At 41.8% G+C, this 144,179-nt stretch overlaps 1 long non-coding RNA gene across 1 annotated transcript; it reads right to left on the bottom strand.

Annotated features, from left to right (window-relative positions):
* Positions 1-47,363: 47,363 nt before the first annotated feature.
* On the bottom strand, positions 47,364-138,129 carry LOC143683511 (uncharacterized). The gene is made up of 5 exons (XR_013175503.1): positions 138,058-138,129; positions 120,005-120,096; positions 59,310-59,399; positions 50,415-50,515; positions 47,364-49,201 (listed from the first exon to the last, which is right to left on the bottom strand). It is a non-coding gene; the product is annotated as an uncharacterized LOC143683511 (long non-coding RNA).
* Positions 138,130-144,179: the final 6,050 nt, after the last annotated feature.

The following is a 144,179-nucleotide window of genomic DNA, read 5'->3' as shown; positions in this document are numbered from 1 at the left end:
ATGACAGTAGCTGTTTAGATTAAGCACACATCAGGGGTATGGGTGGTGAGTGTCTTGGTGACAGCAGGGAGTGAGGAAGCCTGGAAATAGAGAAAAAGAAAAAGATCAGGAGAAATAATTAGAAAGACAATGAATTCACAGGGGATAAAAACCAGGAGAAGAAATGAATCTGGGAACCCAGGAAAATATCCTCTCTCTAAAAGAAAGCCTGGCTCAGGTGTCTTTAAGACTTTGTCCTTCATGTTTCCCCTCCAACCCTAAGCAAATAAAAGGGCCATTGAGAATGGGTCATCTAGGCATTCAAGAAATACTCACTGCACATCCCTGGACTGAAGGGCTAGTTGGGACCACATTCTCATGGAACTTAAAGACCAGTGCAGGAGGTAGTTGAACAAACAGTTGAAATTCAGTGGGATTGTTGTATGGTATGGGCATTGTACAAATGCAGTAAGTGTGGCTGTAAAGAGAAAGATGAGGGAGATTAGAGAGGGATGCTTTGCATGGTCACAGCATTTTATTATAAAAACTGGGGAAGAAAGAGGAATCAATACATTGGAGTAGCATGAGGGCTGCCTGTAATATGTCCAGTATTAACAGATACTCAATAAGTATTTGTAGAAATGAATAGATAAGAACTGGCTGCATCAGTGCAAATATGGCTCTTGATATAACCAGCATCAGGCCCGCCAGGGAGCCTGCTGCAAGAATGTTTCAATTGCTTCCTGGTCCCCAAATGAAGAACGAGCCTCGAAGACAAGGCAAATTATCTCTGGAGTGAAAGGTCAGTGCCAGTAGGGGAGGGTATGTGTGTCGTGTGCGTCCATCTTTCCCATACTCCTCTGCCTTTCCATCATGACTAGTTTATCACTTGTGGTTTAGGAACCTTAGGTTGCCAAATTTCATCCTAAACGTACCTCTATATTTTGGCACCTAGAGAAAAGTGTAGGATGGGCTGAGAATCTCAACTGGTAATGAGAAGGTGAGTGAAATAGTGACCAGCCACTGGGTCCCTGTCCTTGAATTGCCCCCAACACGAAGCTGCCCTTTCGTGAACTTGCTTGATTTCTCCATAAATCCCTTTGTGGTGGAAGCCAGAGGGGGGCAGCCTTGTAGCAAAATGCCCAGAGGCTGCATTAACTTCCTTCCCTGACAACTTAGATAGCAACTAATTTACACACCATCTCATATGAGTTTTGGGGAAAAAATATAGCTAACGATAGGAAAGAAAATGCCATCTATTTTGTTAGCTTCAACATGCCTGATTCAGTGGTGAACGGTTGATCTCTAAGCTTGCTGTTTTCAGGCTATAAAAGCTGTTTATTTCACTCTATAAAAGAACATTTGAACTTACATAGCTATTTAAGTTTAAATGTTTTTTTTGGGGGGGTGTGGAGGGGGGAGAAGAAAAATGCAAGGGGAATTAGCAGAGGCAGGCTGAAACCCGATCTACAGTGGCTGCAGGGTTTGCATAGAAACTTCCTTCATTGGGAATCCCAGCTCCCGGCCCCAACCCACACAGCAGCCCCAGTGAACCGGAAGCTTACTAAGCCATGTGCGAGTCCAACATTAGCAGTCATTTCAGCAAAGCTCTTCCAGTCAGTCATTTCTCATGCCCTGGTGTGATCCGCATTCACCGGGCGCCCCTTGGCTCTTAAAAAGCTGCAGCTGCCCAAAGGAGGTGACAGACATTAACAAATCTATGTTGTTTTTCTCCTAAATACTGTTAGTTTGCATGAGTGCTGTGGGTGGAAATGTGCTCTCCCCATGTACCAAGAGCTGCTGGGAAGGGAAACCCGAGGTTCTGACGGACAAGCGGTGTGCCTGCTGTTTCCTCTTGAGCTGTGTGTTCAGACTCCACCCAGCAGCCACCGACTCTGCCTAGAAGAGTTAAAGTTTTCCCCCAGACAAGGTGACCAGGCATCACCTTTTGCCTGACAGAGTTTGGTTTATGCCTGTTGTCCTCTTGGCATCATTTTAATGCACTCCCCTTCACTCTCCAGAATGTCCTGGTTTAGATCATATGTTATATGATCAATGTATTCCTAGAGGTCTGTTCTTGCTTTTGAGGCCGTACTCTGGGGCCAGCACGGGAGTTTAGGCACATAGATAAGTTCCAGAGAGGAGGTCCCTAGGTTTGGATTTCCACAGGAGTAGAGCTGAGTCAAGGACTGGGTGCAAGTAGTTTATTTGGGAAGGACTGTAAGGAAGTGTGAAGGGGAGTAAAAGGATTGACAGCCAAAAAAAGGTGTGCTAGCCAACCACCGTCCTGGACAATGAATGCCACAGAACTATTCCAGGTATGGGGCGAGTACTACTTCTAGGGGCTGTTATTTCTAGCACCTGCTGACTACATGCAGGAGGGCAGAGCAGCCTTCAGCTGTTTTGGAGAAAAGCTCAAAACAAAAAGCTGCAGACAATGCATAGTAATGAGTAACTGAGGGGATAAACCCAAGAAGTATGGCTGGACACTGTTCTTTGTCTATTGCAGGAGGAAAAGGCAGAATAGAAAAAGAAAACAAATTTTATTATTGAGTACCCAAAGTTTTTTTTCAGGCTTCAGCTTAACACATGCCCTCCTTCAGTAAGAACACCATCATAAGGATTTCAAGGAAAATCGTTAAATGTGTGTAAGTAAAATTGTTAAATGTATATCTCTGCTGTAAAACCACAACCTGCACGGGGGAGTTCTCCGTTGGTTTTCTCCATTATGAAAACATAATATGATACTATTTTCTAAATGAATCAATGAATGAATTAATTTTGCTAGGTTCTTTCACATATTTTATCACTCCAAATTTTTCACCCTTTTTATGAGGCAGACATTTTTATCTCCAACTTGTAGACCCATAAACTGGATGGCGGAGACACGAAGAAATTTCCCCTAGTATCACATTGTAGGAAATTCAAGTCCTGGTCTGCCCAAGTTCTAAGGCCATCCTCTTCCATGTCATTTTCCAATGAAGGGAGATACTGGTGCGTGGAGATCCCCTGCCCTTCAGACTTCTCTGCATCTCACGTGTATCAGAGCCCCCGACGTCCCCAGTCCTGGTTCCTGCCACTTCTCACCCTCTGGTGCCTCTGCAACGTTCCATCCTTTCATGGAATGCCAGACTCAAACCTCTAAGTGCTTGAAGTCTTAGCATGGAAAAGTACAGCTTTTTGTTTGTTTAAATCTTCAGGCAAGGGGGGAAAAGCCAAGTTTCTGAGGCTAGTACTGACCTTTCTCCTGGATGATTCTGCTCATCAAAGAGGCAAAGGCACTTACCGGTTTGTGATGTCATTATTTTATTGATCAAAGTCTGGTCAAGACTGGATGGGGAGGGAGATTCCAGGGTTGTACTGGTAAATGTTTAAAAACCAGCTGTCTGGGAAACAGAGACAAATAAATGAAAAGACCCTGATTTGAAGCATTTGCCAATTCCCATGGTCTAAATACTTCCACGATGGCCAATTTCAAGCTATCAATGTGGAGTCACAGAACACAGAAGTTGGAATAGAAGCACAGTGGCGCACTGTTACACGGTTTTCCCGTCATACAGGTACCATAGATGTAGGTAACCTCACAAGCATAGATATTTGTAAAATGTAATAAAATAATTAACATGCAATGAGTTTTTTGTATTTGTTACCTTTGATTCTAATGCAATTTATTTAATTGTAAGTTTACTGATTTAACTTTTAATACGGGCTATGTTCAAAAACTGGCACAAAAATTTCTTTGAAAGTTTAACAGTAGGCTATTGCAAGCGGTGTGGGTTAACTCCAGCATGACATTTTGGAGATGCTCTCACATACACCCTTCTTTCCTTGCTTTGGTAGCTATACCCAGATCTTTGTCTTAAACCTAAAAGAAGGTCTTCAGGTGAAATCGGCTGATGGGATGTGGTTCAAGGTTCTGGCTGGAAAGTTAGCAAGTGAAACCAATTGTCTTCCTGATATTATCTAAGTCTGAAGCGCCTCCTGTGTGTTACTCTGATTGCCACTACCCCATTCCTGGTCAATCATCTGCCTTGGCGACTGTGTGCCTCCAGAGGCTGACATCTGAGGGCTGCACTGTTCAAGCTCCTTTGTCCTCTTGCTTCTGATTGAGCTCAACCCAAAGGAGGCCCTGGTATGAGATCTGAAGGCAGAAAATGGAGACGTTTCTGTGGGGTGCTCCCCCACACGAAGACTCAGGCTCATCCCGTCACATCCACAAGCTCCTGAGAATCATGATCTCTGCCCAGGTACCCACTGGAGGAAGGAAAGGGGGGCAAAGACACTCATCTCTCCTGATAGAAGGCTCCTTTAAGACTCACACTCAGATTCGTTCACCCAGGCTGGGCATGCCACCAAGTCACCTTGGCTGGTTGACTGAATCTGGTTCATACTTTGCTCTGAGAGCCAAGTCTCAGCTTCAATGTCAACCACAATCGGTCCTTTGGGACCTATAATGACCTACAGTGTGGGACCCGCCAAAGCCCTTTTCTAACCCCTGTCCTGTTCACCTGACACCACAGTTCCCTTTGAAGTCTGGGCTCTTGCTTGCTTTTAGGCACGCCATCCTTCCTGGCCAGCTATGCCCAGCTTCATGGCTGAATTCAGTTGTTGAACTTGCTGAAGTTAATAAGATGTCATTAAACTAATGTGAACCGTGTGTACCGCAAAGCAGGTTCCATGTGAAGCAGTTCATACATATGCCCTGCCCCACCACAGTAACAACCCAACGAGGTTGGTGCCATCACTGTCCCACCTCTCCAAACTCATCACCTACCACTTGTGCAGGGCATTTGCCTGTTTGCTATAAGGATTCCTTTTCTGTCCTTCTCCCCACCTCCTCTGCATCACAGGGAACTACATTTTCAGTCTCCCAGGACTGCAAGCTTCTGGCTCAACATGGTCAGTGGAAGGAATTGGCAAGAAAACCTAGGGTAATTTCCCTGTCTCATTGAACCTGGGGCCGTTAGTCTGGCAGCTGTTGGCTTTTGTTGGGGCTCCAGCTCCCACTGCACAGCCTTCGCTTCATCGTCCCTGCTCAATCAGGCAGGGCGGCCACAGCTCCAGCTTCCACAAGGCTCCTCCTGGACTCCTGTTAAACTGCTTCCTTCTTTTAACTCACCAGCCCCAGATGAGGTAGTGGCTTTCTACAGCTGCAAATCTCTGGATTTCCTCATCTTCCACTCTTTGCTCTTTCAGCTCTTCTTACACTTGGAAACTAATTTCTTACATTAAATCTCCTCTATTGAAACACCTGGCACGTAGGTCTGCTTTCCTGACTGCACCATGACAGACATGCTTCTCTACTTACACTTAGGCCTCTACAGCTGATTTAAAATACGTGTAAAATGATCTATACACAAAATGATATACGTATAATTCATCATGTACTATAACTATTCATTTCTTTTATTACAATATGTAGTTATATACTTAGTGATTTGTTTACCTTTTTTTAAAAATTTTGTCTGCCTTTCCTGACAGTCTATAAACTCCATGAAGGCAAGCATCTTATATGTTTTATTCACTACTGTTTTCTAATATTTCAGTAGATAGCTGGTTCACGGGCATTCAATAAAAAATTGTTGAATAAATGAATGAATCCTTGTTTTACATATAAGAACATTCAAACTTAGAGAGACGAAATACCTTATCAGATCACTTGGTTTTGTGCTGCCAACCAGCCTAGGACACTCATGCCACCTGCTTTTGGCTATGGACTTCAGAATCCCAGTCCAGATTTCCAATGGAAGGAGCTACCCAATTTCATCTTTTTCACGAAAATATTTCATTGATATATCTTCACACACATACATTCCATCCAAAGTATGCAATCAATGACTCACCATATCATTATATAGATGTGTATTCATCACCATGATCATTTTTAGAACATTTGTAAAATAATTCATCTTTTTTATTTGGTGCATGGACCAGGAATAAAACCCGGGTCTCCCACATGGCAGGCAAGCATTGTACCACTGAACTATCCATACGCCTCCTATTTTATCTTAGACCTCCTTCTCATATTATCCCTGTTTTTCAGCACTGCTGCATGCTTGCTTTCACCATAAGCTGCTCTTACATCAATCTCTTATATGCTGAGCTTTTTATCCTTCCTCCCATAGCAGCCATGAGCCATACATCCCAACATCTCTCCTAATCTATGGATGGGCCGATTCTCAAACCCTGTCCCTGTGAAAGTGAATATCAAGATCTTCTCACATTGTAGAGTGTCTGCTGGAACTAAGGTTTCAGATGCAGGTAGTCCCCCCCCAATGGCTAATTATCAGCCTTATCCAAGGAGATCAGGGAAAAAACTCACCTAACCACTGGATAGGTGGGACCTGGGGATCTGCATTTTTAAGTGTCCCTCCTATTCTGCAAATCAGCCATGCTGATGGTCACAATAGAAGCAATGCCAGACAGAAGCAATGAGAGGGAAGTCAGTGGATGCAGGTGGAAATTAAAAACAAACCAAAACAAAACTGTTTTAGATGAATGCCAGGAATGGGGCCTTCTGCTTCTCAAATACTGGGATCCTTTGGAGCAGAAGAGAGGGACAGGCTGTGCCTGGAATTGTTGACTGATCGTGCCCAGGGGACCGCTTCCTGCCCCAATCACCATCCTTGCCTCCTCAGCGCTCTGCGTGGCCGAAACCCTGCCCGTATCCAGGCAACTCGAGAGCCTGGCCTGTGCTCCTAGCTCAGGTTGCCAGATAACATACAGGGTACCGAGTTAAGTCTGAATTTCTGAGAAACAATAAATGCATTTACTTTTAGCATAAGTATGTCCTAGGTAGTGATTGGGACATACTTATCCTAAAAAAAATTGTGTCACTTATCTGAAATTCAAATTTAATGGAATGTCCAGTGTTTTTATCTGTTAAATCTGACAACTCTGCTCCTTACAATTTACTAACACTGGGCAGTTTGAACTAAACAAGCGAGGAGATTTTGAGCTTTGGCTTCTGTGAGTCATTCATGGAAACAGCAGTGATGAGGGGTCCCTCTTTGAGAGCCATGGGCCTCTGCAAAGCTTAGCATGGTTGAATCCATTCTGCATACATTTAGGTAGCACCTATGGCTGGCTGCTGCCAGGGGACCAAGTCCACCCCAACAATGATGGTGGTGAATGCACCCTGGGGGAGAAGCTTCACCTCTATCAGAAGACCAGCCTCAATTCAGCTAAACCAGCTCCATTGTAACAAGTGTCCTATTTGTCTTTTCCATTTTGTGCAATTGGAAGGGTGTTTAAAGAAGTGTATAAGGGAGCATCCATCTTACTTTGCATTTCTCATAAATGCATATCAAACATGGAGCCTTTTTATGAGTTGTAGGATCGTTTTCTATTCTTGGGGAAGCCACTGTGTTTGTCATTTATTAACTCATGCAACAAAACTGCTTTGCATGGGCAAGCACCACAAATCGAACCTGGGTTTCTGGCATGGTAGGTGAGAATTCTGCCACTGAGCCACCATCACACCGCCCAACAAAGCTTTTTTCAGAGTGCATTGTGTCACAGGCTGTTCTAGGGGTTGGGCATTTTGAAATTAAGACAAAAATGCCACAGCCTTCCAGAGCTTGTGCTTGGAGAAAAATAAGGAAGAAAAGGGATAGGGTGTGCCACTGGGAAGGGGTTGAAATTTTAATAGGTTGACCAGGGATGACCTCTGTGAATGACATTTAAGTAGCCATTTGAGGGAGAACTACTTTTAGGATTTTAAGAACTCTTTAGCCAGTTTATGTATTGCCATTTCTTTTTACCTAAAAGGGAGTACTTCATACAAAATCTATCATTTATCAAGTTACCACATTTTAAAAATGACCTTGGAATGTGAGGCACTTAATGTAAATACCCGTGCTTCAGTCTCCAGTGGACCAACTGGAAAATGCACAGTACATTACAGTCGTTTCTAATTAAAATTGGGCTGTGCAATGCAGCATTTAAAGTGAGGGATCTGGAGGTGACTGCCTGGCCTCCAATCCTGTTTCTACCACTTAATAATTACATTGCCTCCAACAATAAGTCTTAACTGTCTGTGCCTCAGTTTCTTGATACTAAGTAGGAACAACGATATTAGATCCCTCAGTGCTATTGTGGGGATTTAATGAGACAATGTACAAAGGTCTTATTGGTGTGCTGATAAGCAGGTTCTTGAGAAAACAGAAAAGCTGTGATGTGTAGCATTTGCCACTTTCCATAGTGCAAATATTCCCAACATTGTCAATTTCAAGCTGCCAATAATTTATCATTAAAAGTGGAAGATGCACCCAGCTGGCTCTGATGAGCTGGTATCAGCCGGCTCTGGCACACCACATCATGATCTGTAATGCCAAGTATGTTGTAGAAATGTAATATTTACATTTATTGATGACTTTGGAGCAAAGTTTCTCACCTTTGGCACTTATGGACACTTGGGCTATGTAATTTTTTATTGTGGGGAACTTGTCTTGTGCATTTGAGGATGTTGAACAGCAGCACTGACATTTGGCTACTAGTTCCTGGGTACCAGGAACAACCCCTGTCCCTAGTTGCGATACCCAAAAATGTCTCCAGACATTTCCAAATGCTCCTTGGGAGACAAAATGCCCCTTATTGAGAACCGTTGCTTTAGAGAAATACAAATATGATCTAGAAATGCACGTTTCTATAGTAATACATTTAGAATCACCTGTTCAAAAGAAGGCAAAAAGAATTAGATGACCAAGTGGTTGCAAATATATTGAAGAGAGTATTGGGGTTTAGACAACTGATGGCTGAGCATTGGGCTCACTTTAGATTGAGAGCTGGGCTAAGATGTCACAGACGAGAAGCAGCACGGTGAAAAGGCAAGAATACTTGGATTTGGATAGTTGTGTGATATTCACAACTTCAGCAGCCTGTTGCTATCAAACAGGCTTAGACTCTGCACTGAATTAGCTGTGTGACTCTGGGCAAGTCATTTAACCACTCTGAGCCTCAGTGCCCTCATTAATAGAAAAATGATGAAAACTGTCTTAAATGTTGTGAAAATAATAGTTAAATCTTGTAAATGTTTATTAAGAAAGAAAGAAAAGGATCGTTGTTAGTGCTCAGGATTTGGGAGTTGGTAGGGCTTAGTAGGGGCTGACAGGGAGGGGAGGTTATGAGGTTGGGGTGGGCTGGGTAAGCAAGATGATAAAGTGCCTGTCCCATCACACATGGTTGTAGGTCACTGCTTGGAAATGTGAGAACAAAATGGGATCCCGAGCTAATGACTTTCAGGTGTGCTGGCCTGGCTGCTTGGCCATGGGGGAATCACACCCAGGCCAAGGCTCCGCTCCAGGGCTGCCAAGGCAAACATCCAGGCTCAGGGTAAGGCAACCAGAGCTAGGGACCTGGGCCTCCCACCAGACTGCACAGCGTCCTGGCTGCTGCGCACACACCTGCCCAGTGTAGACACAACAGGCTCACTCTCCATTCCCTCCCTCGCTGCTGCCCAACTGCCCCTGGTCCCAGAAGCCTCTGTAACCCACCTACCCAGCCCAGCAGTGCCACCATGATTTGCCACATTTTTGCTCCCAACCTGGGCCCCCATGAAAGTACTGTTGGTTTGAGCTGTGCCTGACTTAGTGCGTGTTGGGCATGTGGATAGGGAATCTCTCTCTTCTCCCTCTTCCTGACCCTTTGCCTGGCTCTAGTCTTTATATCCTGGATGCTGCTCGAGCTCTCAGCAATATCCCATGGTGCCTGCTCCTTCCCTCCATTCCTGCAGCTATTGAGGCAGACCCTACTCAGGTTGCATCCCATCTGAGCTCTATTCTGACCACCCAAGGCACTCTGATGGGCGGCAGGGCAAGCTGGATGCCATAAATGAAACAGGTGTTACTCTCCCTGGAAGGAAGCCATAAAACTGCACCATTCAGGTAGGGAGAACCAGCTCAGCTCAGAATTTGTTGATACCATGCAAATTTCACCTCCTTGGCTCTTGACCCTAGGCTCACATAAGAAGCTGCGCTGACTCCACCGGACAGACTGCTGTGGAAATATTTTTGTTCTGAGCCTTATGGATTCTGACATGGGTCAGGAGCTAAGACAGCGCTGCTTATTTATTGGCTGTGCAAACATCAAATTGACCTTTTTGCATCTCAATTTCCTTATCCATCAAACTGTAAAGAAGCACATGGTTTTAGGAAGAGTAATGAGATGACTTATTTTTTTCATTCAACAAGTGCACTGACTATGTTTCAAGGTCAGTGCCAGGTCCTGGGAATACAGCTATGAATATGGTGCTGTTCTTGATTGCCAAGGACAATTGTCTAGGGGGGATGGCCGACGAGAAATTGTATCAAGATGACACGTGAGATAGAACAATTGACTGATCAATAGACAGATGTACAAACACCTATGTGTTTGCTTATGTGTGTATAATTCATATTAGAAATTATTTTATTTAAAAATCAGAGAAAGGTCTTCCTGACATGTTTTTCATGATGCTCCTTTAAGACCTTTGCACTTGCTCTTCTTTCTGCCTTTTCCCCCACATATCTGCAAATCTTGCTCCCTAACTTTCTTCAGACCTCTGCTCAAATATTCCATCATCCTGTTAATAACACCCACTCTGTCATGTGCTGTTCCCTTTATCCTATATTTTCTTCCTAGTCTTATCGCCACCTAAAATATTACACTTTTCTTTTTCCCTACTTTTCCTGTTCTAAGATGTAAGTTCTATGAGTGTAGGGATGTTTTATATTCACTGCTGTAACTCAGGAACCTAGAACTATATCTGGAATGTCATTAAGTGTTTCAATAAGTACTTGCTGATTGTATAAATGAATGAATAAATGAACGAAATAAAATTGGAATGAGTAGGGAGTGAAAGACATAATTCTTTCTGGGAGTCTGAGAGAAGGTCTTAAGGAGGAGTGAGTTATCACTGGAGAAATGTAGAGAAGGGTCAGGAAAGAAACCAAGAAAATCTAGGCTTGTCCCAGAAATTTCTAGTTGTTCTGAGGACCCAGACAGCTGCAGGTAGGAGTCCAAGGTCCTGGCAAGAAATGTGGATGGAGGACTGGGGACAAATCATATTCAATCCCTCTCAGGGAGATTAGACTTGGCATATAACCCAGAACCTAATTTTTAAAAATAAATATCCCAGGGGCAGGCACATTAAGGTTGTTTACTGCTTTCCCAGTATCCACACACACTGGCCTATGGTGGGGGGGGGGACAGGGTGCATAGGAATCTCCTTCCAAGGAAACAGACTAGTCTACTGGCCCCAGCTGAGCCACAGCAACTCAGATAAGGGCATTTAGGGCAGGTGAGACCTGGAGTAACTGATGTTTGAATAGACTGTGCAGTTCAGTAGCAGTGTACAGTTCGAGAAAATGTTTGCTCCATTCCAGAATTCAGCCAAAGCCAGCTTGCCCCAATCTGGCCATCCCACTCCATTTTCGAGTTTTCCATCCTAAACATGCTGTTCTCCGAAGTGTTGATGAATTAGGACTTAATTACCGCAGCTCCAGTTCCATTCTGCTCTGGTTACAGTAAATAAACCAGGTCTGTTTAGATGATTATTTTTACCATAGGGTGAGCTCTTGCACAGACTTTTTGCTGAAATAGTATCGCTGCTTTGAACAGGGCCTGAGTTTCCTAGGAGAGCCTGATGGCAACCACCCCCTGCTCAGTAGAGGAACTTGGAGAGAAGAGGAAGCTGGCAGCACGCTGGACTCAGATGGGGGAGGCTGCAAAATAACTCTGTGGAGTCAGCAGTAGTGAGTCTTTCTCCAGTTCCTCATATATCTCCAGGCTTTGAGAGAACATATTCCAGGAGGAAGTGAAGAGAGTCATGGCGACCTCTATTGTTTTTGAAGTGCATTCAAAAATTTTTATGATGTTTTCAGAAGTGAATGAAGACAGTTGCTGGGGAGTGGAGGCCCAGTGTGAGGTAGGGGCATGCATGTGTGTGTGTGCATGCACGTGTGTGGTAAATGGAGTGGTTGTAAACCCTGAAGAATGGTCTCTTGGGTCACCTTTCTCATGAATAGCATTACGTCTCACATGATTTTAGGGCCTCATCCCCTCTCACCCAGAGCAACATCTCCCGAATTCATCTCTGTGCTGTGAAGCTCACCCAGGTCCAATGCATCCTTCATTTCAACACCAACAGAACCTTTCTAATGCATGCATTGGATAATGCTATGCCCTTGTTCAAAACCCCTCCAATATAAGGCAATTCCCTTCAGAATAACATCCAAACTCCTTCACCTAGCATTCAGAAGTCCTTCCTAAGCAGCTCTGTCTACCTCACCTCCTTCTATCCCCAGCATCCTAGGTTTTAGCTAGAGGCAAATAGTGGGGCCTGCAGTGTCATTTATCTTTGCTGTTGCACATAGTGAACTGTGAAAGAACTGTCCTGTTGAGAACAAAAATATTTGTCTCAATTTTTCAGTAAATACTTTGTCTACTGAAAAAATAAAGGTGTATGAAGTAGGTATGCAGATATACACATCTATTTATATTCTTTCTTTGATTTCCCACATTTTCAAGAATTTAACTTCTCCAGTGGGACGTATGTGTACTAAGTCAAGGTTAGAGTGAGAGCCACTGAAAGGGTGGATAAACCAAATCTTTTTCGCATTTCAGGGCCAAGCATGTACAAAGCCAGTAGACTTTGCCTTCCTTGGAAAGAGAAGACTCAGCCTTTTTGAAAAAATTCTCAAACGGTGAAGCAAGGGACCCAGGCTGATTACATATAATTAAGACCTTGTGTGTCCCAGTTCAGGGGAGTGGGAGGTCTCTCGAGTCCACATGGGTCTGCCTCTACAGCTAGCAGGACCCTAACCACATGCAGCCTCCAGGGGCCTACTTCTTCTGGAGAAACCTCTGAAGGTGGCCTACCTAGTCTTGATGATGGCTGGTGACCAGTGTGCTCGAGTCCCAGCAAAATGCCAGTTCAAGTGGCCTGGGTCCCTGTACTGACTGCAAAGGAAAATGGTGCCATTTCAGAGAACCAGAGGGACAACAATAGGCTGTAATTGCCTGTTGATTTCAGAATGTTTTTCTTGTCCCCAGAAGCAAAATCAGCCTTTCATCTGGAACAAGTGCTTTGGAAAATGTCTGGCCTGCCTCCCAGTTGGCCTGGATCTTGGCAGCCTGAGGTCCACACAAGCCGTTAGATTCACTAGAATATTGAAATAACTGAGACACCATAATGATTCCAAAGGATCACTAAAGCAAGAGATGCCTCTAAACCTCAGCCCAAGATGGCTAAGAATTGTTCTCTCCTTATTTCAAACCAAGAGCTGGTCATCTCTCAGAGTCCAGCTGAGCATGGGAAGGTTAACTACAGTGGGATGAGGTTCCTGGTAGGGCACTAGAGCTCTGTCTATTCACTGGGCTGGGCCAGAAACTCGGAAACTAAGGAACGAGAAGATCCAGCTATGGATGCATGGATGAAATCAGGGTTGAATTAGGTCTCCCTAACTTCAAGTCAGCATGCTCATATAACTGCACCCTGCTCCCTCCCTTGACCCTATTTGGCTGGTGTCATATCAAAAGGAATCAACCCATCATCCCCTAAATCTGACACGCTGTACCTAGTCATGCCTCTAAAGGTTGTGTCTCTCTACCTCAGGTTGATTTTAATATATCATGAGGGTCTGGAAGTCCGTTAGTCACTTTATTTATTTATTTTAATGGTCTAAATTCAGCTCCGCTAAACAAATCAATTCAGCGCCAAGGCTGAAATTTACAATATGCCCACCAATACTGTGGCTCAACAGGATGCATTAAGAGGCTAGTTAAACACCAAATGCTGTATAAATCTCAGCCTTATAGGTGTGCTGAAAACGTAAATAGATTTCAAAGAGCTTCGATCAATACTAGGATATATGGGTAGGCTCAAACAGTGCAAATAATTTACAATTTAAATTAGGTCTTCTGTTCCCTCCCTGCTTCCTCTATATCCAGGGCTAAGCAACTTCTGTTAATGGCATCCAATTTCCAGTATTTGCTTTTGAATTTCTACGATGATATTAAAGCTGGGACTGGGGCAGAAGCAGAAACTGTGTGTTGGTTGGAGTGCAAAAATGGAAATGAGAAAGAGTCAAAGAAGGGGCCATAGGGAGTGAGATAAAGGCAGGTAGCAGAGGGTATTTGTGAAGGTCCACCCAGATAGCAGAGAAGAAAAGGTAGGTGGCAAGTTGGTACTGAGGAAGAATTGAAGGAAGTAGAAGGTTCTAGGTCTCTCTCTCTCTCATACACACACACACACACACACACACACACACATTTCTTGGCAATGCCTTAATGGGGATGGACTGGACTTGTTCTGGAAACCCATAGATTTTGTCCTAGGGCACAAACTGAGGGTCTCACCATGGAAACCTAGATCAGGTCATAAGTTGGCCCCATCTCCCAAAGCTTACTGCAATGGGAAGGTTCTTACCTCAGCTTCCTCAGCTCCTCCAGGGACTGACAAGGCAGAAACAGGGATTTAAGCCTAGGTCCATTTTGATGAGTTTCTCTAAGTAAGGTTGTTGTTCTGAGAACTCTCCATCACCCAGATATCTGCTATAAGTCATTTCAGCCAGCCTCCTAAATAGTACCCTAGACTTTCTCCCTCCACCTCCAAGACCCTGGCGATAGAGGCCTGATTGTCTCTAAAATGGACTAATGCCTTAGTCTCCTAAATGTTCCTTCTGCCATTATTTTTGACCCATTTCCAATCCAAAATGGAACATGTGCCTCCTACCACCCCCATATCTCTGATTCCCTAAGGGCATCATTATAAAGTACAACCAAGTCCTAACCCTTGGGCCACTTCTCACATCTGTCCTCACTCCATCCCTAGGCATTCTGCAACTCAGCCTGAATCCCCAGCTTCCCCGGAGGATGTTGTCCCCTCATAGGCTTCTGTACATTAACACATGCTCTCTCCTCTGTCATCTTTCATGACCCATCACTGAGTGCAAAAGTCATTTTCTCCATGCCTCTTTCCATTACTATTCTGGGAAATGAGATGGTTTACTCTTCTGGGTGGCCCAGACAATGTTTCCTACTACTATTTCAGATTTCCCCAATTTTTTGCAATTGTCTGTGTTAGTGGCATTCTCTTACACTGATGTCTCACCTTCTCCTTGGAGGCAGGGCTGTTACATGCTGCTGTCTACTGGGTATTTGGCATTGGTGATTGCAGGGTGTCCAGGAAAATTGGACAGGCTGAGGGAATAACATGGTGAGTCACAACTGCAGTAGAGAAAATCTCAAGACACATTATAGTATTAACAGTAAATTTGTTCTTAATCCTTCTTATGTGTAGAATGTGCTGCAGACATTAACTCTTAGTCTTCACACATATCCCAGCTGGGAAGGATGAATGGTCCTATTTTTCAGATCCTGAACTGAGGCTTACAGGAATTGACTGAATTGGCTAAGGTCTTAAGAGTAACATATGGTGTGAAAATCAGAATTTAAAGCCCACTTCCTCCAGCTCTCAGCCTCTCCAGCCATAATGGGGAAGGTTGTCTAAGGGACCTGTACTTGACTAGCTTTGAGGTTGGGCTTGCAATGAGTTGAGGGATTATGTAGAAGTGATTGTAGTAGGGTCTTCAATGTGTCTACCTCCAAGAGAGTTTACAGGCTCACTTTCTCTAGGATGTCAATGGTTCAAAACACTCAATATAAAACCAAAATGAGGAGGGCTTATGTGACTTAGCCCAGACCTTTGTTGATAATTTCCAACCACACTTAGCAAACTCATCATCCATATTGGGTCCTTTTTCCCATGGGTAGAGCTTTCAGATACAAAAGGAGTCTTACATAACTGGAAACCATGATTGATCCTTAATTTGCCCTGGTCTTGATCTGGGGGCAATTATCTGTAGGTGAGAATAGTGGGCAGGAGCAAAGGGAGCAGAAGCAATGATGTCACCAATGACCATTTGGCCACACATCAGCGGATATTCATCAGTTGGCTCTTACAGTAGAGCATATTCCATAGCCCACCCAGGAGCCCCATTCTCTCTGCTCCTTTTCACTTTCATGGATCCGTTCAATGAACACTCATTAGCATTTAATATATATTTTAAATTTTTATTGATAAAGCCAATCAACATACAATATGAACATTCTTTTTTTATCCTGTAGTTGTATATTCATCATCGTGATCATTTCTGAGAATATTTGCATCAATTCAGAAAAAGAAATAAAAAGAAAACAGAAAAAAAATTCATACATACCATACCCCTTACCCCTCCCTTTCATGGACCACTAGCATTTCAATCTACTAAATTTATTTTAACATTTGTTCCCCCCATTATTTATTTATTTTTAATCCACATGTTTTACTCATCTGTCCATAAGGTAGATAAAAGAAGCATCAGACACAAGGTTACCACAATCACACAGTACATTGTGAAAGCTATATCATTATTCAATCATCCTCAAGAAACATGGCTACTGGAACACAACTCTACATTTTCAGGCAGTTCCCCCCAGCTTCTCCATTACACTTGGATAACAAGGCGATATCTACTTAATGTGTAAGAATAACCTCCAGGATAACCTCTCGACTCTGTTTGAAATCTCTCAGCCATTGACACTTATTTTGTCTCATTTCCCTCTTCCCCCTTTCAGTCAAGAAGGTTTTCTCAATCCCTTAGGGCTGAGGAGCATCTGATATTTGACAGACAGTGGCTATGGTGACAAACAACAAGGAGAAGGCTCTTAAGACCATGGGACATACATTAGAGTGAGAGTGGGAAAAAAGTAAATAATAATAAAATAATTTTACATTGCAATAAATATTATGAAAGAAGTTGATAGGACTTAGTGAGAGAAAATCATGGAGGTGGGTTGACTTTAGATAATGTGGTGAGGGAAGGCTACCAGGAGAAGGTATCATTTAATTACATACATGTAGCAAAAGAAGCAGCCATGCCTTTGAGGATGGTAGGAAAGAGTGCTCCAGATGTAGAAAATTGGAAGACAAGATTAGTGGCCATAGAGTTGAAGAGTGTGGGTCTATCTTAGGGGTCAGAAGATCAGGACAGCACTAATGCTGTCTCTGAAATTTAAGTTTGTTACCTTGGTATGGGTACACTGAGGAATCTGAGAAAAAATCTATTTCTTTGTCTTCTTCAGGGCTTACTACATGAACTTAGCTTCTTCCTTTGGTAAGTTTCTATGCCATCGTTGGTATTCATGGACGCTGAGAACCACGTTGGCATTCACGGACGCTGAGAACCACGTTGGCATTCACGGACGCTGAGAACCACGTTGGCATTCACGGACGCTGAGAACCACGTTGGCATTCACGGACGCTGAGAACCACGTTGGCATTCATGGACGCTGAGAACCACGTTGGTATTCACGGACGCTGAGAACCACCACTGCATGATCTCCTTGGCTCAGTCACCAAAGAAACAAGACAATAGGACCTCTCAAGCCATCCACGGTAATCCAGACTTCTGGTTCAGGCCTGTAATGATAGGAGACCAGAGCAGCTTCCCCACCCCAGGGCCACCCCTCTGCTTTTTACGTTTTAGTGAGAGAAGAAAGTTTTTTTACATGAAAATGTGGGTCTGTTCTGTTTCATATAGTCCTATGTAATTAAAAAGCAGCCAAGGAAGTCTCTAAGAAGGAGATGACCTAATGACATATTTAATATTAGTCGGTGAGAAGGAGAAAGGTGCACATTCCAGATAGAAGCAAGAAGCTAGGTAGCCTTAGAAAGGTAGATGAACTGGTCTGTCCACGGTGGAGACATTCCAGGTTGAGCAGAAGGTCTGAACAGGAGAGGAGCTGAGGTGAAGGGCCATAAAGTTAGAATGAAACCAAAACATGGATCCTTGAAAGCCAAATCTGAGTTGCTTTCATCCTGCACCTCCACTCCCACTCCACCTGACTTTACTTCTTTGGTGCTAACTGGACTCATTTCCCATTTATTTAAATTTAACTCACACTACTGTGTGCTGGGCCTACACTGAGAGATTTTACAGAGATTATCTCAATTCTCTCAACAACCTTGGGCAGTATAATGATCCCATTGAGTCGTAAGGAAACCGAGACTCAAGGGTTAACTGGGAGGTGGTAGAAGAAGAATGTGGAGTCAGGGCACCTGTCCTCAAAGCTACAATGCCACTTCCTCCTCCATCTCACAGCACCTGTGTTTAGGTTGTAGTCAGCCATGCTTCATTGCCTCTTTGAATCCTAACACAAGTAGGTACCACTATTATCCTATATTACATATGAACAAACTGAGGCACAGAGATGTTAAACATCTCCCCAACGTCGTGGCAAGTGGGCTACGCAGACACCCAGGCACTCACCAGGCTCCAGGGGCTCCAGCCCTCACTGTTGGGGATGGAAGCAGGGAGACCCTGTGCCTAGACTTAAAATCTGCCATCACTGCTTTTTAGCATCTACACGTCTAGGCGAGAGGTAGGGAGAGAAGAGGGGAGAAAGAAGAGAAGGGACAAGCAGAGCAAGGCAGGAAGACAAGACAGGGAGAAAGGCTGGTAAGAAGAAGTAAGGGCCCATTTGTAGGACTCCTTTGGAGCACTGAGGCTAAAACCTAGCTTGTGGGATCATAAGGGAGGGCAGGCTTTGTTGGGCCGATATCTCCCTTCTCTTCCGCCACTGAGGGTGAGTTACATTTACTGGCTGGGCAGGGGACAGCTTCAGAGCACAGACTCCAAAGTCTGGCCTGCCCAGCTTTCCAGCAGGAGGCCCCAATGGGGGGTCCCCTAAATAAGAACTGTTCCCCAAACTGAGATAAAATCACATAGAAAAGCAGACATTCTGTTTCTAATCCTCTATCCCTGATTACACTAGGGCCAATGTATCAGCCTAATTCTAGTGTGTCTATGACACCCGGCCCTTTGTTAATATCCCTTTTAAGCAAGAAGAGAGTGGAATCTCTGGTAGGCTAGGGAGTCTACTAAAATTTAACGAGGTTGTTTAGTTTTCAGTGCAGTCATTTTCGCAGTTAACTGCTGTTTAGGGCAGGAGGCATTGGTATCTCTCAAGTAATGATGTAAAGTTTCTGTTGAAGTTCTTGTACTTGGAGTTTTTAAAAGTGAAGGGAAATGACAGTTCAGACCTTCTCAGATACAGCGACTATTCTGAGGAGATTCGGGGCCGACCTGAGTTAGGGGAACAGGGCCCAGGAGAAGAGTCCTTGGCAGCCTGTGCTGAGGGTTCTGAGAAGGTTCTGGAAGCGGGACAGCCAGTCCATGGGCTACCAGGTGGAGACCTCACCCCAGCAGGGCCCCACAGCAGTGGCCTTTCTCCTGAGCAAACATCCATCTCTCTCCTCTTTGTCCTTAATGACCACAGCTGGGGGGCGGGGGCAGCTTTAACTCCCAAGGAGGCTGTTTGTATCCAGCTTGTGAAGAGAGACCTAAATTGGCATTCCACATCATAATAAAAAAATTCCCAGCAATTATTAAAAGATTCTTATCTCTTGCTCCCTACGTGGATAATGAGGTCCCTCTCTGCTGGACTGAGACAGGCTGTCTCTGCTCTCACTTAATGAAACGGGACCAAGTTTGCAAATGAGCCTGCCCCGGCTCTCCCCTTAACCTCTGCTTGTCGAGTTGTACATCAAACCTTCTGGCTTCTGTCTTTCCTTATTAACAGCCCGTAATCTTGGCAGGACCCTTGCCTTGGCACTTCCTCTTTGCATGCACAGATCTGGTTTTTCCTGGACATACGGCTGGGCATTTGCCTTTGTCTTTCTGGGATTGAAGTTTTAGGGGATTTGGGTGCTCCCAGTTGCATCTAACAAGAAAGCCATAGAATGTTAAAAGAGAGTGAAAGAATGTGTGTGTGTGTGTGTTTTAGTTTCTCCCTGGGAGATGCTGGTGCTGGCAGCTGGATTTAGTGACAGCTCTGATGGAAACCCTCTACCTGCAGCTATGGGGTCCAGGGCTCGTTTCTGTGCCCAGACCCAGACCCAGTCTCTTCCCGAGGGCAGGATCAGACCAGTTGAATCATCGTAATAAAAGACCCTGCATTGTGCTTTTCTCAAATCATTCCTCTTGGACTCCCAGGGATTTTCCTTTAGTTTGACCCAAATTCAATAAAAACCTCTTAAATGGGGATAACTCTCAAGTGGGGTGCTTGACTGCTATTCATTAAAGCCTCATCCCCCCAAGAAGGGAGGAGATGGGAGCAGGTAGTGAAGCGGGCAGTTTCACCCAGCCTCTTGTGTACAGGCTATGCAACTGTGTACCTTTTCATAACCCAGGCGCTAATGGACTCTTGGCTCACAGAGGAGTAGATTGTCTCTGCCTGGTGAAGTGCGGCCGGCACTGTGGCTCTGAGATGACTGTTTCCTGGATAGAGCCCACCATTACAGGACAGCGTCTCCCAGATGCTTTCAGCTTGCTGTACCCTCAAACTGAGCAGCTGTAAAAGACCGCTGTCTTATTGCACCTCACCCATTCCTCAGGTCAGGAGCTGAAGCAGGACTCAGAGGAGCTCTTCTGCCCCTTGAGGTATTCAGCCCATGACCGGGTTGATGGGTGGAGCCGCTGATGCATCCGGCACCTCTGAGAGGACCCCAGGAGGCTGGGCTCATGGGGTTCATCTCCTTTGCCCTGTGTTCTGAACCCTTGCCTGTGGTCTCCCCAGCAGGGTATGGGACTTCTTTCTGGGTTGCTCAGGGCTTTGAGAAGGAGTGTTTCCAGGCACAGGACTTGGAAGCTGCTGGTCTCCTCTTCCAGGGCTTGGGTCTGGGCCCTGGCACTGTTTCACTTCTGCCTTGCCCCGTCCATCACAGCTGTCGCAGCCTGTCCCAATGCCAGGGGAAGGGCCTACCAGAGGAGTAGAAAGCCGGGTTCCCAGTCTACCTTCCTTTTCCTGGTGCCAGCTGAAGAAGGCGCTGGCAACATGCAGACACGCTTGGGGAAAGAGCCTGGGAGTGGCCTTTGGTAGGCACAATGGAAGAGCTGCCAGGGCCCCAGAAGGGGGGCAGCCTGCCAGTCTGTGTATGCAGTCAAGCTCAGGAAGCAGCAATCACAGGCATCTGATTTCAGGTGTCCATAGACATTAGGGGAGACTAAATTTCCCAGGAGATGGAGAGCCTGAGGTCAGGACTTCATGTTTGCTGGCTACCAAAGGAACTCAGGGCAGAGACCATGAATTGATGCCATTTTTTCTTGCCAATTAACCCTCTAGATGGCTGCTTTCAGCTTGGAAAACAGAGTAACCCAGAGTTAAGGATGATAACCCCACCCAACAAAGTCAACCAGGACCTGCTGCCTTCCTTTGGGGCACTATGGAGCTTCTAGGGAGTCACAGAAAGCTGTCATCACCAGCATTCACCTGACACCAGCACCTGCCTCAGGAATCAGGATTGTGGCCTTGTCTACCTTGTCTTCCCATTAGCAGTCTCTTCTGCATATTTTAATGTTACTGTACCCCCAGCACTTACTATCTGGGTCTTGTAGAAACCCAGAAGCAGTATTTCCTTCCTTCCTACCGAGGCAGGACTATTAGGTCATCTCTTTGTGCCTGAGTCCCTGTACCCATTATTGTCATCTCTTCTTCCTTGAGTGATAAACTTGAACTATGATGTTCATTGATTCTCTAGCCACTCTTTCCTAGGTCAGTAACTGGAACCTCCACTGTACTGGCTTATCCTCGAAGGCCAATGAGATGGGAGACTATTTTCAGTAGTTCCTAAACCTAGCTATGCACAGAAATAACTTAGGAAGCTTTTTAGAAAAAAAATACAGCTTCTTGTGATCCCCTTAAGAGATCCTGATTCAGGAGGCCTGGTTTGAGACTCAGGAATCTGTATGTCCTCAATTTCCATCTGGTGATTTTGATGTGAATCAGGTTTGGGAACTCCTGGCCTGTGCCCTCATAGATACATTTTATTAACTCCCAGCTATGCGGTGTCCTCATTTCAAAGGGACAGGGCCAATTAGCCCTCTCAGTTGGTAAGACCAGCTTGGTTATTGAGGAGGCAAAGTCCCAGGGTGTGCTTTCTATAGCTAGGGCCTGACCCATGACCTTAGCCAGCTGCCTTGCAAATACCTTTGGTCACCAGGGCAACCCAGCCAGGGGGCTTAATGGCTCAGAGCAGATGCATCTTCACTCTTGGTGAAGAGGGGGAGGAAATGACAACTCTAAGCTAAGAGCAGACCTTACATGATCTGGCACTTCTTAGCATCATCATCATCATCTTTCATTCTTAATACACATGATGGAGCTAGATGTCTTTTTAGCACTGCAAATGAGGTTTGAAACTTTCTTCCAGGCCAACAGCTTTTCCCCCTACATGCACCTCTTTTCTCCAAGGAGATCTTTGTTCAAATCAACCTGAAAGAATTCATCCATGTAACAGACTGGTTAAGACAACAGTTCTGCATTTAAAGACCTAGAATGGAATATTGGCTCTACTATTTACAAGTAGTATGTATAAAGCAAGTTAATTAACCTCTCTGTGCCTCAATCTTCTCATTAAAAAAAATGTGAATAAAAATAGTACCTATTGGGTGGGTCACAGTGGCTCAGCAGGTAAAGTTCTTGTCTGCCATGCTGGAGACCTGGGTTCAGTTCCCATGAAAAAAAGGTACTTATCATTTTCTTAGACTTAAATATGAAACATCACTTGTTAAGTAGTTAGGAACAGGTTTGTTATGTAGGACACACTTAAGAAATGTTCATTATTATTAATACTATTATTATGCTTTAATGATAAATCCCTTTCTCACATATGACTTCCCTCCTGAAACTGCAACTTCAGTAAAAGTCACTGGCATATCCCTAATTGGCCAAAACATATAGGGCATATGTACAACCTACTTTCTCTCCCTTATCTCTCCTCTCCAGCTTGCAGCCACCATCAAAATGTTTCTCAGATCCAACCCATTCCTCTTACCATCCATAAAATGACTGTCCAGCTTTGTCTTTATCACCTCTGCCTGCATTACTGAACCTACCCCTAGTTTGCTTCCTTGCCAGCAATCTCTTCTCTCGTGATTGTTCCCCAACTTGGTTCAGAGAGATTCTTCCAAAATGTGAGTCTTAACAATTCATTCTGCTTAAAAAACTTACTCATTTCCATTGCTATGACACTAAGTTCAAACCCTACTCATGGAGTGCAAAGCCCTTCACATCTTGTCTCTACCTGCCACCTCCACCAGTCCCTTGTCCCATTTCTCTCTGCAGTGGGTACCAATCAGAAGTCCATGACGATATGAACTGCACATAATGTACATATGTGGTTCCCAATGCTACATGTTTTCCTTTTGCTGAAGATATCCATCACCTTCTTTTCTTCATGGAAAGCCTCAATCATCCTTAAAGACCCAATCCCAATGTCAGGTGGCCCCTTTGGGTGCCCATATGTGGCATTGGTCTCCTCTTTATTACTGTGTCTTTTATTCTCCATACCTCTATTTAATGACTTACCTCAGAGATGTATTGTAAGTACTTGAGGTCCAGGCCAATGTGACTGACAGCTCATTCTCTGAGGTCACACAGTCCTGGGTCTACCTCAAGATGTAACCTAGCTGTGCCTCAATTTCCTCCTCTATGAAATGGGGTTGATGAGAGTACTTCTTCCCAGAGTTACTGTGAGAATTAAATGAAATTTTGCAAAAAACAAACAAATTATTGTATTGAACTTTATTACTAGGTCTAGCCTTGAACTCTGCTTCCAGATTAGATAGTATTAATGTTTAAATGTCACTTTAATGGGTTAAAATCATTACTCCCTTTACACTACATTTCTTTGTTTTTGAGTTACATTAAGCATTTTTCATAGTTTTATTGACTTTTTTCCCTATCAGCTGCCTTTTCTCAGATAATTCGTTTTTGAAGTGAGGATTTCAGCAAAGAGCTTATTCCAACTGGTTTGGGGGTTATTACAAGGTTTGAAGGAAACCTGCATTGTTAGCTTCCTGCAGATTGTCTAGAATGTTTTATTTTGATTTGTGAGGAGTGTTGATCATAATCAAAAAAATTAATCACCAATCAGCCTGAGTAATTAAGCCATAATCATATTTGCATATACATGATAATTTATGCAATCTTTAGAGAAGGGAATTTAGATGGAAGTTATTGATTATGGAAGATGTGCCTAGAGTGTCAGTCACTGGAGTGCTGACTTCTGCAGTATGGCGGCATCCCCAATGGTTAGCTAAAAGAGTGGTCTCCATGCTACAGTTGACTTTTTTCTATCCCACTAGCTGTATAATTCATTCTGTTAAACCATTTAACCAATAGAGTATTTTAATTTCAAGGACCGCTGTGAGAAAAATAGGGATGGTTCAAGGCAGACCCAGTTCCACTGCTCAAAACAGTGCTCAAAGACCCATACCTGCATAGAATGGATCTGAAAGATCAACATTGCAAGCTGGTTTAGGGCAGGGTCAGCAAACTTCTTCTGTAAAGGGCCAAATAGCAAATATTTTCAGCTCTGTGAGCCATATGGTCTCTGTCACAACTACTTGACTCTGCCTTCGTATCTCGAAAGCAACCGTGAACTGCATGAGCCTGAATGCACATGGCTGTGCTCCAATAAGACTATTTACAAAAGCAGGCAGGGAACTAAGATTTGAATCATGGGCCATAGTTTGCTGATCCCTGATTTAAGGTCTGGTGGAGCCAAATGACAATCTCAGTTGCAGTTAATATATGGACAAGAAGTTAAGAGTTATACCTGTGATAAAAAGTTGACTTCTAGTTCTTCTCTCTCTCTCTCCTCTTACTCTTCCTCCTTCTTTTTCTTCTTTTCCCCTTCCTCTTTTTCCTCCATCCTCTTCTTTTCTTCTTCGTCTTAATAACTGGATGATGCTAAGATGGTCTCATATCTGTATATATAAAAATGGTCATAGTAAAATATCAGATGACTGCAAAGAGCAAATTAAACAATTCTAGAAAATACTTTGAGAGATACACATGTGTATATGCGCGCGTGTATATGTGAAATCTCAAGACTCAAGATGGGGAAGTGTCAAAGACAAGAAATAATGATAATTCTGAAATAAAATATTTGGCTTTCAAACTTTGGAACATCCTTTAATGCATGTTCTCACTCATTGTAATATTGCAACATATTTTAAATCTTGTACAAACTGTGAGTAGGCAGTGAAATAAGTCTCTTTTCCTCTCCTTGCATTCTTCTGCTTCTGCCTTGAAAGTTGCTTCAGAGCTCCATTTTTTTCATCTGGAGCAATCATATTATCTAGACCCATTGCTATTACTGGCTGGGATAAAATCCATCTATTCTTAGATTACACAGGATGGTAGAAGTACTGACTAATCAAAATCTTCATATGCAGCCCACTAGATTGTAGTGCCCAGATAGGTACACTAATCTGAATCAAACTTTATTTTGCAACATCATGTTGGGCACTGTCCATTGGCTAGCTCGTCTCTCTACTCAGCTGCTAGTTCTAGTTGAATAATGCTGCCCCAGCCTCTAATTCTGGCTTCTTCCCTATTCACCAGCCTTGCTGCTTAGGTCCCAAAATGATAACTTCGTCCCTCTTGAAGTATGAGCTGAGTCTGTAGGAAGGTGAATGTGGTACTCTTTAAAAAATTAGGTCTAATATTATTTTAAGTCTAGTAAATATTATTATTATACTTGTAATTACACTACTATCAATACTATTGACAACAAGAGCTCTGTATTGAACAGTAAATTATGCACTGGTCATATGCTAGGTTTTCTTATATGCATTATTTCATTTTGTCCTCCCAACTACCCTTATCAAAGATGTACAATTATTATCCCCATTGCATAGATAGGGAAACTGAGGCTAGAGTTTAGAAGGTTAAACTATCATTTTCAAGGTCACACAGATGGGAAGAGGTGAAGCAAGGATTTGAACCAGACCATCCTCATGGCAAATCTGTGACCTGAATAACTGTGGAACTGTGGAGAAGCTCTGTGGGGAGACAGCCTGTTAATCTTCTGTGGAGCATTTTCCCATCAGCTCTGGTAAATCAGAGTTATGGAAAGTGGGATGTTGACAATGCAGCAGTGAAGTGGGAGAGAAATGTGCAAATGAACAGGTGCTTATTTGTGGGTGTTGCTGACTCAGAGTTTGGGCTCTGGGGGTGAGTCATCTGTTTGTCCTCCAATGTTCTGTGCTCTAAAGCATTGCATCATGTTCTCTGATTTGGGTCTCGTTCACTGTAGTTATTGGCCAGTTTTCCTGTACTACAACCTTGGTGGTGAATCCAACCATCCTTTCCTCACCAGGGTCCCATAGAAGCTCCTGGGAAACATGCCCCAAACCAGTTTTGGGGCTTGCACCCATCGTGCTGAGAGCCAGAAGATCAGGCCAGAACTAAGTTCAAAGGTTAATTGGAATCAGAAGTTTGGAACCTGTTAAATTGTTTGATTAATTATGTGCAACTCCTCCTTCAATCACCCTGTTTCCACCTGAGCAACTGCCAATGAAAAACGGGCCTCTTCTGCACACAGATGTCCACCTTTAACCTGGGAAGTCAGCAGAGCCTACCCATCAGTGTGGTCATCAGAGAAAATATATACTCTCAGTACTCCAGGACACAGTGCTTCTGAGAGAAGAGTGCTTATAACATAACCTCAAGTCCTCCCCAAATCTAAAAGAATTTAAGCTGTTGTGGGAAGCTGGAGAAGGTACCTGGAGACAGAAAATCTGTTTTGCTTCAGGAGTGGCAAGGAGCAAAGGTTTGAAAGGCAGTCAGGCTTGGGCTTCCCTCCTGACTCCACGCTCTGCAGCCATGTGCCCCTGAGACTATTTTGTACTTTCTGTTGCCTCATATGCCTGGTCTGAAGAATGGGGATGATAGACAGAGCTTCTGGTTGTTGTGAAAATGAAATGAAATGTTGCATCTAAAGCACTTGGCACAGTACTTCGGAATGTAGTAATTTTTTAGTCGATCTTAGTTCCTTGTAGATGCTTTTGCTGTTGACAATCCAGAGCTTTTTCTCCTTCTCCTTTCTCATCTCTGCTGCGACAAACTGGCAGACAGGGACTGCAGGACCTAGCAGATTCTTTAGGCTCTGACGCCTGAGATCATTTCCCAGATGCTGCCAGACCTCAGCATGAATTGTTGGCTTGAATTTCATTCTTTACAGAAGGACGCGTCCCCGTGTGAGACAGATCTCGGCTTGCAATAGTCGCCATGGGGCCCTTGTCTGCTCATTTACTAGGTGGGCCCCAGTGGCCTGAGGGAGCTAATATGTTTCGCAGTGTATTTTGTAGATTGCATCTGGCCAGATGTTCCTCTGTGTGGGTTCCCCAAGCAATGTGGGAGGGAAGGAACACCCTGGTGTAAATGGAATCTCAGCCAAGAGGCCTGGTGTTCCACCGCCTTGGTCTAGACCAACCTCCTTCTTTGTTGCTCTCGAGTGCAAGATTGTATTCCAGATGGAGAGCTCACAGGCAGTGTTCCTGAGGCCACTCTTGAAAAGTTTTCCTCCTCACATTAAGCACATGTCAAGGACTGCTTTTCTTGATGACACAGGCTGCAGTATCTGAGACATCTTTCAGGAAAGGAGCCCAGTTACAGATCTATTAAAACCATTGTGAGAGGTTCTCCCCTAGTGACCGGGTTATGGCCAGCGTGACCATATGTCCCTGTTTGTCAGAGACAGTCCCACCCAACGTCCCATCTGGCCCTGTCCAGCATCCCATCCAGCATCCCTCCTTCCATTCAGTTTGAATCTCAAAGTGCATGGACAGCATTCAGAGTCCAGGCGTCTGCCCCCTGGGGTCCCATGTAGCTAGGTGGGAGGCATCATCATCTCCAAATTAGGGGTGAAAGGCAAATGTAGAAAGCTGTCATTAAGGAGTGAGCCACTTAACCAAGCAACGTCCATGAAGCCCCAAGGCAATAGGGAGAATAGCTTCTGGCCAGACTTAGACAAAGACAGATGAGAGTGTCTGCGCTCTCTTCTTTGACTGAGGAATTTGGATTCTAAAGTTCTTCAGTCAAAGAAGAACTTAATAGGTGCTGATGATGTGTTGGGCGTGGTGGGATATGGCAGTGAGGTAGACCTCCCTGGCTCTATCCTTCAGGAACAGAGCTTCACCAAGGACAGGGGAGTTGGGTGTCATAGGTTCCCAGGCCCCGCTAGCCTAGACGGGGTCATCTCAGACAGATGAAGGGACAGTGGCATAATAGGAATGCAAAAATAACAAGACTATCAGAAAGAAGGGGATTCCGTTTATTGCTAGTCACCGTGCTAAGCTCTTCACGAACACTGTCATATATTTCACCGTCACATCAGCCCAGGGATCCAGGACCTGTTATTACCAATGAGAAACCAGTGTTTAAAGAGAAGAAGAAGAAGGTCACACTGTCAGGGAGAGGTAAAGCCAGTTCTGGAATCCAGACGTGCCAAAACCTGGCACTTACCCATCATGTCAGTTGCCTTCTGGGAGTTCTTATTCTCCCGATTTCCTCCCTTTCTAGGGCGTGTTGCTCCCAAAGTCAGCTGTGCTGAGGCTTTACCCCATGCTGCTGCAGCACCCATGAAACCCTTTCAGAATGGCTGTAGCTGTGTTTCCCCTTGAAAGCTGTATCATTCTAGGCCATGTTTGCTTCCCTTCTGCTCTAAAAAAAAGTTTTAGACATGGGAATGACCACCTCTGCAAAGGAGTTGAAATACTTTTATCATAATGTCACATGCGCATGGATGTGCGATTGCTATTAGTGGTGTGAGCAGTGGAAATAGTAATGATGGGGGGCATGGTAGCTGTAAAAGTGTAAAAGAATGGCTAGAACAGTAATTATAATGAAACATCACTGCCTAGTGTTTACTGAACATTTACTATGCACCAGTCCCTTCAATGAGTTTTGTTGAAATAATAACTTTTCCAATTCTCAAAGCCTGAATTTGGGTGAGGAGAATGAGGCATTGAGAGATAAAATTTAAATGTGCAAGAGCAAATGCATCTCATTGTATTTTGCATGCTAGGTGTCATGTGCCTCCTCCTAGTCCCAGCCCTGTCCTGAGAAGACTCTGGAGATGGAACACTCACAAGGTAAGTTGGAACCTAAGGGGCTTTGGTAATTTCTCTGGGATCACGCAGCCAACAATCAATGTCACTGATTTAGAATTCTAACTCAGGCCTGTCTGAGCCAAAATCTGTGCTTTATTTGCTACTAAGTTATATTTCTTCAGTTTCTCATGAGCCCTTTTATAAGTACTAGAGTGCTTGCTTGGAATCTCGGTCTTGGATAGAGGAGAGTCTCAAGAAATGTTAAAGGAAGGAAATGAGAAGGAGTGAGAAAGAAAGGAAAGAAAGACATGAATGCTAAGGCTGATTGAGAAGCCAACTTGAAAAGTCACGGGTTGGCTCTCACCCCACATTCACCCCTCCATGTGTATTAGGTGGAACAATTTTGGTTCAACAAATACCCAATTCACACCAGCTCAGATATCATAGCAGTAGGTACAAACCAAGCTACAGGGAAGGCACAGAGATAGCTGACTTCAATAATAATTGAAAATATGGAATTGATGTCTCTCCTTCTGATCATCATTGTCATCACACACACACACACACACACACCAAACCTCATGAGGTTTCTGCTCAAACAGAAACTCAAGCTGCATCAGCGGAGATTCACACACTGGGATTCTCATGGTAGATATGCTGAAGAGGCCTCATTGCCTTTGTAGAAAGAATACAACAAGGGCACACATTTACATGCTGTGGAGTTGATATGTATGGTGAATTAAGGTCTGGTGACTCAACAGAAAAGTCATGAAAAGTCTGACATGAAAGGATGAGTAGGATTTTGACAAGTGAAAGTATAAAATCAAGACATTGGGAAAGAGAAACAGCCAGAACAAATGCCTTCTTTCATGCTGCACCCACATGTTTTAGTTTGCTAAATGCTGCCAGAATGCAATCTACCAGAAATGGAATGGCTTTATAAAGGAAATTTATTACATTATGAGTTGACAATTCTAAGGCTGTGAAAATGAGTGAAGGTTACCTTCACTCAATAAAGGCTGATGCTGTCCAGAACACCTCTGTCAGCTGGGAAGGCACGTGGCTGGAATCTGCTGATCCTTGTTCCTGGTTCTCTTGCTTCCAGCTTCTGATGCTAGTGGTTTCCTCTCTAAGCGTCTGTGGGCATTCATCTAGCTCCTCTGGAACACAGCTCTGGGTTCTGGCTTGCTTGACATCTCATGGGAAGGCGCATGGCAATGTCTGTAGGCTCTGCCCATGTATAGGCATCTGCTCTCTTTGTCGGCACTGCAAGCATCTCCAAACATCTGTGTCTCTGTCAGCTCTGAAGCACTGCTCTCCAAGCATCTGCATCCCCTCTGAAGTTTCTCCAAAATGTTTCCTCTTGTAAAAGAGTCTAGTGAGCTAATCAAGAGCCACCTTCAATGGGTGGAGTCACATCTCCATCTAATCAAAAGGTCACACCCACAATTGGATGTGCCATATCTCTGTGGAGAGGATCTAATTAACAGCTTCCACCCTAGAGTATTGCATAAGGATTACAAGAAATGGCTGCCCCCACAAAATTGGTTCAGGATTAAAACATGGCTTTTCTGGGGTGCATAATAGTTTCACACTGACACATCACTATCTGGAAAACTCTCCCCACTTCTTTCTCTCTTTGATCCCTGTTCGGCTTCCAAGTGTCAGGTCAGGGTCCATGTCCACCAAGAAGCAGTGCTTAACTGCCATGCATTTACTACCCAGGCATGTCAAAGTGATTTTCCAGAATACCGAAAATACCCCTTGTTCACCTTTACTGTTATAATACCATATTATTTTGAAATTGCCTTTTTTGCATAATTATATCTATGATGAGACCTTAAAGCAAGGGCCTTGTTATATTTTTTCCAATAGCCACCCAGATTCTACTTCAGGGAAGGACTTACTGTCTCATCAGTCAGCTTCCTTAGGGTTTGCCTCAGCTGCTGAGCTCTGCCTTACCCAAGGACATAACTAATTGAAGTGGGGGTACAAAGACCCAGCTCTACTGGCCCAATGTGGGACCACTCTGATGGACAATGCATACTCCAGGGCTTCCCATACACTTGGTCAAGTCTTTGTCAGGCATCCATCATAGCTTGACTTCTCCTTCTGCCTGATCTTACTTCTCACCTCTCCCTTCCAAAAGTATTTAGCCCTAATAAAGCACTGTTTGCTAAACTCTGTCTCAATATCTGTTTCTGGAGGACCCAACTGTGATACCCCAGTATCTAGAACAAAGTTTATCACATAAAAGGAGAGCAAAGTCTTTTTGCAGAAAGAAACAAATTGAGGGTCATTGAAGTTGCATGTTTTATTCATTCAATAGAAGATACACATCTGTCATATACCAGGGACTGTTCCAGGTGGATTTGGTTTCTGGTATCTTTGCGAGAAGTTAGTCAGGAGAGAGGGGCTAATATGAGATAGTAAAATGTTTAAAAAAAAGGAATTGAAGTAGATCGATGTTACACTAAACATAACACACTCTAAAGAGGTTCACAGCATTTATTTTTCTCTCGGGAGTCATGGAAGGGAAAGAATAGAAAGAGAAGTGATATTGCCTGAGACATGTGTGACTGAGACTGATAATGGTTGCAAGGCCTGAGCTCTGCTTGACTGCATACTGTACATTCCAGTCTTTTTGCTCCAAGTGGGCTCACATGATTAGTTGTGGCCAATGAAATATGAGCAGACGTGATCCACATCACTTACAGTCCTGGGCCCCCTAGAGAGCCTCCATGTTCTCCCTCCCCATTGGGCAGCAGAATGGAGAGGGACCCGGAGCAGATCTGAGCAGAGCCATAGGATGGAATGAGCCTGGACCCCTGAATGTCTCCCTCCACCCAACCCACACTGTACTATGATGCAAGCAAGAAGTAACTCTGAGGGCACCAAACCACCGAAATTTTGGAGGTGTCTGTTAGAGCAGGTAGCCCACTCTACTTACATACCTGGTATGAAGTTTAAGGGAAGATTTTCTCCTTAAAATGCATAATCCTTGACTGTATTTAGAAGCTAAGGGGATGGTGCTATGGAAGATAATTTGAAAAATCCAATGAGCGAGTGGATAACCATTAGAGCAAGTCCCCTGTAGCACAGAAGGAAGCAAACCAGAACAGAATCCTCTGTTCTCCTGCATTTTATTATCAACAAAGAGAAGACTATTGGTCCCTTTGTTTTTGTGACTTTCATACTAAGTATTCACTAGAGAGAAGTGATGATAAAAGAACAAGGGCACCAAACATATGGAAGTAACAAAAGTTCAAGAATCTTTTCAAGTTATTGCACACATGGTGTGGTGCAGGGAAGAAATACAGTAAGGCAAACATAAGTTTAAACCCTGGCTTTGCTATGCCCTGGCTGTACAATGAAAATGATTTAACTATTCTGAGATTATTCATTCGATTTAACTGAAACATGGGTAAACTGGTAAATACCTGACATAGCTTCTTTTGGGAGAAGACAGAATGAGATAATTCATGAAAATTGTGCAAGAAATGTTTGTAATGTACTGAAAATCATAACACAGCTAATCTTTATTGAGCATTTACTCTGTGTCAGGCACCACTCTAAGCAAATTATATGCATTAACTCGTTTATTTCTCATAAAAAATCAGTGAGATAAGTTCATTTATTTTCCCCATTTTATAGATATGGAAATCCCTTCCAAAAGCTTTAGCTGCCAGGACTTTTCTTTGGGTTGGGTAGAGAGATTATGGATATAATCTTCTTGAAGCTTTTCATATTTTCTAAGGCACATGCAGTTTACTTTTATAATTAGAAGATGGAATAAATGTTATTAAAAAAACAGTGAAAATATTAGTTTATTTTTTCTTTTGTGAGAACCAGAAGCATGTATCTTGAATGTGATATTTGCTGAACTCTACCCGGTTAAGCTTTCTAAGGTTCTGGGATACCCATTCTCCAAGACATCTTTCTGGCACATCGACTTATAGGGAGAACCATGAAAGCTGGAAGGATGGCTGCCCTTAGCCCTCTGGGCCTCCAGCTTTGGTGGTACCCAGACCAGATGCCTCCTCCCTCAGAGCATCTGCCTATAGAATGCGCAGTAGTGGTTTTTTACTGGAGAGCTGAATGTTCCAGGAACAGGCCGTTTAACCTCGCCCAACTTCATTTTCCACTACGGCCAAATTTTTGTTAGTTTAGCTTTCCAAAAAGCTGACTTTGAGACTAGGATTTGAGTGCAAGTAGTTTACTTGGGACATGATCCCAGGAAGCACAGTGAGGTACGAAGGGCAATAAAGGGTGCCTTAACACTTGGGTTAGCGTGGTGGGAAACTGAGGCTCTCTGAGAGCCTGTGCAAAACACACCTCAGAACTGCCCCATTGTTTGGCAAGGAAGTTGGAGTATTTATTGTCTAATTTCTACCCCAGATTGTTTAGCAGCCACTCTTGATGGTGTTAACACTCGGCATTTCTGGGTGACTGGTGTAGTGAACCAAGGTTCTCTTGTGGCCGGAGAATACCCTGTGACAAAGAAACACAGTTCCCTGGGTGTCTGTGGGTACCGTTGGCATGTGACCTCTCGAGTAAGTTGAGGGGACAGGTGAGGCACCAACAGCATCTGCTGCAGATGCTAAGAAGATAAATAAGGTGATCCATTGAAGGACTGAGCACATGAAACATGCTCAGGAAATACTAGCTGCCATCATTAAGAGCATAGCATTAGCATTCTCTTGACTAGGGTGTATTAGCATCTAGTCTTGGGAGTCCCAGTCTCAGAGTATTTTAATTAACCAGAGTACCTTCAGGTTTCTTTTTGGTTGTTGCCCTTCCCCTGTCCAGCCGTTACGGCTGCTTGGATTAACCTTCAATTCCTCACCCTCTGGGTAGGAGTAGTGAAATGGGAACCATCGTCACAGAATGAGCTTTCCACTTCTAAAATTCTGTGCTTTGCTTTAGGAATGCCCCCCCACCCCAAAACTAACATCAGCCTACATTGTTGCTTTATTTCCTTAAGCTATGCCACTTATGGCTCTGGGGTCAGGAAATAGACATCTTGTTTTTATGAAGGTCCCCAAGGGATGAACTAGAGTCAAACCACGTGACTTACCCTGGAAGACTTTAAGCCATTTTAGCTGTTCAATGGAGAACACATCCCAGGATGCAGGCAGGTTTCCAAGACAACCGGGGGTTTGATGGTTCATTGAAGGATGGCCAAAACAGCTGCATACTGGTACTTTGGAAGTTTCAAACTCTTCTGCAAGAGCTTTTGGTTCAGGAAATCCAAAACATATTTGCAACAAACATTTTTCTCCTCAATTTTTAATCACATATATATTGCAAGGGAAATGTATCCCATCTGCTTTTTTTATTCATTTGTACTTATATCATCCAAATAAAATTTTGAAATTTATTTGATGTTTCCACATTTTTTTATTCTTTTACTAGAATGCTTGATCATATTTGGTAAAAGGCGAGTCCCTCTGTTCTTCATGCCGCCAGCACTGTGGAACATTCCAGAGGCCTCAGCATCAACACCATGAATCGGTCGTCCCACGGATTCCTTTCAGGGTGGGTTCCAGCTCTCTCGATGGCAGATACAAAGGGACAACAAAGGACTCATCTAATTCTATTAATCACAGAAATTTGGCCAAGGGAAGAGCGTGGTAAGGAGAGGTGAAAGGACCTCAGATATGGAGCCCAACCTCTCTGTTACTTCACAGCTAAGGAAACTGAGCCCCAGAGGGAACAAACTCTGCCTAATGACACATGGTTAATTAAAGGCAGATTTGGGGTCATAAACTCAGCTCTCCTGAGCCTAGGAGCAGCATAACAATGTCCTTTCGACTTCCCATGCTGTAAAGCATCAAAGCACAAATGCAAAACCAAAATCATAAGTGTTCAAGAGTCACCTAGGGGACGGGGTTGCAGAGATTTAAAAAAAAATAGGCCCCCTCTTTCAAAGAGCAGCTCTGGGTTAGATAGGTTGGGTTCAAATTGTAGTTTAACTACTTCCTTGACAACAATGACCTTGGGAAAGTTACTTAACTTCTCTGAGCCTCTGTTTTCTAATCTGAAAAATGGGTTAAAATCAGTACTCATGGACCGGATTGTTTGGAAGATTAAATTAAATCCTAGGTGTAAAAGTGCCTATTGCGGTATAAATGTCAAAAAAAAATCATACCACCCTGATTTTTCTTTTAAGAAACATATGAATTAATACTCTACGGAAGAGCATTGTATTAAGCACCAGTTTTGGGAAAGCAGGTATCAGGGAGCTAACTGGTAGAGGCAAAGCTGTAATGTACAGCAGCTCATGATTCTTCACGAAAAGATGTACAAAGAGGCCCCCGGTTGGCCTCATGGAGGAAGGAATATGTAAGCAGTGGAGGGTGGGTGGAGATGATGAAGTGAGGAAGTTCCTGAACAAAGAGGCAGAAAAGTGCTGAGGACGGTCAGAAAACAGCAAGAATCCAACATCGCACCTTCAGCTGTGGGCAGGAAGGAGAAGAAATGTCAGCTAGAGATTTTGGGTCCAGCTTATTTTCTTTTTCTTCTCCAAGGGCAGGAAGCCTCCTGGGTTCCTTTGTGCATTTTGAAGCCCAGCGCAGGGCCTGGCACTAAGGACTCAATAAATGTGCACTGAGCTGAAACTACATCTAAGTGGATGTGAAAAGCCACGATAAGGTCTGGATGTTATTTGGCAGACAATGGGAAGCCGTTGAAGCTTGTTCATCAGGGGAGTGACATATGGGGAATTGCACTTTCCAGAGATTGGCTTGGCCGTCTATGGGGGATGGAGTGGAGGATGGAAGAACAGAGAAAGATGCTGGAGTCGAGCAGCAAACTAGAATCCATGCACTATCTCAAGCAAGAAGGAACTGAACTCACAAATGGACAGAGACAAGGGAGATGCTGATGAAGAAGCAGCTGCAGAAGTAGAAAATTAACAAAACTTTCTGTGAAAATAAGTTTTTTTTTAAATTCAAAAGGGGAAAATTACCAGGGATTCATGAATGACTTTAAGCTGTGCATCGGGTAAGAGATAGATCTTGGAGGCCCTGGAACTAGGAGGAGGACAAGGTCATATACAGACAAAAGGAAGAGAAGAAGTTGCATCACATTGAATTGGGGAGGAAGATCAGGGGGGTTTCGGCTTTGAGTCAAGTTTGAGTGCTGGCAGAACACTCAGGCACATAACCTGACGGCATTTGGGAATGTACCCAGGAGATAATTTAGGAGAAAGGATGCAAATTTGGGGTCCACCTGCATGGAGTTGAGATCCAGAGGGCTGTAATGGCATGAGAGCGTGGATTTAGAGAGCAGAGGGAAAAGAGAGGGGGGAGCTTAGAAATGAGCAGCAGGAGCACCACGATCCCCAGGTCCAGCCTCATATATTCTGTTCTTTGTGCACTTATGAAGGAAGATGACCACCTGCAGTCACACTTCTGTCCATCCCTGGGTCAACCTTCTCGGGCTGATCTAGCTCCTCCACCCCCCTTCCCACACGTGGGTAGATTCTGGACATGGTCCCACTGCTTTGTCTGGTACGAGTCCAGACACCCACTTACCCACTCACTGGAATTTTTTTTCTGTGCCAGTAGTTATCGGAAGAAAGTACACTCGGGACTCAGACTGTTTGCGTTTGAATCTCAACACTGAGAAAGTAGAAGAGTATTTTGACTTCTCTCTTTTTGTTTTTCTGCAAATTTGGAGTAAAAAGAGTATCTGGGGGCAGGCCACAGTGGCTCAGCAGGCAGAATTCTCACCTGCAAGGATGGAGACTTGAGTTCGATTCCCAGTGCCCAGTCCATGCAAAAAAGAAAGAGCATTTGGGTGATAGTGTTTGATTATGAAGTGTAATGCAAAGGATTTATAACAGTTTTGACATATGGTAGGATTTCAATACATTTTAGTCATTATAATTATTCCTTGTATCACATCAGTCATTTTTACCCAGTCCTCATGCTGGGTTCATGCCTCGGTTTTCCTACAGGGTTTAGAAGCCTACCCTGAAGTGCTGTTTCATTTGCAGAAACTAGTGGGCTCAGCCAACTTGTGCCAGCCCAGCCATCTCTTGCCTCTATCTTGTTCATCTGCCCCTTCTTTCTAGACAGCGCTGACTTTTCTCATCACCATCTGGGCACTTCAACAGCCCCATCTCTCCAGCAATTAATTCATTAATTTATCAAATCACCCATTCAACTAATATTTATTGAGCATCCACTTTGTACTGGGAACTCTCCAGAGTCACCAGATAACACTACCTGGAAACTGGGATAGCCACTGCCTTTCTGGACACTGACACTGGACTTGCCAGTGCACCCCCACCATAGCAGGCAGAATTAGAGCCTTGCCCTCCATGAATTTTCTAGCCTGCTTTGAAGCTGAGCCATTAAACTCCTCCAGCAAAGCAACTGTGCCTTCTTTTAACTCCCCAGATTCATGAGCAAAATGGTGGGAACAGGGTAAAAAAATCAGTAAATTTGTGCTGATGACTTGGGAAGAGACACAGAAAGGTCAGCATGGCTTTTACCCCTCGGTGACACAGCCAAGAAGACATCCATCCTCCCATATCCGTCCAAATCTGTCCTGATACCTCATAAAACCTTCTCCCAGATAGTCATTAACGAGGTGGCAACATGGATATCAGGCGCCCAGGGGGAGCCAGTTTGTTTGATGTTCTGGAGAAAGGAAACACAGACGCACTCTTGGTGAAAGCATGGGGGACAGCTCTGAGCGTCTGCTTGGCAGTCTCCGTGAGCTCAAGCATGAAGTCAGGGAAATACGACTGCAGTGGAGAAGCAGAGTGGTGGAAGTTGGGCTGGGGAGATCTGGGACCCAAGGACAAGAGCAAAAGAGTAAAAACAGATTCAAGATTTAAATGTGCAACCAACGTGATGTGGTTAGTGAAACGCACATGAGTAGACTGTTTCCTACTCTTTACTTGGGTTGGTGCTTTTGTGTGCATTCAGACTTCTGATTGACAGTAAAGAACAGAAAAGGTCTGGGCATTTTTCCTGGATTGAACCTCCCCTCCATGTATAATTGTACATTGAATTTCTCCTCAAAAAACTTAGACCGCATCTTTTTTCCTCCCTGCTGCTTGCACAGCACTTAACACCATGTCTAATGCATGGTGAATGAGGAGAAAGTTTGTTGAATAAATGGTCTAAGGATGGGGCCATTTGACAGGCAGAAGGTACCTACATACTTTATATTTTCCCTTTCTGTCCATGACACCCCATTGAGGCAAAGTGTAAAAAGAGCCCCATAAAACTTCATCTAAGGAAGCGCTCATAGACTTGCAGTTGTTGAAAGGAGTGGTGTTTACCAATTCTGGAAAAGGGGACTTCTCTTGCCGAAGAAGGCTAAAGCACCACAGCCACCCCACTTTCCAACATCACAGGGATTTAGGGAAGTCGGACCTCTTTTCTCAGCCCAGAAGCTCAGTGCTGGGAAGCAGCAGAGCATGCTTGGATTGGGGGAGGCTTCTTTACCCCACCCAGTGGGGACCATTTAAAACAGTGCAACCACGGTGCCTCCAGAGCAGCATTCTAAAGTATGGCACCAAATAATTAGACCCGTGTTCATGTCTAATTTCAGCAGCAGCTGGCTTTGCGGTCTTAGATACGTGACCCGCACTGGACTTTGGTTTTCTCTTCTATAAAATGGGGCCAAATGTCTTTTGCCCTGCGATTGTTTTAAGGCTGGCGAGGACACGGGTCTGGCATGAAGGAGTTGCTTTCCTCCCTCTCCTCTTAGCCACCAAGGAGAGGTCATGAAAGGTGCTCCTGCCACCAGCTCTGCCGAGCCTGCCTCTCCCTGATCTAAGAATCCTTTCCCATGGCCGTTGGGGTGCTGCAGCTTTCAGGATGAAGGAAAAGGCATCCTCACGGTACGCGGAGGGTGTGCTCATTCATAAAACAAACATTTATGGAGCTTCGGCAGGAGTCTGGGCAGCAGCAGCGTGAGAGGCTCTGCAGTTGGTTCATTAGAAGCTGGGCCCCCTGGAGCCAGAAGGGAGGGGGCAGGGAGGGGGTACTGGGTAGCAAAGTCAACATCGCCCCAGATGTCCGCCCCGGGCTGGAGGCCATTAGCTCCAGTTTACCTGCTCACTTCATTTTTCAAAATTAGTCACAAAGTCTCAAGTGGAAACACAATGCACAGCATTTCTCAGCGGGGGCGCAAAGGAAACAAAGCCTATCTTTTCCCTCCACTTGCTTAGAGTTTCTGAGTGTCCCCCAGAGCCCTGGAGACTGGGCAAGCACGTTTCAGATTGCTCCCACATGGAGGTCTGCCTGACCCCACCTTTCTCTCCTCTCCAGCCGCATCCCAGCTAAGGCCAGTCTGCTGTCCCGTTCCTGTCACTAGCCTCGCCTGGGCACCCCGACACGGAGCCCAGTAGGGCACTGACATTCTCATTTTCCTGCCCCTTTCCTGGGGGACAATATTACAGTTTAAATTCCTGGGTTCACTTTGAGGGTTGCTTGGAGACAGTGTGAGCTTTCAACCACCTGATTTAATCTCTCCTCTCACTCCCACCTCCGCTGCTGCTTAGACACCGCAGAGGGCAAAGGGGAGAGGTGACGAGGTTAAACACTTGTCTGCAAGAGACATCTTTTCATCAAGCTGTGTTGAGAGAGGGGCCAGACAGGAGTGTCTGGGGTGTGAGTGAGACGGTGATCGGTTGTGTGTCTGCCTCTTGGCTACTTGTCCAGCTCAGTGTGGGATTAAATAGGAAAGACAGTGGGGGAGGGGGGCACGGGGGGGGGGAGAGCAGAGGGAATTCACTGATGAAAGGAAAAATGAACAAAAATATAAACACTAAAATACAAGTCTGGCCCATGGAGTTGTCTGGCGCATAGTGCATCTGTGCCCTGGGAGGGTGCTTTCTAACCTGCAAATCAACAGAAATTTATGGAACAACTCTACTATGGGCTAAAAACTACCCAAACCAAAAATACTCACAAGAGAAGAACCAGCTACTCTAAATGCAAGTCAATTGCAATGCAGGTGAAGAGAGAACCTCCAGGTATGATTTAATAGTTTCTAGTTTAGATCTTTGGGGAGTCAAGGAAACAGGAGAGATGCCAGAAGATTGGAAATGGAGCACATGGAATGTTTTTATTTGCATATAATTTACTTATTAAGTTTATTGTTTCCTGTCTACGCCAGCTGGAATATGAACACCACAAAGATAGGGATTTTTGTTTTCCTCTTCTCCATCGCTGCATCCCAGCACATGGAACAGCATCTGACTCATAGTAAGCTTTGAATAAATATTTGTTGACTGTGTAAAGGAAAGGGAAATTGAGGTGAGGCTGCTGGTCACCCCTGTGATGGTGCTTCCCTGCAGTCTGTGGACCAGGGAACTCTGAGGGTCTCTGGGCTTGACTTGAGCCTCCGCTAAGAGTTCTGAGCCATTCTCTTTAATGTATGTAGATTTGTGTGTGTGTAAAATGTGTGTTTTTAAATCTCATTAAAGAAGTTAATGAAAGATATAAATATCCCCCAAATCACCATCCTTCCAACTAGAAGAACTGTTTCCTCCTACATTGTCATTGACTCTGAAGTTCCATGCAAATCCTGTTGGGTAGGATAGTTGGCTGATATCTGGTTTTAATCTCTGGAAACTGGGAATGCTACCACATAAGGAAAAGGGGTCTTTGCAGATGGGACTGAGCTCATGATCTTGACATGGGGAGATTATCTTGTATTGTCTGGATAGACCCCAAATCCAATTATATATTCTTATAAGAAAAAAGCATAGGAGCTTTGAGAGATAGTGAAGGTGAGAAGCAAATGTGAAGATGGAGATCAGAGAGATGTGGCCACAAGCCAAGGAATGCCAGCAGCCAACACAGACTGAAAGAGGAAAGGAACAGAACCTTCCCGAGAGCCTCCTGCTGCCATCTTGAATTTGGCCCAGTGAAACTGATGTTAAACTTCTGGCCTCTGGAACTGTAGAAGAACAAACTTCTGTTTCAGAAGGCTGCCAAGTTTGTGGTAACTTGTCACAACAGTCATAGAAAACTGATACAGATAGCAAAGCTAAAGCCCCTTATCCCTGGTCAGTCCAGAAAAGAAGCTAGAAAGGAGGATAAAGTGGAATAGCTGGAGTACAGCCAGCTTTTATAACCAATAAACAATGAAATCTTGGTGATGTAATTCAACAGACATTTATGACTTGTTCTTATAAAATACAGTTGCAATGGTGAGGATGGGGCCTCTGTTCCTTTGATCTAACTGTTGGAAGCTCACCTATTCTTTAACACGTTATCTCTGGAAGTTGCCTTGGGCATTAACATCCGGGTATCAGATGGAGACATGGTGGAGAGTGGAAAATTGCAAATGGGGGATTTTACAACTCAAGCCTAGAAATGACATACATCACTTCTAACCATTTCTACTTGGTATAATTTAGTACATAATTTTACCTCCATGCGAGGGAGGGATAGAAAGTCTAGTTCCTAACTTGGTAATCACATTCCAATAACAACTGTATATTATGGAGAGGGAGCATGGGTGTCCGGTGGACAGCTAGCCAAACCCTTAACCAAAAGGAGAAAACTAGTTGCAAAGACAAAAGAATAGAATAAAAACTAGATAATTGCTAAAAAAAATAACTCATAATATGGAACCATTTCATTTTATTTTAAAATCCATGCAAAAATATTCTGAAGTAAACCCGAAATTCACCTGAATTTAAAAAGCAAAATAAAAGACATAAAGCAAATTTGCCTATATTATACATTTTTAGGAAGGCCTTTGCTCTTTTAGGGGTATTTGTCTACTCCCCTTCTGACTTGCACTTCTGGAAAAATAAACACAGACTCTGGAATCAGGAAGAACAAGGTTCAAATTCAAGCTTCTCTACTTATTTGTGTGACCTTAAACTATTACTTCACATTTCTTTGCTTCTTTATGTTTGGAAAAGAGGGGTTTCTGCAAATCATCAAATCTTCAGATCACAAAAGCCTGAAATAAAGAGAGGAAAACTTCTTAATGTATATAATACTGCAGTATTGAGCCAAAGTCACAGGTGAAGTTTGATCAAATGTAGCAGAGTGACAAACAAAAATCAGAGTGCAAAGCCTTCACCTTCAGGTGCCCTGGATAGGGGCCCTCCCTTCCCATGTGAATGTTTTGTGAGGGAGCCACTTGTGGTCTGTTGAGCCACCACCTTGAATCTCTACCAGGGTGTTCTAGTTTGCTAGCTGCCGGAATGCAATATACCAGAAACAGAATGGCTTTTAAAAAGGGGAAATTTAATAAGTTGATTGTTTCCAGTTCTAAGACTGAGAAAATGTCCCAATTAAAATAAGTCTATAGAAATGTCCAATCAAAGGCATCCAGGGAAAGATACCTTGGTTCAAGAAGGCCGATGAAGTTCACGTTTTTCTCTCAGCTGGAAGGGCACATGACAAACATGGTGACATCTGCTGGCTTTCCTGTGGCTCTACAAAAAGAACTCTCTCCAAAATGTTTCCTCTTTTAAAGGATTCCAGTAAGCAACTCCACCTTCTATGGGTGGAGACACACCTCCATGGAAATCATTTAATCAAAAGTTACCACCCACAATTGGGTGAGTTGCATCTTCATTGGAACAATCAGAATGCTCTTACCCAGCAATATTGAATGAGGATTAAAGGACATGGCTTTTCTGGGGTCCATCATAGATTCAAACCAGCACATGGGGGAAGAGTTTCTGGTGCAACAAGCAGACAGATCATGACTTCTGTGTGTAAGAATTCACTTGAGTCTATATTCTAGAAAAAGCTTCTAGATAATGTTTATTTCCTATCTTTCCTGCTATCTCAACAGGTTTTAGGTAATTAATCATGTAACTGTACATTCAAATTTTACCTCCTATTTAACTCATCTGTGGGAAAGATCATAAGAAATTGTTGTCTAAGGAAATGAAAAAAAAAAACAACTTGCTCTTCTTGGGAAGGTTGACTTGGAATTGAAGGACTCAGAGCAGTTCGCTTTCTCTCTGTTACTGAGATTGCTTTTCCTTTCCTTAGTACCATCCAGGAGGCACAGTGTCCCACGGGGCAGACTAGATAGAGAGCAGAACCAGGAATCAGCCTAAAGGTCCATAAGGGAGAGTCAGTATACACACACACACACACACACACACACACACACGCACACACATTCTTGATGATGCTAGGAATTGAAGATACAATGACAATCTGGAAATATCAATAGAGTAAAATTATGTTAAATGTTACTAATGAAACAAATGATGTAACAGAAAGCACAAGGAACATATGGAATGGTACACACAAGGAATAGGCATATTTGTAAAAGGACCAAATGTAACTTCTAGAAAATAACAGAGAATAAATTGGAAAAAATAACTTGATGTACGTATCAAACACTGGAATAAACACAGCTGACAAAGGAATTTGTGAACTGGAAAACAGATCTGAATGCAGTGATGAGAGATAATAAGATGATCAATGCCTAATATCAAGTCTGACTTGAAAAGGTGATCATACACTGGTGAAAAAAAACATGCAAAAAAGCTAAGCCTGAGAGTTGCAGTGAGTCATATATGAGTCACAGCTTGGGACAAGATTTTCAGAAGTCAGACTGGAAATGTGAGCCAGAGCTGGAGATTTGTTTATATGGCAGTGTTCCCTAAACCCAATCCTGTCTACCCCTGATCTGCTGCATCATGTGGTCTCTCACAGAATTATTTTGGTATTGTTGTCACTGAAAGGGACTGAAACTGAAATTTCATTGAATTTTTAAAAACATCTTTAATTTTGATAGTAATAATGAAATTATATTTTATATACCTCCCTGAAAGGTGTTTGGTAATGTTGGGCTTAGGATTAAATATCTGATTAAGTGGCAGCCTAGTGAAGACCAGGGCTGCAATTACAATGGAAACACCGTAAACCTTTCTCTCTCTAACTCCTGTGCAGCTGGCAGGCCCTCACAGGGCATCCAGGTGGGTGGGGAATCAGGACCAGATAAGTTTATCTCCAGCTGCAGGTTCCAAAAGAGAAGGCCAGCTACAGCTTTGCTCATCCACTGCTGGGCATTTCCTTGCACATGAAAAGACCTACATGTGAGAGGAAATTTCCTGGTCATGAGGACTGCAATCAGATACCTCCTTACGTGAGATCTCAGAAGCTCCTCATTCCCATCTCACACTGTGGGAACTGCTATTTCCAGTCCTCATTCTGCCCTATTTGCCTTTCCACTCAGAAGGCAGAGGAATCACAGCCAAAACTGGAGCTGACATATGATAATAAAACTGAGGAACTCCCAAGCAGGATTTTGAGCCTGATGACCTCGAGCTGAGTTGGTCAAGATGAAGATATATTTTTAGTGTCAATACTCCTGGTAACATGAGCTTGGGATTCATGCCAATAAAGCTTCTGAGGTATGTTTCCTCACCCAGTGTTTTGTCCATGAGTTTCTCCATTCTTAGAGCCTTTTCCTCTATTCGGGGAAAATTTTGTTTTATAATCTCTAAAGCCATCAGCAATTTCATGACCTTTCCAGAGCTATGGTTCAAAGACCCTCAAACATTTCTCAGAGCTTGAGTTGAGACCCTTAGGAAACCGCTTCTGGTCTAGATTTGATAAATGTTTGTGGAATTTGGTTCTAGACTATTATCGAACCAGAAATATGAAAGGACTGCTTGCTTATGCATAAAACATTCTAAAATGTATTCCAGGTGACTTAAATAGGACATATAAAACAAACATTAGAAATATATGTACTGAAAATCAGAATCTTTGGAGAATAAAGCAAATATGCTAAATTTAAGAAAACTATAGTTGCTCTGATTGAATAATGTATTTGAGCTTTCTGGTGGCCAGGGTTAAAGAGAAAAAAATCTATCAGAAAGGAGAAAATAAAATGGTTCCTAGGGAGAAATAATGGGTTCAGTTTGATTTTATGTATTTTGCTACAACTACATACTCAGAGAAATACGTTACAAGTCTTCCAATGGGGATATTTGTTGAACAGGCACAGTGGCTAGTGCCCTCTTCAGAAATGTCAAAAACAAGACAAAAGTGATTTATAACTGGTTGATAAAACAATGTTGATGAAGATTAAGTGTTAGATCTTAAAGCAAAATTTGGTGAAAGAGTTCTTTTTAGGAATGGGACTTGCATGGACTAAGTATTTAAACTCTTATTGATAGCACCTGATGAACTAAAGAATAGAGTTAGATTATTTAGAGTTATGAATGAATAGGCTGCATATTGGTTCATATTTCCTCAATGTTTCCTCTTTCAGATGGCCTTTCAAAAGAAATACTGAATAGACAATATGAGCCCAAGCTCTGCAAAAGATCTTGTTCAACTCTTATTTTTCCTCCTCCTCTTTTTTCACTTTTCCTCTTCACAACACATCTAAGATTTATCAATTTTTTTAATTCCCCCATTACTCAGCCTTATGCTTTTCATCTATTCCTTTTCTCAATCTTCACAAATATCTTGTGAAATAGGCAATGTTATTTCCCATTTCTTGGATGCAAAAATTGAGAAACAGAGAACTTATGTAATCTATAAAAAGTCACAGAACTAATACATGTCACAGTGGAATTTTCAAGTTGATCAGTTATTTATCTCCACAATAACACTGAATCAAAACAATAACCATTTAATATTAATTAAACTCAGAGTAGCTGGCTCTTTTTCTGGTCTTGGTTGGGCTCATTCATGCCATCTCTGCAGTTGATTGTGGGCTGGTGGGTGGTACCACTGATGTTGGCTGGTCTCTTAACATTTTTGGCAGGTCGGTCAGTTGTCAGATGGTTTAAGATGACCTTGATTTTATTCATGTATTTCTCATCATTCCAGTAGGTTAGCCTGGGTATATTCTCATGGAAAGAAAGACACATAAGAGCAAGTAAAGCCACTTAGGAAAGAGCATAGGGAGAAACATGCATGCAACTTTCAAGCCTCTACATGCATCATGTTCGCTAAGATATCATCAGCCAATGAAGTCACACGGCTGAGCCCAGAGTTGGCTCGAGAAGGGACTGCAAAGGTAAGGAAAGGGATGTGGATACAGTCAATGCAATTGATCTACTTCACCAAGAAACCAAAGTTCCTGCTTTTAACAACTACATCAATTGTCCACTGAAATTAGCAATCCCTGATTCTGGTATTGCTACAGAGACTACAGACCAGTGGCCTTCAAATCAAGTTGTTTGAGCTACTCTCTGTCTTCAGGTGGGGACATAGAAAGTCTAAAAGTTTTGTTTCCTCCTAAACGGGAAGTGGAATGGTTTAGGAATGATTTATTAGTTTGTTCTTTAGGGTGTTGAATGAGTAATGCTAGCTGTAGTAATAAACAATCCCCATGTTTCAGTGGGTTCAATCTAATGGAATTTATTTCCTGCTCACAAAGTCAAGTGTATTCAAATGTAGTCTTCCATCAAGTTCCAGGGCCTCAGAGTTCTACACTAGAGTTCTACACTCGTGCCAGGAGACAAGGGAGGAGGGAACAGCATGGAGAATTGCATGGTATCTGATCTGAACATGGCATACATCATTTTCATCCACATTTGATTGGTGAGAACTCATTCATAGAGCTATAACTTCTGGAAGACAGAGAAAGTACATATGGTAAACTCATAGCCATCTGTATCAGTTTAATTTAGTTTTTCCAATTTGAATCTATTAATCTTCTTTTTGACAGTGACCTCTTGATTTTGCTTTGAATGTACTCACCTCTCCTTTACATTTGTCCTACATATTTTAAGTGAAGAAGATTATATCCCTAGCTCTGGGGTAGATGACTTCTCTAGAGAAAATATATTTAAGCCAAGATCTTAAGAGTTAGCCAGGTGAAAATCTGGAATACAAGAATCCCAACCATTGAAAAGAGCATATAGTAAAATTTTTCTTGCAGAAGTGAGTGCGATCTTTGTGAGGAGATGAGAAAAAAAATCATTTATATCATGTTACTAGAGTGGGAGAAGAATGTAAGAATGGACACGCACATAGGAACTTAGTCCTGAGGCATAGGCATGCAATGTTAAAAACATTGAACTTAAAATAAGCCCTACGTTCTAACAAAAGGAAAGCTACTGAACGGTTCTGAGAAGGCAGTAGCATAATGGCATATGTTTGTAATATTTCACTTTGGCTAAACTGTGAAGAATGTTTTTGGATGGTAGGACATGGCGAGAGCACTTGGGAGCTTTGCTATGATTGCAAAGGCCAGCTAGGTGGGTATTACAATAACCCAGGAAGAAAGGAGAGAATTCTGGAATACAGACCAGAGACTAGTGAGGGATTCAGTAGAAATTTCAGAGGACTTTGGCTCTGGACCTCAGAAGAAAGGCCAGCTCTGAACAGAAAAGGAGACAGTTTTTACAGGGCCTAAAGCTAATGGAATTTGGGGGACTGTTTTTCAGAAAGTGAAAACAGAATTATAAACACAAAATAAGGTGCAAAAGAGAATATTTCTTTAGAATGAGAAAATAAATCACAACAAATTACTGGAATAATGACAATTAAGTTTCCTTTCTTTGAGATCTCTTTAGGCAACTTACTAGGATGTGTAAATGGAAATGCTTCATGATTGTCGACTGTAACCTGTCTTCCCCTCCAACCCGGAATATTGTATAATTTCTAGAAACTTTTCACCTCTCACAGAGGCCCAGGAAGAGAGGGTCAGGGATGATTATAACAAACTCTCTTAGCTTTATAGTAAATCTATCCCTGGGCTTCCATTTATCAGTTTTAGAATCATTGAAATTGGATGGTGGCTATACAAAAGAGGGAATAATAAAAATATCACCTGAGAATAAAATAGAATACACGCAAATGGGTATCAAAGAAAGAAAGAAAAACTAGGTCCTAAGGAAGCAAACGGAAACAAAATCTCAAAGAACTCCAATTTTGAGTGCCACGAAAACAGGAGAAAAGAGATGATAAAGGAGAATGAAATAAAATCAGCCAGAGAGAGAAGAAAATCAAGAATGTATTGGGTTACAGAAGCCAAGATTGTTTCAAATGGACAGTCATCATCTGCAATGACCCTATTTCTAAATAAGGTCACATTTTGTGGGACTCAGGTTAGGACGGCAACACATCTTTTCGGAGGAGCCGATTCAACCCTTAATATGAACATATACTACTCTTTGAGTGAAAATAAATCACTATTATACTGCTGGAAAAATACATTCAAAATGACATATCCCCCTTTGAGCTTGGGTCTCTATATTTTTGTTTGCTCTGGTGATGGGCAACAACCTCAGAGCATTCTTGAGCATTGATGGATTATCTGCTCAAAGATGGCATTGTTCTGAATTATCTAACGGTGGTTACAATCCAACCATAATTTCTATTATGTTTTGAGATATAAGTTTAGGAAAGAAAATTTTGTAGTAGCTATAGATGTAAGAGCAACTGGCCCAATTGCTTGAGCCATCTTCTCACTTCAAGATAAAATTGGCTGGCATCATCAGTCACACCGATGCTAAACAAGGTTTTCATTTTCGAGTATTGGTGTTCTTTACAAATGAGGAAAAAACCCTGATTATAGACCCAGGGATAATTTGTTAGGCTTCAAATGTGCTATTTTTAGTAATATAATAATAAGAAACCAGGGTTTAAGAGGGATTTGTATTTTCAGTATCGATCCATTTCTTTTGTTTCATGTAAACTATGGAAAACTTCCCAATTTCAAGTCTCAAACTCTGGGTGATGGAACCGGTAAAACTCTTCTACCTTCATGCTCATGGCTGGGCAAAAGCAGAAAGGATCATTTTTTTATAAAATGTCTTCATTCTTCTGCTACTGTTATAAGTCTATGTCCACTTCATAAAGAGTTCTAGGAGTGGCATTCTTGTAATCCTCAGAACAGTGCTCAGAAAGGTAATTGAGGAAGCTACGTACAACAGATAAGAGCCTTAGCTGACCTTACAATTGAAGGCTAATGGAGTGTGTTGCCTGTTGGATGCATGCTGAAACCCTTCTTGTGTAATCTACCGAGCCTAAGGCAACCTAAACCCAGGGATCAGCTGAAAAAACTAAATGTCCTTGCTGAAAAATTTAAGAGAACTGGAGAGAAAGCTGCGCTTGGTGTGAATACAAGTGGGTGTGTGGCTTATAGACAAGTGCTAGTGTAATTCACAAACAACAAATATTCCTACCTCCGGGCTTCTCCTTTGGTTTTCTACGGAAGAAACACAAATCCATGAACCCACCTTATTAGAACACAAGCTCCTTGGATTGTCACTGTTGTCTAAGAGCCTGGCACTTAGTAGGAGCTCAGCAGGGGGCAGTGTGACACAGGGGTTAGGAGACTGGACACTTGTCTCTGGGCCTCCTCTTCCTCATCTGTAACATGGGGAAGATCAAGCTTTTCACAGATTAAACTAGATAATAGATGGCTAGCCTTGGCACAAAGTCAATACTCATTAAATGGTAACATTTGCTACTTCTATTGTATATTTTTAATTATTGTAAAATATCTCCCTTTAGCTATAATTCTCATCCACACTCCAGACCTGCATATCTTGGTCTCAGAGGTCAGGAAGCTCTCCAACACGGAATGTCCAAAACTGAACTCACGATCATCGTGACCTCCCAACCTGATATTTGCCCAGCGCTCCCTGCAGTCGCCACTGAGCGACACCTGGGTGGTTCTGCAATTGCTAAAGTGTCATCCTTAATACGTCACTCTCCCATGTCCCTGTCCATGAAGTTAACCTGAGCTCTTCCGATTTTACTGCCAAAATATCTCTTGGAACTTTTCATTCTTCATCAACCCCATCTTTTCTGGGAAGACTGCAATGAGATCCTAACTCATGTTTTTCCTCACAGCCTCTCTTGTCTCCCTCCAATCTGTACTCTTCCTTGGCAGTAAAAGCATTCTTTCAGGAATGTAAATCTGGCCTTCTTACACCTTGCTTGAAGCCCTTCACTGCTTCCCAGGGCACTTGGAATAAAGACCAAAATATCCCACCATCCCTCTGAACCCAGCTCATCAGCCCCTCTTCCCACTCCTCTCTTTGCTGAGCTCCAGCCAATCCTGTCTTGTTTCAGTTCCTTAAAGGACATCAGGTTCTCTGGTCACAGGACTTAGCAGCAGCTGTGCCACCCCTGCCTGTCATGCCTGCCTTGCTCTGGCTCACCCTGCCCACCCTGAATAAGTCCATCTCCTTCTTTATATGCTGTCATAGCACTCGCACCTCTCCTCTAGGAGCTTTCATCAGAGGTACAGTGCAACATACACTTTTTAGCTATTTAACACAAATCTGTTTCTTCCTTAAGGTTTCATCTCCACCAGGGCCAAGGGGTGACAGGAGGGGACAGAGTCTGTTTTTGTTCATCTTTTGATCCCTGTTGTCCAGCGCAGTGACGAATGCTCAAGTCAAGAGGGAGCCCACAGCTGCTTCTCACACCCCAGGATTAAATCCACGTTTTAAATTCCTGACCTCTCTCCTTTTCTCTGACCGTTCTGAAAGCCCCGGAGATCAAGGATTTCATTGTGTATGAATGACAATATTAAAGTGAAGAATAATTGTAGAAAACTATTCTCTTACTTTACCTTGGGGTCTTTTTTTTTTCAGCAAAATCCTTTAGCACATGCTCTCTCCAGACCAATTTTCCCTTCTCCAGCACTCCTAATGCCCTCCAGGTCACAGGCCCCTGGAGTGGAAAATCAGAGGGAGGGAGCATCAACCAGGAGAGAGGCCACATTAGTCAGCAGTTTAGTCTCTTTCTTTCTGGAGCCAGAGCAGGGCACCCACCCTGGAGCCACCTTTAGGCCAATTAGCAGGTGCTGTGTCCCAACAGGGCGAAGAACCAGGTAGAAACACCCAACCAGAAAATAACTCAGAGAAGAGGTATAGGCTGAGTCTGTGTCTCAGGACTAGGAAACAATGGAGAAAAACTAATAATCTAAAGAGTCTTGATTCAAGGGGCTGTTTAAGAGCATTATCTGCCATGGGTGGATGTCATTTCTGGGGTAGCTCGTGCTCCTTGGGCATAATATGGACTTTCTTTTAATGCTGATGAAAAGCAATGCTTCTCAAACTTAATATACCCACATATCATCTGGGAATCTTGTTCAAATGCATTTTCTGATATTATGGTTCTGAGGCAGGGCTGGGGACTCTGCTTTCCTAACAAGTTCCCAGGTGATGTCGATGCTGCTGGTCTGGGGACCGAAGTTTGAACAGCAAGGGTGGAGAGCAGTCCTAGCAAACTTGGGGCAGACCCTGAAGTGACTGACATGGGCTGGATGGATTCCAGTGTCGATGTAAACCACAGCCCACGCTGGCAATTGTGCTGCCAGCTCTCCTAACTGCTCTACCATGGAGGCACCATGTCTACTCCCAGACTCTGTGAGTGCAGGTCATCCTTTTCACAATGGGGAATCTCAGCAGCCTCCAGTGTACCTAGGTGAGGAAAGCATTCCTTGAGAGTTTCTAGTGTCCAGGACCTCTGCAGGCATCTAAAGCTGAGATGATGCCCAGCCTCCTTTGATACCTGTTGGCAGGTTGAAGCAAAGGTGACAAAGAGAGATGGGCTAAAAAAGGGAGGAGCCTATTAAAGTGAGGTATCAAGAATTAACAGTTACCTACATAAGCTGCTTCCCACATGTGCTATTTCATTCAACTATCATGGCAGCTCTATGAGGAAGGGACTTTTATGTTTATCACCATTTTACAGATGTGAAAACTGAGGAATGAAGAGATTAAGAAACTTGCCCAAGGCTGTGAAACTTGTAAGCGAGAGAGCTCAGGCTCTGCCCTGCACAGACCCACTTCAAACCTGTTCTTAACACACCTACACCTTAGAATACCTTGAGGAACATTCAGAAAATATCCACATCTGAACACTCAAGAATTCTTGTTTCATTGCTATTTTTTAAAAATGGCCCCAATGTATTTAATATGGAGCCGGGGCTGAGCAGCATTCCCTAGATTCTGATTCTTTAACTACTAGGATTTATTCTGTCCAGAAAGTAACTCAGGCACTTGATTCTAGGGACTAAGATTGCCTGACAGTATTTTGAAGAGGCTGCATTTTAGGGCACATAGTACTGAGATTAACCTCTGTTTCTTGACAACTTGATCTCTTATTTCTTGATCTCTCAACAGCAGGTCAATTTCTGGATTCTATTTGCTACAATTCTATGTGACAATAACATGAGCTACATCCACCCAGAGGCACGATCCTAAGCACTTTACTTGCACTGCCTCTCGTCATCCTTCCAAGAACGCCACAAATGGGTTGCAGCAACGATCTCCACTGTGCAGAGGACAAAACTTGATTCCAAGAGGTGAAATGCCCTGCCCTGTTAGGGAGGAGGAGAGGGGGGAGAGGGGGTTAGGAATCAAACTCAAGAATGAGGACCTGAGATACACCCCTTTGCTGAATGGTCTGTCATTTTAGGGCCATCCTTGTTTCTCACCAGCCCCGGGGCAATGCAGGTCTTCACTCTCTTACAAGGGATGCAGGCAGGAAAGGGCTGCAAGAGATTAATTTCATGAGAGATTGGAGAGTTGGCCTGTATGACTGCCTGAAGTCCCCTTCAGGCATGAGTTTCTGTAATCCTGTGATCTAACTTAAGTCCTCAAACACTCAATCAGCAAGCGGCTTGATCATTTACAGTTACACAGTGAGAGGTTTCCAGGAATGATTTCCCTGTAGCATTTTAATAAGTACTCTATAAATAATAATTTATTGAAGTTGCCTACTGTGTTAGAAAAAGAATATATTAAAGAAGCCTAGCTAATTGAAGCTGGCAGTTAAGTTCCCTGAATCGAAACCAATAGGTTTATCTACATGATTCTAAAGATTTGGGATGAAAACTGCTCATTATGTTCCAATATCCTGATACCCAAAGATACAGACGTTTCACAATATATTGACGTGGGCTTCCAGGAAACCTGTGTACAACCCTGGCTTGAAAAGGTTCTGATACAATGAAAAATAAATAGCATCAGAAAGAGCCTTTACTCCTCTTTGGCTGGAGCTGAAGGAACTTGAAAGATGCGGAAAGATGCCAAAAAGATTGCAGGCTGGAACTTGGTTGATGAAACGTCTTGAGTTGTCAGTGACTGTCCAGGTATACATGAGGGCTCTGGTTTAAATGATGAACAGAGCATCTTCCCCCTTCCCTAATAAACCATATAGTCACTGTGTTCATGCTAATTATAGCATGGTGAGAGAGACCGCACGCTGTGAGTACAAAGGAGGTGCTGAGGAAGACTCAGTTTCAGGTCTGAGGGGAATACGGACCAGGAGGCCAAATGGGGGTTCAAGGAGCAGCAACATCTCACCACTCCTCAAGCATCCCTTACCCTTTCATGACGCAGTGGTTTCACACAGCTTGTTCTTCAGATCAATCTTTGCGTGTATGTATGTGTACGTGGGGTATCAGACCCCCTGGTCATCCTCTTTCCCTTATTTTTTTCCATGTTGCATTATTGTAGTCTAGTTACAAAGAAGGTAGAGTCAGAGATGTGATACTCAAAATCCTTTGAAGCTCTTGTTTAGCTGGTGAAAAAATGGGGGTGACTAATAAACATCTTTGAGCCCTGGGATCAGCTCATCACAAGTGATATTTTCAATACTCATGCAAGTCCTAATAATAGGTACTATCACTAGTCCCAGTCTACAATGGTCAGAATGATATCTGAAGAGGGTAAGAAGCAGCCCAGGTTCACACCTCAAGCAAGTGAGGCATCCAGGAGGTTTGACCACGCTGTTCCTGACCAATGTTGGATTCTGAGCAGACTGTCGGCCACAGTTTATTAGCAAATATTTTCTGAGTCAAATGGGGCAGGGGAAGGGGTGGGAGACAGCCCATTCTGTCATGAAGATAATAGTCTCCAGGAAAAAATGGGTCACAAATCAAACCAGTACGCGTATGAGACAAAAGGTAGAATTGGCTTGAGAGGTACAAATGTCAATGGTGAGACTTTATGACCATTTAAAGAAATCATCAAAGACTTCCTGGAAGAGGAGGATCAGGAATTGGTTTTGAGCATGAGAAAATCTTCAAAGGATAAAAGGCAAAAGAGTACTGTCCCTGGCAGAGAGAACTGCCAGAAGAAAGACATTGGGCAGAGGAATAAATGGTGATTCTGGCTTTTCTGCTAATCTGTCTGGGATGGACAGTCAACGTTCAAATGCCTTAGCATGGCTTATATGAACTCTCTACCATGTCTTCTACTCCCTACTTTCCAATGCACAAGTCTCTCCATTCTGCTTTACTTTCCAGCCATAGTTTTTTACAGTACCTTAACTTAGCCATGCTATTTCAATTCAGTGATATCATTTATGGCATTCTTTCATACTGGAACACCCTTTTTCTTGATACTTTCATTCTAGTTCACTGCTGTTTAGCTCAAATTTTGCTTCCTCAAGGAAGCCTTCTCATATCCTAGGCCAGTGATCAGCACATAATTGGAGTTCAATAAAACAAAATAATACTGGTTGGAAGAGCTGGATACATTGGAGAAATGCAGCTGTGAGGTAGCAGAACAAGTTCAAAGACGGTTTCTACAATGGCCCTGTTATGAGCTGAGGCAGTGGCTGTGAGGGTAACATGGGGGTATAAAGGAGAAGGATTGAGGAGGTACAATCATGGCATGTAGACCAGAATCTCCTTCCAAACGATCTAGAAAGAGGACCAATTTTCAGACTCTAAAAGTTGGAAGGGCCCAGAGTCCAACTAATCCAACAGATCCCCTTGCTGTGCTTCTCAACCTTTCCTTGAAAGCATTTAGCCACTTCTTCATAGGTGAGCTTCTCCTGTTATTCATGCTGGGAATTGCTTTCATTCATTCAGTCATTCACCCCTCAAATGAACATGTGCATTACATGATGCACAGCTAACTACACAGGAGCCAGGGATGAGCAAGATGCCTTTCCTATGTTAGTAAAGCAGAATGGCTGGCAGAGGAGACAAATACTTGAAATTGACAATAAAACCCACTCTGTTAAGCACAGTCTCTTCTTCTTCTTGGCCCCACTTTGGCCTCTGACTGCACATGGTTGACCAGCAGCTTCTTTCTATGTGAAGGCATCTATCATGTCTCTCCAAAGACTTGCCAACATGTTCTTTAGGTATGATGCAATAATTTCATATTACTGCATTTGCTGTAATTTTGCATATTACTGCATTTCTGATAATTTTGTGATGATCTATTAAATGTCAGTTTGTTCTTTTCCAACATAGTTAATTAGTAGATGCCGCTTTAGAAGTACGTGTTTTAGACTGGTTATTAAGGGCGGGTGTAATAAACAAATGCACTGGTAAATTCAGTAAGAACATATAGAACCATTCATATTTGTGAATTACAAGTTAAAAGGCAGAGACTTGGAAAGTGAACTGTCTCCATTTTGGAGAAAGTGTGACGTAACAATCCTTCATTCCTTCTTTCTTAAGAAACGAAGAAAAACGAATGGTTTGTTCAGTTCTTCCTAAAAAAAAAAAGTCAACTTTAAAGCAACATTTTATTAGAACCATAAGCTTTGTTTGAGAAATTTTTAAATTCTGAGCTTATTTTCCTTTGGTGTTGCTGCAGAGAGTCAACAGGAACTGAGATAATTTTTTCTTGTATTTGTGCCCACTTATTAAACACACATGTGAGCTAGATTCCTGGTATAGGTGCAAAGACTAATGTGGGGGACAGGGGACAGTACTATTCGATCCATTGACCTGTTTCCCTGCCCTCAGGACACTTTCAAACAGCTGTGAGAAACAGGAGGAGGGGGACGGTGGTAATTAAGCAGCTCACCTCCAGATGTTCATTTCAAACACACCCTGAACAACTTTTGCATGGTTTATTTCATTTTCTGAGACCATTTTTCACAGGCCTGTTTTCTCAGCTGGGAAACTTCTGGTGTAGTGTTTTCAAAAAAATATTGCATTTGGCATCACAAGAAAATAAAAAGGCTTTTGAGACATTCAAAGGACAATCTGTTTGCCTTGGTCTGCAGAAGCAGGACTGCAGGAATGTAGGGATTCTGTACCACCCAAAGTATAGGTAGAGGAAAGTTCCATCTTGCATTCTGTTTACATGGGAACTTGAGAGTTCCTTTAGCCTAATGATTTTAATGCTCTGCCATCTTTCAGATTGGCTTGAAGTGTCAGAGACAAGAAACCTGGCTGGAGACAAAAAAAAAAAAAAAAAAAAAAGCCAGTGGAAGAATCCACAATAACCCAAACCAAACCAGAAGCTCTCACATGGCACTTCAAACAAAGTACTCCATTTTCATGAAGCCATACTGTTCTAGTTCCACCCACCTTCTCAAGTAAAAATGGGAAAGATTGGAAGAAAAACAGTTCTGAGATATCCGTGATTCTCCTGGGCAGGAACCCAGAGGACAACGTCCTCATAGCTGGCCCCATTTGCCTTAAGATCCAGGTCTTGTCAATAGATATGGCAAGAGTCATGGGACTTGGGAGTCTATAACAGCCTCTACCCCACGTCATTCCACCATCATCCCATAGTGGGGCTGGTCATCTGGCCAATGGTAAGAAATGAAACCACTCCACCTTCCTATTTTCATGGAGTCAGATCAGACCCAACAGGATGAGTACAAATGGAAACACTAAAATCTGTCTTTTAAAGACAGGAAATCAAGCCACAAGGTAAAGGAAATCAGAAGAAACGATGCAGCAAAGTTTTGATGTGGGTGAAATAGAAAATTCAAGGTTTTGAGAATCCAGACTGAGCCTTGACTAAGTTTCTTATACTTCTTCAGGTTCAGTTTCCCCCTTTTTTAGAACTGGGCACCTAAGTCCTCACCCAAGAGTATCATAACGGGGATTGTGTACAGTGATGTGTGAAAAATGCCTCCTGGAGGACTAGCATATAATATGGGGACCTCCCTGTGTTTCTGAAGTTGTTTCTTTGAGGTTCTACATGTGTCTCCAAGACTTAACGAAGACAATCAGCAGACAGTTGACTATTGAAGTCCTGATGTCAGGAGAGAAATCTGGCTTGGGGATACAGACTCAATAGTCATAAGTACTGAGTGAATGAGAGTGCTCAGAAAAACTGTAGAGAAAAGAAGATAAAGAGGTCCTAGGACAGAGTATGTAGGGCACCAGCATTTGAGGGACAACCCACATAAGGGGCAGTGCGAAGATGAGTAAAAAGAAAATTAAGCAAGAACAATTAAAGTGGAAACAAATGAAATTGATGCCAAGAATCTCTCTAAAAAAAAAATGAGAGGGGAGATTTTCTCAATTAAAAAAAACATTTAAAAAACGTGCAAAACTCAAAATATAAAATGCCTCAGAAATAACAGCAGTTGTCTAAAACTACATATTACACTGTGAATACCGGTAAGTAGGAGTAGTTAAAAAGTAAAATGTGCTAAATTTCTCAAACAAACTGGGATAGTATCAAAAGCTATTGTTTTTTCTTGACCTTGATAATCAGAGGAATAGTGAAAGTTTGTTATTTTTTTTTTAATTTAGTAGAAATAAAAACAGGATGATTCCTTCCAAGTTACTGCAGGAGATTAAGGAAATCAAAGCAGAGTTTATCTAGCAAAAGACAGGAAATAGGGGAAATGGTGGAAAAGCATAAAATGTTAAAAAAAAAAAGTGTAGCAATAAATATAAATGGATGTTCTACCACTCCTCTCTTAACATTTAAGAATGGTCATTTCAGGTGACAAAATTCAATGATATAACTCTTGGAAGACATAATTTTTAATAAATGTCTCAAAGTTTAAACATAAAATTTCTAGAAAATGCTCGTGAAAAAAACAGAGATGAGTCAGTATTAATATCAGATAGAGTAGAATACTGGATTTGAAGAAAGATACAAAAAAGAGGAAAATTAGTTCATTTTCTTGGAGTTACATTCAATGATTAATAAATGACTGTGTTATACTTTGCTATTCTCAATAACAGAGTATGTATATTAAACTTTTAAACAAAGGGAAATTTTTGCTTGGAATAGTTTTATATTACTTCCAACTAGACACATCAACTAAACCAAAATAAACAATGATAGATAGGGTTTTATTAATATGATAATATACCCAAAGTGTGTCCTATACCTATAGGATAGGATATCATCTGGCCAGTTATATTTCAAACTGTTTACATTGAAATGCAGTGAACTCTTCTCAGGACCAACCTTATTTACCTTTATGATATGGTTTCTGCAGAATAAGAGATTATTCCTCCCTTCCAGCTCACTAGATCATTGCACCTCTCTGGTGACATTTTTGGACCCAGCCCTACTAATAATGCTCTCACATCAAAGTACCTAGCATTTTCCAGTAGGATTTCTTCTCTAGGTATAAGACCAAGATCATGAACTTTCATTTTACAACTGCTTGAGGATATTTGTTTCATCTGCCTTCAAAGAGAGCACCCAGGACAACTGCATTTCAATTCCTAGTTCTAGTGAACATCTTTCTAAGGCTTGACTACTGCACCGGGTTTTAGAGGAAGTCCTGCCACTCACACCAGCAGTGACATGCAGGGAACACAGTCACTCTCTTGCAGGGTCCTGTCAGTGCCTTGCATTGCTTCCAAATGAGGAACTGGCTCTACCATCAGGGTTAGTGATGGGCCAGTGGTTCTGACAGTTACCTGCTAAATCCATCTGTGTAAATCCTCAAATGCAATCCCTTCCTTTTTTCTCTCCCAACAACAATACTCTAGAAATGCCTTTGGATTGTATGAAATGTTATAAAATAACCCTTTTCTGGCTTGTTACTCACATACCAGAATTGGGATAACCCTACTCAGGAATCTTTTACCCTGATTCAGAACAGAATCTTCCTGGCAGGTTTTGTACCATGATTACTTCCTCCTGTCATCTTCTTTGTCATCATCATCATCATCATCATCATATTTACTATTAGCAACCACACACTGGTAACCATGCAGAAGCACTTTCTATATATGATATAGTTGAATTTTACAATAATGTCCAAGGTCGACACTACTACTTTATGGATGGAACAAACTGAGTCTCATCCCCACCGTTCATCACTAGTGGGTCCCCAGGTCACTTCAAGGACATCTCACTCTGTGACTGTTTTCAGAATATGTTTGTAGCATCTCCTTATTTCTGTGTGCCAATGTCCTCAAGCAGTCAAGTCATTAATGACAGAAATTACCACAAATCCCCTTATTACATTCCCATGGGAAGTAGATCTAAAGCAGGGATGTTCAGTATTATTTTTTGTGTTTTTTTTGTTTTTAACTCTATTGAGTATTATTTTTTATTACAGAGATTCACATTTTTTTTTTACTTTCAATTGTTTCCTTATAGTATGTCATCATAAGGTCTTAAGGGCAGAGATGACTTACAGGCCATTTGAATAACTCACCATAATGGTGTTTTATTCAAAATATTCTCTCTTTTATAGAGAAAATATAGTGCCCTTGGGTCAAATTTGTGAGTGCTAAGCTCCTCCTCATTCATTCATTCATTTCGTGCATATTTACCATGTGTATTCTATGTGTCAGACCATCTTCTGGGTGCTGGGTGAATTTCATTAAAGCAGACATCCTTGAAGACCTCAGTGAGTTCAGCATCTAGGGAAGAACCAATAGGCAATTAAAGACTTGAAATAGAAAGGCATTGCTCTAATGGGGTGATGGCCCAAACAGGGGAGAGAAACAGAGGTGAGTCTTTGGTTCATAGCCTGCCTGCCTGGCTGAACTTCTATTCAGACATGTCTGAATATTCAGGACACACCCACATTGGGATCTTATTCTAGGACCCCGTTAGAGTTAAAACAGTACCAGCCTCTTGTTGGTTGGTATTCTACTCCAAAAGAGGGTGAGAAAAGTGAAAGTTCTAGATATAGAAAAACAGGGGCTTCATCTTTGTCCCCCTCTCCCTTTCTAGGACTGCATGCTTATTTATCCTTCAACTATTAGGGTTGTGGTTCATGTTAAACTAGAGTTAGAAAAGAGCATCACTGGAAATAATGGCAAAGGGAGGCTGCAACCCTGTTAGGATAAAAGTTAGGATTAAAGTTAAAGAAGAGCACATGTTAGTAAGGGAAGGATTTGTAGGTCTTTAAGGTATTTAGTGTAAAGTTGGTAGAGAAGGTTTGTTTTCTACCATCAGCTCTTAAGTATTGGACCAGAATGACTTCAATCTTTTGTGTGCCTTAAATGACCTCCGTTCCTCCTGATACCGTATGGTTCCTGGAGTGATAATGGCAGGATTGTGCTGCAGGAGAATTAAGAACAAGAATAATTGCTTTCTGCAATTATTAGGCATATTTTAATTATCAGGACATAGTACCTGCAACACAGGTGATGAATATGACCGTGTGGATACTTGGATACATGATAGGTGTGAAGGAGGGTTTTGATGCATCAACTGGCAAATTTTGAAGAAAAGTGTAAGAGAGGAAGGGGTGCAAAGCTGAATCCTTGAAGATACACAGGTATGTCTTCTCTGACAGGTGAAAAATGACATTTTAGGCAAAGGGAACTGCCCGGAAAATGATGAGGAAGTAGCCAAACATGGCGGTCTTTGGGAACTTCAAAAGAAGAGGTGCATCTGGATTTAGGATGCTAATAGGGAATGCTCATGAAGGGTGAGCCTGGGGAGAAACATGGAATGTGCAGAAAGGTCTAAGGGCCACATTAAAGAGTTCAGACTTCTTTTTGGTAGGCAATGGGGATCCATGGAAAGTTTTCAAGCGTCATAAATCATATTTTTATTTCCCTCTATTGTTTGTTCATTTGATTAGTTTTTTAATTTTGTTATTTTTTTAAGAAAATACATTATTAGTATTTCCTTCTTGGAAGTGAATACTGTATAATCATTGTACAAACAATAGTCGAAAGAAAAAAATATAAATAATATTGGAAAAATTATCTAAAAACCCCACAACTCAGAGGAAACATCCATTAATATTTTGCAGAGCAAAATACACACGATTTCAACAAGCTGATTAATAATGTTTTATGAAATTAAAAAAAGCACTAATATATTATAACAAGCTTTCCATAACAACAAATACGACATATATTGGCATTTTAATGGCTGCAGCGTTCTCTATTCTATGATGTTAATGAAGTTTATTTACCTCGCCTTTATTGATTAAAAAGTAACTTCTGAGTGCTATAAGCAGTGCTTCAACAACCAGCTCAAAAGACAAACAATAAAATTATAAAACAATGGGTAGAATAGAAAACATAGCAGTTTAAAATGAAAAAATAAACAACAAATAAAACATAGTTCTTTAACTTCCCATAGAATGAGAAAAGAAGAGAAGACTATGCCCAGTACCTTGGATGGAGGTTATTTATTCAATAATTCAATACTTCATCTCTTATTTATTGACCATCAAAGATGTGCTTGACCCTGTTCTAATAATGGGATAAATACTGTACAAACCAGAGAAAGTCCCCGTTCTTGCAGCTTGCATTTTAGTGGAGTAGACGGATGATAAACTAATTAATAAATAAGAACATATTAGATAGCTTTGAATACAAAGCAAAGTATTCATATAGGGTGATATGATAGAGTAGGGGGCTATTTTAGTTGGATTATCTTGGAAAGCTTCTTTAAGGTGATGTTATTAAGACTGAGAGATGAATGACAAGTGGACTAAAGAGATCATGAAAGGAGAAATCAGGAAAGAAGAAATTACTATTAAAAAGGCCCAAAGTGGGAAATAAGAAAGAAAAGAAGGGCAAAATAACTTGCAGATATTCAGCAAGAAGGAAGATGGTCTAAGGTTGGCAGCACCAGCCAGGTCAGTGAGTGCCTTCTAAATTGCATAGATGTCCAGATTTTACTCTTTCATACTACAATGGAAGGCCATTGGAATGTTTTGACCACAGCAGAAACTTTATATAATATTTTATTTTATTTGCATGGGCAGGGACTGGGAATCAAACCTGGGTCCTCTGGCATGGCAGGCGAGCATTCTTGCCTGCTGAGCCACTGTGGCCTGCCCTATATAATATTTTAAAGAATCACTTGCCTTTATTGTACTATAATCTTCTTAAAGGTAGGTTTTTACATTGTTTAGCTCTGTATTCACAATGCCTAGAAAAATACATGGCATGTAGTAGATTTTGTATCAACATTTCTAAAGAATCAATGACCATTATGTTGAGAATCCAATGCGGGGGGAAACTAGAGCAGAAGCAGGAACTAATTTATTGATGCAACAACATTTATTAAGCATTTTCACTGTGCAAAAAACTTATTAAGCTCACTCTGTGCTTTCATTTTACTGATAAATAAGAATTCATTCCTGTCTCCAGGGAGCATATGGTCTAGGTGGCAAAAAAAGAAAAAACCTCAAATAAATAGATATACAGTTTAATATTTGATTTCAATTGTAGGTGGGAACTTCTTTCATTGGAAGAAAAGTTATGTCTTTCTTAGACTCAGCAGGCTATGAGCCATTCAAAATTCTTTTTTGTATGCAGTATGGTGGGGGTCACATTTCATTCTTTTTCCATGTGACCATCCCATTATTGCAGCACCATTTGTTGATTTTTTGGGGGGTAGGGTCAATGCATGCACAGGGGAATCGAACCTGGTCTCCCGCTAAGATCCATTCAATTTTCAGCCACATCTGGAAGCCTCCATGTTCATTTTCAAGGAGGAGGCCAGGTATTCTGCTGGATCAGACAATCTAAGGGGAAAGGGAAATGTAGAGACCTTGTGGACATCTTGGCTCCTTTGGTTCTGCAGTGGGAGTTGGATGTGGCAGCACAGAACTCTGCTGAGAGTTGGAGATGGGACCATGGCCATGTGGGGGTCAAATGATAAATGGAGGAAAATGCAATGTGTGAATAATTGTCATCATGTCTCCTATCTGTGCCAGAAAGATTTACTGCTGCCCCCAGAGAACTCTAGTAGTATTGAAAGAACAAGTGCCCTGGAGTCTGACTGTCTGGTTGAGTAGTGAGGGGTATCACTTACCAGTGGGATACTCAGGATCAAGTTACCCAACCTCTTGGCATTTTAGTCTCCTCATCAGTAAAATGTGGCTTATAATAGCACCTACTTCATACAGTTGATTAAATGCTTCAATATATTTTCAGCTCTTGGGTCATATTTAGGGCTTAATAGACATCATCTAATATCCTTATTACATTCCACTGAACTTATTTGTTTATTACAAATAGGCTATAACTCCTACCGGACTGTCATTTATTGTGATCATCTGTATATTAACAATGGCAACCACAGCGTTTTGCAAAATGTATGTGCTTGATAAATGTTCTTGCAATTAATCTTTCTGGATTGCCTGTTTTACCTGAAGTCTAGGAAAGATGTTCACTACCGAGGACACTACGTACTAGAAAGCAGCATCCGTGGCACATTTTCCACCTTATTGCATATCATCAAGTACTGTTGGGACTCAATATATTTATTCCACAAAAGGCTTCAAGTTGACATTCAGAGGGTTGGCCAAGTCGGGTGCTATATTTAGACTCAGGGCTAGACAGAATCCCCAATTCAAATTGTTTCTAAATGGAGCCTATGTGCTAGCTGCTTCACAGCCCAGCAGCTCGGATGCTTGCTGGAATTCAGATTCTCATCCTCACTCCTGACTTATTGATTCAGGGGGTGAGGGAAAAAACAGACAGCCAGGAACTACCTCAACAGAGGCTCCCTGTAATTGCCATAAAATTCAAAAAACAGGGGAAATTAAGAGGAAAAAAAACATATTTGCGTTCTTGCTGATGGGAATTATTTCTGGAGGTCATGACATAGGCTGGGACTAAGAGATCCTGGAATCAGTGTTTGTCTTCACGTAGAGAGTGCTTCTTTTTTGAGAAGATATGGGAAGTAGGAAGCAGACAGTGTTTCTTCGTGGCAGTCAGAGCTGGCGAGGGGCCCCTACTTTTGTAGAAACCTTCTCTGGGGCCCAGTCTCAGCCATGACCCACTCACCCATGTGATGGATTGTCTCTGCAACCATCCCTGGGAGAGCCTGTGATCCTAAGATTCCCTGGTTTCTGCCAGTTGCAGGGGGTATAATTCAGCTGGGTTTGAAAAGAAACCTTTTTTTTTCTTTTCTATTTATTTTTCTGTCTTTCACTCATTTCCTAACTTAGTTTGTGCCAAGGCAAACTGGCATGAACCGGCACCATGAAGAAAGCTGGAGATGGAGCCCAGTTCTCTTGAACATTTCATACCCAAGTGTATCCTTGCTCAAAATCTGTATCCAACTCATGGTCAAGCTTGGATTCCTGTAAAAACCTTGTAAAAAGGAAACGTGGATCAAAGACACCTTCAATGTGCTTTTGGGTTGTGGTCAAAATCCACGTACAAGAAGCAAGACATAACCCCCCAGCTCTCGGTCCTGCAGGACCCTTCCCTAGGGCTTTTCAACCCAAGAATATTCTTTGTAAGGCCACCCTCTCAGTCTTGTGTTCTCCTGTGAGAAAGGGTGCGAGCAGCCCCACCAACAGCCCTTTTCCTTGGCAGCACTCGGTGTCAGCAATCTGTCTTCAACAGGCATTTCCGTGGGAAGGTCTTCCATATGGAGCTTGGCAGAGAGGGGAAATTTCCTTTGAGATCCTGCCACCCTTTTGCCTCAGCTCTCCATAAGGTGCAGCTATAAGGTACAGCTTGGAGATGCCCAGTCTGCTGCTAGGGAGAGTGCTGGCATGTTTCATATAACCAGACTCTCTTTTCTTATTTTCCTCAGCGTGTCTGAAAGGCGCCAAGAGAAAGAATGTTGTTTGTTCTGTCACAACCTCCCATCTCATTGTGCAACAGGTCATAAGATGTGACAAGTTCATGCACTAATTCCTTCCTTTTCAGTTAATAGAATAACACAGATGGGAACATTTATCCTGGGACGGGACATAAATTGGAGCAGTGGTAGAAGGACGATAGAGGCAGCCAGCCCATTCCCAATACTGAACTGTAGAGAAATTATTTCCAACAGCCTCGTTACCTTCAGCTTAGTAATCCTGACAGGAAGGTGCAGGCCCCTGGCCTGGCCCCCTGTCTCAATCCACTCATCCCACAAAATCCTCCCAGCACGCTAAAGACATTATAGCACCAGTCAGCAGATGCATTGCTTCCAGGAGTTCCTGGCTAGAAATGCCCTGCCAGCAGTTCTAAACCCGCCCCATAGGTTGTCTGTGAGATGATGAAAAGAGCACTCACTAAGGGGAATGGGAGAGATGGAAGTTGAGCTAGAGATAGTAGCACCATGCTGCCATCTTGGTTGCCATATTTCTTGAATGTTCAGGCACAGAACTGGTTTCAATTGCTTAACCATGGTCAAATTATTGCCCAAGTTTTTGGTTCACAGTTCACAGCAAACCTTGGATGAGCAAATGGTGAGCGCCTTGAAGTCTAAGCGATGTCTTCAAATTCCAGGTTGCTATTGACTAGCTCTAAGTACATGAGCAAATTCTTTCAACCTGCTCTAAGCTTCCATTTTCTCATCTTAAGAGAAAAAATGAAAGGTGAAAATGTCCCCTTTACTCAGTTGCTGAAGATCAAACAAATGTCTAGAGCAGTGTCTGGGACATAAAAATAGTAGCTACAATTTACTGATATATTGCGGATGTACCAACCATTAGACCCAATAGTTTGTTGGAATATTCTTAATTAACCTTCCCTAAAGTGCTTTGAGGTGAATGCTATTATTGTTCCCATCACTTTTACAAATGAGGAGACTGAGGTTCAGTGATGAGACCCCACAGCTTGCAAGTGATGGAGCCTTGATTAGAAACAAGTTCCATTTGGCTCTGGAGCCAACGTTCTTAACCATGGAGCAAATGCTCAATGAATGACATCCGTTATCACTTTCATCATAATTTTCAACACTGTCATTAATCAAATTAGGAGGGACCTCAGCACCTTGCTGGACGGTTTACATATAAACATTGTTAAATAAGTTATGAAAAGGTGATATTAAAATAGGAAACTACCAAAGAATAACTTAAAACTTAGGAAGATAATTAACATCTTGGAAGTCAAAGGAGAGGAGAGTGACACATACTACTGAGAATTTAAGTGTAGTTAGATCCCAAATGCATTGTCTTGGACACATGTCATTGATTATCTGCTTTTCCCCCTCCCTCTCTTTTTATGATAACAGCCCCTTTACCCTCCTCCTGGGAAACCACCCTTCCCCTAGTCTATATGGTTCTGAGGGGGATGACAAACAAGTTTTCCACTGACCTAGACCATAAGAGTTGGCCAAATAGTCATGGACCTTGTCCAAAGTGATCAATAACATGATGTGAGGCTGTCATCCAAAAAGGCCGATCAGGGTAGCTCCTGAAGATTTCATATATTGATATTAGAATAATGAAAAGTGTCACTTTCTTCTGCCATTGAAAGGCTGGCAAAACATAAGCCTAGAGCTATCTGCAGTCATCTGTGCTTCTCTCTTCTCTTAAAAAATAGGAGGGCATTTCAGTAGAAGGGATCAAAACCAATATAGGAGAAGAAAAGGACAGAGAAAGAAGAAAGGGAAGGAGAGAAAGAAAAAGAAAATGGAGGAAGAAGGAAAGGAAGAGAAGAGAGAGAAGGAGAGAAAGGGGTGGGGAAGAAAGAAGAGAAGAAGAAAAGAAGTAGAAGCAAAGGGGGGAGGAAATCATTATTTTCATCTCAGTATTTGCTTGCATCTAAGGTCAGACCCCCTACATTGAGTTTCCATCACTTTATACGTGAGTACTGGGTTACGCATCGTACACACTGGATTTGTCAACATTGAGGTCAAGAAGAGCTTGACAAGAACAATTTCAATAGCCCAGAAATGAACAACATTTGGGGGCACATCAGACCTTCTGAGTCACCAGCCTCAGGACATTTGTCTTTGTCTCTCTTGGGGCATCTAGAAGCATGTCCTAATTCATTCTAATTGATTTTTCATTTCATTTCCATAGAGTGATGGAAAGAGCATGGGCTTTCACCTCATTTCAAATATCTGCTCTAACTAAGCCTAACTCTAGGGTCTTGCTAAAGTTGCCTGAGCCTCCATTGCCTCATCTATAACTTGGATTTGAGGACTTGGGTGTAAGAACAGCGTTGCTGGGTGAGTTAAATGATTTAGAGTTATAAAGAACCCATGGTATAGGGTCCAAAAATGCACTCTGAAAATACTTATTTTGTTACAGTGAGTCTTTCTCTGAACAGAAGGACTTTCTATAACACACACACAAAAAAGATATTATTCTGTAAGAAGAAAGTGGTATATGACTGTGTTGTATAAAATATCAGCAAAATCTCCGAGCCTCAACTCCCACAATAAGTTGCAAAAGTTACGATAATACATGAAGTGTCTAATTTGTTCATTAAATGAGCAGTTACAGTTCATACATCATTATCCCTTTGCCCTGCAAGTTTCTGCCTTATAATATCAAGCTCACAAGCTTAGTGCCCCACTCCTGGGGCTGTGGAGGGTGGCAATCATCTGGAACCTCTCTGACCTCAGGGTATATCTAGCTCAAGGACACAAGGCAGGTCTCATGGCCTCACTGGTGACAGCTCCTCATGGGCTCTGCTGATTTACTTCAAGAAAGGAAGCAACATGTTGCTGGAAATTTGGGGAATTTTATGGTTGAGGGTGTTTTTGCATGCTTCTTACTTTCATATCCTCTATAGTTGTTGGCTCTGCAGGTTCTCTCTCTCCATGTGTCTCTGTCTCTCCTCTCTGTGTCTTTGTGCACTGGCTCTAGGTAAGGGGGACAAAGCCATTTCCATAAGGCACAACACCTGCCTGGAAGAGCTCACGGTCTCTGTGAGGACATGGAATGAGAACAACCTATGCTCACCCTTTCTTTATCTGGCAGTGAGGAGGTGGAGCTGAGGTCCAAGCCAGAGCGTGGCTGGCTCCTGGGCCAAGGAGCAGTGACATTTCAGGGTGTTTATGCCGCACATGGTGCCCAGATGCCGCCTTTTGTACCCTGCAAGCAGAGAGCTCTCTTCCTGTAAAAGCAGAGAGCCTTAATGCCTGGCAGACCCTGGCTGTAAATTTCAAACAATGTGATTTCAGTAAAACTTATTTAAAGTGAAAGTTATGGTCACACTGAAGATACAAGCCATCTTTGTACTTTGGCTAACAGAAGTCGATGTGGAATTCCTTTCTTCCCCATTCTCGATGCCCATTGGGCAGAGGTATCCTTTTGGCTGACTCATAACATTCAGAGGAAAAATCAGAACCAGGGTCTCATCTCTTCTCCTGAAAACGTTTTCTTCTTTTCCAGTAAACCTACTGGTAAAATGTTTACGAGTGTGATATTTCACACGTGGAAGAGAGGATCAAATTAACCAGAAGAAGAGGGAGTGCTGCCATTATTTTAGCAATATTCCTCATACTTCTGGGACAGAGAGTATGACATCCATGGATACAGAGGAGGAGAGAGTGAGCAGGGATGTAAGGTTCCATGAAAAACTGGAGAAAGGAAGGGTATGGACCAACCGATTCTCTGAGTCTTAGTACTTGGTGGAGAATGTTTATCCCAAAATTGCCATTCTGAATTCAAATATAGTTTTCCCCTCTCAACCAGCTAAGGAAAACAAATGAATGTTCATTTAGCATTTACTTTGTATTTTAGGAAAAAAAAGAGAGAGAGAACATGCATTATTTATAGCACTCCATGCCAATGTGTACAGTTCAAATTCCTTTGGCAAGTTCATGACAGAGCTCCCATCTCTGTGGAGGGATTTTCCTTACTAAGCATTTCCCAGGTCTTTTTCTGTCTCTGTTTTTTTTAATTTCCTAATTTTACAAATTGTCCACAAGGGACCAGAACTGAAAGGACGAAATATCAGAGTGAAGCTATGTGGGATTTGGTTGCCAAGACTCAGGAGGGCCCCTGCTCCTCCTGGAGCCTCAAGTTCAACAACAGTCTCAGAAACAAACATCAACAGTTCCCTTGACACTCATTTGAAGAGGGAGGGTGGGGAGCCGGAGCAGCTGGCTTGTCTTCTAATACGAGTGAAAGCAGAATCGGAGTGGAGTCCATTAAATCCATGAGTAAGGTAATTTTCACAGGCCTTTCCCAGAGCAGAGAAGCAATCGTATTGAAGATCAATCCCGGGAAGCCGGAAGCATATCACATTCGACTCACCAGGACCTCTCCAGGACTGGGACTGGGGAGGACAGCAAGTTCTATCACACCTAGTGTCCTGTCCTGGGGGCAGTGGTGCAATGACCTGGAAGGGTAGGAGAGGCAAGATGGCCGAGGCTGCACAGCATGCTGGGAGAGAAATGAAGTAGACTTTGGAAGAGCCCTGGGAACACGGAGCCAAAGGAGGCTGTGTTGTAGCATCTGGAATAAGGGAAGACAACAAAACATTCAATCCCACCATTCAACCAGAGGCATGATGGGGCTTGTTTCATCCTGACCACTGACCAGGAGCCAAGCTGGGCTGGGAGGAGGAGGGGTGAGAGGCTAGTTGTCTGACCTTGTGGAAACAGAGAGAAGACATCAGGAAGATCAGTTGCTGCTGGGTCAGGCAGAGGAAGCCTTCTAAACAGACCCAGGGAGACTGTGGACAGAACCAGGAGGAAGCAGAGGCTTCCAAGGGTGGGGGCAGCTGATTTGGGGACTGTGAATTACCAAGGGATATAGAGTGTGTTAGAACATTCACGGCCATTAATTGATAACCCGTAAGTGTCAGACCCTGTGCTAGGGATACAATGCTACAGGCCAGTCAAAGGGGCAGAGAGACAAGCTAGGCAACAGTTACCAAATAATTTAAGGAATAACATGAAAGAGAAGTGTGTATTTAGTCTAATTAGCTTCATTGGTAGCGACACAACCCCAGTATAAGCCACCCGTTTCTCAGCTGAGCACTGCAGTGGTTTGGTGCCAATCTCTTCACATCTCCTCATTCACTTTTCCAACACATATGATGGCATTACATGCCTTCCTAGGGCCTATTTAATGACGTCTCACTGCCACTTAGAGACAATCTCTTTTATATGATTTCTGTGGCTCTGCTATATCTTACTTGCCTCTTTTTCCAAACTCATAGGGTCTACTCTCCTTGCCCATTGAGATTAGGACCTAATAAGATCAAGATGGCTGTAGGACATGAAGGCATAGATGGACAGAAAAGCACTAGCTATAAACACGAGAAAACTCAAGGTAAGGATGGGAAAGAGGTTTCACATTCTCTCTGAAATTTAGTTTCTTAAGTTCTCTGAGAAGGAGGTAGAAGGAATCCTAAGAGGACCCCCTAAGATTCCCAGCTGCTGGTGTACACACATCTAATCCAAGTTATTAAAGTAAATACAGATGTAGGCACTGTTGTGAGGGGATTTTGCAGCTGTAAGTTTTTAAATCAGTGACCATAAGATAGGTAGATACAGGTAGACCTCACCTAATTGCATGGGTCCTTTAAAAACAGAGAGTTTTCTCTAGTTGGTCACAGAGATCAGAAGCATGAGGAGGATTAAATGCATTGCTTCTGGTTTGAAGACGGAGGGGGCCATGTGGCAGGAATGCAGGCAGCCTCTAAAAGCTCTAAGTGGTCCCTGGCTAACAGCCAACAAGGATTGAAGTTCTACCACTGCAAGGAAATTAATCCTGCCAATAGCCAGCGAGCTTGAAAGATGATCCCGAGCCCCAAATAAGAACTGCAGCCTTAGCTGACACCTTGATTTCAGCTTGGTGAGACTCTGAGCAGAAAATCCAGCCATGCTGTGCCCGAACTTCCAGCCTATGGAAACTGTGAGATAACACATCTGTGTCATGTTAGTGGTTAAGCAGGTGGTCCTTTGTTATGCAGCAGTAGAAAACTAATACAGAGGAGAAAGGAAGTTTCAGCTTTCTGAAAGGCTTAGGTTTATAAGATGTAAGTGAGCATCCTCTCCACCATTTGCCAATGCCTCACCAAGAGGTTTATCATTAAGACAGCTGCTTAAAGCACCTAGAGGATGCACAGTGGCCAGGCCCTTAGAAAATGCAGGGCTCATATCTACCCTTTATGGAAAGTTGCAGTTGCAAGTCTAATTTCATGAACTATTTGATAACTGGGCTTTTCTTGACTCCAGAATAGGAACAGAAGAGATTACAGACATTTTGATTCTCGTTTCGAGCAGCTGGGATTGGGTTGAAAGCTGTTAGAGGCATGGGTATTGTTTAGCGATAGAATAAGTCATTGTGACTAAATAACTTCTAAGGTCACTTCCAGATCACTGATTCTACAAGTCTGTGATTTGAACTTGGAAATGTTGGCACCCACCAAAGTCCAAAATGCTTGTAAAGAGTGGAGTGAGTGCCAGAGGGACAGCCACAGCTGTCTGTTGGTAGATAGCACAAGCGGAAGGCTTAAATTCTCTGAGAGGGGAACTGGGCTAATACTGACATTTGACCTGTTGCATTGTTCTCCAAATATACACGGCCTGAATCAAGAAAACTGCTTGCCAAACGAGAATTGTTGGCCCCTTGCCCCAATTAGCAGGACTCGCTCGTTTTAGAAAAATTCATTGCCATAAGAAAGGGACAAATTGTAAAACTCAGACTTTAGTGTTGAAAAATTAATTAGGCCTTTGGCCCTCTCTTTTCAGCAATTGCAAAGAATTTCCTTATGTACTTAGGCAGTTCAGGAATGGGGGTTAAATATGTGTACCCTGGAGATTAACACTCTCTTGTTAGAGCTTTTTCAAGAGGAAAATTATGCCAGAACCAGACCATCTGGTCTTTCCAAAAAACCTATCAAGACAAAGCAACTAAATCAACTTAGTGGCCATCAGGGAAGGCTTCTCATTGGAATCAGCCTCAGGGCTGCGTGAAGAAGGGTTGTGCCAGGATGGGGGACAGAGAGGACAACCTAGCTAGAGGGTCTAGAAGGTGTAAAGATGCTGTCCCAAATGAGCATGGTTGGTTCAAGAGACTGAAAATTAGACTCCACAGGCTTGGAATAAGGAATGCAGCCACTTGCAGGAAGAGAGATTATGAAGCTGGAATTGAAATTGTTGTAGCAGATCTGAGTCTGAATAGTGGCAGCCTTGATGCCTTCCTAATAGATCTGAGTGTTAACCCATAACTTTCAAAGGAATTTTATCACAGACATGACATGCTCACTCTCATTTTATAATGATGTCTCTGAGGATGGCATTGTGAAGAGTAAATTAGGAAGTCTAGGATGAAGCCTCATTTTCTGACTTTGCCAAAGTCATGAACTGAGATAAGAAATGGAGTTGGGAGTGGGGCATAAATTTCCTTAGCTTTTGGACATGCAGCTGCCTACGTTATATAAATAGATACATCCTGTTGCTATTAGCCAGGCCCTGGAAAAGAGCTGTAAATTCAGATTTAGCAATGGTGGAAGCATGAGCTTTCCTGAGAGGGTATGGAGCAGGGTTCTTTCTTCTGTAAATAAGGGTGCTCCTTTAGTGTTGCAGTGGCTGATCATTCTTGAATTTTGGTTAGTTAAGCCATTAACTAATTATGAATGAATAATTACATCATTCATCCATCCATTCATTCATCAATTCATCAAAAATTTAGTGAAATCCTACTGCATGACAGCCACTGTTCCAGGCAGTGGAAGAAAACAAGGTGGAAAAAGTCCTTGGCCACATGCAGCTTCATTCCACAAATGGATAAAGACAATGAACAAATTATCATATCAACAAATGTCAGAAGGTGATAAGTGCTATATAGAGAAATAAACAGGTTAAGGAGATCAAACACTATCAAGGTGGATGTGGTTCTATTTTAGGTGGATTGGCCATGAGCATTGTTCCTGAGGAGATGACAACTTGAGGCAAGGAGCGAGATAAGCCAATGTCTAAAACACGAGAGAACAGTGAATTCAAAGGCTCTGAACCAGGGAAAAGGTCTTCAAGGAGCAGAGAAAGTCAAATGAATGAAGGAGAGGAGAACAAGAGATGAGAATTAGGTAGCTGATTATAATAAGTGTCTTGGGGTCTGAGTTAGGGTAAAGCAGAAAGTCATCAGAAGGTTCAAAACAAGGGAGTCATGACATCCGATATTTATTTCAAACAATTTCATTGGTATCCAGTGAATGGGATTTGTGCTGAAGTACTAAAGTTTTATTATTATTATCATCATTATAATTATTCACATACTCACTCATATATTCAAAAGGATGCTCTGAATGGTGTCTCCGTGCCAATATGAATGCTGGGGACACAGCAACTTAGACATGACTTCTTCCTTCAGCAGTTTGCAATGTTATAATATGTGTAAATATGTCACACTTACTATTGAAGTTTCCTCGAAATACTCTTTATCTCACACCTTACACCTCAGGTACAGTGGGCGTATTTTCATCATCTGAGCAGCACCCCTCTCTTGATTGATACATTTAATTTGGTTTTGTCCCCATTCCTCACTCTCATTCTCCTCTTTCTAATATCCTTATGTACATATTTTTAATTAATTCTTGCAAAATACGTGTTGCTGTTTTGTGGCAGCTTTTTTATTTTTCCAAAATACACATACCGGGCCAGCCACAGAAAGTATAATGCATTAGATTTCATATGGATGCCAAGAATATATATTTTAGAGAAAAAAAAATCCCCATTATTGCTGATTCCTACCTTATAAGTAGGACGTTCCGAGGGCTAATGGTGTGCTCTGGGTGGGGAAAGGGGAAAGCCCTGACATGCGGCATTTGCTGACTCCCATGGTGTAAATATGTCCACCGTGGCCAACTTCAAGCTAACAAAGACTCACCAAACAGATTGCAAAAATCTTGAATGTTTAACAATCATCCGGAGCCAGCTCTAGCACACACCATTGCTTGGATTCTCCATTCCACCTGCAGAAGTACATGATAGGACAGTATTGCACTTATGAAAATAAACCCAGCTTAACATGTCCTTCTTTCTAGGTAACAAGAAGAGAGCATTAAATGAGTGTTCCAGAAACCTTGATAAGATTATCCAGAGGTGAGTGGCAAGACTTATTTTTCTCGAGGATGGGTTAAGGAAGATGGTTATTTAGTCACCTGCACTCCTATTGGAGTCCCTTCTGTGCATTTGGTATAAGCCGTTTGATTCTGACATTATGAACAGTTTGTAACCAAATGAGAGTCTAAACACTGACTCTGAAATGTTTGCACTGCTTGGGTTACAGTGTGTGCTGTATCCCATATATGTTCTTGGTGACTGAAAAGAAGAGTTGGATGGAAAATAAAACTAGACAATGTAGAAGATGCTTGAATTTAGAGATTCCATGAAGAGAGAAGTTGAATCATTTCTAGAAAGGCCAAGGGTGACATGTTGAGTTATTTGATTTCCATACGGGCTTCTGATATCTTATAAAATGGGCATTATTCTTTCTTTAAGGTGAGATGCAACTGAGAAATGGAAAAAATAATAATAAATAGCAAGATAAACTTAATTTATTATGCGGTAGGAATGTGTCACACTCTGTGCTATGCATCTTACAAGTATAATCTTCTATAATACATCAACCTGATAAGGTTGGTCTTGGGATTTTTTTCATCTAATAAATGAGGACATAAGACTCAGGGAAGCTAAGAAACATCTCCAAGGCCATATGAGATGGCAAATGGCAGACAAGGTTTGAACCCAGACTATCTGTCCACACACCTTCTAGACTTCACCGCTATCACATAGTGCTTCCTAATGGCCACCACGGCAACTTGCACATAGTAGGTGCTCAGTTTACATTTGTGGAAGAAATGATGGATAGACTTCCAAGATGAGAAGCTGAATTTGGAACCTTCAGATTTTTGGAATTTTTAATGTATGAAATGTATGAAACCACAAGCAAAATGATCTTCTCTGAACCATGGCAATTTACTTCTTTCTTGGAAATATGAAAAAAATATATGGAGTATGAGCCTAAGGTAATTGTCCTTTTATACTGTTATACTTGTCAGAGTGCCAGGATCCACATTTTCTCCCTAGGGATGAAATTAAAATGCCAAATTTTCTTGATTATCTGATGATTACAGGAAAAGTGCAGAGAGAAGAATCATAAAGTAGAGTGGAGCCTGCATGCCTTCCCAACTTAAAGGCAGCTTGACACTTTCTATTTCTTGCAGAGGACTTACCTCTATGCTCCTTCTGTATGAACACTTTATCTCCTCATTATTTTAGAGAGTCTAATTGGCTGTGACATGCTCCTTTAGAAAGGCAATCTTGTGAATACATTAGCACTATTTAAAAGATAGTTTATTCGTCTGTGGCTTCAAAGACGAATTTTACCAAGCATTCCAAGAAGTAACACAAATCCTGCTTAAACTTTTCCAAAAAAACATGAAGAGGAGGGAACACTCCCCAATTCACTCTATGATGCCAACATTACCCTCATACAAAACCAGATAAAGATACCACCAGAAAAGAAAAATACAGACTGATATCCCTCATGAATGTAGATGCAAAAAATCTTCAACAAAATACTAGTAAATAGAATCCAACAGCACATTAAAAGAATTGCACATCCTGCTCAAGTGGAACTTATCCCTATTATGCAAGGATGGCTCAACATAAGAAAATCACTTAATAAAATATATCATATTAACAGGACAAAGAAAGAATGAAAAAAACACATGATCATCTCAATTAATGTTGAAAAGGCGTTTGATAAAATCCAGCAGCCTTTCTTGATAAAAACACAGAAAAACCTGAAATATCCACTACAAAGTTACTAGAACTAATTCACTGAAGTGGCTGAGTACAAGATCAACACACAAAAATTCAGTGGTATTTTTGTACAATATTAATGAACAATCTGAGGAAGAAATCAAGAAAAAATCCCATTTAGAATAGCAACTAAAAGAATCAAATATCTACAAATAAATCAAACCGAAGATATAAAAGAATTGTACACAGAAAATTATAAAACATTGCTAAGAAGACCCAAATAAATGGGAGGTCATTTTATGCTCATGGACTGGAAGACTAAATATTGCTAAGATGTCAGTCTACCCAAAGCAACTTATAGATGCACTGTAATCCCAACCAAAATTCAAACAACCTTCTTTGCAGAAATGGAAAACCAATCATCAAATTTATATGAAAGGGTAATAGGCATAAATAGCTATAGCATCCTGAAAGAGACTAATGAATTTAGAAGACTCACATTTCCTAATCTTCAAACTTATTATATAGCCACAGTAATCAAACAGCATGGTACTAGCACAAGGACAGACATATAGACCAATGGAATCAAATTGAGAGCTCAGAAATCAACCCTCACATTTGTACATTTTATAGTTAACTGATCTTTAACAAGGTGGCCACTCAATTGGGAAAGAACTGTCTTTTCAAAAAACGGTACTGAGGAAACTGGATCCCCACTTGCAAAAAAAAAAAAAAACCCAGGTAGACCCCTACCTCATACCATGTATAAAAATCAACTCAAAATGGATGAATGACCTTAATATAAGAGCTAGAATTATCAAACTCCTGGAAGAAAGCATAGGGAAGCATCTTCACTAAACCTTGTGTTAGGCAATGGTTGCTTAGACTTTACACCCAAAGCACAAGTAACAGAAGGAAAAATAGATGCAAGAGACCTCATCAAAATTAAAAACTATTGCTCCTTAAAGGACTTTATCATGAAAGTGAAAAGACAACCTACACAATGGGAGAAAATATTTAGAAACCCCATATCTGATAAAGGATTAAACTCTAGAATATATATATTAATATATTATACTATATATATATAAATTCTTCAACTTAACAAAAAGAGCAACTCAATTAAAACATGGGCAAAAGACCTGAACAGACATCTCTCTAAAGAATATATACGAATGTCAACATCATTAGCTCTTGCAAACCAAATCCATAATGAGATACCATTTTGCACACTCAAGGATGTTATTTTTTAAAAAACGGAAAACGACCACTATTGGAAAGAATATGGAGAAATAGGGACATTCTCATTCATTATTGGTGGGAATGTAAAATCAGCAGCCTCTGTGGAAGACACATATGGCAGTTCTTGAGAAAGTTAAGGATAGAATTACCATATCACTGAGCAATCCGACATCAAGGTGGGATTCAAGAATTGAAAGAAGGGACTTGAATAGATATTTACACATTAATGTTCATCGCAGCATTATTCATTCACAATTGCCAAAAATGAAAGCAAACTAAGTATCTTATCAACCAATGAATGGATAAATAAAATGTGGTCTAATATTCTTCTGATAAAGGGAATGATGTTCTGACATGTGACAACATGGATGAACCTTGAAGATATCATGTAGCATGAAATAAGCCAAACACAAAAGGGCAACTATTGCATGATCTAACATTATATTTTTATAATGGATGGTAGTTATGGTGGCATCACATTGTGAAAAGAAGGAACAGCACTGAATTATATATTTAAATGTGTTTAAAAGAAGAGATTTTAAGTTGGATATATGTTACTAGAATAGACATTTTCAAAAAACATTAAAAAGACAATTATGTGAGAGGGATTGAAAATAATAGACAGATTTTCACATTGATGATCAGTTCCTTTTGTTATAATATACATGCTTTGGATTAAACATGCACACACCAATACGCATTTTCCCACTATCAATCCCAGTGATTAAAAAGTGTTCTGCACAAGGAAACTTTGGACAGAGTATGAAGGATGAAGCTTACATTATACATATATACACAATTCTCATATGAAGTTTAATGGCCCAACTTATTTGTTCAAAACATATGAGAGAAAGCAATCATGAGCAAATCAGGTTCTGGTTGCATCCGTTTAATCCCTAGAACTTAATTTGATTTACTGACATGCATAGAATCCATTTCTTACCCCATTCCGGTGTGATCTGTGAGGAGTGTCTCAAAAAGCCAGTGAGATACTCAGGGCTCACTCACTCCTGAGGCTGACTGAGTCTTTCCCTCTTAAAGGGAAGCGCTTGCCACATGCCATATCCCCCACTATTAGTCAAGCAGTGGAAGGAACTCATTACAGGTGAAGAAGTACAGTGCCCAAAGGGACACCAGTAATCCTCTATTACCACGGCATCCTCATTCTTGAGCTGTTTATATTGATTTATCTTTAGCTCAGGTAGAGTGGCTTAGAGTAATTTTCTCTGTAAGAAAACACAGATTGCCTGTGTTCTGAGCCCTTGCTTGTCTGAGATGTTTTTCCATTCCCTTTACACAGAATAATTGGATATGGAATTTGGGGATCATCATCTTTTCTCCTTGAAACTCTGTAGTTCCTGTTTATTCAGACACTTAAGGGGCAGACATCAGAGTATGAAACCACCATGATTTGAGGTGTAGTTAAGCCAACGTTACTTTTCCTCTCACTTCCATTTAGAGTCTATGCTTTGTATTTGAATGGCCTGTGTATGACCTGGAGAAATCTTTGTTTTCATTTTGTTTTTCCTAATTTTGCACTGGATTGATGCAGCATTTTAGTCTCATCAGATTACTTTATTACCTCTAATCTGTATTTTTTTTTATCTTTCTCTGAGATACCTATTATGTCTATTACATGATCTCTCTATATATTCTATTATGCATATATTTTACACTTGATATTTATTCCTCTAGATTCCTCATTTTTTTTGGTTTGCACTGAAGTTTCAAAGTTAATTTTCCTTCCTTTAAATGCCCCTGAATTTCTAAGGTTTTCCTCTTCTGACATGCCTTTATTTTTCAGCATATCTCTTATATGCCACTTTTATGGAGCATCCTTAATACAAAAATCAACAACAAAAAGCATCTTTAAATGTTTGTTTCCCTTATCTAAGTTCCCTGATTTTAGATTGTTTCATTATGTTGATTACTTTGACTTCATACATTTCATATTTATTCTTTAAAACACTGATCGGAATTGACTTAAAATCTCTATTTTCAGAGCTTTTCTCTGATTCCTGGAGACTGGTAAAATGTAGTCGTTCATTCTTGAGCTTATCTGGACAGTCCTTTTCCCAGGCATGGATTTGCTTTCCCAGGAGACTGGGAGAGAAACTTTATACCCTTTTCCCTTGTCTGTGACTCTGTCATATTTTCCTTTTTTTCCCTAATATTTGTTTGATTCCTGAGTTTTATTTAACCAATAAAATGCTGTTGGCATAAGAAGGCAAAGACCCATACCATTCCTTTGAATTGTTTTGTTTTATATTCTAGTTGGAAATGTAATTCTGGACTCTCTTCAAAGGAGCTTAGTAACCAGAAGTCTTGTGTTTCTGAGTATGAACTCTGGAAATAACCTTCGAGAGAAGAAATATTTTCCATAATAAAATGATAAATATCAAACCTCTCAAGGTGCTCAGTGCATCTGCCTCTCACTGAGGTCATAAACTCTTCCTTGTTGGAAAAAAAGGTTCCCTTCTCTTTCAATGCCTTTCTTGGCCCATGTAACTGGGATAGCTGCTGTCCAAGCTAAGAATGAGATTATCAGTGTTGGTACATGCGTCTCCATCTTGTCTGACATTTATCTGCATGTCAGATAACTGTATGTGTATTAGATAGAAATAACAAGTGAACTTAATTTTAATAAGGATATAATTTATATGGTATTTCTCTTATGTTCTTTAAGTAGGTTATGACTCACGGATTATCTTCATCTTTCCATCTGAATAGTTCGGAAATGTGATCAAGCTATCCTTCACCTCTAAGTTTGATCACATGCCTTGTATGCCCCACCTGGTATGTGGGGAATAGTAATCCCATAACCAAAACCATGTCTTAAACTTTTAAATGCATTGTTACAACCATCAGCACTTTTTTTTTTTTCTGAGCACCTACTTAGTGCAAAGTTTGAGAATTTAGGTCATTGACATTCAACCTAGAATGCTTTCAATTAATAATGCTTAAGGAGAAGTTAAGAATCAGCATACTTTCTCTTTCTGGGAATACAAGTGCCATTTGGCCAGAGATTTTTAAATTGACCTATAGTTCATTATGTAATTTTTTTAGAGACCCCATGCAAAGAGATGTGTAGATGCCTATCTAGCTGTGGGAAGCTTGGTGAGCTGGCGAAACTTCTGCTTTCCCTCTTGTTGCAATGCAAGGGGGATATACACTGATAGTCCTAGGGGATCTGGCTGCAGCCCAAATCCATTCCTCTGGCTTTCAAAGCAAAGAGGACAGACTCAACTTCCAATGACTCAGCCAACAATGATGAGACTGTGGATGACTGAAATTGTCTCCAATTTGTCAGGAATGAACACACACTTGTTAATGATCCATTTCCTTCCCCAGCATGTGTTTCTGCAGAGGAAGAAGGAAAGAGAGAAAAAGACCCTTGGCTCAGGTTATGCTTTTTCTCCTCCTTCCTTTCCCAAACACCCTCTTCTCTCACCTTTGGTTCATTCTTGATTCTTGAATTCCAATCAAGTTTCAGGGGAAGGGGAAATACTATTTCTTGCACTTTTTGTTGGCGAAGAAACTGATGCTTATCTTTTTCCCATTGTTTTCCCCACCATCCGGTTTGGAACTGGCTGAGGGCAGGAATGTAGACATGGAACCAGTCTGTCCCATGTCCCTTGGACCACACTGTCTTTGCATGGAGATACTCTTCAGAGACTGTTCTAGTGTATTTGAAGCAGCAGTAGAAAAATCAGTACGTTACTCAACTGAGACTCAAGGAAGGTATTCACAAAGTCACTGAAAAAAATCTCAGAAAACAAGACAAAAGCCTCACTATCTTAATTAAACTTACGAAAGGAAGAGAAGAAAGCAACAGAAAGAGAAACAGGCTCTGAACACATTTCCCCAACAATGATAACGGTTGTGTCTCGTTATATGAGCAATAGCACCCCAGAATTGAACCATCATCTCAGTGGCACACAGTAGGTACTCAGTATTTGTGTGTGACAGCACACATGTACATCTGCCTTATCAGTACCCTGGATAGAAAAGTAACTGAAGTGTATCTGATCAGGAGCTAAGGAGAGGTAACCTGTATTTCTTAGATTACAACAGGGTTTTTAAAAATAAACTTTTCATTTTGAAATTACTTTAGACTTACAGAAAATTTCCAAAGATAGTATGGCTAGGAGTTCTCCCCCAATTAGTTTCCCCAGGGTAATCATCACACATTTCCATGCTATATATGCCAAAACTAAGACGCCAATACGGATGCATTATTTTATAACTCCTGGCTTTCTTTGGATTTCACGTATATTTTCCATGAATATCCTTTCTCTTTCTTGGGTTAAGTGGTGGGTTAAGTGGGTTAAGTGGTGAGCCTAAAAAGATATGTCTTAATCCCTAGAATCTGAATGTGGCTGTACGTGGAAGCAGGCTCTTTGCAGAGGTAATGAAGTTAAGGATCTCCAGGTGAGATCATTGTGGACAGGCTGGGGGGTGCCCTCCACCCACGGACAGCTGTCCTTATGCAGATGCACAGAGGAGAGACACACTGGGAGGAGAAGAGGAGACCAGGACGATAGAGGCAGAGACTAGTGCAATGCTGCCATGAGCCAAGGTTCACCTGGAGTCCCCAGAAGCTGGGGGAGAGGCACGGAAAGATTTGCCCCTAGAGACTTGGGAGGGAGCACAACCCTGCCTGCTAACTCCTTGATTTTGGACTTCTGGTCTCCAAAACTGTGAGAGAATAAACTTCTGCTGTTTTATGCCACCTAGTTTGGGATGATTTGTTGCAGCAGTCCCAGGACCTTCAGTCAGGCTCCCCCCCGGAATATCACACCGTGTTTGGTTGTCATGTCTCCTCCGTCTCCTCCAGTCCACGACAGGTCCTCAGTCGTTATTTGTTTTTCATGGCTTGTCCATCTTGACGCGTACTGGTCAGGTATTTTATAGAACGTTCCTCAATTTGGGTTAGTTTGACATTTTCCTCGTGGTTAGACTGGGGTTATGGATTTTTGGAAAGAATGCCACAGGGGATACATGATACCCACATGATACTGCTGATGATGTTAGCCTTCAACACTGGTTAAGCTAGTGTTTGCCAGGTTTCTCCACTGTAAAGTCAGTATTTTTTTTTCCCTTTTATGGCAGGATTTTTAGTTGTGATTTATTATAACTTCATTTTGCAAAGCTTTGTGCATAAGCCAGGAAATAAATGGTCCCTTATTGTGAAATGAAAGAAAAAGAGGTCAGTCAATAACAGAACTGTCTAGTTGGAATCCTGGAGAAAGTTAGAAACTTTAATCAGTACTTTGCTTCTTGGAACAAAATAATATAACCTTTGTGGAGCTCGAGGGAGGTCGAGATTTTAGAACAGTGGGTCTAATCCACGCGGCTTCTCGCTGGGTTGTTTCCACGTGTACCTGGAAAGTGTGATCATCACCTCTCGTGTGCAGAGCATGCCCTCCCCTCACCTGGCGCTCTTCTTCTACTTTGCTTTCTTTATGCATCACAGCAGTCCACTCTTTAACTCTTCTTCTCTCTCCTCCTGCACCCAAGGCCCCATCTCATCTTGCGCTGACCTCTGGCGCAGGTTATCTAGTTATCTGCTATGTCTAGTTCCAACACTTAGTAAAGGTTAGAAGTTTATCCGAGGCTGAGGCTGCTGCAAGAGAGGGAAAGGTGGCTCTCTTATTTGTTGAATCTTTGGATGAAGTATCTACAACATGATTAGAGCCTTCACAATGTGGAAATGAAAACTTCTGATAGCATATCTGTTATATTTCATGATACTCGAAGAAGATCTATTTTCTTACCTATCTTGAGTTACTTTCTAAAAGATTTACTAGAAATAAACTACCTTAGTTTTATTAAAACCACTTTTCAGGAGCTAGTACAGAGGTTGTAGGAGTTAAACATGAGTCCTGCTTTAAGTATATTCAGGATTTAATATCATTATATTATCTACTTATGCTTTGTTGTCTTCTGTGATTCAGATATATCTGGATATGTCTGTCAAACTGTGGGAGTGACTTTACCAAGGGGTCAGTTTTCAGCTAAAGTTTGGGGACAGGGGGATATTAGTCTAAGGAAGAGAACAGTAATTCTCAAGGATATAAAATTAGGGAAAATAATTTCAGCAGCTAATGATTTTTCAGTTTCAAAAAATCAATAAATATGTTATAAAAGAGTATGACCTTGCTGAGATTGAGACTGATGATTTGAAAGATGAAGTTGATGGAAAAATGTCATAAGATAAAGTGGAAACACAGAGAAATGGATTCAGGGGGAAAGCACACAGAGTTTTGAGGGCAGATCTAGAAGAGCTAAATGGCATCATTAACAGGTGGGGAAAAGGAAAGATAAAGGATAAGTAGTAATTTTAAAAAATATATATGACAATTGATATAAGCTACAGTAAGATAAATCTGAAATTTAAAGTTTCTGGGGTCTCAAGAAAAGTTGCTGAAAAGAAATTCAGACCTTTTGAAAGTCCTAAGTCCTAAACCACACAGAAGTTCTTAAAGTTTCCAGCAGAAAGAACTATTTACATAACAGCAAAGTTAGCATCAGGCTTCTATGAAATATAGGCTGCTCTTCTGCAATACCAACCAACCATTTATAGAAAAGGCCTGCATGTCAGTGTCCTATACTTGGGTAAAATATAATACATCTGTTGGTGGAAACAGAATTAAGTCAGGAAAGACCCCCACAGTATAATCCATATCCATCAACTATGGAAATATCTTGTTCACTCCATAAATTTTAATTCATTTAGACTAGGAATCTCAATATACTGGAAGATATAAAGGAAAAAAGATAATAATGAACAGTCTCAATTTATAGTAGGTAGAGGTAGATGGAATAATAAATGAATATTATATATATAGGTACAAAAACATATAATTAAATATAATTACTTTATGAGAATGCTACTATGAATTTGTAACATAAGTATGAAGTAAGTATTCTTGGAAGACACATGTAGCAAGAGATCTTTTAATATCCTGTCTGAAACAAACAAATGCACAGACACACAAAAAACAAAATCTAGTGGGACAGTAGAGGGAAGAAGAAATAGGAAAAGCAGGAAATGAAAATATGGTAAAATTCTACCATAACAGGATAAATGGAGTCCAAATAATTTAAATTTTGTAAAACGCAGGCCCACGGTATGATAAATGTAATGAAATATATGCTATGGTATTTGCAGGGTATTTGTGCTGTCGACAGTCATAGAAGTAAAGATAGTGACACTTAGAGTGTACCCAACTGAAAGTTCCCCAAACTGAGAAAATCCCCAAAGATCACGAGGCAGTCACATTCTAACCACAACCCCTTCCTTATAAAAGATGGAAACTCTACACCCCCACCCCAGCCCAGCCCCACCCATTTGAGAGCTGAACCTGGGCAGCGGTCAGGAGCCACTCAGTAATTGCATTATCTCCAAATTCATGTTTGGCGGGGTTTACTGCAATTCCAATGGTCTCATTTTCAGGCAAAAAGTGAAGTCATTTTAAAGCATTCACTTCAATGCAAGAGCAGGGGCAGATACGTGAAGCGTCAGCATGGCAACATACAGATTTAACTGTGACAATTAGGAGTGGGAATCACTATCGAACTTAAGAAAATAACAGAGCCTACAAGTTACCAAAGAGAAAAGAAGACAATGAAGAAAAATGTCATTATCCTAGATAATTGGACAAGTACAAATAAAACGAAATATTAGAGGAAGTAATGAAATAAAAAAAGGGAAAATCAAGGCCAGAGGTGATAAACAGGATACAGATGAGTATTATATAATATAATATTACATAACATAATAGTAAAGCATAAGTCCATGGAAAAGACTTACAAATGTGCATCCTTATATAACAAGCAACATTGCAGTAAAATGTAGACATTGAGTTAGAATTCTAGAATGATTATCACTTGCAACAATAAAAATTATTGGGACATTTCAGTGTCACTATCTTAAGACATAATAAATGTGGGCAAAATAAAATGATTGAATAATATAATTAAAAGAACAATTTAATAGATTTATCTAGAATATGTATGTTAAAAATAAAAATATGTCCTTTTCAGGTCCTTGAACTACTGTAAAACTATAACTAATACACTTGGCTACACACAAACTTCATAAATCTCCAAAAAAGATCTTCTTGGGTCCCATTTTCTGATCAGCTTCCCTTCCCAAAGTGGAAATCAATAAAAAATCACGTTTACTCTTGAAAATATAACTAGCTTATTTCTGTTTAAAAGTATTTTTCTAAACAACTACCGATGAAAGAGGAGAAAATAAAATGCACAATATATTTTTTAAAAGAATGAATGGAGAAAAGATTCATAACAATATCTATGGGTCACAGCAAACACACAGAGCCCAAATGCCCTTTCAAAATTATTCCTAGAAGATGAAGTCTGAAAAGAAAACAAGCTTTTATTTCAACTACATAAAGTATAAAAAGAACAAAGAGCAGTTTTCAATAATTGTTACATAAGGTCAATTTAAAGGGATGGGCAATGATTCGACAATAGAGCCACCAGGAATGCCTTCCCTGAAGAGCTAACCTTATGAGCAGAAATTTAAATTACGTGAGAAAGTAAGTCACGCGGCCATCTGTGTGATCTAGTCACAAGGACTGAAGCTTTTTCACAGGCTTCTCTTTCTGCTGCGTGTCAGTTTAGTCTACGTGTCTCTTTGAGGAGGCTATGGTTTCGTCAATCCATCACAAATGTAGATGTGGCTGTGCAGGTCTGCTCCAGAAGTGGTGAACACCTACCATCAGTCCACCTGAAGTAAAGGAGGTTATTCTCGGGAATATGGGTGGGCGTCTGCCAAGTAGTTGGAGGAACTTCAATGCAAAACTGAAATTTTTGCCCCAGTAAGGCGCCATCAACTTCTGCCTGACTTTCCAGCCTGGAGATCTGTCCTGCAGACCTCAGACTTGCCAGCTCCCACGTTGCATGAGCCAATTCCTTGAAATAAATCTAATATAACCTCTATGGGTTCTAAGTCGCTGGAGAACTCAGACTGGCCGGGTCCTGCGGTGACTTAGTTTGGGTTCATAGTGAGGCTTGTGCAAAACAGCGGGAAGGGGTGTACAAATCACAGTCAGATACAGACGCGCTTTGTTTCTTCCTTATTTTTCCACCATGAAACTAGCGTCACAGTTTCTTGTGATGATATAGTTAATGTGTTTCTATTGTAAAATTAGAAAAAATAAATTTAATGACCCCTTGACATTCTGACGCACGGAGTATCCGAATCAACAAGTTATATATAGATCATCTTTTCAAGCGCCTCTTCATATGTTTGTGCATATACATACACAAATATTAAGCTGCTTATTTTAAATATTGGAATATAGTACTTCTTTTTTCCTGTATGTGCCTCCTGCTTTCCTTTTCCTGCCGCCCCCCCTCCCACCCCGCCCCCGATCTGCTCCAGATAATATGAATATCACATGCTGTTTTCCTTTTGGAGCCTCCTTAACGCTTGTGTGATTCACTAACTATACCATAGCTTACATTATGGATATAGATTAAGGTATTAATAGGTATTAATATGGATATAGACAGCAGGAGCCGTGGCATTATTCTACTTTAAAAAGTGGCCACAGTACATAATGCTTCTCTCCATCTTGCTTTTCTCTGTTCACCATAGATTGTGGCAATCCTTCCAAATCATTCCAACTGATTTAATAGAACTGTTCTTTCTAAGGGGAACAATATTGCTGGTTGTAAATGTACCATAACCTATTCAATCATTACACTTCACATAGTATTCACTTCCCTACACCAGTTTTGACAATATTAAAAATTCTGCAATTTGGGTTTCCATGTATGCATAGGAAAATATTGGGATTCTTATTTATACTAGCTGGATTCCCAGGAGTGGGATTGCTGAGTGAAAGAATATGTTTATTTGTAATTTTCATAGATCCAGCTAAATTGCTTTCCAAAAAGGCACTATTAATTCACATTGACACCAGCAGCGTAGGAGCCACACATCCTTCTATCAACAAGAAGGATTATCCTTTTATCTTCATCAGATGTGTAGACAGTAGCCACCTTGTTGCTTCTAGGGCTTGAATAGTGATTCTTTTGTTTTCATTGTAATTTATGTTTACTGTTGTCAAAACTACCAGTTCTCATTATTGCAGGGTGCTGAAAATAGATGATAATTAATACTTTAAAATGTCACCTTATGTGTGAGACTAAAGCAAAAAATGTTTATTTGTTACAAAATTTAGATTTTGACTAGAGCATTTCCTAATATAACTCATGTAGATAGTTTGATTGAATGTCATAAGTACTTGGAATCTCAGGTAGCACATGAGATTTTGTTGGTTTGTCCAGAGTGATCCGCCGATGAATCCCAGAATGATTTGATCAGTGACTGGAAAAGTATTTGCAAGCCCCCTTCGGGGAATGGTGAGAGTGGGGAGAAATTCAACTTCCCCAAGTTGAATTCTTGATATTCTCACAAGCAGTGTGGACAACCAAAGCTATAGGCTGAGTCCCCAGTCTTGGGGTTTGTTCACGTGAGGCTTAACCCAAAAAAGAATAGGTCAAGTCTACTTGAAATTTGGGCCTAAGAGTCACCCCCAAGAGAGCCTCTTTTGTTGCTCAAATGTGGCCCCTCTCTCCAGTCAACACGACGAGCAGTCTCACCACCCTCCCCCCTCTGCATGGGACATGACTCCCAGGGATGTGGACCTTCCTGGCAACATGGGACAGAGATCCTGGAATGAGCTGAGACTCAGCATCAGGGGACTGAGAGAAACCCTAGAATGAGCTGAGAATTAACATCAAGGGATTGAGAGAACCTTCTTGACCAAAAGGGGGAAGACTAAAATGAGACAAGTTTCAATGGCTGAGAGATTCCAAACAGAGTTGAGAGGTTATCCTGGAGGTTATTCTTACGCACTGAGTAGATATCACCTTGTTGTTCAAGATGTAGTGGAGAGACTGGAGGGAATTGCCTGAAAATGTAGTGCTGTGTTCCAGTAGCCATGTTTCTTGATGATGATTGAACAATGATATAGCTTTCACAATGAGACTCTGTGAATGTGAAAACCCTATGTGTGATGCTCCCTTTAGCTACTATATCAACAGAAGAGTAGAACATATGGAATAAAAATAAATAATAGGGGGAACAAATGTTAAAATAAATTCAGTTTGCAATAGTGGTAAATGAAACCGAGGGGTAAGGGGTATGTTATATATAGTCTTTTTTTTCTCTATTATCATTTTATTTCTTTTTCTGTTGTCTTTTTATTTCTTTTTCTAAATCGATGCAAATGTACTAAGAAGTGATGAATATGCAACTATGTGATGATACTAAGAATTACTGATTGTATATGTAGAATGGAATGATATCTAAATGTTTTGTTTGTTAATTTTTTTAATTAATAAAAAAGTTTTAAAAAAAGTAAAAACAAAACAAAACAAAAAAACTACCAGTTCATACATTTTGCCCAATTTTTTTCCTACAAGTTTGCAGTATTTTTGCTGTTAATTTATCATTTTTATTTTAATATGTTCTAATTTTAGTCTAGCATGTGTGTTATCAATTATTATTTTTTGTTTTAGTATTGATTTTTAAGAATTCTTTGATAACGAGAGAGGTTTAATTTTAATATAGTCAGATATCTGTCTTTGTTTTGGTGCTTTTTCAGTTTATTGTTTTAGTTATAAGATTTCCCAATCCTGAGATTTAACATTGTCTCCTAACCTTTCATTTAAGATTTTAAAAATATATTTATATACTTACGTTTTTAGACCAGCTAGGATTTTTTTTAATATGGCATGAAGTAGATATCGAATTCTCTTTTTAATGGAAAACCAGGTTTACTGACATCATTTATTACATTTCCACTGAATTGAAACCACTTCTTCCACTATTAAATTGTCAGATATACTGGGACATATTTCTAGGCACTCTATTCTACTTCTCTGATCTCTTTGACATTTTTTTTATGCCAATACCAAACTGTTTTTATTGTAATATATTTTATTATAGCATATTTTAATATCTGGAAAGGCAAGTCCTTCACTGGTCTTCTGAAATTGAAATTGATATCTAGTGTTGCACCCCCGTCCTAATTTTACATCCTTCAGCTCTTTCAGTGTTTTTATAAGGCATCCAGTCCCTTCTATAAAACTGTCTGTGCTAGAAAACATGGATTCATTTCTCAATCTCTGCCTGAATTCCGCTGGATGCAATAACTATACCAAGGTACCTGAATAATCAGCCAATATATAAAAAATCTGGATTGGAACAATTAATTTTCAAGGATTTCATTTTCAATAGCAATAAGAAATTTAAGGTGACTAAATAAATTTGACAAAACATTTATAAGACATTTATGGAAGAATTTCTTAAATAGTATTCATAATGACAAATTTAATATATTAAATATATTAAAGTTGAAGTAGACCTGCATACTGGAAAACATGTAACATAAATAAATGACTGATTTCCATTTGTTAAGGAATGAGAGGAGGAGATGGTATGACCTGGCAGGGCCCTGGACCTGATGCAAACGATGGAAGACATTGTCTCAAATATATAAGCAAAAATTGATATTACTAAATGGGGAATTCACAATCATAATTATAAATATTTAGAGAATTTCCTCAGATGCCAATCATAGCAGACAAAAATAATATTAAAGTCATAGAAAGTTGAACAACAGGTGACTCACCCTGACCTACTAGAAAACTGCCATAGCAGTGGCAGAAAACATGGAAGAGACCATCTGCTTGGCCATAATGTAAGTCTCAACAAATTTCAAAGGACTGAAGGCATCAAGTTTGTCCTCTGACCACCGTGACATTAAACGAGAACCCAGTAACAGAAAAAACCAAATAGAAAACTCCAAACATTTTGAAATTAAGCAACATACGTCTAAGCAGTCTTTGGGTAAAAAAATATATATTTTTATTTAAACTACAAAAAAAGAAAGAAAACAACAAACTATCAAAAGTATAGGATACAGCTAAAGTGGCTCTCTTAGGGAAATTTATAGTTCAAACTGTATACATTAAAAAAGAAAAAGGGTTAAAAGGCAAAAAGATCTGAGTTTTACTCTGACGTATTTAAGGAAAAAAAAAACAAATTAAACCCACAGAGAGTAGAGGAAGGAAAGTAAGAATAGAAATAAATGAAATAGAAATTTAAAAAAACAAGCAAAAGAGAAAAGCAACAAAGCCAAATTAAAAAATCAAGAATCTTATGGATCAGCTAGTCATTAAAAGAATCACAAGATTATAATATGAACCATTATGTGGCATTAGGTTTGCAAGTTTAAAGGAAATGGGAAATTCTCTTGAAAAACAGACGCATGAATACTGACATGGAAAAAGGAAAATCTGAAGAGCACTATATCTATTAAAATAAACTGAATTCATGGTTTTAAATATTGCAACAAAGGAAACTCCATGTTCTGATTACTTTACTGGGGCATTTTAAAAAACAATACCAGTATTATATAAACACATTCAGAGAGTGTAAAAACAGATAATACTCTACCACTCATTTATAAGATCACCGTAACATTGGTACCAAAACCTGTAAGAGACATCACAAAAAAATGAAAGTTAAAGGTCAATAGCTCTCTTGAAAAAAAAAATCCAAAATAAGATAATAGCACATTGAGTCCAATAGCAAACAGGGAAAAGAAGGGAAGTCACTCAAGTTCATAAAGGTCACTTATGAAAAAAATCATACTTATCATGATTCTAATTAGTGTAATATTGAATGGTTTGCATGTGGGTTAAGGGAAAATATAAGAATATCCATTATCATCACTTCTATTCAACTTGGACATTTTAGCCAGTATAATAAATCAAGAAGAAAATTAAAGGTTTAAATGATGGAAAAGATGTAGAAAAACTGTCATTATTCATAGAGGACATTTGTGTGTAGAAGATGAAAGGATTTCCAAACAGCAACAGAAAGAAATACTACTTAAAGTAAAAAGTAAATTTAACAAAGTCGTTGAATATAATGCCAATATATGAAAGTCAATCTTATTACTTGTAAACAAGAAGATATAAGTAGAAAATCAAATTTAAAAAATATATATACATCATTTTGAATAGCATCAAACAAATGCTTACAACTCAATCTAACCAAAGGTATGCGTGACTTCTACATTCTAGAGTACAGGACATTGTCCTAAATAAGTGAAAGAATATCCTGTGCTCTTGAAAGAAGATATTCAATATTGTCAAAGTGTCAATTCTCTTCAAATTGATCCATGGGTTAAATTCAATCCCAATCAAAATTCCATCTGTTTCTGAAAATTGGACAACTGATTCTAATAAATGTATAAATGTGTGTTTAATATTTATCCTATCAACCACTGACTCCACTTAGACATCTAACAGAAATATTCATTCATGTTTAACAAAAGATATAACGGCATTTTAAAAATAATACAAGCTTGAAAAAACCCAAAATGGAATGGATGACTTCCCAGTAGTAAATTCCTACAGTGGAATATCACACCACAATGAAAAAAACTATTGTGATATGCAAAAACAAGAATGCATCTTACAGATTTGAGATGGAGTAAAAGAAGGCAGATGTAAATGATCCCACATGTATGAAGCTCAAAAACAGAAGAAACTTATCTATGATGATAAAGGCCAGAATAGGTTAACTAATGAGAAGGTACACAACAGAGTCTCCTGGAATCCTAGAAATGTTCTGGATCTCTCTCTCTTTCTCTCTCTCTCTCTCTCCCCCCAACTCACTCTCCTACTCTCCCAATCTATCCATCAATCAATTAATCTATCTTTCTGTCTACCTACCTATATATCTATTAATATATAGTTGGTGAATTTTGAATATATAGAGAAAAATATATATTTTAACATGTGTGCAGAATTCATCAACCATATTTAATATTTAGTCACTGTTCTAATTTGCTAGCTGCCAGAACACAATATACCAGAAACAGAACAGCTTTTAAAAAGAGGACTGTATTAAGTTGCAAGTTTACAGTTCTAAGCCTATGATAATGTCCAAATTAAAGCAAGGCTATAGAAATGTCCAATCGAAGGCATCCAGGGAAGGATACCTTGGTTCAAGAAGGCCGACGAAGTTCAGGGTTTCTCTCTCAACTGGAAAGGCACAGGGCGAACAAAGCGACATCTGCCAGCTCTCCCCCAGGCTTTTTGTTTCATGAAGCTCCTCTGGGGGTATTTTCCTTCTTCATCTCCAAAGCTCTCTGGCTGTGTGGGCTCTGGTGGTTCTCGTGGCTCTCTGGCTTTCTCCAAAATGTTTCCTTTTTCAAAGGATTCCAGTAAACTAATCAAGACCCACCTGGAATGGGTGGAGTTGTATCTCCCTCTAATCAAAAGTTAATGCCCACAGTTGGGTGAGTCACATATCTGTGGGATAATCTAATCACGTTTCCAACCTACAGTGCTGAATAGGGATTAAAAGAAATGGCTGCCTCCATAAAATGGATCACGATTAAAACATGGCTTTTCTAGGGTATATAATCCTTTCAAACCAGTACAGTCACTTTATGTGAGTTATACCTCCAAAAAGAAGAGAATATACTATATATAATATGGAAACACATTCCTATTTGGTAAAATATAAGACATACATTGGAATAAAAAGAAAACTTCACTTTTTAAGATAGAGCTGATCCCAAAAAGCTGAGGAATAGTGACAGAGTGTGGGGAATGTAATCGAGAGAGGGTGAGCATGGGGCTGATAATGCATGTTGCAGCTGCTGGTTCTTTTTATAATACTGAGCTTTCTGATCCAATGACAGGTTATGTTTTTCTATTTTTTAATCTTGTATGTCCTTCATCAGGATTTTATAGTTTTATTAATGAGCTCAGTTCTTTTATTCTTAAATTTATTCCTAAATGTCAAATAACTTCTGTCACTTTTGTGAATAGAGCATTCTTTCCTTTTCTGTTTCTAGCTGACTCTTGATACCAGAAATAAGGACGCTATGGATTTTTGTGTGTATCTTTATACAAAACATAGATCACTATTATCCCTTATTAATTCTAGAAGCTTTTGTTTGGTTTTTTTATTAGCGTTTCTTGGTTTGTATTGGCATATGAGCGTATTGTCTACAAAAATTATCTCATTTTCTTTGCTGTTTGTGTCAGCATATTGAAAGTAGCAATCGTTCAACATATTCTCAAACCACAGGATGGACCGCTTGGATTTCGAAACTTCCCTATAATCCTATCTTCAAATGAGAAAACCATCTGTAAAGCTCCTTAGATGTGGCTGTTCTCCATCATGGGAAGGCAATGTGATGTACAGAAAAGTCAGGAATGCATTGTTTTTATTCACACGTCTCGGATCTACAACCCAGTTGTATTGCTTTCTAGCTATGACCAGGGACAAGTTATTTGACCTCTTCAAGGTTCAGTTTTCACATCTTTAAAATGGAAAAATGATATCTACCTCATATATTTTTTATGAAATACCTGATGAAAATAAAATGCTTCATGGGGTGTCTGGTTCGTAGCACTCAATATGCATCAGCCAGTAATAGGTGCATCTCTTGCATGGTGTCAATACATAAAAAAGTTTCAAAAGCTTTACATTTCTTGGTTAGAAATCCAGGTTGCCCCTTTCTACTGAGGCTTCAAGTTGCTCTCTGCTGTTGCCGACTCCCTTTATGGCTTCTGATTCCTGGAAACCAGCTGGCAGGTGTCCGCACTGAGCTTGAGCAGACTCGTGGCTGTGTTGAAAAACTCAAACCTACAGGGAAGCCTCTGATGGCTGTAGCATTCTTGCCTCGCCTTTCTGACTCTTCTGTTACTGGGTGAAAGAAGATTTCCCCACAGCAGGATCTCACCACCACTTCCTGGACTTTCTCTGGCTGCACTGCGCTTTTCTATTTGCAACATGGCAACTGAGACTCTGTGAACCTCAGGGCCACTCTGTAACCAATAGACTGTCATGAAAGCACAGATTCCTACCCTGGCTCCTCTATAGGCAAAACTAGAGGAACAGAAAGCAAGTCAGAAACTGCCAGAGTTGGAGGGAAGGGCTGATTTTTTAGGAGGGTCATGATAATGTTCTATATCTTGATTTAGGTGGTAGTTAATTGTTTGTGTATTTTCCAAAACACATAGAACTTTATACCCCCCAAAGTGACTTTTACTGAATGCACTTTATACTTCAATAAAAAACAACGGGATGAAGGAGGACATTTTGGAGACAAGGCTACACCTCATTCTCTCACCAGTGGTCCCTAGGGAATGAGCTTCCCGCATGTCCTTCTGACTTCCACAAGGTCAAGGAGATGCTAAGGCCAGGATGTGATCCTAGCAGTCTATTTCTGGGTCCAATGTTGGAGGCAGTGATGCAGAAACTGCTTTGCAGATGGAAAGAAGGTAGAAGCAGGTTGTCTGCAGCCATCAAACAGCTGAAGCCCAGAACACCTAACCAAACATTTGACTGACACCATTTTTATTGAGTTTTTAAATATTAACCCAACCTCATGGACCAATGGATAGAATTCAATAAAAATAACGTCTGTCAAAAGACTGACATTATTTCATTTTGAAACAGAGTTAATCAGTCTTTCCTTTGGACTCATCATGCCTACTTCTTGATTGCAATTTTATTAGAATGCATTTTAATTATTTGTTTATATCTCAATCTTCCCCACTAGGACTCTGAGTTCCTTGAGGTCAGGGACTCTAACTTACTGATTTCTGCACCTCAGTACATAACACCATAGACATTCAATATATTTTTGTCAAAAGAATGAAAAGATGAAATGAACTCATAATTCCACCGTCATAGGCATGGCCCACACACATCATCTCCCTCCTGTCTTCTGCTTCTCCACAATTCACCCACCTCTACACATCTCCGACCCTGCAGGCCTCGTCCAACCAGTGCTGTTGTTCTCATAACTGCAATGCTTGCCTTTCCCGCCCCCTACTTTGGCTCCTGTTCCTCTTACACTCCTACAGTCACATACCAGACTGAGTGATTTTTCTGAAACATTAATCGGATCACACCACTTCCAGGATGAAATCCACCAATTGCTTCCAATCACATTTAGAACAACAGTCAAGTTCTTTTGTCTGACTTATCAAACCCTGCATGTCTTCTCTACCTCTCTGACAGTGTCTCAGCCTCTGCCTTTGGCCTGGTAGCTGCAAACCCCTGGTCTTCTAGTGCCTCAGACATGCTCCACTGTCTGCCCAGGAGCCTTTGAGGGAGCAGCTCTGTCTGCCTGGAAGGGTCTCTGCTGGGCTTTGCAGATCCCAGGTTCTTTCTCGTCATGCAGATCTCTGCTTAAATATGCACCCCTCAGGGAGGCCTGACCACATAATCCAAAGTCATCTCTATCACATCACTCTTCTTTATTTCCCTCCATAGTGTTCATCAGTATGTGATGTTTTCACAGCCTGATACTTGTGTATTGTTTTTGTCCCTCTTTCTGGAATGTAGGCCCTGAGACATTCAGGTTAGCCTTTGGTTTCCCCATCACCGAAACACAGTGAAGGTTTAATGAACAGGATACTTGCTAAGGGAGGGAGGGTGGGACAGGTGGATGGATGGGTGAGTGGACTGCGAATGCTTTTCTTTTTCACTGAAGTATAGGAGCAGGCATTGTTTTCTAACAGACAGAACATGCAAAGAACTTTATCCATGGATGCATTCCTCACTCCACATCGAATGTGTGGTTCACCATTTCTGGGTGACAGACAACCTCTCTGATGCCTGTCTTTACCTGACCTGTGTTTTTTTGTTAATTAATTAGGGGAGGGGTAGGGAATCAATATTGGTGGGGAGGAGTGAATATGGGGATATTATATACCTTATAATATGTACAGCTATCCTGGATCTTATACTCCCAGTTTTCTCTTAGCTGGTAATTGGAGACATCATTCTTTCTTTTACATTTCTTAAGATTGATGCCCAGCCTTCTTTCCCACACCCTGTCCAGCCCACAGTGTCTCTATTACCTTTAGGAGGAACACTTATATCTTATTGCATTATCCCAGTTCTTCCAGGGAAAGTGACAATTAGTCCTACCATGGCAGCAGAAAGCTCAGTGCCATCTGATTTACAAAGGGTGATTTGACTTTCTGAGGCCTCCAGAACTTAATATGATCTCTTTACCTCTGCCCTGCTCAGGAATAAAAATGCTGGAGGATTTGTTGTAACTTAAAAATCAAAACAGTTTTATTTTGATCAATTCCCCTTTCTCAGCAATTAGACAAAAAAAAGAAACCCCAAAATGATCCTCCACATCTAACATGAGCTACAGATGATGTATACTCTGGCAACTTTAAAACTGAAACATCTCCAGAGCCAAAGTCAGGCTGAGCAGGTGACCACACGCTGGAGATTTTCAGGAAGTGGTTTAAGGAGTCAGATTGCCCGAATTCAAATCTTAACAATTAAAAATGGGAAAGCCTCTTGCAGTCCCTGTGTCTCAGCTTGTTCTCCAGGGTCATCCTGGTTCCTCTTTCATGCTGGTGTGACGAGGGTTCTCAGAGCAGGTGCAGACGAAGCACTCTGCACAATGTCAAAGCATAATAGGCACCTGGTACCTGATGCTTCTACTAGAAGTAGTTATAATTAGGTGAGTGAATTTGTTTAGTTCCAATTTTGTTCACCTTTTCTCCACTGAAATAATACCCACCCTATTTCCTGTTTTGAAATATCAATTTCTGAAAATTTAAGACATGCAATTTCCTCCAGTGATGGCTCCATGTCATTCCTGGCTGGATGTTTTTCTAGAACCTAGAGATGGCAGGGTACAGGAACGGTGGGATATTCTGCTCAATCTGTCAGCAGCTGGAGTGAAATTCTGGCAAGCACTCCAAACCCATAGCCGGGAAGGGCCCAGCTGCAGAACCGTGTGGAAAGTAAACAAGCTCCTCCCCTCCTCCTTCTGTCTGGTGTCCTCCCAGGAACTCACAGCCTCCCCCGGGCTCCAGCACACCCACCTCCTACAAAGTGCATCAAGTGACAGAGAAAATCACTTTGGGAAGGACAATGTATTTGTTGACAAAATGATTGAGGCCAAGGCAACAACTTTTCCTAGTGGTTCAAGAAATCTAATTCTAAAGAGTTCTTGGGGAAGCTGGTGGCTTCCTCAAGGGAAGGATGGCGAATGTATCATTTCGATTCACACCCATGAATGATGTCTCTGCAGCTGTTTGAATTAATTCTGAAATGCAAGAAATATCAGTAGGAGTCTGTATTTTCATAGAACAATTCCCTGCTGAGTTGCTTCCGTCAGTTCTCCCCCAGCCTTTCCACACAACTCAGTGATGAGGACATTTACAGAACAGAGACATGTTTGCCCATTAAAGAGCCCAAGTCTTAGATGATTGAACTCTCCTCAAAATTAAGGAGCGTCTCTGGATCTTTGCCCCCTGCCTAACAAAACAACAATCTTCAATGCCATGGTTGGCTTTGGAGAACATCTGCAAGGCACTGAAACTTGAAGACGGCAATCCTGGCCCCAGTTGGGTGGGGTTTCTGATTGATTGATTCCTGCTTGCCAAACCACTTCAGCTGGGGCTCCTCGACTCCAAGCCTGGCTGCTTCTGACCTCTGAGTCAATGCAGAGTGAGTCCAAGGTCCACAAAAACCCACTGAGCTGTCATCTTTCCATACTTTCCTAGTGGAAGTGCAGCATGTCCATGAGGCTTTCCTCTCAGGCAGCTGCCATGCATTCTGGAGGCCCTCAACTCTAGTCCCCTTAGCTTGGCCCCTGACTGCTCCATACATTCCTGGGATGTCTTCTCTAGGAGCAGGATACTTTCCCTGGGAGCAGAATGCTATGCCCTGGCATTTTACTTGTATTGGAGAGGAAGTAGAATTCTGCAATCTTCTATATTTTTCTGCAGTGTGCAAGCAGGCCTGGGAAGGCTGTGCCACACACACATTCTTACATTCTGTTCTAGGTAGAAATGTGCTCAAAAGTGATGTTAGAAAACCTCATTTATAGTTACTCATTCTTTAACAGCATGTACCAGCAATCAGCGGGCAAGTTTTTATGGGGTTTGCATAAAAATGGGTATCTATCTGATTCTTTTGGCCTTTCCCTCATGGTTGCAAAGTGGTTGCTGGAGACTCAGCCATTAAGTCTGGGCTTAACACAGGAAAATAAGAGATAAAAGCACTTCCAGTCTCTTTTGTATCTTTGCATTAGAAATAAATGTTTTCCCAGATCTTATTCGTTTTCTAACAAAGACTTCCATTTAAATCTCTTTGGTCAAAACTGGGGCCACATGACCACCCTTATCAGGAAAGGGGACTGCAAAAAGGAGGAAAGAATTGGGGTAGCCTTATACCACAGTTTTTCAACCTTGGCACCACTGTCGTTTTGGGTGGATAGTTCTTTGCGATGGGAGTCTGCCTTGTACAAATAGAGGATTTAATAGTATTTCTGGTTTCTACCTGCTAGATGCTCAGAACACTCCCTGCCCAGTTGTGAAGATGAAAAAATGTCCCCAGGCATTGGCAGATGTCCCTCTGAGAGGCAAAATATCCCTTGACTGAGAGTTACTGTCTCAGACCAATCGTGACCCCTTGGCTGATGCTGGATAAATGGTTGCCTGGAACAGAATGAGAGAATCAAGTCAAGACAAGGAAACAGACTCCAACCAGGTAAGTGTTTGTGCCATGTCACAGACACCACACCTGGGCAGGTGCAGCATACCTACACAGCATCACACACACACACACACGCACGTGTGCATGAACACATGTAACTGGCTTTTGGAATAAATGTCATGGACATGTACTCACCAATGTAGGGAAAGTTTTCTCCCTCCCCAAACTGCTTTTCTCCTTTCATTTACATTTGAAATGTAAGTCATTTTGGTTAAGTACAAGTCAACTCAAATCCATTAATCCCAGCATGGATTCACTGCCAGAAACCAAAGGCTTAGTGTAGGGGTAAAGCAGATCATCAAGGATTCACAGCAGAATGAGAAACCTGAGACGGAGGGAAAGGCTCTCACTAAAGAGAAGTGAGCGCTGGAGTGAAGATGCATGAAGAACCAAGTAGAGATCCAGAAAACCAAGGAGTGCGAGAGCAAGAAGGAAGCTAGACAGCGAGCACCCATGATGGGTGGAGGTGATCACTTCCGGAAGTGGGAAGGTGATGTTTCCAGCAAAACCACCACTTCTCCAGGCATCGGTGACCGTGGTCAGCATGGCCCAGACCGACACATAGGGCAGCGATCTTGGTGAGAGACGCAGGGTTTCTTTGACGTTTTCCCACAACTGAAACCGAGGGCTGAGCCCTCACGGGGACGGCAGAGAGGCAGAGCTGCCGAGAGATGCCGCTTCTACGGTGCAACTGCACGTTTCGTTAAGAAGGGGTGAGAGGAGGCTGGGAGACTGAGCACACGCAGAATGGATCATCCAAGAGGAATATGTACTGCAACAGGCCATTACAGGCCGATTTCTGGGATCTGAGCTGCTCTACGGTAAGAACGTGAAATCTGATACCAGAATGTAATTACCAAGGAGAGGATCAAAGGATAATTCAGAACAAGACAACAGAAGGAATGAATTTGGTCAGATTAGGGGTGAAATGTTTACCTTCACCATTGCTCCTTAAGGGTTTCTCCAATCCCTAGTGACAAAGGTTTGCAGTAAGCACATGAACACCTAAACTGCCCTAGAATTATACTTGCATATTATTTCAAGGATATCGGTGTAAGCAGTACAGGTATTTTCACATGTATAAATATACTTAACTATCAAAGCATTTATTATACTCTCTTTTGATTATCCACCTGTGTATCTGGCCAGATCATCGTCTCTGCAAGTTTAGGGCTTGTGACTGGCATGTATCAAGAATTTCGTTATTTAATGATTGGACCCTCATTAGGTGACAGATTTCAAGCTGGGTGCTGGGGCCACATTACAGAAAGAGAAGCAAAACAAAATAAAATAGACAAGGATCCTGGCTCCGCAGACAGGTATTAATCAGAGTCAAGTACACATTTCAACTGAGAAAGTGCTGCGAAACACATGCTCAGATCTGTGACTTAAGTGAGGAGTGAGACACGGGACATTGAAGGTAGATGGGCCTCCCCAGGAGCTGGATGAGAGCTGAGGGTGGGTTCACTCAAGCCCCTGATAACAGTCCCTGAGCAGGGAGCCAAAAAGGAAGTGAACGAGGTGGGCAAGTGTCAGGGCTGAGCTTGGACACAGACTCTCAATGCAGGGATGCTCACCACTGTTCAGATGCATTCTAAGATTGAGGAAGGTGGAAAACCAGAGGCGAGTGCATGTGTTCCCCTTCCATGCCCCTCTGTGAAGAGAGGCCTGGCTCCATGAAGAGACCAAGGAAGGCCATCCATTCCCAAAGCCTCTGAGCACTTGAACCTGGGCAGTGTCCATCACCAGGTCTCCTGAACGTGCTTTATGATGAGGTCTTTGCATAAACAAGACTCAGAGTAAATTAAACAGAATAGCAGAAAAGACAGACTCAGGCGCAGACTTGCCCTGGATGCTGCCTTTCATGAGGCATGTCATGATGGGCATGTTGCTTAAACTTGCTGTGCCTCAATTTCCCCATCTGTAAAATGAGATAATCACAGCTCCTGTGTGGCATTGCCATGACAAGTAAAGGTGGCAACATGTGCAAAGTGCTCAGAAGTGTGCTTGGCACTGAGACATGGTGGGGAAGTGTCTATTAAACAAACCAAACATTACTTACATGTCCGCACCCGTGTGTATGTGTGTGTGTGCATGCATGTTTGTGGGTGTACTTTTGGGTGTGGAGCACAGCAAATTGGTTCCAAGAGGTTTCAACACATCTTACTCTTGAGAATATTTCCTGCTGAGTTTCAGGAGAAAATATTTGGAAAAGGACACAGAGTCCTATGCGCTCAATTGAGGAGAGGCTCATCTAAAACAAGCAAACAAACAAACAATAAATAAAAATAAAGAGAGGAAGATGCTAAGAGACTTTCCTCCATAAGGAGACAGAGGGCCTTTTGCTCACAACTCTGATCTCAAGGGCTTTTTCCCCTAAAGCCATTCTCCTTACAGAGCTGGAGTTGCAATGCTTTTGAGAAACGATCTAATGAAAGAATTACCAGAGTCGTGGCTGAAGCGAGCCCTCCCAAATTGTTCCTATAAAAAGCACTGCTTTAGGTGTTGTCTGAGGCCAGGAACCAGAGGACCTGGTTCTCCAGGCATCGTCACAAAAGCAGTGGTGTGGACAAACAGCAATACGATGTCATACCCCTAACAAGACTGGAATTCTTGTTGAAAATAACCTGGTGTTTCTCTCTCTTCCTTAAAAACGAAGGCTGGAGGTCTTTGAGGACTAGATGTCCTTGAAACACCATTATTTTTGCTCTCCATTAGACTGAAAAAAAAAAGTATCATTCTACTGCAAGTCTGTTGTCCTCTCCATGTTGTTACTGGCATACTTGGTGCTTTACAATAACAAGATCACAGAACATCCCCTGAGAAATCCCAGGTTAAGTTTATTTGACTTTCCTTAAAAAAAAAAGGGAGAGAATAAAGTTAGAGACAAAATGGAGCAGCCAGCAAAAGCGTTTTCCTGACTGAGATCAGGAGGCAGTCTGAGATGGCAGGGCTGGCTGCCAATGGGAAAACAGAAGTGACTGCTTCCTTCCAGCATCTCCCAAGTATGAAGATGGGCTGACCTGGTCTGGGATTGGGCTTGGAGTCTGTCCCCTCCTTTCACAGACAACGGGTGAGGTTTTCGGTACTTGCCGAACTCTCAAAGATGAGTAGGTTTGGTGATTCTCCTAACCTGAGTTCACAATCTTTGGGGGATTTCCAGAGCCAAGGCATGACTCTAAAATGTTAAGTTGGTTTAAACTCAAGAGAACACAATTGTTGTTATGACTACAAGACCCACTGAAATGAACCAGGATGAAGTGATTTCCCGGATTTGACTGGCTGTTTGGGGCAGCCTTGACCAGGAAAAGCTAGCTTGCCAAAGAAAGCCTGAGCTCAGATTCCCTGAGTGGCCAGACAGCACAAGTAAAATACTCACTAAAGAGAAGGTTAAAGGGCCTGGGAGGTTACCAGTGCTTGAATCTTCAATCTTCCAACACTGTCCCATATAAAATTAGGGATTCTCTCCTGGAGGATGAGGGAAAGATAAATTTGGGGGAGGGACTGATGAGAATGATTATGAGAAAACTCAAGATAAATGGGACTCGGTACCCTGATACCTCACCTGTCTTCTTGCCACTGAGCACACAGAATCCCTACCCCTGGCAGCACCAGGACTGTGCTATGCAAACTGAAAGCAGGGTGGGTGGCAGTAAAACGATAAAAGAGAGGCAGTTTCAAAGGAGAAGAATACAATAGCTAGTGATCTAGATGTTAGGTCAAAGCCACATGTGAGCTTCAGAGAAGTGAGCCATGTAAACAGTAAAATCAGCTTCTTTGACATTGCTTTGAAGTGTAGGTTCTGGGTCTGGGAGCTTCTGATCACAGATCTCGAAGACAGGGCACTCAGAGATCTGATTTAAACCTCATCCTGTCACAGTCAGCAGACTGAGACTGGACTCTGGTAGGAGAAGAACATTGCATCAGTTAGCATTTGCTGTGTAACAGAACACCCTCAAACCTCCTTAGCTAGAAACATTTCTGATTTCTCACAATTCTGGTTGGTTTGGCTTGGTGAGGCTTGGTGATCTCACTCACTTGCATATCTAGCAGTTGGCTTGATGTCAGCTGGGCTATAGGGATTACGTTGACAATGGGTCACTCATCACTAGGCTGGCACAGGCTCATTTACATGGTGTTGGTCACAAGGTTCCCAAGTGTGGCCAGATGGGTCACTCCCAATGCACATTCATTTTCCAAGGTTCGGTTATATTGGCCAAAGCAAGTTGTGAGTCCACTCCAGAGACACTGCAGGAAGGCACAGCCAAATGGCATGGAGAGATGGAGTAGAATAATGTGTGGCCATTTTTATAGTCAATCACAAATATCCTAGCATCTTCACCTACCCTCTTTGCTCCTGACCGAATCTCCTCCCATCTTCCATTCACAATGGGTGGCCTGAAATGCTTCCACTAAAAAGAAATCTTTCCGACATAAATGATGGATAGTCACATATTTGGGGGTCAACAATACATCAAAAGTGCCAGGTATTAGATGAAAAGGAACCAGGTAATATGTTCCTAACACTCGCCACTTAAACAAAAATGGTACACCAGCTTTAGGGTTAAGTCACAGGCTCCACTCTAAATTTGTTTTCTATGGAGTAATTGCTGAAGCCACTGCTTTTCCCAGAAGACTCTTTCTGGAGCCTTTTGTTCTTTTGATTGAAACTTAATCAGTCTCTTGTTTGACAAAAATGACAGGCTGCGTGAAAGGGGAATCAGAGTTTGGGTTTTACCAATCCTAATTCCTATCAAACATCAGAAGAAAATAAGTACTATCTACATAATGTGCTCCACTTTGTGTTTTAGACTCAAATTTGTTACTTAGAGAGAGAGAGAAAAAGAAAAACACATCCTAACTGTTTGCACTTTGGAGATAAAAAGAAAGAGAGAGACAGTTAACTCTTTCACCCTGAGGGTCTTAAAGAACAGGACTGTCTTGATTCTGCCATTCAGTTTGGTGGTGTAGAGATACCATGGAGAAAATGCTAGCACACCATTTCCAGATGATGTGCTCTGAAATTGTCTGTCTTCTGGCACAAAGAAACTACCCTGGAGTCAATGTACTATCTCCCGCGTCCCACCCAGCCTCTGAATTTTGACCCAAAGCTTTAGCTATGAACTTGATGAAAAGAGCAAGAGTTTCTAATTCTGTTACAAAGAAAGCACTGGACTGGGGATTAGAGGACATGCTCATCTTGGCCAGATACTCATGAGCTATGTACTCTTGAGCAGATGAACTGCCTTCTCTGTGATATGTTTCTGCATCTATATAATTTCTCCAGTTGAAGGGTAGTTGGAGGGATTAAATTAGAGGATGGCTATAAAAATGCCAAACCCAGGGCCTGAAACCTAGTAGTGCTTTCCTTCCTTCCCCCTCCATTATTCTTTCTAGTATTTTAGACTACTCAATAGCAGAAGGCTGGGAAAAGTGCAAGCTAGCATATCCCCTTTGAATAAAAAGATTTAAAAGACATACAGTATGTCTCTGTGATCGGAAACAGGGCAGGTATTCAAGAGAGAGGCAAACTGGGGTGAGCTTCCTGCGTCTGCTAGCGATTGGGCAGGCACATGACTCTGTCCCAGCCAACGGGACATAAGGCAAGCTCACTTGTCTGGGGTCCCATGACTAACCAGGCATGGGTTTGGGTTTGGGTCCCAGCAGTCAACTTGCAGAATCCATATAGTTTTCTATTAAATTATAACAGCTGCCTAATATATATTAATTCATTTATACATTTATTTCACTTATTGTTCAAAAATATTATTTGAAGGTCTATGCTTACCAGGGACCATAGAGAGGATTGAAACAGCAAAGACCTCCTTAAAAGTCCACAGAGGAAAAGGCAGTGAATTTTGTCTAGGGGTATAAGGCAAAACTGGATTCAAATCATGGTTTCACCTTCCCCATGGATGTAATATTCTGGCTGTTACTTGAACTCTGTGACTGTAGTTTCCACTCTTGTTTAATGGCATGGTGGGAGGCGTGCCTTCTGATTGACCTTACAAGTTCAGTGTGAGTGTGAGAGCTATGCCACATGTGAAAACACGTAACCCAGAGCTTAGTAGCAGGTAAATAGTCAACAAGGGGAAGTCACAGAAGGAGGGGTCATTGGGCATAAGGGCCAGGGGAAGAGGCAGAAGGCAGGCTGAGAGCAGGGCAGGAAGAGGACCTGGCCATCAGAGGACTCGGCCAGGAATAAACAGCTTGGGTGCAGACATTGTGATAAGAGCTCGAGAAGTACTGCCTGAGGCTGAGTCCTGGCCTTGACACTTATGATTCTGAAGCCAAGACCAAGTTCTCGAACATCTGTGGGCCTCAGTTTCCTCATCTGTACCATGGAGGTATGAATGTCTCCCTGCAGGGAGGCTGAAAGTGAATTGAGCTAATGCATGCAAAGGAGTACCTTGGTAACGCCACCCAACAGCATTTGTTCACGAGTCGTAGCTAATCTATTAATTGTCATTAATGAGTATGAAGGATGATTAGGGAGATGGGCCATATTTTGCAGGGCATTAGAGTCTCAGTCAGAGGTCCAACTAAAATCCGCTGTCCAACCCACTGTAGTAATTCTGATTTTCTCATGGCCTCAACCAAGTCCTTTTGACTCCAAATCAGGGGTCAAACCACCAGCGTCTCTGCCTCAGCGTCTCTGTCTGAGCTGCCTGGGTGTCTTTGATGTCTTGGGTACCCTTAAAATAGCCCTTTATTTTTCTCATATGCACAGGAAACCATGCCTTGCTAGCTTGAAATAGAATCTCATCTCAGAAAAGTCCAGCTCAGATTGAGGAAGCCGTAAACACTAAGGAGTTTAGAAAGGAGCTTAGCAAACTTCCATTAGGAATTCTTCTTTCACTGGTGGCCTCCTTACACTCAGAAAAGCCAGAATTTAGGGATTGGCTTCCAATCAAGGCCACTGCCCAGCACAGCCTGTCACACCCACCTCCACAGTCTGACCTCCATACTGACACATTTATGACCAAAAGGCTCCAATAGTTTATGGGTGTGTCTCCCCAACCAGACCAAATTCTTCAAGGATAACTACCCTATTTGGTTCACCTATGAATTCCAAGCCTAGATAGAGTCAATTCCCTGTAGATGATGCTTTACCTCATTCATTAATTACTATAAACCATTAGCTCAAACCCAGCCTGCTGTTGGGAGAGGCTGGATACTCCTGGCATAGCTGTGGACAAGGATAGACGCCCCAGGAGATGCATTTCCAGGCAGAAGGGAGAAACAGAAATGTCCAAGGAGATGAGAACGTAGAGGCTGGATGCTTCCACAAATGAGAAAAAATAAAAAATAAAAAACAGACGAAGTTCTAAAGCTTTAGGCTAATGCCAGAGGAAAAATTGTTGGGTCTTTTCAAAGACCCTATACTGGCATCCTTTGTCCGCTGCTCTGCTGGTTTTCCACAGAAAAGCAAAGGGAGGTGAGGAGCCAATGCCCAGCCAGAGCAGAGTTTGCACAGGAGGTATGTGACCCGTGAAGATCCAAGATCTCCTCCTAAGTCTGTGTGGGAGTCTGTCTGTCTGTGTGTTAAGAGATCGGATGGGAAAGAGGGGCAACCTGAGATATTGGGGATACGATACAAATAAACATTAGACCCTTGGGCAAACGATGCTGCATTTTAATGGAAACTTTCACCATGTAAAAATGGCCAAAATTGTTTTGCTTCTAACAGAGATCTTATTCCTTCAGGTAAAAATTCAGAGCCTAAAATTTCTACTTCTCGTGAAATGAGTGGAAAGAGACAGACAGGCAGACAGAAAGAAAGAAAAAGGAAGAAGGAAGGAAGGGAAAGATGGGGGAGGAAGAAAGAGAGAAAGAGAAAGAAAGGGAAAAAAGAAGGAAGGAAGGAAGGAAGGAAGGAAGGAAGGGAGGGAGGGAGGGAGGGAGGGAGGGAGGGAGGGAGGGAGGGAGGGAGGAAGGAGACAAGTTATAATCATAAAGTAACACTACCAAAAAGAAAAATATCACAGCAGCTGAACCACTTTCCTCTTTCCTTTTTAATCTTACTTTAAGATGTTCTCCTGGTAAAATCATTACAAAGGCCATTTATTTTTAAAATTGAAAGATTGGGGAGAATCATAATGAGATATTATGTGTAAAAGTTGCACATAAATTTCCTCTTGTCATATTTTGGGCTCCGCTAACACGTCCCCTTGGCAGGACAGAGGGAAGCTGATCGCTTTAGTATAGATTGTGTGCGCCTCAGAAATATTGCCCCGGGAGGGAGCTCCTGGGTGGCTGAGTTGGCTCCATGCTGATTTAGAAATTAGCTGGGCTTTTATTGGCCACACTAAATTGTTCTCAGAAAAAAAAATCCACTTTTATTACAGAACAAGGGGCAGATGATTGAAACAAGCCTGCTTTCTCCTCCACGTGGAGCTTTGTGTGAAGCTGTTAAGTGTACTCTCTTCTCCAAGGGCTCACACTGCTGTTTAATGGGGGCATGCAATATCCACCAGTAAAGAAATTGTCTTGCATCCCTCAGTGTCCCTGGGGAATTCCTTATCCCTTAATAATGTTCTGTTTGAGTTCTCTTGAGTTCATGAGTGGGCACGTTGAGGAAAATGGAGACTGTATAATATTATACACCCAAGTGTTTGGAAGTTGCCCTAAAAGAAGGGTTGAGGGAGCCTGAATCTCACCACTGGCCTTGACTCCAAATCCTGAGCCCACAATAATGTCACATAAACACATGGCCACAATGTCCTCCCCACAAAGTCCAGGGCAGGAGGCCACGTGAGGCTAAACCAGTCTGATGTGATTCCAGAAGCGAAGGAATCCATTATTTCTAGATATTGCCCCAAACAAGCCTCCCCTGGCTCCTGGCTCTTGTTGACCAGCCCGACTCCTCTCTTTTACATCCTCTCAGCCCTGCCATGGGACCTGAGGCTCGTCCACAATTCTGCACACATCCGTGGAGCATTCTTTTGGGACCGCCCGGTGCTGCCCACCTGATTTCAGACACAGCCCCTGGCTCAGAAGCTGCTTCAGGTACAGGCCCCAGGCTCCCTTTCCAGGAGAAATATTGGTCTGCTCTTTGCCTATGTGTATGGGAACCACCAGCTAATGCCTGGAAACTTCCTGCAAATTAGTTTCATTTATGAAAAGCTGAAAGCCAAAAATACAATCTTATTCAAAATAAATTAGTAGAATAACATAGACTAATCTGGGTGTTAGAGGAATGGAATTGCTCAGCCAACTGAACAATTTTTTTAACTCTTGAAATACGATCCTTAATTGTATTTCCTTTTAGAGAATGCCTAATTGCACCTCCTTTCATTAATACACAATATAGCAGAGTGGCTAAGACCTTGGACTCTGTGATAAGTCAGAACTGAGCATCTCACATATGCTACCAAGTCCTAGAGCAGAGCCTTAGGCATATCACATAAGTTAACTGATCCTGTTTCCTCATCTGTGAAATGGGGATAATGGCAGTCCTATCAGAGAGACTTGAATATTATATATATATATATATATCAGTAAGCACCATACCTGGTGTACAGTGAGAACTCATGACATGTTACCTGCAGCCATTGTATACCGCTCTGTAGGTGAAAGGTAGACTTATTTTCCTCTGTAAGATAAATTCAATGATAGACTCAAGTCTCAAAAGAGATTAGTGGCTGAACTAATATAGAAAATGTAACTTTTGATTACTTCTCCTCCTCCACTAAACTTCAGCCCACACTGCCTCCTATTAAAATTAATTTCGGTTCCCTTTGGGTAAAGATCTGAATTTGTCATGCCTCTCTAAGCCACTGGACCCCAAAGCCCTTCACTGATTGTTCCTTAGGGAAGCCAGAACTACTTGAGGTAATCCACTGCAGACTCCCCTACCAAGACTGGGAAGGAAATGCCAAATTCTACTTGGTTTCTTTGTAATTAGTAACAGAGAGTGGGAGAGAGGGAGAGAGAGACAGGCTCAGGCGGGAAGGGGGCCGAGCTAAGTGGGGTGTGGTTGACATGTGTTCCTAATCATGGCCACACAATGAAAATGTTTTCTTTCTGGGGCAATCAGACAAAATCTTGGAAAGATGAACTTTTTTCTCTCCTTTCATACGTGCAATAATAACAATATTCTCCCCCTTTTTTTTTCTTTTTAAATTTTGGCACAGTTTGGTGTCCAAAAGTTTTGGAAACCTTCCAAGCTCGGATGGCCTGTGCCTGACCCTTTTCTCCAAGGACGAAAGGATTCATTATATAATAATAATAAGAGCAACATATATATGATGCATGCTGTGTGCCAGGCTCTGTCCTGAGTGTTTTACTCATATGGACTGGCTCAATCTCGTTTTACAACCCTAAAGTCTGGTACTATTTATGATGTCCATTGCACAGATGAGGACACTGAGGCACAAAGAGGATTAGTGCTTCGTCCAAAGTCAGATAGCTAGTAAGGAGCAGAGGCAGGATTTTGTTAGCATCAGGCAGTCTGGATCCCAAGTCTTATCACCGTGACCCACATCCCTGGCCTGTAGCCTCCATCGCAGAGTGACAAAGGCAGAGCGTGACAGGCAGGACCTGAGTGAAGAGTGGAAGAGCAGGAAATACAAACGCTCTAGGGAAAGGAGGCGATGCCCACAAGCAACCAACTCCCAGGTCCCCCATTTGCTCTGTCCTTCTGGCTTTGTTCCTTCCCAGCTCATGAACCAAACAGCTGTCACTGCTGCTCTTGTTCACTCTGCTTCCCTAAGTGCCTCACTCTGATTGACATCCAGACGCCACTCTCTTACACTCCTGACCTCAACGTCCATTTCTAGACTGTGCTTGCTTCCCCTAGGCCCTCACCTCCATATCTCCATCCCTGGCCAAATACACTGATCCTGGCTCCTAATTGCTCCGTGCTTAACTGCCCAGTTTAACATCCAGACCCTGCACTGGCCCTTGGTTCTGATGAGTTCTGGGCTCAGCAGCAGGATCAGAATTCTTTCCCAGTCACTAGAGTAGCCAGACTTGACCACTGTTGGCTAAACAATGGAGAATGTCACCCCCGCCTTTTGAATATAGAGGCTGAAGCAAATCATACTTCATGAGTTGGTGCATATGTCACAGAGTCCCAGAAACAACTGCCAGCATGAAGGCCTAAGGGGCTGGGCGTGCCAGCTGCTAAAAGGCAAGCATGGATAGATGGATGGATGGATGGATGGATGGATGGATGGATGGATGGATGGAAAAATGGAAGGAATGGATGGCTTCTGATCTCCTCCAATACCTTCCAGGGTTAAAAATTTTGGATCATGATTTTCAGGAACTTGGGAGGGCCCACCATTCCAGAAACAGTTGGTAGAGCTGATATTCTTGGAGCAATAGATGGCCTTTGGGGACAGAGATTAAGTCTAGACCAGGAAAAGAGGTACAGGCTGGGATACATAACAATGATTCAAAGATAATGGAGAAGGGAAAAGAACTGTTTAATCTGCAAGGGCTGTTAACGGTGGGGCTATTCCAGCCTGCAGTTCCCACTATATGTGCACAGTTCAATTCAAAGGTCTGATCTTTCCCATAAGAGTGAAGAGTACTGGAGACATATTAATCACCCAGAGCAGTAGAGGAGGGGCCTGAGACTTACTCCCTCGATTCTCCATGCTCAGAGTTGGGTGTAAACTCATTAGACGTGGCATGAAGAGAGCACAGAAGAAGAGAAAGTTTCAATCCTATATTTGTTTTCATACGCAGACTGCTCACTATATGTTATTCTGCTTTGGATGCATTCACTGGTTCACTAGATGGGTCTTCTAGAGATTACATGCATGCACACACTCAAAAAAATGCACATCTGTGTTCTAATCACTTTTAAAAAAGATAACGCTCATCTCCACAATAACCGTATATGGTAGTTATACTAATTACAATCATCTGTTTTTACCTATAGGAAATTGAAGCATGCATAGTTAAGTAACCTGCTTAAAGTCACACAGCTGGTCAGTGGCATAGCCAGCATGGGAACGCCGATTAGCCTCCTAAGCACTATGCCATACTGCCACCATGTAGCCACAGCAGTCATTGCCTTCCTATCTCCAACACGTCCATTGAAAGCCTCTTGCCCCATAGCTCATTGGAAAGGGATGCCTACACACAACCGGTTCTGTCCAAAGGGAACAGTAATGGACAGCCATGTGCTCTGGGACTTCACCAGGGATCTATGGGGAAATTGGGCAAGAGAATGATGAAGGATGTGATAAAGAGCTGGGCGAAGAGTTGACAACCAGTACAAACACAGCCATTTGTACCCCAAATGCCTGGGAAAGAGGGAACCATGAGCCTACCCAGAAGAGCGAAAGTTTGGGCATGTGTCCGTGGTGAAGGCCAGAGGTGAAAGGAAGGCTGTGGCACCCAGGGATAGAGGTAGTAGCTTCACTCCCTGACTCTCAATCTGCAAGCTCTGTAGTCGGTTGAAAGTTGTTTCCTGACTTTGTATGGTCATGTAATTGACCATGTCAACAAACTCTTCCTAAAGCAACGTAGAATAGTTTTTTTCTTGTTTGTTTTCATTAAAACACTTCTTGACTAAGAGATGAGTTACTTTACAGATGGAGATTATACCTGAGCTGGCGTGACTGAGATTTAAAAATTAGTAAATAATAAAGATAATAATGATAACATGTTGAATGATTACTAGGTAACAAGTGCTGTGCTAACTACTTTATATGCAAAATCTCACTTAATTTCCATGATTATCTTATGAGGTAAGTGCTATTATTATTCAGATTTAAGGAAAAGAAAATTGGGGTTTACAGAGGTTAGAAATCCCTTTCTTCATCCACAAATATTTGCATGCCTGCTGTGTGTCAGCCACATTTTCAGGACTTAGAATATATCAACAAATAAAATAGACAAGATTTCTTGTCCTCGTGGAGTTGTGGTCTATTGGGGAAGTCAGATAACAAACAATAAACACAATGACTAACTTATACTATCAGAAAGTGAGATGTGCTATAGATACAGCATAAGAGACCAGAGTGAAGATGATCTGGAGTGTCAGAGTGGACCTGGGGCAGGATTGCAGTTTGAAGTAAAGAGCTCAGGTGTGCCTCATGGGCATAATGACATTTGAGCAGAGGTTTGAAGGGGGGAAGGGGAAGAACCATGGGGATATTTGGGGGAGAGTACTCCGGGCAGCAGGAGTGGCATGTGCAAAGGTCCTGCAGCAGGATCAACAGCAAGGAGGAGCGACAGCAAGGACTGGAACAGAAGGGGTGATGGAAACAGTGATGAGAAAGGAGGCCAGATAATTGTTTATTTGGAGGAAAATAGAGACCTAAAAAGAGAATTTTGATCATAGGATTGACTTGGTCTGACTTACATTTTGAAAGGATTCCTATGGCATTCTCTAATGAGAAGAGCCAAGGTCCAATGTCTAGGGCCATACCAGGAGCAGGCCAGAATTCAGACCCAGTTGTACTTTACTCCTAAGCATTACACAATGTGTCCTCTCTTGTTGTTAGGGTTCTAAAGTGATAAAGGGTTATTTCAAATGACCTTTCTGTTTGAATGGTCTAGTAGTTTTCTGTCTCTACTTCGGCATGAGAAGCCTCTGCAGACTTATTTTCTTATTGAACCATCAGCAAAATTCCAAAAAATTGGTGAATATTGGTTTATATTGGTGAACCATACAATTCTAGCTATTTGCCTGGTGCTGAGCTAAAAGTTTATATTTATGCTGTCCTCACTTGGTCCCCACAACAAAGCTACGTGGCAATGGTTCAATTGTTACCCCTGGCGCAGATGAGTTCTGAGAGTTTCCTTATGCACTCTGGCTCCCAAGGAACCTGCCCACTTAAATACTGTCCACTTGACTGCATTGAGATAGGAAGGACATTTTCAAGGAACTTCTCACTGAGGAGCCTGCCAGCTTCTACTTATTAGCTTCTGTTCCTAAGATAGGGGAATAAAATCTAATACGCTCACCTTGAATCACTGACTTTTGTTAACTACTTTTAGCTTAGTTAAAATACATCCAAGAAACACCAAGTATTTTTAAATTCAATTATATAGCCATCAGGCAGTGTGTTCAATTTGGAGCTCTTGAACACCATGAATTCATGATAAATCGAGTGGGCAGTGAATTTGAATTTTCTGACCCATTTATATTGACTCAGTGGCTTCAAATTCCAACACCGCCACTCTCTTCAGTAAGTTACTCATCCAATGTGGGCCTTAATCTCCTGACTTGTAAAATGAAAATACTACTAAGGGGGCTGTAATGATTTAAATAATCTAATGCCTGTGAGGCATTTACACACGGTCTGGTCCACCGTAGATGCTCGAGAAATGTCACTTGTCACTACTGCATGTGCTCACAATTCTTTTTCTTATCCCAGGGATGCTCAGACAGACCCAAGCCAGAAAAACTGAAAACCTACCGCAAGACAAAAAAATCCACTGACCCCTAACCCTCAGATCTAGAAAGTTCTAGAAAGATGATCGATGCTGGTAAATATTTAACGACTTGGCTCTTCACAAAAAAAGAAAAGAAATTTTAAAAGCCATGATTGTAGACTTGGCCTATTTCTGTGGTAAAAATACTCCAACCTCGGCAACGTCAGGTCACAACCACGACGTCACTGAAGTGGAGTTTGGCGGAGATACGCGTCATCGGCTCCCGCCCTGTCACACCAGCTGCCTCCAGCACCCCCGTCACTGCTCTCCCTTCATTCTCGGCCTTCCCGAGGCCAATTCAGACGTACTCTTGATTGAAGACGTAGGGGCTCAGCCTCCTGTTCACTCCGCAGAGGCAGGTCAACTGATGTTTTATGTATTTTAGTAAGCATTTGTAGAATATTCCAGGCTAAGCATTTTATACTTGACTTATAATCATTCTTTGAAAATAAATTACCCCCCAAGCTATGGACAATGAAACTGAGAGGCAAAGAGGTTAAAGCACTTTTCCTAGGTGCACACACCATGTGAAAGGCAGAGCCAAAATTCAAGTTAGGGGGCCTGGCTCCGAGTCCATGCCTGTGTCCTCTCTGCTGGTCCAGGTGTCAAACCATGGTGGGGCTCGGCCCGAGCACGCCCCAGAAGGGAAGGCCAGAGAATGCTACAGTTACTCTCAAACCTCCCCACCAGGCTTGGACCAGCCTAAGACCTTTCTTGCTAAATGTCTCCTGCTTCTGTAAACCCATTCTATTCCCTGGCACTGCATGAACAGGAGTCTAGAAAGTACCTTGTTCCCTTCACCTTTAGGTGAACTTGTCTAATCATCGTGTCGGGCCTTCCCTCGAAGACCAGAAGGAGTGAAGGTGTCTGCATGGAACCCGCAGTACAAGTGTTGCATGGTGACAAAGGTGCCTGGGACTAAGGCTCTTTAATAAATATTGGTTTTGTATATCCCGTAAAGGTGAGATTCCCAAGCTTTCCTTAACCTGTCTTTCATGAGACTGAAGAGTCACCCCTGCCGCGTCGAGGACTAGGTTTCCGAAGGTTGTTCTGGCAGCCAGAGCACAACAGCTGCTCGGCTCCACCATGAGCCAGCAGCCCCAGAGGAGGAGGGGGGCTGTGAGGCCCGATGCCCGGTGCCAAGCGCAGCACCCACCAGCTGCCTCCCTCCCACCCCCATTAAAGCAGGACCAGCATTAACCACATCAGCTCCGGCGGGTACAGGACCCGAGCAGCAGCCCGATTTCCAGAAGCTAAGTGGTCCATAAGCACACAGCTAGAGACTCAAACTCAACCTCACCCTTTCCACTCCTGAGCCATTCTCCCAGGGCATTCTTTTCTCATCTTGTATATACACCAGTCCTGTTTTGCTCTTAGCCATTGTACTGCCAGCCACAGTCATTTACATTGCAGTTTAATCAGTAGGTGATATATATATATTTTGTTTGCTTGTTTGTTTTTTACGTGGGCAGACACGGGGAACCGAACCCACGTATGGCAGGTGAGAACTCTGCCACTGAGCCACCATTGCCTGCCCAACCAGTAGGCTATAATAGAGAGAAAATATGCATTAAAGCAAGTTAAGTGGATTGTAACATTTAGAGGAATCTATAAGGATTAGGAAGTCCCCTATCAGGTCTTCTTTCTGTCTTTGTTCAGAGTCATTAGCCTTCTTGGGTACCACAAGGCACAGGCAAAGATGCATGAGGATCCCCACTCCTTGGGAAGAGGGGTGATGCCTCAGCCCAGACACTAATCCTACAGCGGAAGAATGGGGTGGAATCTTCTAGATCGCCATCCTGAGGACCAACCCAGCCTGAGCCATTTGGGACATGGCTCGTATCCCCAAGGACTAGAAGCTCTTAAGCCAAGCAGAAAACAAACAAAACAAAACAACACAGACAGAGACGCAGACGTAAGTATAGCAGACGAATCCACATATGGGAAGGCTCCCCCGTCTCCAGACAGACTCTCGGAGGCCTTACAGATGCCAGAGCATAATTCACTTGCTCGATCCAAGTTGTGCAGACTTAGAGCCTATGGTTATTCCCAGAACAGTGGAGTGGAGAGAGAAGACTGTCTCTGGTCTTAGAGAGAGAAGAGCCCCCTACACTAACACGATTGTGGCTCCCACCTGCTTCTGCTAAAGATGTGCCCCTGGTGGGTCCTTCTTATTATCCCTCAAGCTGGTGACTGAGCTGGGAATTTGCACTGCCTCAATCGAGAGGGCACAGGGTCAGCCTGGACCCTACAGGGAGAGGATGTGGAACAAAATGACCTGGTGTGAGGGGGAAGGGAGGGAAGGAGGCTGGGGCAGAGAGAATCCGAAATAGGCAAAGCACCTTCATCAAACCCTTTCTCTGTTTTTGCAAAGCCCACATTACCACAGTCTTGGTGAATGCACATTTTTGTGTGTGTGTGAACATAAGCAGCAATGAGCTCAAATAATTGTCAGCTCCTAGTTTTCTACAATTAGTTGTGCTTTTTAATGTCATAAAGATTTACTCTATATTAAAGGGGAATTTTGATTTAAAAAAACAGTCACACCATCCTACCACAACAGTGATTTGATATTTGTGTTTTTCTTTGAGTGTGCCATTGTATTTTAAATCATCGCAAAAGGGATTCATGTTTTATTTCCCATTTCTTTCACTTGGCTTCTGAGTGTGCTTATTTTTCATGCCCTAGCAGTCTTTCCAGTGATAGGCTCTTAATTAATACATAATATTGAGTGGAAATTCCACCGTTGATGAAGCCATTCTCTTGTATTCCATGCTTGGGTTGGTCCATGAAGCATATATTCCTTGTGAAGCCAAGTTTGAGTTCTGGTGAATTATTTCCTTAGGATAAATTCCACGAGAAGAATGGCAGAAAAAGGGAAATTAATATTTTGTGACTCCTGTTATATATTGTCATGTTGCTTCCTGGAAAAATTTGCGCTGATTCTCAAAGCAATATCACCATAAGAATGGACCAAAATGGCAATAATTTTGTCAGTTTGGGGTATCATTGATTTTTGTTTTAATTTAGGCACATTTAACTCTCCCCTAGTCCTTGCCCTTTTGGCTATCCAATATAATAATAACCATAATAATGATAACAACAATAATAATCAATAAACCCAGCATTCAGTATCATGAATTCTAGGAAACTACCACCACTTGACTCTGTAAATTCAAAGAGAAATATCACTGTCATTGCCGCAGATGCTGCTGCTAATAATTCTAATTAAAGTGTTTGCTATATGCTAAGAAGTGTGCTTATTAAATACTTCAGTATAGAGCGTTCATTTAATCCTCACCACAACACTATCACACTCATTAATTTGTGATGAATCAAAAGCACAGTAGGTGTAAGAAACAGCTTGTTTGTGGACCGAACCCAGAGCCTTTGCCTTCTCAACCATATTCCAGATGAACTCATTCAGTAAACTTTCAGTTCTCACCTCTGTTATTTTTACCTTCCTTCCCCAGAAACTTAAAACAAGTCTCCTGCAGTCAAAATACACAGGGGTTGGGGAGAGTGAATGCACCTTGTTACTGCTTCAGTGCCCTCCTCTTTTATCAGCCAACCACAAACGTAACATTAATCCCAGGCACCCCAATTCTTTCGCCCTTCAAAATAGGATTCCACTCACCTGGAGTCTCTCTCTCTCCCTCTCCCTCTCTAGGGTGGGTTTCGCCCCCTTTCTCTGTTTGAAATGGTCTGATTCGGGACACAAATGTCTAAAGCTTTCTTTTCATGGTCTTGTCTAAGAAAACCACCTGGTCCCCACCCAGGGAACTCCCAGTGGCCTGGCTGGCCGTGCTGGTCTCCTTCCATGCCGTGCTGATGAGACCATCCCCCCGCCAGCCTCATGGCAGTCATGACCACTGAATAGTAGCCGAGGGCAGCGCCCCACCCAAACTCCAGCCTTGTGCCAAGGTAGCACCCAGGAGTGCACATTTCTCCTACTCTCCCTTCATCCTCTCCCCACAGGAGTATGAGAAACCATGCAGTATTTTCAGGAAATGTGAAAACCATGTATCAGAATTAGGGAGGTCTCGAATAAAGACATCACAACTTATCTTAAATAAAAAGATAAGAAAAATATAACAAAAAAGGAAAAATATAAAAATATAACAAATAACAACATAAAAAATATAACCTTTAGTTTTGTTTATTTTGTAAATAAATGAAAATTTGGAAATTATGACATCAAGGCCATGGAAGACATTATTAGCTTTTCCACCGATTGCTTATCTCAACCAAATTTGTGTGGAAATAATTTTATACTTTAAAAGAGGAAAAAAAAAATCAAACAGAACTAAGTAATAGTGTGGTGAATTTCCTCTTACAAGTATTTTTCAATGTGGGGTCAGAGCATTAGAAATGCTTGAGTAGCTAATTAAGTGCACATTCCCAGCCTTATTCCAGGTTACTAAAACAGAATTTTAGGAATCTGAGCCCAGGAATTGTAGTTTCTAAGGTTTCCTTCATTATTATTTGTGCTAAGGTTTGCAAGCCACGGCTCTAGGGTCTCTGCCTCGCGCTGCCTGGCTCCCAGGAACAGGGTGGAGACTGACGTACCCAAGGCAATGGGAGCTGACCCGACATCAATTCTGCTCCTAAACTCTGGACAGATTTCTGCCCCACTCTAGATCTTTCTGTCTTCTCCACACTTTTCATAGCGTTCACTTAAGTGAAGAGAGTGTTTGAGTAGATTAGCTATGACAAAAAAGCCTTTGAAGTGTCTGGACACACCATTGAATGAAGAATTTTATGAACGATCTTGAAACAAAATGTTTTCTCTGCTAATAGAAAATGAAGGGATGATGAAAATTCAGCCACTGCCAGGGAGGGGCACAAAGGGAAGACGAGAGGGTATACAGAATAAAACTGCCTCTCCCACTCTCTGGAAGGAGGGGAGAGTCACTCCTCATCTCTGGGGTTCCATTTTGCCCTTAGAGAGAAGTAGAGTTAGACTTTGAATGAAACCTTGATGCATCAGCCTTGAATGTTACTATGACTCCCACATCAGTGCTCTCAGGCTTATGAGCTCATGGGTAGCAATTGTTTATTTAGAAAACAGCATCACAGTAACTATATAGGCTCACTTAGATTCTTGATTTGTTCAGCCTTTCTTTTATAGGCTTGCAGGACAGGATACTTATTGCAATTCTTACTCTTTAATGTGGGGAATCCTGTCAAACTTTCATGTATCTCATTTCCAATCCAGTTTGAAAGATGTTACATAACCAACATCAATGGGACCTCTGATCAGTTATTCATCCCTTACTCTGATCTTTACCAAATTTTTATTGAGTTTGTATTATATGCAAAACAGATATTCTCTTCGGTGCTGGGTAAAAGGGTGAAATAACAGATGCAGTCCCTACCCACATAGAGCTTATGGTCTTAGGTGAAAGTTATATGAGAAAACAGCAATTTTAATATGGAATAATTGCTTTGATAGAATAACACAGCCTCTGTGGGAGAGAATCAGCCATGAGAACAAAGGAGGCAACAAGAGGAGGCACCGTCCACTCCAGGGTCCTTGGCAACCATCCAGGTGAAAGAGTGGTGCCAGTTAGCGCAGAGAGGCATTGATCTCCTTGATGCTTTTTGTTCATTTTTCTTTCCAAGTATTGGAAGTTAGGGGGAGCCTCATCACTCATTTCTGTTAATGGGTTCTAACCCATTAACAAATGGACAAAGGACCAAATGTGAACCCAGATACATTAAGAGCTAGCAAAGTTGGGCCTCCTCTCTCTCACTCAAGTTGGAACTTACCCACTCAGCTCTAGGGCAGGAAGTAGAAAATGGAACAATTCTTCCAATGTAAAATTACATCTAACATTCCAGGGGCTGGCAGTATCACGGCCCCAGGTTTTCACGCCTCCCTGCGTCCATGCACTTTGATTGCGACCTCACACAAGACCCAGACTTGATCTTGTGCTCTGCTTTGACTGATAGAATGTGCTGGAAGGAACAGCATGCTGAGTCCAGGCCTTAAAAAGTCTGGCATTTCTTCTTGTTGTCTCTCAGAAATGCTATCACCTTGTGAAGGAGCTCAAACTACCCTTCTGGAGGATGAGAAATCACAAGGAAAAGAGCACAGTTGTCTCATCCAAGGTCATCCTAGACCAGACTCAGCAAGATGAACTCCTGAACATGGGAGACAGTTCAGCCAAGAGGAACAGAATGGAGTACCTGACCCACAGCTGACCAGTGATGCATCAGTGACCAGCGGAAATCTGAAGAACCACTTAGTTGGCCCATAGATCTATGAATAATATAAACATTATTGTTTTAAGCCACAGCTTTTTAAATGCCGTTTGCTACAAAGCAATAGCTAACTTATACACTCCTTGAGGCCTGGGAGAGCCAAGAAACAGAGGCTAGACAGAGAAGGATAGAAGACACTGCTTCTTCTGTTGCCATGTCTTTGTTATGGAGAGCCTAGTCCACACCAGGTTCTCTCTGGTTTAATCAACCATCAAGAAAGAAGTAAGGACATTGGAGAAAGAGGTCACATATTCCCTTTGACACTTCCTTGAGGCAGGCCCTGAGACAAAGCCATCCTAAAGGAATACCTTCCTTCTCCTGGTAACAAAGGTACTCACTGTGCCTGCATTCCTATTCTCTTGCTGGGTTACACCTCAGATAACTTGCACTTTGGAGACTGTAATAAAATAATAAAGTCATCCAAGGGATGTGCTTGGCTAAGACAGATAAAAAAAACCCAGAAAACCTGCAAAGCAAAGTCAATTAATATGTTTTCATTATACTTTCTGCCCTAAAATAGTACCTGTGCCTGAGTATAACAAAGTATATATAAAAACAAACCATCAGGGCTCTGACACATTTGAAACCTAGAAGCAAATGTGTCTGCTAAACTTTCAGTGGAGACCTGGGGGGAGGAAGAGAGGGTCCTGAGCTGAGAGAGACTGGCAGCTGGGCTGGGAGTGCAACCTGACTCTCCCATCCCATTGCACAAAGGAAGTTTTGTTTGGATTACCGGGCATGGTGAGTGACTCCTTGGGGCTTGGGAGATGCTGTGCTCTGGAGGAACACCAGGGCTGCCAGCTCAAGCTGGGCTGAAACCCTACCCTCTCAGGGCTGCTCTGATGAATCAGGTGTAGGTGTATTTTTCCAAGATGTTCAAAACCAAATCTTACTCTGAGAAACGTGGTTTTGTCCATAGAAACTTCATTCCAAAAGCCAAGTGAGCCTACAGGGTTCCCGTGAAGGAAACCTTTGTCGAGGCTTCATGCCCAAAGAATCAAATCCAAAGGCTGCAAGCATCACCTCCACACATCATTCTTCATTCGTCACAATATATTAACAATCCTCACTCACAAAATCTCCATTTTCAACTGCAGACCCACCTCTTGCTATTCTCACCTTGTGTTCATCATACAGTTTCCAAAGACGGATCCATCTCTTCAAGCAGAAGGATTGCATTTTTAAATCCCCCATCCATCTCTTTCTTCTTCCTAGGAAATTTCCCGTAACATTGTCAGGTTCTTCATTTCTTAATCCACCTTAATAATGTGCTATTGCTAATAGTAACACTTCTACTTTCCATACTCTTTTATCCTACCATCAACCAAAGACTCCAGGGACGTATTAATGTCTTATACTACAGTTATCAAAATTTGCATTTAAACAACCCTTACGATTTAAAACAATTTCACATGAGTTAGCTTAATTCAATACCACTGATGAATAGAGAAAAACTTAAATATCTTTCTATATTTAAGATGGAATCTTATAGCATTCCAAGGAGGTTGGTAAGAAAAATGCTATTATCTCCCATTGTAAATGACGTAATTACGTAATGCAACTGGTTAGAGATGGATCTGGAACTACATTCCAGAGTGTGGATGTGAGTATTAATATTGGCTCACTGGTGGCTGGGGGATAGGGTGGGCAAGAGGGGCAAAGATCCTTGGAGTAGAGCAACAAACAGGCTGAGGGAGAGAACCTCTGCAGAATAGGGACCTACATTCATCAGCAACGAGCTGTACTCAGACTTGGGGTCTTAGGTAGATGCAGACCAGAGGCAAGGTATATAATCACAGCCTTCCTGCAAGCTGTGATGACTGATGGAAAACGTGTTTGGGAGCTATCACTTGTGGGCAGTACATACCTACCTAAAACTAAATTTTAGAAAACACAAGAATATGATGGTCCTATTATATAAGCTGTTAGTATGCTGCAGCTCTCAGGCACCAGTGTATCTGAGCAAGCCCATTTGCAGCTCACTTTTCTTGTAATCTGCTGCCCTGGGCATCTCCCATTTGCCTCCCCAGCATCAGATTCACTTAAAATACTCTTTGTGTCCTGATTCTCCTTCAGGATGGTTAACCTCCTTTCCCCTAGCACCTTTGTAGGATGAGACAGAGATGGGCCCTAAACTCAATTAAACTCAATCAGACCTGCTTAAGCCAATCAGATTTACTTTCTTTCCCGTTGGATGCTGTGATTGGTTCAAAGATGGAAATGTAACTACGCCATGGCCAATGAATTCCAAAGGACTTTGGAATTCAAAGTGCCTGTGAATGCTGTCTTGAGAAGCCCTCCCCCTCTCCCTCCCAATAAACATTTGTTGAACAAACTGGGTGCCTGATCTTGTGCCCTCTACCCTCAGTATGTTCACAGTCCCTATTCACATCCTGCAGTACAGGGGACCTGTACCCATCAGCAAACAGCCGCACTCAGACTGCAGTCCTCGGCTCCAAGGAGACAGCAACAGGAGTAATTAATTAGAAAAACTTAGTGCTGCTTCAGAGGTGTGGATGGATTGCAGTGAAAGCAGAGAGAGGAGATTATCCTCATGGCCCGTGTTTGAAGAAAAGATCAGAGGAGATACATGGGAACTAGTTCAGTTATAGAGTCAGTATACATCCACAAATGGATGGTGGGAGACCCAGGGTTTTCTGACTTTCCATTGCCAACAGCAACTGCATTCCTAGTTTCTCTGATTTATCAGGCAGTTTGGGTTTCTCCCTGAGGAATCTCCATTTCTGATTTTGCCAAATGATTTATTTCCTGATCCTTAATCCGCTAACCTTCAGATGTTTTGGGGTATTCCCGTATCAGAAATCTCATTATCTGACCAAACAATGTCTGTTCAAGGGATAAGTACCAGGGAGGGCATTTTAACATCAGATGCAGGGTTATTAAACAGAGAGAATTATATGGAATGAAAATGGAAATTGAGTTAAAAAGGATCATTGGGCAATAAATTAATATGGAAATACCTGAGTTCTTCTGGGAAGTTTACTGAGCAGATTTTGAACTTCAGAGGAAAGCTACTATACTAGCAATACAATTAATACAATACAAGCCAGAAATGATAATATCGATGATTTGAATAGGCAGATATTGGAACTGGAACCACAAATAAATACATAGATGTTGCAACCTAAACTAAACATACGTTAATTAAACCTTTCTTGATATTTTTTAATGCAGCAACTATTTATTGAGTATCTCCTAGGTATCATGAACTGGTAACTGATTACTGAACTGACAGCCATAAACTGAGCTGGAGAGTAGATCACAAGTTTACTTTTTAATGGAAACTAAAAGTCCAGACCAAGATATTTATACCAAGCCATGTATTTACAAAGAATGTTTGCTGTACATTTGACTCAGGTACCAACCTTATTTTGGTAACTTTCTGCTATCACTCGTTAATTTAAAAAAATATGTCTAATTCTATATGAATGCAGCTGAGTGCTCTATTGGAAAAAGCTGATTTTACAGAAATGGACGAGTTGTTCTCTCAATTTTCCATATAATGTATTGACAATGAAAAATGCTACATATTTATGTAGCATAAGCTACAGCTCATTTTGCAAGAGTTGATTATCAAAGCATAGGTTTTAGAGTAAGCAAGATCTAAACTGGCATCATGAACAGGTTAGTTACTAGCTCAAAAATGCTATTAGAACTTTTGGAGACTCTAATATTCTTGTCTCTAAAATGGAAATAATAATACCCTAATTCTCAGTATTATTAGAATAATTAGATAGGATATTTGTTAAAAATACATAGCACAAGTGAGTGCACGTGCAAAATGGAAGAGCAGGAAGTTTTACAAATCGCTCCCTCCACTAGAAAAATGAAAGAGCTGGAAAAAGAGACTGGAATGGACTAGGTGGTGACTTTGGCATCGGAGTGGGCATTTAGAACAATTATAGGGGTGCCAGAGGAAGTGAGAGGCTGCGGAGAGTTTAGATGTAATAAGTGAAAGCAGGAAGCAATGGCCCACCCTCTTGCTTAGCCCCTTGGCAGCAGCTGCGGAAAAGGCTAAGGCCCGGATGGTGGGCCTTCAAAGGCTGAGCTTGAGGGTTCAGGTTGGTCTGGGGGTTCCCTAAGGGCCCAGTGCAGAAGCTGGCTTTAGCTTCAACCCTTTGGCAACAGCACGTCTAGCCTCCCACCAGCAACCACCGACACGGAACGAGTGAGGGCACCTTCTTAGGCCGGGAAGTTTACTGAGCAGATTTTGAACTTCAGAGGCTGTTATTGTTTTTATTTTTTCCTTTCTGGGTGTATTAGTTAGGGTTCTCTAGAGAAACAGAATCAACAGGGAACACTTGCAAATATAAAATTTATGAAAGTGTCTCACGTGACCGTAGGAACGCAGAGTCCAAAATCCACAGGGCAGGCTGCGAAGCTGATGACTCCAATGGATGGCCTGGACGAACTCCACAGGAGAGGCTCACCAGCCAAAGCAGGAATGCAACCTGTCTCCTCTGAGTCCTCCTTAAAAGGCTTTCCATGATTGGATTTAGCATCACTAATTGCAGAAGACACTCCCCTTTGGCTGATTACAAATGGAATCAGCTGTGGATGTAGCTGATGTGATCATGACCTAATCCTATGAAATGTCCTCATTGCAACAAACAGGCCAGCGCTTGCCCAATCAGATGAACAGGTACCATAACTTGGCCAAGTTGACACCTGTCCCTAACCATGACAGTCCACCCCTTGTCAACTTGGCACCTATATATATATATATCACCTTAGACCATACTTAATTTCCAAATGAAAACAAATAAGCACACATTTTTTCTTTTACCTGACAATACTCAACTGTCCTGCATACAACTGGAAACACATTAAATCTCTCCAGAATAGGGTGCAAATCCTTGGGCAACATTCATTCTTAAACTTGATATCTTACAACTTAAATAGTATAACACAAACAAAACAGCATTACAGTCCTCGTTTCTGTAACTGATCACGTGGTCGAAGTTCATATTTATCACTGCCTTCTTCCACTACCCATTCCATGTTTCCTTTCCCCTCAGCAAGCACTTCAGCTGGCCGTGGTTCTTTGCCTGGTGGGGTGACCCAAACCTTCATTCCTGAAGTCTCAGAGCCATTAGTGGTCCTGCCTGGATTGTGTTGTTGCAGTTTTCCATTGATTTTAATCACAGGGCATGGTAGTACTAATAGACGCCCCAGGGGATCTCCTATATTCCAAGAAAACTCTTCTTTACCTCCATTATGTAGTTGCAGTCCTACTTCCTTCTGATAGTCAGGGTCAATTACCCGAGACAATAATGTAATCCCCTTCTTGGTGTGTTGATCCAGAGGCATAAGTAGCCCAAAGTGGCCAGGTGGCAATCTTAACTTCCAGTTCAGTGGTATCACTGTTGTTTCTCCTGGAGAAAGCACACCCCATTTTGGAACTAAAACCTGTAGAACAGCAGAACTCAGGGTAGCAGGGACAGGAAGCAAAAATTTTCCTAGTGGATCACTAGGAGTAATAGTGAGTGGCACCACACCCATTTCCACCCCTTGGTTCCTGGACCCATGGATCCTGGCTATGGGAGAAACAGCACCATATAGCGGACGCTGATTCAGAGCATACACAGCTTCCTAGAGAACATTACCCCAGCCTTTCAAGTTTTTGCCACCTAGTTGGCACCGTAATTGAGTTTTCAAAAGGCCATTCCACCGTTCTATCAATCCAGCTGCTTCTGGATGATGGGGAACATGGTAAGACCAGAGAATTCCATGAGCATGTGCCCATTCCCGCACTTCATTTGCTGTGAAGTGTGTTCCTTGATCCGAAGCAATGCTATGTGGAATACCATGACGATGGATAAGGCATTCTGTAAGCCCACGGATAGTAGTTTTGGCAGAAGCATTGTGTGCAGGGAAAGCAAACCCATATCCAGAGTATGTGTCTATTCCAGTTAGAACAAATCGCTGCCCCTTCCATGAAGGGAGTGGTCCAATGTAATCAACCTGCCACCATGTAGCTGGCTGGTCACCTCGGGGAATGGTGCCATATCGGGGGCTGAGTGTGGGTCTCTGCTGCTGGCAGATTGGGCACTCAGCAGTGGCTGTAGCCAGGTCAGCCTTGGTGAGTGGAAGTCCATGTTGCTGAGCCCATGCATAACCTCCATCCCTACCACCATGACCACTTTGTTCATGAGCCCATTGGGCAATAACAGGAGTTGCTGGGGAAACAGGCTGACTGGTATCCATAGAACGGATCATCTTATCCACTTGATTATTAAAATCTTCCTCTGCTGAAGTCACCCTCTGGTGTGCATTCACATGGGACACAAATATCTTCATGTTTTTAGCCCACTCAGCAAGGTCTATCCACATACTTCTTCCCCAGACCTCTTTGTCACCAATTTTCCAATTATGGTCTTTCCAAGTCCCTGACCATCCAGCCAAACCATTAGCAACAGCCCATGAGTCAGTATACAAATGCACCTCTGGCCAGTTTTCCTTCCAAGCAAAATGAACAACCAGGTGCACTGCTCAAAGTTCTGCCCACTGGGAGGATTTCCCCTCACCACTATCTTTCAAGGACACCCCAGAAAGGGGTTGTAATGCTGCAGCTGTCCACTTTCGGGTGGTACCTGCATATCGTGCTGAACCATCTGTAAACCAGGCCCGAGTTTTCTCTTCCTCAGTCAATTCACTGTAAGGAACTCCCCAAGAGGCCATAGCTCTGGTCTGGGAAAGAGAAGGTAATGTGGCAGCAGGAGTGGAAACCATGGGCATCTGTGCCACTTCTTCATGTAACTTACTTGTGCCTTCAGGACCTGCTCTGGCTCTATCTCGTATATACCATTTCCACTTTACAATAGAGTGCTGCTGTGCACGCCCAACTTTATGGCTTGGTGGGTCAGACAACACCCAACTCATGATAGGCAACTCAGGTCTCATGGTAACTTGGTGGCCCATGGTTAAGCGTTCAGTCTCTACTAAGGCCCAGTAGCAGGCCAAAAGCTGTTTCTCAAAAGGAGAGTAGTTATCTGCAGCAGATGGTAAGGCTTTGCTCCAAAATCCTAAGGGTCTGCGTTGTGATTCTCCTACTGGGGCCTGCCAAAGGCTCCAGACAGCATCTCTATTTGCCACTGACACTTCCAGCACCATTGGATCTGCTGGATCATATGGCCCAAGTGGCAGAGCAGCTTACACAGCAGCCTGGACCTGTCGCAGAGCCTCCTCTTGTTCAGGTCCCCACTCAAAATTAGCAGCTTTTCTGGTCACTCGATAAATGGGCCGGAGTAGCACACCCAAATGAGGAATATGTTGTTGCCAAAATCCAAAAAGACCAACTAGGCGTTGTGCCTCTTTTTTGGTTGTGGGAGGGGCCAGGTGCAGCAATTTATCCTTCACCTTAGAAGGGATATCTCGACATGCCCCACACCACTGGACACCTAGAAATTTTACTGAGGTGGAAGGCCCCTGTATTTTTGTTGGATTTATCTCCCATCCTCTGACACGCAAATGCCTTACCAGTAAATCTAGAGTAGTTGCTACTTCTTGCTCACTAGGTCCAATCAACATGATATCATCAATATAATGGACCAGTGTGATGTCTTGTGGGAGGGAGAAACGATCAAGGTCTCTGCGAACAAGATTATGACATAGGGCTGGAGAGTTGATATACCCCTGAGGTAGGACAGTGAAAGTATATTGCTGACCTTGCCAGCTGAAAGCAAACTGTTTCTGGTGGTCCTTACTAATAGCTATTGAGAAAAAAGCATTTGCCAGATCAATAGCTGCATACCAGGTACCAGGGGATGTATTGATTTGCTCAAGCAATGATACTACATCTGGAACAGCAGCTGCAATTGGAGTTACCACCTGGTTGAGTTTACGATAATCCACTGTCATTCTCCAAGACCCATCTGTTTTCTGCACAGGCCAAATAGGAGAGTTGAATGGGGATGTGGTGGGAATCACCACCCCTGCATCTTTCAAGTCCTTAAGAGTGGCAGTAATCTCTGCAATCCCTCCAGGAATAAGATATTGCTTTTGATTTACTATTTTGCTTGGTAGGGGCAGTTCTAGTGGCTTCCACTTGGCCTTTCCCACCATAATAGCCCTCACTGCACGAGTTAGAGAACCAACGTGGGGATTCTGCCAGTTGCTCAGTATGTCTATGCCAATTATACATTCCGGAACTGGGGAAATAACTACAGGATGGGTCCGGGGGCCCACTGGACCCACTGTGAGACGGACCTGAGCTAAAACTCCATTGATCACCTGGCCTCCATAAGCCCCCACTCTGACTGGTGGTCCAGAGTGACGTTTTGGGTCCCCTGGAATTAATGTCACTTCTGAACCAGTGTCTAATAATCCCCGAAATATCTGATCATTTCCTTTTCCCCAATGCACAGTTACCCTGGTAAAAGGCCATCGGTCTCCTTGGGGAAGACTTAGAGGAAGGTTAACAGTATAAATTTGTGGCAGTGTAACAGGTTTCTTCCCCATAGGGACCTGGCCTCCCCTTCATTCAAGGGGCTCAGGGTCTGTAAACTGTTTCAAGTCTGGAAATTGGTTAAGGGGCCATGACTCTGTGTTTTTGTAATTCAGGTTAGACTTCTGTTCCCTTGACCTAGAACTCTTTTGTTTATACAGCTCCAACAAGAATTTAGTAGGCTGCCCTTCTATTATATTTCTAGGCACCCCATGATTTACTAGCCAATGCCACAAATCTCTGCGTGTCATATAATTTTGATGCCTCCTTTGAGTTTGTTGTCTATTATAAAACCCACGTCTACCCTGTCTTTGGTGATTAAGTGCTGCCACCTGGCTTCTGCCAACTCGGGATCCTGTCATCCCCATTGTGTTTAAGGATTCCAGCTCAGTGACAGCAGTTCCTACAGTAATATCTGACCTACAGAGAAGTGCAACCACAGAGCTCTTGAGGGATGATGGTGCTAGTCTCACAAATTTATTTCTCACTGTTCTGGTAAAAGGTGCATCCTCTGGACATTCCTGGGGTGTAAGAGCAGGCTTTGCATGATAAATCCACTCTAACATCCTAATCTCTCTAAGCCTCTGGATCCCCTCATCTACATTATACCAGAGCAGTTCTGGCATTTCAACCTCAGGTAATGTTGGCCACCTTTTGATCCATGTTTCAACCAACCACCCAAACAAGCTGTTAACACCTTTTCTAACTTCTCTAGCTATAACATTGAATGTAGAATCTCTGCTTAGTGGGCCCATATCAATCAATTCAGCCTGATCCAGCCTTATATTCCTCCCACCATTATCCCACACTCTAAAAATCCATTGCCACACATATTCCCCTGATTTCTGTCTATATAAATTGGAAAACTCACACAGTTCTTTTGGAGTATAATGTACCTCCTCATGTGTGATACTTTGTACCTCATCTTTAGGAGCCTGTTGGGACTTTAGTCTAGTTATAGGTCTAGAAGAAATGAGGGGTGGTGGGGGTGGGTCATGAAAAGAATTAGAAATATCTCCCAAGACATTTGCTTCAGGGCTTTCATTTGCAATTTCATCTGGTGAAACAGGATTAATAACTCTAGGGCTAATCCCTTCAGGAGGAGGTTGGGTGGCCAATTCCTCAAGGCAGGCTGGAGGTGGGGCGGCTATGTCCTCAGGGCAGACTATTACAGGGTTATCTAGAGAAGGCTCAGCATGGTCTAGGGTTTCAACCTCACCCCCAACATCATTATCAATCCATATGTCACCATCCCATTTTTCAGGGTCCCACTCCTTTCCAATCAATGCCCTCACTTTAATGGCAGACACCATGCAAGACTGAGATTTCAGTTTACGTTGTAAAGTTGCTACTCTAACAATAAGATTCTGAGTCTGATTTTCAGAGATCTCAAGTCTACGGCTACAGGAAATAAAATTTTCCTTCAGGATACTCATAGAAACCTCTACATCTTTCAGACGGCACTTAAGCTTCTTGTTTGAAGCCTTAAGCCCATCCCTTTCACCCTTTAATGTAGACAGTGTATCTAACAACAACCAGCCAACCTCTCTATAACTCTTATTTCTACAAAACTCTGTAAAGGTGTCAAAAACATTATCCCCCAGAGTCTGGCTTCGTATAAGCGAAGCATTAGGACAATCGAATGATGACATTTTGACTATCTCCTTTGCCAACTCAGTCCATGGATTGGGAGTATCATTCTGATTATGGGAATCAGAGTCCTTAGTGTCTCTGAGCCCAGTCAGAGTAGAAAACCATTCATAAAAACCCATTTTTAAGATTCTGTTCCTTAAGAACCACTCCTGGTACCAAGATGTATTAGTTAGGGTTCTCTAGAGAAACAGAATCAACAGGGAACACTTGCAAATATAAAATTTATGAAAGCGTCTCACGTGACCGTAGGAACGCGGAGTCCAAAATCCTCAGGGCAGGCTCCGAAGCCGATGACTCCAATGGATGGCCTGGATGAACTCCACAGGAGAGGCTCACCAGCCAAAGCAGGAATGCAACCTGTCTCCTCTGAGTCCTCCTTAAAAGGCTTCCCATGATTGGATTTAGCATCACTAATTGCAGAGGACACTCCCCTTTGGTTGATTACAAATGGAATCAGCTGTGGATGTATCTGATGTGATCATGACCTAATCCTATGAAATGTCCTCATTGCAACAAACAGGCCAGCGCTTGCCCAATCAGATGAACAGGTACCATAACTTGGCCAAGTTGACACCTGTCCCTAACCATGACATGGGTGTTGGTCGTTTCCAGGCCTGGTTGATCCCTGAGGGCACAGCAGAGACTCTGAACTCAGTTTCAGCCTTCCCTGCAAGAACGGCTTCTCTCCTCACACCGGCATCCACCAGAACTAAAGGCCCAGTGCACTCTTCCATTGGCTGAGTTTCTTCTCTTTACTTTGACAGATCCCTGAGGGCCCTGCACAGATGTCAGCCTCAGTTTCTCTCAAAAGCAGCATCTTCTGGTCTTGCACCAGCATCTAATGGATGTAAAGCCCCAGTGCGCCTCCTTTCCTTTTTCTTTGTGTTTCAATTGGTTGTCACATTTTTGGGTCTGGTGGATCCCTGAGGAATGAGCAAGGATGCTGACCTACGTTTTGTGGCTTCCTACTGGCACATAACAAGAAACCTAGAGAGCCAGTGCACTCCATTATTTTTTCCTTGTTTCTTTTTCCTTGCTTCTGTGTGTGCGAGAATGTGTGTGTATGTATGGTGTTTTATCTGATTGTTGGTATTTTTCCCCTCTTTCTTTCATTCTTTTCCCCCCTTTTTACTTTCTTATCTTTCTTTTTTCTTCTTGTTCCTCATCTGGCAGATAGAAGAGTGGGAGAATTCGATTTTCATAACGACCACAACATATCCTCAGAATGTCAAATTCTCAACAAAAAGTTTAAAAACACACTAGAAGACAGGAAAAAAAAAATAAACCAACAGAAAATATTCTGGATAAAGTGTAAGAAATTTCATTTGCTAAATGCAATCCTCATGGTAGACAGAAAAAAAAAAAAAACCTAAAAAATCTACGCAAAAGGAAAGGGTAAGTAATTCAAAATGGCTCATTATAAAAACAAAAACAAAAACCAAAAAAAATCCATCGAAACAAAAAGGAAAGCAGTAATGAGAAAATGAGAGACAATAAAGGTACCAAACTTACAAAAAACAATTAACAAAATGGCAGAAGTATATCTTGCTTTTCCATTAAATGAATAAACTTTCCAATCAAAAGGCAGATACTGAAAGAATGGATAAAGAAACTTGACCCAACTATATGCTGTTTACAAAAGACTGAAATTGGATCCATAGATACAAATCAGTCTAGAGTGAAAGGATGGAAAAATATTTCATGCAAACAGTAATCAAAAAAGAGCAGATTGGCTATATTATACAAAGTCTATACAAAATAGGCTTTAAGTCAACAACTATTATGAAATGAAAAAGGACATTATATATTGAAAAAGGGACAATTCAACAAGCAGACCTACCAATTATGAACACAGGCACCTAACAGTAGAGTACCAATACATGAAGCAAATATTGATATAATTGAAGTTCTACAATATTAGTTGTATATTTCAATATGCCACTTCAATACTGGATAGACTATCTAAACAGAAGATCAAAAAAGGAAATAGAGAACCTGAGCATCACTATAAACTAAATAGATCATACGTAGAACATTCACCCAACAATGGCAAAATGCAAATGCTATGCAAGTGTTCACGGATCATTCTCTAAGATAGACCATATGCTAGGGCCCAGGAGAAGTTTCAATAAATTTAAAAATATTAAAATCATACAAAGCAACCTCTGTTACCACAATTCAGTGAAGCTAGAAATCAATAACAGAAGGAAAACTGGAAAATTCATAAATATGTGGAAATGAAATAGTACACTCTTAACCAATGGGTTAAAAAAGAAATTACAAGGGAAATTAGAAAATACTTAGGAACAAATGGAAACAAAGACAAATGCCAAAACTTAGGAGATTCAGTAAGGGAAGGGTTGAAAAGGAAAATAATGGCTATGAATGCCTTGTATTTAAAAAGAAGAAAATCTGAAATTAATAACTTAGTTTACATTTTGAGGAAATAGAAAAACTAGAGCAAAGTAGACTCAAAGTTAGAAGAAGAAAGGAAATAATTAAAATTAGGGCAGAGATCATTTAAATAGAGAATAGAAAAACAATTGAGGGAATAAACAAAACAAACATGAATCCCAATCCTTCTCAAGCCCTGCCAAAGAATTCACAAGGAGGGTACACTTTGTAATTCATTCTGTGAAGCCATTATTACTCTGAGACCAAAGCTTGGTAAAGAGATCACAAGGAAAGATACTTACAGACCAATTTTCCTTAGGAATATAGATGCAAAATCCTTAACAATTTACTAGCAAACAGAATACACTGATATATTAAAAGATTATTTACCATGTATTAAGTGGGATCCATCCCAGGAATGTAAGCGTACCTCATATTAAAATCAATCAATGTAACATGCTACATACATAAAATGAGGGAAGAAACTCATATGCTAAAAGCATCATCTAACAAAATCTGGTAGGCTTTCTTTATAAAAACCTTCAGAAAAGTAGGAATAGAAGGGAAATATCTCAACATGATAATGGCCATTTATGGAAAACCTATCACTGACATCAAACTAAATGGTGAAAGACTTAAAGCTTTTCCCTTTAAGATTAGAGTCAGGCAAAGATGCCATTTTTCATCAATGCTATTCAAAATTGTACTAGAAATTTTTGCCAGAGCAATTAAGCAAGAAAAAGAAATACAAGGTATCCAAATTGGAAAGGAAGGAGTAAAACTATCTCTATTTGTAGACAATGTGAACTTATATATGGAAAATCCAGATTTCTATATATTTATTTACTATTAGAGTAAATAAATAAATTCACTAAAGTGGCAAGGTACAAGGTCAATGCACAATAAACCACTGTATTCCTATATACTAGCAATGAATAATCAAGAAAACAATTCCGTTTACAATCGCTTCCAAAATAATAAATTATCTAAGAATAAATTTAAGCATACAAAAGACTTGTATACTGAAAACTATAACACACTGATGAAAGAAAATTTTAAAGACCTAAATAAATGGCAAGACATTCCTTGTTCATGGATTAGAAAAGTTGACATTGTTACTATATCAATTTTACCAAAGCAATATACAAGTTCAATGCAATCCCATTAAAATCTGAGCAGACTTGGGCGACATGATGGTAGCTCAGCAGGCAGAGTTCTTACCTGCCATGCCAGAGGCCCAGGTTCGATTCCTGGTGCCTGCCCATGGGAGGAAAAAAAAATCCTAACAGACTTTATTTGTAGAAATGGAAAAACCAATCCTCAAATGTATATGGAATTTCAAGGGATTCCAAATAGTCAAAACAATCTTGAGCGAGAAGAACAGGGTTGGAAAAGTAACACTTCCCAACTTCAAGCTGTATTATAAAATGACAGTAATCAAAAGTGTGTGGTACTGGTGCAGAGATAGACACATAAACCAGTGAAACAGGATTTAAAGTCCAGAAATAAACCCACGTATGGCTAATTGATTTTTTACAAGGATGCTGTGTACAAGCAGCGGAGAAATAAATAGTCTCATCAACAAATGGTATTGGAAAAACTGAATAGCCACATGCAGAGGAATGAAGGCAGACCCTACTACACACCATGTCCAAAAATCAACTCAGAATGATCAAGCACCTAAATACAAGAACTGAAGCTTTCAAACTCTTAGAAGATAACATAGGGACAAATCGTCATGACTTGAAATTCAGCAATGGGTTCTCAAATATGACACCAAAAGTAGGGGCAGCAAAATAAATCACTGATTAATTTGGTTTAATCAAAATTAAACATGTTAGTGCATCAAAAGAAATTATCAAGAAAGGGAAAAGACAACTTACAGAGTGGGAGAAAAGAGTTGCCAACCATGTATCAAAAAATTGGGCTCCCTTGCCATTCCATATACATACATATATATCCAAAATATATAAACAATTCCTACAACGCAACAGCAAAAAGACAAACAATCCAATAGAAAAATGAGCAAATTATTTGAATAGGCCTTTCTCTAAAGAAAATATACAGCCAAAAATAAAACATGAAAAGATATATAACATCATTAGCCATTAAGGAAACACAAATTACCTACAGTGAGATATCACTTGACAAGTATAAGGATGGCTATTAACTTAATATTTAAAAATTAATTAATTAATTAAGATGTGTTGGAGAGGATGCAGAGAGCTAGGAACCCTAGTGCATTGTTGGTGGGCATGTAAAATGGTATAACCCCTGTGGAAAGCATTGGTGGGCATGTAAAATGGTATAACCCCTGTGGAAAGCAATATGGTTTTTCTCCAAATTTATATAAAGAATTTCCACTTGATCTGGCAATCCCATTTCTGTGTTATATACCCAAAGAGAGTGAAAAGAGGGCCACAAAACAGATACTTGAACAGCAGTTTTTATAGCAGCATTATTCACAACAGCCAAAAGCTAGAAACAATCGAAGTATTCATCAACAATGAATGGATAAACAAATGTGGTGCATGCACACAATGGAATATTATTTGACCATAAAAAATAAAAAGTGATGAAATGTGGCAATATGGAAGAACTTTGAAAACATTATTTTCAGTGAAAAAAGCAAGACATATAAGGACAAAAATTGTTTGATATAATTCTAGGAGTTGACTAGACTAGAAAATGTTCAGAGATAGAGAGCAGACTAGAAGTTATCAGGGAAACAGGGGATGGGGTACAGGGGGAGGGGAAGTGGTTGTTTGTAAAAATTAAAAAAAATCAAAACAAAATTATTGTGCACTCTATACCAATATGTCACACAGGTCACTTTTATAGATAGAAAAGTATATCAATAGAATGAAAACAAGTTCATGTAACGAATACACAAAAATCTGAAAGTAAGTGCAGTCTCCCATAAAACTTAATGTTGTGTACCAAAAAAAAATCCACACTATGAGAATAGAATATACTGGTTCATGTTCAAGTAGTATATGGAATAAAATCTTTTTTAAAAGTCCAGCACATAGTATTCATCAGTGAATATTAATGAGTGAATAGCAAATGAACAAAAGAAAAAAAAACAATGATAAATATAAGTAGATTTTGGTGTTTTCTTTAACCATTTTCACCATGGAAAATTGTCAGTATTTTGCAAGCACAGATGCCTCAAAATTCATAGACTAAAGAAAACAAAAAAATAAATAAATAAAAAAAATTTAAAAATTCATAGACTAGCTTTAGTTCTGGGAGTAAACCAAAGTTTTGCATTAAAATGGTCACAAAATATGATTTAAAGTTGTATGTCATGATAAACTTTTTCATAACAGTAAATTGTTATGTAATAATACTGATACAAAGTATTGTATCAGTATGCATAGAGCTTATTTCCATATTTAAATACATTTCCTGTATATTATCAGAATTTGTATCACTGGGTCAATTCTTAGCTGAACAGTTTATAACCAAATTTCTCCTTGAAAAGTTTGTTACTGTTTTTCATCTATGAGAAGGTCAATTTGTCTACATCACCTTTAAATTCTTTCTTAGGCCAAAGAGTATATCTTTATCTTAACAAAACTGATTTTCTGATAGTTTACACAAAATGTAGTGAAATCCTTTCATTATGGCTTATGACACTGGTTTTTATTAACTTATAACCATACTTCAAATAACATTCTTTTACAAAATACTTGAACTCAATTATTAAATAGTAGATACATAATATTAGCAGCAAAATTTTCAAGTAATAGAATCTGAAGCCCCATTTGGCACTTTCCTTAATAACCATGAGTCTTAAACCTCTACTCTGATGTTAAGCTGCAAGCAAGGATGATACAAGGAGGTGGGAGAAGATGAAATATTTCGGCAGTGCTTTACAATTTCACGAAGGGCTATTTGGTCATCCTTACCCCATGGCTTTTCCTTAGGGGTTAGGCATAGTGCTTCCAATTTCACACACTCACTTACTCTTAAAGTCTTCACTTTTGGTTTTTTGTTTTGTTTCGTTTGGTTTGGTCCATTCCTATCTCAGAGGAAAGCAAACTTCTCTAGGTTGTGGAAGGAGTAGGTCTTAGGTCTCAGCTTCCCCTTTTCCAGAAACAGAACAATTAATCGCAAAGTGACCTTTGCAATTGTCTTTCTCAAAGGAAGTTGAGTCATTTTTCTCGAAGTGGAGAAGAAAATGTTTTTATTATATCAACAACATAACTTCTCTATTATACCAACACCCTAACATCTCTCTTGAAGGAAGCTGACCTTGTAAAATCACCATTAAGACCTAGCTTGGAGTGGGTGGGTGAGAGTGTGGTAGGTTGAGTACAAAAATGGCACAAATTATTTCCCTCCCTGTATCCGCTACCTTTAAAACATGACATTGCAGCTCCTCCTAAAAAGAGGCAGAGTTTATTTGTCTACCTGTTAAACTCAGACTGGCTTCCTGACTTGCTTTGGCCAGTAGGATGTGCTGGAAGTGACATTCTGTGAGTCCTAAGGCTAGGCCTTGAGAAGCTTTGCACACTCCTGCTTGCTTTCTTGAAATCCAGCCCTGCTGTGAATCATGAATTCATGGCCCAGACACCTGTATTTTCCTATCTGCCAGCAGTCAGCCAGATAGGCAATTGAGGCCATCCTAGATCATCCAACATCAACCAACTGACCAGCTAACTACAAACACATGGACAAAGCTATCCCATATCAGATGAGCTAGCCAAGATCAGCAGAACCACCTAACCAACAAATAGACTTGTGAGCAACTAGTAATGCTTAATTTTAAGACACTGGTTTTGGGGGTTGTTTGTCACTCAGCAATAGCTAACTGATACACCCACAGCAGGAATACCAACAACTACTGTCCTGCCATAGATGGTGGGAAGCTGCTCTGCAGAGGAGAGATGGAAATAATATTGTTTCTGCTATAGACAGGTAAGCTCCAAGGGTAAGTGATATGAAGAAAAGAGAGGAAGAATGTGAAAAAGAGAAGATCTCGTAAAGTGGGGACAATCTGACAATCCATGGGAGGGCCAGGGGACCTCCTTGATGAGAGGATGTCTAGAGGGTATTTAAGAATGGTGGGTTATTGTGCTGCCAGGAAGTGAGCGTCTCACCTATCTTCCTACATTTTCAGTGAGATCTAGGTAATTCATTAATACAGCACATTTGCTCCGTTCTGTTGGGGTTGTTTGTGCTAACTAGAGAGGGGTCTGGCATTCGTACTGGGTAAAGCAGGATGATATAAAGATAGCGGACTTGGAAGTCCGAGCCTGAGATGCTGTGCCAGCCAAGGGAGCATAACTCTGTACTTCCACCGTTTCATTTGGAATTCGGAGAAATATTGAAGAGTGTTAAGATTTCCGTGGGCTATTTAATTGCTCAGATCAGAAGGAAGGAGGCTGAGTCACGTTTAGCTTCGCCTCCAGGGGAACAGAAGCCCTCAGCTGACTTCCGCCTGGCATCCATCATGCGCAAAGGTCAAAGGGAATGTATCAACACATTGTAAACGCCTAATCCTAATCTGGCATAATTCTCACAACAACAGTGCCAAGTAGTTATCAGCTATCCCTGTTTATATATACAAGGGAAATGAATTTCAGAGATGTTAATGAACATACTGAATTTCACGCCACGGCGGGTGGCATTTTAAACCCAGGCTTGTTGACCCCAGTGCAACAATCTTTCCACTCCGCCACCACTGCCACAAACACTTACCCACACGCGTGTTGTATCCACCAGCTGTTTTGTTTATTGTTGCTAAAATGTAAGTATAACACCTCCCTTAGCAACTGCAAAGCCCTTAGCTACCTGTGATGTTGAACAACTGCTTTCCACACAAACAGCTTCTGGAGGTTTCATCTTTCAGCATCGTGGGTTCATGGAAGCTTTTATCGGGGATGGTGCGATGGGAGGAATGCCTGGGCTGGGACCTGGGTGGCTGCCTAGGGGAGGGTTGGTCAAGTGTCCGCTATTGGGAGGAACTGAGGACACTAATGCTCAGGATGGTTGGGACATTTCTTCCACGGAGGAATGGAGGAGGAATTAGAGCAAATACCCAACTTCTGGGAGGCATGCGCAGATGCTCTAAAACCGTAGATTCCAAACTATGAGATCTTGAATTCCTAGGGTTCGATGAAGGTTCCTTAGAGGCCAGTGCAAGTGGAGAGGGGACGAGTAATACAATTTATAACAATGACCACAAGAGTCAACATTTGTCTATCATTTCTAAGTATATTGAATATATGAACACATTTAATCTCTCATCTTTCTTATGAGCCAGGTATTACATATTTTATATTCCCATTACACGGAGAGGGAAACTGAGGCACAGAGGAGTTAAGGAAATCACTCAAAATAACATAGTAAGTTTTCCACCAGGATTTTTACACAGGTCGTTTAGTTCCCTACACCATCCTCCTAACCACTATAACATATATTTGTCAAGCAGAAAAAAATCTGTTTTTAAAATCGTACTCATACACACAAACACGTACACACCCCTCACACCTTATATGATCATGGAACTAGTAATATTGAGCCAGCAGGACTCAGGGTACAGCCACAAAGTCATTGCATTTTTCCCCACAGTTGCCTTCTCAGACCTGTTCTGTGGGGTGAACCCTTACCTTGACACCGAATGAACTGAGCACACCCCACAGCTTACCTATTCCCTCCGAGAAAATGAAAGGAATGCCTGACACTCCAGTTGCCTAAAACAGTCTCTGTTCAGTGAAATATACTCGGTCCAGTGTGAGAAGTGAAACTCTGAACTTCCCTCCTTAGTTTAAGCCTCTCCCCTCACTTGAGCCTGCAGCTGGCAGGAAATCCACTGCAGGGGGGAAGGAGTCTCCTTCTTTCCTTGGCCTCCCAGTTCCCTCCACCACTCATAGTGGTGTCTTCTGAAATTCCTGGTTGGAACAGAAGAGGGGAGAGATGGGAGAGTCTGGCACATGTCTTAGTGGACGGGCACCATATATGTTTTGTTTCCTCTGGCCATAGCAGATGTTTTAAATTAACTCTGACTCTTGTGGAGTGTTTTGTGTGTTTTTCTCCTGCAGTTCCTTGAAACAGGTGATAACCTATGTAAGAGAACACTTTAGTACTGGATACTCGTCCAGGGGTTATTCAATTTGAATGAGAAAAAAAATGTGCGTGTGTGAATATATAATATCTTCACATACACCCACTAACTTTTAACTGACAAATGCCAGCCCATCAATTATAAATATGCAAATTCTAATTGAAATTTGGGACTTCCTTCAATTATGAGTACAGTTTTATTTATAACAATTGTGATTTTGCTCTCAGTGAAATCATAGATTGGTTTCCTATTACGTTGTAATTCTGAAGATATTTCAAAATGCTGTTTATGTTTATCACTGCTTGAAAATCACAAAAATTATGGTAGTTATTAGAATTGATGCTAGAGCCGGTTATTTAATTTATTTAAGAATTTTTTAACGTCTTGATAACTCTACTTCAATAGAATTGGTTTCTGTTGCAATTCCAGAAATTTAATTTATTCACTTAAAAACAGTAATCAGAGAAAGGGACCATCGACAGCAGACTACCAAAAAGACCTAAGCACAAAAACGCCATGGTTTTTTGAGTGCGCCCTGTACTACTGTCTCTGCTGTTGAGCTACCTTCCTTCCGAGCAGCCCCCTTGGGCTGAGTCCCTTTAAGGTAATAAAGGCCAGTTCCCTTTCCTACACCACATGGCTGACATCTCTTCCGTGGGAAACACCAGCATTTTACCCGCACTCGGCAGTGATGCCGGGACGTCCTCACTGCAAGCCTGATTGTCAGCTCTTCAGGTCGGAGAGTCAGTTGGTGAGCCCTGGGACGTCACGCTGGCTGAAATACCTCCGCCTCCGTTGGCAAAGATGTTCTACTCTGGCTTCCTCAAAAACCCTCTGCCAGTGCAATGGCTTTTCCAGCACCCACGCCCCAGCCCACCTCCCCCGGACCTGCGGCTGTTCAGACACCTGAGCGCAAACAGCTGGCAGAGCAACGAGCCTGCAGGACCCGCCTCCAGTTGCAGAGCTGGTCGCAGTTTCCGTCGGACAGGGCCCCGGCCGCACTGGGTCTGGACCCCTTCGGAAGGTCATCCCAGTTAGTCTCCCCGCCGGGGTCTTTTCAACCTCTCTCACCAGGCTTGCGGCCAGGGGGCCCCCTTCCCCACGCCTCCCTCTGGCAACGGCAGTAGGGAACACACTCCAATAAGTTTTCTTCAAGAAATTCTCTCTTTAATCTACCACTTCAATCTTTTTATAATTTTCAGGTGGCCTCTGAACCGTAGATATTGAGGGTCCATATTAGATTTTCATTCATTGAAATTATTGCTGACAACCAACATAGTACACACACGCAAGCGCGTGCGCACACACACACACACACACACACACACACACACCTCTGCTTGGCTAGAAGGAGTTTCCGTAGAGCAGGCTGTTACATACAGATTCTTCAGCATTGGCTTGTGGGGTATCACAGGGTCTCAAAACCCGAGGTAGAGAAAAGGAACCCCCCAAGACCTCTGACCTGAAGGCAGATGCCACTCCACAGGGCTGGACCACCTGGTCTAGCATCACAGCACCTCCTCCAGGCAGGATGCTGTCATGCCGCTCGGGTTCCAGAGCTCCTGCTGCCTGCCTGGCTCCCTGTGGGTTTCACTCTCAGCCCCTGCCTGATCTGTGTTAGAAAACAGACCAGAATAAGCAGGCCAGACCACCGCCCACTAATCTCCTGGGTGACTGTCCCATCTCCCTCATGTCCTAGAGCCATTTTAAAGAAAAGAAGTCTATACCATGGAATAAAAACAAAAAACAAAACAAACAAACAAACAAACAAAAAAAAAACCAGGGGAACTCCCTACTTGATTTACTGCTAATGTGTCAGTGTTTTGTTTTGTGGATTTGACTCTTAGAGGGCAGGCCGTTGTCTCCCAGCCCCAGTACTCCATGGCATTTAATAGGGTCTGCCTTCAGTGACTCAGCCAGGGCTTCCTCAGACAGTAAACAGCCACTTATTGCCATTTATTCCACCAAGAAAATGAGATTACCCCTGGAGGAGATCAGCAGCTCTTGCTTTGCCTTTTTGGCTGCAAGGCTCTGCTCAGTAAAGCTTGTTTAAAATTAGCTTCCGCCATAAATCACTTGCACAATGAAGTGCCTGCCTCTGCCCCCTGACATATTTGTGTCTGGCTTATTTTTAATGATGATATGGCTTTTTCTGTCTCTATTTGGATCATTTTCCTCCACCCTCCCAAACACTAAATTCTGTGCCCAAAGTGCAAAACTTAAGCAATTGTAGGGAAGAAAAAGATTTTGCTTTCTGCCAGCATGCAAAGATGGGGGAAGGGGGGGGGAACAGAGCTTACTCATGCATCTTTCTTGAGAAAAGTTTCCCCTTCCTTCTTGATCAGTTATTATATCCTGAAAATGTTTACTTCTAAGGGACAAGAGGGTACTCCCTGAAGGTCACTTTCTCAATAGGGGTTTGCAAAGGCCACACAAGTGTGTGAATTTGCAAAACTCAGCTAAAAATCTTAAATTGTCTTAAATACTTAAAATACTTATTTAAGTATTCATTCAAAGTGAAATGTCTGCAATTTATTTTGAATGGATCCTAAACGGGGGTGAATTACTTGGACAAAGGGATAGGTAGGTGACAATGGGAATATAGAAAAACGTTGATGGTAAACTGTAGGTGGTAGGTATATGCTGGTCACTGTAAAATTCTTTCAACTCAGCTGCATGTTTGAAATTTTTCATAATAAAGTCTTCTCCTTGGGGGCTTGGACTGAATCTTTGGGGGCACAAGAGGGTGGTAGCTTCTAAAACCGTGTATTTCATGCCTACAGCTCTTTCTGAGATTCTACAAAAATCTCACACACTAATATTACTTTCCAGAAACGACAACCTCCAGATGGTTCCTAGGCCAGAAAAGTCCTGAAGCTCAGAGGGGCGAGGTTCTCCAGGACCATCGGCTAGTTCCATCCCCCATTCCATATTGTCAACACTCCCTTTCAACACGAAAAAATCAGAAGAGGCATAATCCAAGTACCCCTAAAGACTGGGAAAAGGATCAAAGGAGAAGGAGTTATACCACAGAAGATAAGATTTAACAAACCTGCATGACTCTTGAGTCATTATTTGTTTTATTCTCCAATGTCTTGGGACAGCTAGAAGAAAAATCTAAAATTGTGGAACAGTAACCCATACCAAACTCTGAAATCTGTTCTATAACTCCGTGATATGATGTACTTTGAAATTTATGGGGTATTTTTGTATATATATTTCATAATGAAAACTGTTAAAAAAATGAAATCCTACATTTCATCCAAACTTCATTTATAAAAATCCTTGTATTTAATAAATTGAGTTAAACTTCAATAATTTGCGATAGCAAGGAACAATGCAGAATACTCTAAGGAATAGGTGAATTTTTCTGTTAGACATGTAGATGCCATCTTTGATCTTAAGTGGCTTCAGTCTAGGGGAAGTTCTTGACACAGCCTCTCTGCTCTATCATATAAAACACAAATGAAGAATAGCAATGGACACACCATGACCAAAATTCCCTTAGGAGGAATTCACAGATCTATAAGTCAACAAGCCTGGAGTAAGAAACTTCACCACCACTTCAACAATGGTGGACCCTTAGTTTACTCCTGGAAACAGCAAACATTATTCCAGCTGGGTATAGACAGAGAACACTTCCTCCTTGCTCTTATCACTATTAACTGGTTATGACATCGAGGTCTGACTGAAGGATGGAACTGAAGAACTCCTCTGTACTTCATAAGTGTTACTGTTTTGGGGACAAACAGGATGTTTTGTCTCATCACAACATTTTGGAGACTTCAATTTCCATAAAACAATGGAAAAATAAGAAGGGAGTGGATAATTTAGTTCATATTGCTTTGGTATGTTGCAAAAGTACACTGCTTTTGGCAAGAGTGTAGACAGGAAAGCTTGTGGAAGCAATACATTATAGGGATAGTAGTTTGTCATGCATTTCTCTCTTTAGAGTAACAGTTAAAGTTCAGGAAGCCACTCTCGTGCAGCAGTGCTCAATTATATGAAAGCTGATTAGACATTGGAACTCAGTCTAGATGTTTTGCAACTAACTAGTCCTTTGGGATAGGGAAATAGGTTCCTCCCATTGGAGAGAATCGGGGATTAACTAAAGCCAATCTGCCACGATATCCAAAAAAAAGTTCTCCTACAAGTGGAGATAAATTCACCCCATTTGTTGACAATCTATAGACCTTGAAAGATTTTTATCTCAGCGAGGGATGACCAAACTGAAAATAGACAGACAGACTATAATAAATGCAAAAATTTCTACAAAAAATACAACAATAAAATCCTGAAATATTTACTATATGTAGTAGTTAGATTCAGGTGTCAACTTGGCTAGGTGAAGGTGCCTATTGCTGTGGACATGAGCCAATGGCATGTGAACCTCATCTGTTGCTGATTACATCTTCAGTCGGCTAGGAGATGTGTCTGCTGCAATGAATGATATTTGATTTAATTGCCTGGTACTTAAATGAGAGAGCTCGATGAAGCACAGCCCAAGCAGCTCAGCATATCTTATCTCAGCACTCACAGCTCAGCCCAGGCCTTTGGAGACGCAGAAAGGAATCACCCTGGGGAAAGTTTTTGGAACCCAGAGGCCTGGAGAGAAGGCCAGCAGAGACCATCCTGTGCCTTCCCATGTAAGAAAGACCTCAGTTGAAAGTTAACTGCCTTTCCTCTGAAGAACTATATGTTAAATAAATAAATCCCCTTTTATTAAAAGTCAATCCATCTCTGGTATGTTGCATTCCGGCAGCTAGCAAACTGGAACAGACTTGGTACCAGAGAAGTGCTGCTACAATTTGCAAATACCCGTCATGCTGGACCAGTTTTTTGGATGGATAAGGGGAAGATTTTGGAGGAACTGTGAAGAGAATGATGGAGAAGTCCTGGAGTGCTTGAAAAACTGTTGGTGTAAACAGAACCACTGCCAATCTGGACAAAGGGGGACACAAAAACGACAAATTAGAGTTTGCAGAGTGAGAACCTTGGAAGTTTGGGTCTGAAGCCAAGAAGCCTTGGCCCAGGAGAGTGGACTCACCCATATACATGGAGAGGGTGAGTTTGTCCTGAGGGCAGAGGATGAGTCTCCCATGTCACTGCAGTGGAAGAGTTGTACCGCCTCAGACCTTTGAGAAGGTAGAGCACGCTCCTTAGGGACTGGGGAGAGCCTGGCTGCCACCACATGAAGGGGTTGAGCTTGTGCCCAGAAATGGCAGAGAGCCCAGGTGTGGCCCTGATGCTTGGAAGGGGTAGAACCAAGAAAAAAGTGATCTCCTTAATGTCCCCCAAGGTTGATTCAGAAGGAGGTGGCCCACTGCATAGGTCCCTGGAAAGGGTGAGTCTGCCACTTTCTAACACCCTGAAGATTAATGACTTTCAGAATTTGAAATCTAATGGAGTTTGCCCTGCAGGTTTTCAGAACTATGTGGGTCTTCTGACATCTGTGTTCCTTCCAATTTCTCCCTATGAAAAATGAAAACATGTATTCTGTAACTGTCTCTCCTTTGCATATTGGCATCAGATAACTTGTTTTGAGATTCATAGGTCCACAGCCAGAAGATAATTTTTGCTGCTTTAATATCATTTAAAGTGATGTGTATAGTTGCCAAGTTGACAAGGGTGTACGTGTGGTAGTTAGATTCAGGTGTCAGCTTGGCCAGGTGAAGGTACCTAGTTCTATTGCTGTGGACATGAGC

This window comes from Tamandua tetradactyla, chromosome 1 (assembly GCF_023851605.1).
Source record: "Tamandua tetradactyla isolate mTamTet1 chromosome 1, mTamTet1.pri, whole genome shotgun sequence".
NCBI lineage: Eukaryota > Metazoa > Chordata > Mammalia > Pilosa > Myrmecophagidae > Tamandua > Tamandua tetradactyla.
This window is presented reverse-complemented; position numbering and strand designations above follow the sequence as displayed.